This window comes from Lonchura striata, chromosome 6 (assembly GCF_046129695.1).
Source record: "Lonchura striata isolate bLonStr1 chromosome 6, bLonStr1.mat, whole genome shotgun sequence".
Classification (NCBI taxonomy): domain Eukaryota; kingdom Metazoa; phylum Chordata; class Aves; order Passeriformes; family Estrildidae; genus Lonchura; species Lonchura striata.
Window position 1 is genome coordinate 240 of NC_134608.1, and position 142121 is coordinate 142360.

General features: G+C 52.1%; 1 protein-coding gene and 2 long non-coding RNA genes across 10 annotated transcripts; all 3 read right to left on the reverse strand.

The window, feature by feature from the left end:
- Nucleotides 1-3994: 3994 nt before the first annotated feature.
- Nucleotides 3995-6745, reverse strand: LOC144246378 (uncharacterized). Its single transcript, XR_013340085.1, has 4 exons — nucleotides 6328-6745; nucleotides 6114-6233; nucleotides 4481-4555; nucleotides 3995-4359 (listed from the first exon to the last, which is right to left on the reverse strand). It is a non-coding gene; the product is annotated as an uncharacterized LOC144246378 (long non-coding RNA).
- Nucleotides 6746-10898: 4153 nt separating this feature from the next.
- On the reverse strand, nucleotides 10899-99613 carry LOC144246460 (UBX domain-containing protein 1-like). 5 transcript variants are annotated; one of them, XM_077783859.1, is made up of 7 exons: nucleotides 14224-14441; nucleotides 13918-13971; nucleotides 13312-13431; nucleotides 12458-12590; nucleotides 12071-12216; nucleotides 11423-11474; nucleotides 10899-11165 (listed from the first exon to the last, which is right to left on the reverse strand). In XM_077783859.1, exons 1-4 carry the CDS (start codon nucleotides 14274-14276, stop codon nucleotides 12581-12583), a joined length of 237 nt encoding a protein of 78 aa, XP_077639985.1. In that variant the 5' UTR covers nucleotides 14277-14441; the 3' UTR covers nucleotides 10899-11165; nucleotides 11423-11474; nucleotides 12071-12216; nucleotides 12458-12580. The 5 variants fall into 5 exon arrangements, 1 of the variants encoding a protein (XP_077639985.1); XR_013340120.1 differs by lacking the exon at nucleotides 13918-13971; XR_013340119.1 differs by lacking the exon at nucleotides 13312-13431.
- LOC144246459 (uncharacterized) lies at nucleotides 18072-23872 on the reverse strand. 4 transcript variants are annotated; one of them, XR_013340116.1, is made up of 10 exons: nucleotides 23771-23872; nucleotides 23037-23172; nucleotides 21281-21384; nucleotides 20779-20818; nucleotides 20637-20678; nucleotides 20491-20543; nucleotides 20345-20388; nucleotides 20223-20263; nucleotides 20004-20141; nucleotides 18072-18726 (listed from the first exon to the last, which is right to left on the reverse strand). It is a non-coding gene; the product is annotated as an uncharacterized LOC144246459 (long non-coding RNA). The 4 variants fall into 4 exon arrangements; XR_013340115.1 differs by lacking the exons at nucleotides 21281-21384; nucleotides 23037-23172; nucleotides 23771-23872 and having other exon boundaries at nucleotides 20779-21266; XR_013340118.1 differs by lacking the exons at nucleotides 21281-21384; nucleotides 23037-23172; nucleotides 23771-23872 and having other exon boundaries at nucleotides 20757-21265.
- Nucleotides 99614-142121: the final 42508 nt, after the last annotated feature.

Genomic DNA, 142121 nt, shown 5'->3' on the forward strand with positions numbered 1-142121 from the left:
ACTTAGTGATGCTCTGTCTTCAGTTTTAGCACTTAAGACTTTACCTCTCCTTCAACAGTCTCCTTCAATACCTCCTTGTCCTTGCTGGTGTGAAAAATGCATATTTTATGATTGGCTTTTCGCAAAGGCTATAATGAATATTCTATGTGTAATGTTAGAACGTTATGCTGTGTTAATTCACTTAAGTAGTGTGTTAAATACAGTTTTAGGTTCTAACCTAATGTTAAAATAGAGACTATGTATGTGGGGAAGTTTTTTTTTAGGAATGAGATACTTACTTCAAAGAACACCTAAATCTTCCAAAGCAGAGGAATTTATGGCTTTTATCAGAAGAAGTTAGTTTCTTCAGGCCTTACTCAGACTCAAAGATGCCAGGGGATTAAAGGAAACAATTAACATACAACAAACAGAGTTTCTTGTTTAAAATAGAATGCATTCGTAACCATAAAAGATATATAAATATGCAACAAGTATATTAGTTTAAGGGTGATTCCTTTATTCACAAGTCATGCTTTTCGTAACTTAATGTCCGAGAACATCCGGACGTCCGTAATTCTTTACTTTTTTTATTGTCTTGTAATTGTCCTAACTCTAAACTTTAGTACTCTAGTGATATTATTATTTTTATAACCATTTTATTATTATTAAACTTTTAAACTTTTAAAAACCAAGTGATTAGCGTTTTTCACACTGGTATGAGTAATCTTTCACCCTGACATTTTGTATGTGCTCCTCTACTCAAAGATAGATAGTTGCAGTTTCTCTGCCTTTTTTAAAACTAAAAAACCTCATGAGCTGACCAAATGATGACAAAGTACAGCTTAAGACTATCCATGTTAAGAGCCAAAAGACACGAAATCGTGGCTATGAAATTAATCAGGTAAGAGATATGTGGCTCTTTGCATTTGATCCTAAATCTTGCTGAAGACAGTCTGCTTTCTTTCAAAATTTTCAGTGGGCAAGACACTTGTGGTTTTGTCATATCTACAGCTGGCATTAATTTCTAGTGATGCTAAAAGCAGCATTTCTTTGCATGTGACAGACCTTAACTGAGAAGGTCACTGGAACTCTGTTTCAGTCACCTGTCAAGAAAGGATCTGCACTGCGCAGTGGTTGAAGCCCTCCAGCAGGACGAAAGCCAACGAGCACAATGCTTCCTGTAGCTTTAGAAAGAAGCCTTTGTCAGCAGGATCCCCTTCATCAGGCAGCCTGGAGTAGATACTATCCACAGGGCTCCTTGGCTGCCTTGGTCACGGGTTCTTGCCTACAGGCTTTGGACTTGCTCGTGGCTGTTCTTCAAACACGGCTCCTCACGTGGAATCCACTTCTTGGTGCAGAGGGCAATCCCTCCATCTCCCCTTCCTCCCCTGTATCTTCTGACCAGGCTGGAGCTCTCAGTAGTGACACTGCAGTCATGGGATTCATCCCACCACATCCCAGAGATGCAAAAGGCCGTAACTTTCCTGCAGCACAGCGGCTTCCAGCTCCTCCTGTTTCTTGCCCGTGCTGCAGGTGTTGATGGAAGGCGCCTCAGCCTGCCTGTCAGCCGTGTCACCTTCCCAGAGGAACACCCCTTTTCTTCCTTTCTCACAATTTTCTGGTGTTTTCCCGCCAGCTTTTATTCCCTTGGCTTTCCTGACAAAGCCAACCCTAGACTTGCCTTGTTCTCTTACCACTCCCTGGCATTTCACTGCCTTGCATGCCCATCTCCCGCCTTGGATAAATGAGGTTTTTGTTTTAAATTGGTAACTATTTTTATATTAAGAGTTAATAATGTAAGGGCTTTTTAATTATATGGATTATTTGTAATGTTTTTTATTGGTATATTAAGTAAGTAGGTAAAAAATGGATTTTTTTGAGAAGTGCTAGATAAATACAAAGTATTTAAACTTGAAACTTTAGTGAAAGTTACTTAAATGTTTGTTTTAGGTTGGTTAATTGGTAAAGTGATATAATTAAAAGTAAATAAAGTAAATAGAGTAGAAGTATAATATTTGATAGAATTTTATACTTTGAAAGTTATTAAATAAGATTTTTATAATATTGATTTTTATATTTATAAAGAAACCTAAAGTTTATGTATTTTGGTGGGTGCAGTACAAGACGTCAGGTGTAAGTTGCAATTCTTGCATAATCTACATTTGTATTTACATAGTGTAATTTATCTGTGTATTTACATTGGTGTTTTGTGGAGTGGTGAGTGTGTTTTTTGTGTGATCTGGTTTTATGTTCCTTATTGAAATTTACTTGGGTTTTTGTACTTGTTGAGATATAAGTAAACTTTATGTTTTGATATAAGAAATAAGTATTGTTAAGTTTTGTTTTATAAAATTGTATAGACTTGCAAGATAATGGTATAAGTTGTTATAATTTTTCAGTTATAAGCATGAAGAAATATAAGAATAAAATAATGTATGTAGTAAAGAAGAAATTGATAATAATTAGGAATTACTTAGATAATATCTATAATTAGTAACATAGGTGAAATTATATCATTAGTAAGTATTAAAAGATGGTACATTATTTTAGAGTTTTTAACAATTGATAAATGTTAAATTAGTAGTAAGTTAAATAATTATGTGTGGATAATGATTTTTTAAGTTTAAAATAATAAGTTTATTTGTTATATTGATAAAGTTAAATTGTTAAGTTAAAATTATTTGAATTTTATTTTTGACGCAGAAAATATTTGGGTTTCCTGTTAATTATTTTATTTAGGTAGATATAGGGTTAGGTTATAGTTTAAATTTTAATTGGTGTATGTTACTTAATATATTTTTATATAATGTTTTTAAAAATAGTAGTTAAGAGTAAAAATGTTAGGATTAAAGATGAATCACATTATTTAATAATTGGATTTTTTAGAAGTGTTTTTAGAATATATTTGAATATAGTAAACTTTTTTTTAAAGATTTGAAAGTGGTTATGGACAGGATTGTGAGTTTGGATTTGGATATTGAGAGTGTGAAGGTGGAGGAAATGTATGAGAGAGCGATTACTTAGTGTGAAACTTAGAAAAAGAAATTAATGTTGTAGTTGAGTTTTATATTGAAGTGATTTTGTAATAATAACTGAGGAAAGTGATCAGATTAACAGTTTGGAGGAGGTTTTTAATGAAATATATTTTTTTTAGTCTTGAAAAATATTTAAAACTATGAGATAAATTTAGGTTAAATTATAGAGTTAGTGTAGAGATTAGTTAGAGAGTTAACTTGTTTTAAGAGCTGTAAAAGTAGAGAAAAAAAAAGTAGGAATTAGAAATTTTATGTAAGAGTAGAGATTGTAATGAAGAACAGAATTTTTGATGAAATTGATGATACAATACACTGTATTTTTTTTACTTCTGAATAGGTGTTTGGTAGTGTTTTCTTTTAGTTGTTTTAATTTGAGTTGTTTTATTTTTTTTAAGAATATTAACCATATACTGTATAGTTTAGAGAAGTGATTTTTAATAAAACTTAGGATAGGTTATATTAAATAACATTTAAATTTAGATTGAATGAATTTTGATAGTAAGGAATAATAAACTTAATTTTAATAGATAAAAAGAAACTTAATGTATTTATTTAAATGTATTGACATTTAATTTTGTTTGATTTTATTAACACTTAACATATTGAATGTTGTTATTTATAAATATTGAAGGTATTTTAAGTCTTTTGGTTTTGGAGACATTTTAGCTTGTTGAGTTAAGATTATTACTTATATCTTTACAGGGTGGTTTTATTTATTGGGAAATATGTTTCTCAGTAATAGATTTTTATTTATGTTACATTTTAAATGGTACTAATTTGTGTAGTGGGTTTTGTTAAATGTAGGATATTGATTAGATTGTTTTATATTTTTTGTGGGCTTGGACAAATATTTATCTATACAGTTAGGCTTTTCTATATTTGAAGTAAGTTTTGATGGGGTTTTTTTTTAAGAGTTATTGATTTAGAATTTTAAGAATATTTGGTGTTTGGAATAAATAAAATCAGGGGTTTTTTGGATACGGTCGAGCTGTATTTTTAGTGTTAGCAAGGACTAGTTTTGGTACGTTATTTTTATTTTTTTTGTTTGCTTACGGGGAGGGTCTCCTGTTAGATGTGGAAGCCTGAGACTGGCACAAGGACTTTTTATCTAATGCTTGATGAGTCTGTTTTATGGGGAGGAGGTGTTATTTTAAGTTTTATAAAATACACTGAGAATTAGTTAAAATCATGGAAGAAACATTATGGTAATTAAAGGGTGCTACGTTTGAAGAGCTATAAATCTTTTTAAATACCTGCTTGATGTAAGGTGAGCTTAATCTCCTTTTTCTGCCCCAGAAAGCATCGGGCACGTCCACATCGATGGCACCACCTCTGCCTACTGCTCCTGCTCCACCCGACCAAAAGCAAGAGCAAAAGTTGGTTGGGCTTTAAGAACTTGCAATAACTTTGAAGCAAAATAAATCCCATTTTCCCCTGTGCTTTTTCCTTTCAGGTGCTGCACTCACCTCTGCGGACACGCACCGAGCTCTCGCTGCAGGAACCCGTCAGGCCTCAGTGGCTGTGAGTTCATGTTCTTCTCCCTGGGGAAGAGGAGAAGAATGTGATTAAATAAGTAAATAAATAAATAAATAAATAAATAAATAATTGCTGAGGAATTGCAGAAATGTTTTCTGGAGCCTTTCCCCTTCGGTGCCCCTGTGCTGTGTGGGACACGGGCAGAGGAGCCTCGGGCTGGAAAGGGGCAGGAGAAAGGCAAAGGGACCCCCCGGTGTCCCCAGGGCACCGTGGGGACAGAACGGACACTGCGCGGGCACGGGGAGGCGAGGAGTGACAGTCTGGGCCAAAATCCCAGCTCACCCTAGGGAAATTAGTGAGGGACATTTTGGAGGGGAAAGCTGAGGTCACGAGTTCACCCAGCCCGGCCACGTTGTGTTTGCACAAAGAGGCACCAGAGGTGAAGGTCAATCCTGAGCCAACCCTGCTCAACCTCTAAGTCCCAGAATAAATCCTACAAGCTGCCCACTGAGGGACTAAAAATACATAAAAGAGAACCAAGAGCATTCCGAGAGCAAACCAGAAGGTTCCTGGGAATCCCGTTGCAGTGATGTCACAGCCTTTTTGACAGAGCTGTAAGATTTTTATTTCAATGCTGCGTTTCTCTGCTGGGATCATTCACTCCGTGGGCTGTGGGGATTTTTCGGGTTTGAACTCCCTCACGGTGGCCCTGACACTGCTCAGAAGCTGGAGGAAGAGCAGAGCCAGTGCTCCTGGCAGGGGCAGGGAGTTTTCCCCCAGAGCAGATCCAGCAGCTGCCCTCCAGCCCGGCCAGGAGGGATCTGCTTTGGCTCCTGCAGGGACAGAACGTGTTCAGGTGCTCCAGGTGACATTCCAGCAGCCTCATCTCCCATCCCTGTTCCTGCCCCTCCTGCTCTCAGCTCCTGCCCCACCAGCTGTGCCAAGGGAATTTGTCCCACCAGCAGCAGGGGAAGGACAAGAGCTCCCACCCTGGCACTTGGATTGTCCCGCTGGGGGATGCTGCCTGCTGGGATTTAGATCATTCCATACATTTGGCTGCTGAAATTTCCCAGCCCAGGGGCTTTAGCACAAAGATTGTTCTTTGTATGGTGCCTGGATTTGGGGTTCAGTATCAGCTTTGCTAGTTCAGATGAATTATACCCACAGCCCCAGGTTCCCTGCTGAATTCCTGCTGGAATAACCTGACAGTGCCTCGTGGAGATTGGAAATTCCCATGCAGAGCTGCCACTTTAGCACCAGCTGTGTCAGGAACCAGCAGAGGTTCCAGGGAAGCTCAGTGGGATCAGGACAAGGACAGGTCTCTATTCCACAGAACTTGCTATTTAAAACCCTCATCCCCCAGCCCCAGGGATGTGTCTGGGGTCACTTGACAGAGTTCCCTGGAATTCAACTGATTTCACTCCCTGGAGCTCAGGCTCCAGTTGATGTTTTAAAGCAGGACAAGGCAGTGGCTGGATGAGCTCCCGGCCTGTGCTGAGGCAGAACATCTCTCCTGCAGAAGCTCAGCTCCTTTCAGAGCCTCGGCAGTGGCCTCTGCATGTCCTTTCCCCTCAGGAAAGGGATGCACATCCCTGCCTGCAGCACATTTCCAGTGGGACCCACCTGTGAGAGTTTTCCATCCCTTCTGCACCTCCAGCTGGCTCCCTGGAAATCTCCAAACGTAATTGCACTCCAACCTCTGATTTCAAGGCATCTCCAAGGCTCTTGCTTGGCATTTAGTACCTATGAAGGAAGATTGCCTTGGCTCAAATGCTGCTGGTGAATGATAGGCTCCGGCTGGAAAAGAGGGAGGAGATTTGGGGTGGCTGGAACATACCTGGCAGCTGTGTGGGAGGTCAGAAACAGGGATTGCCGTCAGAGCCCCTCTGCAAACGGCCCGTGCCTCCATTCCCAGGTAATGCCAGCCGTTCCCTGGGGTCCCTGTGGGCTGTCGCTGTCGGCTGTCCGGGCTGAAGCATCCCTGCGTGCCTGTGGGGAGCAGCCCCTGGCCGAGGAGCCGCGGGCAGCCCTTCAGCCGTGTCCGTGCCAGCGCTGTCCCGTGCGCCGGTGCCCGTGCCGGGACGTGCGCTCGGCACGCTGCGAGCCACGGGCAGGGCACGGCAGCTCCCGCCCCGCAGAGCCAAGGACAGGAGGTGCTCTCTGCCCTTCGGAGCTCCGGCTCCTCCAGCCCCGCACCGGGCACAGCCGGAGCGGGAGCAGCGGCCCCGGCGGAGCGGCCGCTCCCGGCCGCGGCGCCGCAGCCCCGCTCGTCCGGCGGGGCTCCCCCGGGGATGCGGACACGGGGCGGGGGAGGCGGGCGCTGCTGCTCGCAGGGGAGCGCGGTGGCCACGGGGCTACCGGGGCGGGGGGGCTCGGCATCCCGCGGGGGCTGCGGGGCGGCTCCGTGTCCGCCCGCGGGGCCGGAGGCGGCGCTGCGGGAGCGGCGGTGCCGATGGGGTCCCGGCCCCGACGCAGCCCCGGCTCCCCGCGGCCACAGCGAGAACGGGACCCGAGCCCCGGCGGGACCCGAGCCCCGCGCCGGCCGCAGCTGGAGCGGCGGCGCCCGTCCCGGAGCGGCTCCTCCCGGCCGCGGCGCTGCCGGTCCCGATCCCAGCCCCGATCCCGCCTCGACCCCCCGGCCCCGGCACCCCCTCCCTGCCCGCCGAGGAAGGAGCGGCTCCGCCCGGCTCCCCCAGCAGACACCGGCGGGACCAGAACCCGAATCCCGATCCCGATCTCAGCTGAGCGCCTCGGACGCCGCGCAGGCCGGGAGCTGCCCCGATCCGATCCCCGCACGGAGCTCCGAGCGCCGGTCCCGCCGCAGTCCGTCCGAGCATCCACACAGAACACGGGGCGGGCGCGGAGCCGCCGCCATTTACGGGCGGGGGGCGGGGCCGGGGGCGGGGCCAGCACAGGTGCGCGCACAGGTGCGCGGGGCCCCAGCGCGCCTGCGCGGGCGGGGCCGCGGGTATTTAAACCGCGGGGCGAGCCCGGCGGAGCCATTTGGTGCTGGGCGCTCGGAGCGGGAGGTTGCGGCCGGTCGGGCTCTATATCTCTTATTCTTTTGCTTTTGTTGCGCGTTTCTTTTCTTTTGTATTTTTTTTTCTCTATGCCTCTCTTATCGACCCTCCCTTCCTCCCCTCCCCCACCCCCTACACCCTCCCCCCCCCCAAACCCCCCCCCTCCCTCTCCCCCCTAGCCCTCCCCTCCCTCCCTCCCGGGCGGGTCCCCCCTACTCTCCTTTCCTTGTCCTCCCTCTCTATTCCCCTACTCACCCCTACGCTACCCTGTTCCTCCATCCTTTCCCTGTTCCTTCTCTCCCCAGCCGGGCTCCCCCGTGCCCCCTCTCCCTGCTCCCCCCCACGCGCTCCCGGTTCCTCCTGCCGCCTTTCCGTGATACCTTTCCCCCTCCACATATTCCGCCTCCTTCCCCAAAGCTGCCTTCAATCTTTCTCTTCCTTCACCCTGCCTTCCCCCAGCCCCCTGCACACCCCGACCTGCCCCCACCTGCCCCCTGTCCCTGTCACCCTCCCTTGAGCGCCCCCTCTGCTCCCCTGTTCTCGTTCCCCATTCCCCTTTTCCTTCTTTCCTCGCAGCCGCGGGGCTCGGGGCGCCGCAGAATAAAGCCCAGAGGGCCGGAGCCGGCGCCCCCCGCCCTCGCTGGGGTCCCCACACGGGGCCGGAGCCGCTCTGCGGGTCCCCCCATTGCAGTCTAATACACGGCCCGACACTGCCGGGGTGCGGCTTTCCCGACATCACACTGGGGGTCGGGCTGGGGGTCGGGAGGGGGTCCTGGGGGGGAGGAGGGTGGGGGGGTTAGGAAGGCCCCCTCATTAGGTGGGGGTCCCGGGGGAGGAGGGTGGGGGGGGGGGGATAGGAAGGGCCCCCTCCGGAGGAGGGGGTCCGGGGGAGGGGGGCGGGGTGGAGGGGGGGGCCTTCCCCCCTCCAGCCCCGGCCCCTCCCCGGGACCCCCTCCTCCGGACCGGGGCCCGGGGGGTTGGGGGGGGGGGGGGGGGGTGGGGGTGGGGGGTACGGGTGGGGTGGGAAGGGGGGTACGGCCGGCCGTTTGGTTTTTTTTTTTTTTTTTAATGTCTGTTCACGGCACAGAGTGACGTGCCCCCCCCTGCTCTCCCCCTCCCCCCCACCCCACCCCCCGACCCCCCCACCCCCCCACCCCACCCCACCCCCCCCACCCCACCCCCCGCCCCCCCCACCCCCCCCCCGCCCCCCCCCTCCCCCGGGCCCCGGTCCGGAGGAGGGGGTCCCGGGGAGGGGCCGGGGCTGGAGGGGGGAAGGCCCCCCCCCTCCACCCCGCCCCCCTCCCCCGGACCCCCTCCTCCGGAGGGGGCCCTTCCTATCCCCCCCCCCCACCCTCCTCCCCCGGGACCCCCTCCTAATGAGGGGGCCCTTCCTAACCCCCCCACCCTCCTCCCCCCAGGACCCCCTCCCGACCCCAGCCCGACCCCCAGTGTGATGTCGGGAAAGCCGCACCCCGGCAGTGTCGGGCCGTGTATTAGACTGCAATGGGGGGACCCGCAGAGCGGCTCCGGCCCCGTGTGGGGACCCCAGCGAGGGCGGGGGGCGCCGGCTCCGGCCCTCTGGGCTTTATTCTGCGGCGCCCCGAGCCCCGCGGCTGCGAGGAAAAGAAGGAAAAAGGGACGGGAAGAGAGGAGGCAGAGCGGGGCATGCGGGAAGGTGGGGAGGGAGGTCGGGCTGCGGAGGAGAGCGGGCGGGGAAGGGAAAGGCCGGCAGGGGGAAAGAGGGACGGGACAGAGGAGGGAGAGAGGGGGAATGGAACGGAGCAGCGGGGCAGGGACAGGTGAGGGACGAGTGGGGGCGTCGCGTTTGGGGAGGAGGGAGAGTGGGTTTAGGGGAGAAAAAACAGAAATATGGAGAGAAGGAAGGAAGGGTAGATGGTGGGACGGGAGGCCGAAATGGGACGAGAAGGAAAAGGAGGAAGACAAAGAAGGGGAATAGGAGCAGAAGGAAGGAAGAGTAGAAGGGGGCACAAAAGGGGAGCGAAAGCAGTCGGCTTTGGGGAGGAGAGGAAAACGGGGGAAAGGCAGGAAAAGAAGGGGAATGGGAGCAGGAGGAAGGAAGAGTAAAGGGGGGGAAGGAGAGAAGGCGAAGCTGCGGAGCCCGCACAGAACCCACCACCCTCACTGCGCTCCGAGTGAGCAAATGGCGGCTGCAGCGATTCCCGGCACTTAAATAAGCTCGGCCCCACCCCACGCAGGTGCCCCGCGGTCCCGCGCACCTGAGCCAGCGCCGGCCCCGCCCTGAGGCTCCGGCCCGGCCCCGCCCCCTGAGGCTCCGGCCCGCCCGGGATGGAGGCGGGGCCATCGCTCCCGGCCCGCCGGGATGGGCCCGGGGCTGCCGCTTCGGCTCCCGGCGGTGCCGCCTCTGCCCGGCGGGCGGGTCGGGGTCTCTCTCGGGCCGGAGCACCGGGGCGGCGCCGGGGCCGAGCCGGCGGCGGCGGCGATTTCCCGGGGCTGACCGAGACCGGCCGGGGCGCGGGGACCCCCGTGCCGCCCCAGCACCCCCAAACCCCGCCGCTCCCCGCCGTGCCAGGGAATTTTCTTTTTCCCGGTGCAGGCCGAGACATTTCTGTGAGAAAACTCAGAACTCAGGGGTACGGGGTCTGAGGGGAGAGAAGAGATTCTGGTATAAATCCAAAACGCGTTGTGAAAAACAACATGGAACGGCTCATTTGCTCTCCCAGCCCGATTTCTGTGTGACCGTCTGTGATTCCAGCTGCTCCGCTGGCACTGGCAGCCTGCGGGGCTCTAAGGACTTGCCAAGTGCCCAGCACGACAGAAAAGAACGGGAGAACTCCCCGGCTCTGGCAGCGGAGCCTCTCGGCAGTGTCCCGAAAGCCCCGCAGTGCCAGCATCTCTGCATGGAAGCTGAGGGGCTCCAGCGCAGCCCCTCTGCAGCGTTCCTCTGCAGCTGGCACTGCCCAGCGCCCCTGACCAGGGTTTGGGGTCCCTGCACAGCCCCCGGCGCAGCCCCCTGGCTTCTTCCAGCTCCCTTCAGCCAGGATGATTTTCTCGGGGGTAGGAGCACCCAAAGCCAGCGGAACTGGCCTCAGCCACTTTCCGTGGGATCTCTCCTCTTCCTTCCTCACCAAATTCCCACTGTCAAAACCCAGCTTGAGGCACAGATCCCCATCCCCTCAATCTCTCCAAGGAATTGGGCTCGGATTTCCCAATCCAGCAGGGCAGAAATGCTCTTGTCCTTACTGTACATCCTAATTGCAGTAATGGCTCAAGAAATAATTGAAAGAAATTAAAGGAATGAAGAGAAATTAAATAAGAGCTGCCAGCTCCAACTAAGGGATGTTCAAACCCCTTACCAACAATTTGCTTTAATTAACCGACTCAAACAAAGTAATTAACACCACATTGATACAGTATGATTCTTTTTAATCGAGTTATAGATAAATATTGCAGAATGTAAAAACCTTTGTAAATCCAGAAACTCTTTCAAGAGAGAGACAGGGCACAGCTGCAGAGAGTCTTGGGGAGTTCAGGGGAAAAACCCCAAAGTTTTCAGTGTTTAGCATCTCCCACCCTGTCGTCACTGACAGCAAACACGGCTTCAGCCTCAGGAAAACACGGAGAGTCAGGGATTTTACAGATCCTGGTCTCACCTCAGCCTCTCAGCAGGTACAGTCTGCAGGGAGAGGGAAGAAAAAGGGTCAGAATGGACAGCCTACTTCCAGAAAATCATCACCATTCATAAAGCACTAAGCAGAGCTGTAAGAACTTCCCCAAAGGTTCATTTCCCTGCGGGCTGAGGGCTCTCAGTTGAAGCACAGGCTGGACCTGCCAGGGACAGACTCCAGGAACCCCAGAAGTAAAAGCCACTGGGCCAATTCCATAAAACATTCCAAAATCAGGCTCCTAGGATGTGACCATCTCCTCTCTCACCTGGAGGTGGAAGCACAAGGAATGATCTTCCCTCCTGTGGGTTTTCTGGGATCTGCAGTGAACCGCAGGGGGAAGAAAACAAAGCCTGAATGTTTCGCACGACTGGAACAGAAAAGTGGGGAAAAGGGAGGCAGGGGCACTGCTGGGGTGATAACTGGGATCCAGCCTCTCCACACCAATGGAAGCAGAGACTGAGTGACAGAGCCTTTGGGACCACTTTGCTGGGATTCATAGGAAAACGGGTGAGTTTTATTTTGGCAGTAAAGCCAAGCTGCTTCTCACCTCATCAGCCGGGTACAGCAGCAGCACCCGCAGGAACCTGGCCAGGTGGCTCTGCCTGGCAGAGGGCTCCCCACTTCCTGGGAATTGTATGCTACAGGGCTGTGCCACTGGCCATTAAAACAGTTCCCACCTGGCCCTTCACAAAGGCAAGGTGCTTTTTCCATACAGCAAATGGTTTTTGAATTAAGAAGGTAACACTGGTAATACTCAACTGGAGAAGAAAAAAGTGAGAGCTGTAAAATTTTCCTACGCCAGGCAAAAAAGAAAGCCAAATTAAAACCAAAACAAAAACTAACATAACAATGAAAAAAACAAACCATATCAAGCATGCTTCAAGAGAGTTTAAATCTGAATGAAGTAACTTACTTAGAAGCTTGAAAAGCTGCAATGCTGCAAAAATCTAATGCTGCAAAAAAAAGGTGCCTTCCCATCCAAACCCATCTGGAATTCCACAATTCTGTGAACAGCTCCGGGCAGAAGGACTAGATTTCCATTGTGGTTCGAAAATGCTGCTGCAAGAACACGAAGAGAGATTTCATATACTGTTAAAGTGGCACAACCACATCAAAAATTACGTTTGGAGGTAAAGTGGCAACTCTGCAATTCCAGCTTCTGATACCAAGGACACACGGAGGGCTGAAACCTGGAGGTCCTTACATGACAGGATTTCTAGATTTCTAGAGTTACCCATCCCCAGTTTGCTGCTTAGGGTTAGAAAAGGTGGAATTCTGTTCTTAAGGGGTTACCACATACCATCAACGTGAGAGACGGGGATGCTGATGTTTGATCAGAGTCCTGGAGCAGCCTGGAGCACGCTGGCGTCCCGAACCAGGTCTGCTGCCTTGTCTGTGTAGGGGTAGGGCTTTGTCCTCAGCCTCAGCAGGATCTGTCAGCAAAGGAGGAGAGAAAAGTAGAGTGCACCGGCTCCCAAGTGTGGGGTACCATGTGCTGCTAAGGAAGACCACGTGCTGAAAGTGGTTGGAAGCCGGGTGGGTTTTGGGAGGACAAATTCCATATTACTTCTGCAGGATTCTGTCTACAGTTCCTGCTCTACAAACCAAATACATCAAACGACAACAACAAACAAACAAAAAAACACCACATTAAATCAACAACAACAAAATAATTACTCCTACCTCAATAACCCCATACTGCCCCAAACCATTCCAAGGAGGGCGGCAGGAGGGGCTGGCAAAGGCAGGGCCCCGCCGGGCCCCCCTCGCCGCTGCCATCCTTCTCCAGCGCCGCCGCTGAGCCGCCTTCAGCCCAAAACCCACCCAAAAATACCCCAAAATCGTCCTAAATGCCCCCAAAAAACCCACCCAAAACTACCCAAACCCTCCTAAAAATATCCAAAAAACTCACCATAAAATGCCTCAAAACCAACCCAAAACCGTCCCAAAAATATCCCAAAAAATCCACCCAAAAATACCCTAAAACCCACCAAAGAATACCCCAAAGCCCTCCCGAGAATACCCGAAAACCCTGCCCATAAACACCCTGAAACCCCAAATTAACCACTCTGAACCCCAAAATATCCCTGAGCTCCCCATACCCCAAAATTTCCTTCCCAAACCCCAAATTCCCCCCCGACCCCCAAAATTCACTTCTGGGTCTCGTCCTCGGGGGCCGGCGGCTGCCGGGGCCCCCCCAGGCCCGCGGGCGGCGCCCCCAAACCCGGGGGGAGTTCGGGGTCCGAGTCGGGGTCGTCCTCATGAGCCACCAGCCTGGGGACCCAAAAACCGGGGGGAACCCCGAATCGGGGGGGGACCCAAAATTGGAGGGGGTCCTGGGGGGTTCTGGAAGGTTTTTGGGGCATCCCAGGAGGACTTTTGGGGTCTCAGGGGGTTTTGGGGGTCCCAGGAGGAATTTCAGGGGTCCTAAAGGGAAATTTGGAGGTCACAGGGGGAGTTTTGGGGTCCCAAAGAGAATTTTGGGCGTCCCAGGGAGGGCTTTGGAGTCCTGGGGAGAATTTTGGAGGTTTCAGGGGGTTTTTGGGAGGAATTTTGGGGGTCCTGGGGGGGGGGGTTGGGGTCCTGAAGGGAATTTTGGGGGTCTCAGGGGGTTTTTGAGGGTCCCAGGGGGATTTTTGGGGCTTCTGAAGGGAATTTTTGGGTTCCCGAGGCTGTTTTTGGTGATCCCGGGGCTGTTTTTGGGGGATCCCGCCGGGTATTTTTGGGGGTGCCGGGAGTGTTCTTGGGGTCCCCCCTCACCAGTCCATGGCCGGCTCCACTCCCCGGTTCCCGGTCAGCGCCAGCGCCTTCGCCCTGCGGGACCGGGGGGCTCCCGGTTATTTTTGGGGGGTCCCAGAGGGTTCTGAGGGGTTCCCGGGTGGTTTTTTGGGGGTCCCGGTGGAGTTTTGGGGGTCCCGAGGGCTCCGGGGCCTGTCCGTGTGTCCCGCCCCCGCCATAATCCCATTCCCGGTGCCGGTGCCGGGTCCCCTCCGGCTGCTCCCGCCCGCCCTCCCCCGCTGTCCCCCCGGTGCCGCCGCCCTCAGCGCGCCGGGCCCCGAATCCCACCTCCAGCAGCGCCTCCAGAGCCGCCCGAGCCCGGTCCCACCGCCCGCCGCCATCACGGCGGCGCCGGGCTCCCGACACGTGGGGGACGGCGGCCGGCGAGGGACAGAAAGGCACAAAGCGTTCCGGTACGGACGGCGGCCGGAACGGGACAGAAAGCCTCCCTCGCCGCTGCCATCCTAATCCGGCGCCGCCGCGGAGCCGCCTCCAGCCCTCCCCTCACTCACAGACACCGCCCCGCTCGCCGCTCGCTGCCGCCCCTCGCCCCTCCCGCCGGTTTTGCCGGGCGCTGGCTGGGGGGCTGCAGTACCGCCCTGTGCCCACAAGGCGGCAGCACTTTTCAAGCGAGTCCGCGCCAAGCCACTCGCAAGAGGGAGGCCGCGGGCGGCCGGGCTGCAGTACCGCCCTTTGTCCACAAGGCGGCAGCACTTTTCAAGCGAGTCCGCGCCAAGCCACTCCCAAGAGGGCGGCCGTGGGTGGTGGGGCCACAGTACCGCCCTGTGTTCACAAGGCGGCAGCACTTTTCAAGCGAGTCTGCGCCAAGCCACTCGCAAGAGGGCGGCCGTGGGTGGCGGGGCTGCAGTACCGCCCTGTGCCCACAAAGCGGCAGCACTTTTCAAGCGAGTCCGCGCCAAGCCGCTCCCAAGAGGGCGGCCGGGCTGCAGTACCGCCCTTTGTCCACAAGGCGGCAGCACTTTTCAAGCGAGTCCGTGCCTAGCCGCTCCCAAGAAGGCAGCCGGGCTGCAGTACCGCCCTTTGTCCACAAGGCGGCAGCACTTTTCAAGCGAGTCCGCGCCAAGCCACTCGGTGGTTTTGCCGGGCACTGGCTGGGGGGCTGCAGTACCGCTCTCTGCCCACACGGCGGCAGCACCGCGCCGTCCCCGCCGGCACGGCCTCGGCAGCGAACGCCCCAAAGCGTCCGCGCGGGAAAGAACGGAACAAAAAGCCTGCCTGCGACCCGACAGGAACCGAAAGAAAAAAGCTTTCCTCTTAAGCTGCATTTCAATATGCTTTATTTTTCTATTTTTCATATTTATATTCACATTCGGATTTGTAATGGATATTGATGGAAAATTATATTTTCATAATTTCTTACATTTATTCCTATTATATTTTATTTCAGATTTTTATACGTATCTTAATAGGTATCAGTAGAAGTCAGGGGAGGGTGTGTGGCTGGGGGCGGGGCCAGGGGAGGGGGTAAGGACGGGGTGGGGGTTAGGGGGAGGGGGTCAGCATTGGGGGCGTGGTTAGGGGCGGGGTCAGTGTGTGGGGGAGGGGGTGGAGGGTGGGTCAGGGAAGGGGTTAGGGTAGAGGGAGGATTCAGGGTGGGGGTGTGGCTACCAGACAGACCCCTCCCCTACCCAAAAATATTGTCAGGCGCAGCAGTAGAAAATTTGATGCTACCAGGGAGTAAAAATTTTTATTTTTACTTTGATGCTCCCAGGGAGTAGAAATTTTTATTTTTAAAGTTGTTTTCTTTTTTTACTTCCTCAGAGCACAGTATTTTCTACTCCTGCTTTTTTATTCTAAGTACAGAAAGGAAAAAAAAGAGAGAAAGAGAAGGAGACAGTGAGATGAAGAGGAGAGAGTGATAAGGAGAGAGAGAGGGAGAAGAAGAAAAGGAGAGAGCAGGAAGAGGAGAGAGTAAGGAAAAAGAGAGATGAGGAAGACAAGAGAGTGAGAAGAAAAAGAGGAGAGAGGAGGAAGAGGAGTGAGAAGAAAGGGAGAGAGATGAAGAAGAGTGTGAGAAGGACAGGAGAGAGCAAGAAGAAGAGGAAAGCGTGAGAGGAAGAAGAGAGTGTGAGAAGGAAAGGAGAGAGTGACAAGAGGAAGAGAGAGGAGGAAGAGGAGTAAGTGAGAGGAAGAAGAGGAGAGAGGAGGAAGATGAGAGAGAGGAGAGAGTGAGAAGGAGAGAGTGAGATGAAGAGGAGAGAGTGAGAAGTGGAGAGAGTGGGAGGAAGAAGTGAGAAGAAGAAGAAAGGAGGAAGAAGAGAGAGTGAGAGGAAGAAGAGGAGACGGAGAGGAGGAAGAGGAGAGAGAAGAAGAATAGGAGAGAGGAGGAAGAGCAGCGAGTGCGAAGGAGGAGAGAAGAGGAAGAGGAAAGAGAGAGAAGGAAAGGAGAGAGTGAGATGAAGAGAGTGTGAGAAGAGGACAGAGTGAGAAGAGAGTGAGAAGAAGAGGAGAGAGGAGAAAGAGGAGAGAGTGAGAAGAAAAGGAGAGATGAAGAGAGTGTGAGAAGAAGAGAGGAGAGAGTGACAAGAGGAAGAGAGGAGGAAGAGGAGTGAGAGGAAGAAAAGGAGAGAGAGAGGAGGAAGATAAGAGAGAGAAGGAGAGTGAGAAGAAGAGGAGAGAGGAGGAAGAGGAGAGAGGAGGAAGAGGAGAGAGGAGGAAGAGGAGAGAGGAGGAAGAGGAGAGGAGAGGAGGAAGAGGAGAGAGGAGGAAGAGGAGAGAGGAGGAAGAGGAGAGAGGAGGAAGAGGAGAGAGGAGGAAGAGGAGAGAGGAGGAAGAGGAGAGAGGAGGAAGAGGAGAGAGGAGGAGAAAAGGAGAGAGAGAGATGAAGAAGAGAGTGTGAGAAGAGGAGAGAGTGAGAAGAGAGAGGAGGAAGAAGTGAGAGGAGGAAGAGGAGAAAGTGAGGAGAGGAGGAAGAGAAGAGACTGAGAAGAAAAGGAGAAAGATGAAGAAGAGAGTGAGAAGAAGAGGAGAGCGTGAGAAGAAGAAAAGAGAGTGAGAACAAGAAGAGGAGAGGAAGAGGAGAAAGTGAGAAAAGGAGAGAGGAGGAAGAGGAGCAAGTGAGAAGGAGAGAGTGAGATGAAAAGGAGAGTGTGAGAAGAAGAGAGAGTGAGATGAAGAAGAGGAGAGTGAGAGGAGAGAGTAAGAAGAAGAGGAGAGTGTCAGAGGAAGAAGAAAGAGGAGGAAGAGGAGAAAGTGAGAAGAGGAGAGGAGGAAGAGGAGTGAGAAGAAAAGGAGAGAGTGAGAAGAAGAGGAGAGAGGAGGAAGAGGAGTGAGGAGAGAGGAGGAAGAGGAGTGAGGAGAGAGGAGGAAGAGGAGTGAGGAGAGAGGAGGAAGAGGAGTGAGGAGAAGAGGAGAGAGCGAGGAGAAGACGAGGATAGTGAGAGGAAGAAGAAGAGAGAAGAAGAGAGCAAGAAGAAAGAGTGAGAAGAAGAAAAGGAAGAGAGTAAGAAGAAAACAGAGCAAGAAAAATAAGAGTCAGAGATAAAAAGAAAAACTAAAAAAGTCAGATTGGAAAGAGAAAGGCAAAAGAAAGGAGGGGTAAAGAGAAAAAGAGTGAAAGACAAACAGAAAAGGAAGCACTTGAAATGAAAGAGAAAAGCAAATAGAGAGACAAGAAAAAGAAGAAATAGAGCTGAAAACCTACAGGAAAACAAATGGAGAGACTGAACACAAGGTAGGGTTCAAGAGAGAAAGAAATAAAGAGTTAGACAAAAAAGTTAAAGTTGGACAGAAAAGGAAAAAGGGTCAGAGACAAAGACAATGATAGCAAGTGTTAGAAAGACAAAGGCTGACAAAGAAAAAAAAAAGAAGAAAACATAGTGAAACCTAGATTGAAAGAGACAGACAAAGAGACATGGGGAAATACATGTAGAGGAATGGAAGAAAATAGGGTGAGAAGGAAATAGGGTTAGAGAAACATAGAGATGTGTTAGAAATGGAAACAAAGGAAAACACAGGCAGAGACAAAGAGTTACACATGGAAGGATAAAGTGAGGAATAGACTAAAGAGGAAAGTAAGAGGCAAAGGGAGAAAAAGGGTGAAAATGATAGGACTCAACCACACCAAAGAAAGACAGGAGATGAATGGTGGGCAGGACAGAGGGTAAGAGGCATCATTATTAGGGCTGATTAATCTTTATTCCCTTAAACTTCAGCAATACACAGGGAAACAATGCATACAAATGCAAGTACAGAGACAAATACAACAAAGAATACATCATACCTAGGCACACAAGTACAAGTCCAATTTACATACAGCAAAATACATCAAAAGACAGGAACAACTGCAAAGACAGAACAATATAATGTACTACAAGCCAAATACATATTGACACAATATAACCGTGTCTCCATTTCAGAAAAGTCCACAACGCTTTTATTGTTATGACGCACCCGGAACAAAAACGGCGCAAAACGCTCCGCCGACGTGCACGCCCCCTTCGCGTTACGCACAAACTCACATTCACGGCAACTCGCTCCGGAGACTCCCAAAAAATCCTCCTGCCTGATGAAAACCCCCCCTGAAAGGCAAAGGCCATACACACAAGGTTGTATCTGCTCCACACACACACACAGCTGCAGACACAAGCACACACAAACTCTCACAGACAGACACAGACAGTCACACTCTCACACATTCTTCTGCTGACACGCTGGCTGCCACCCTTACGTGAAACGCTGCACTGAAGAATATGCTTAAACGCTTCTTCTGACCGCAGGACCTCCATGTCAAATGGTAGATTCCAGGAAATTCTGTAGGGACCCGGGGACCTACGAGACAAGGGGAGGCGGTCAGTGACTGACTATCTGAGAGCTAGGAGCTATACCAACTCTGGGCCCATCAGCGTTGTACCCCAAACCCCGTAGAGAACAGATGAACGGCAAAGCTTTATAACTGCTCTACCTGAGCGTGACTACTTGCCCGGGCAAGGCAGCTCCGATCATAATTGCCACAACAGAGGTGCATACAACATAAGCCAACGTAGGTACATACAGTATAAGCGCAAACAACATAAGCCAATGTAGGTACGTACAGTATAAGCACAAACAACATAAGCCAACGTAGGTACGTACAGTATAAGCACAAACAACATAAGCCAACGTAGGTACATACAGTGTAAGCACAAACAATATAAGCTAACATAGGTAGGCGCAACGTACGCACATACAATAGAAGCCGACACAGGTGGGTGCATCATAAGTGCATACAACGTAAGCTGACAGAGATACAAGATAAGTGAGGACTTGATATAATTCTCCAGAAGACTAATTTTTGAGCCCTATATCCTTTGAGAAGGCAGATGCTACGGAACTACTGTGGTCAGGTGATGAGGGGCTAATAAGCTCCGTACGGAAGTCCATGAGAAGGGCTACCAAAACTGAGAATGAAGACCGATGAGAACATCTCGTGTACATCGTCCGGACCCAAAAAGTGAATATGTAAAAATGCCAGAATAATTGATATCCGGGAAGGTACGTGAGCAAAATATGGCCAATACGGCACAAAATGATGTTGCTAAAGCATGGAGATGTAACAAAGGCCTATGACACAGACAACGTGACACGGACACAAGTGGAAACTGCCTGGCAATTTCACCTTATGGACCCAAGATTCCTAGCCCAAGATGAGCCATGGGCTGATGATGCCAAAGAAAAGAAAGCCCTAGGGCAGTAGCACTTGATGATGACATGCAACTCCTTTCAAGATGTTAGTGCCAAAGCACTTAAGAGGAAGCCTAAGAAGCTCAGTAGGCCTAGAGAAGGAAGAAATGACTACAGGGTGACTGTAGCTATAGCTCCAGACATGAAGGCGGGCTCCTATGGTGAAAAGATCCACGACAATGTCAAGAGTCAAAGAAGGCCGCCGATGCGAACGTCACGAGAACCAGAGAGGGATCGGAACTGCCCTGCCCGGCGAAGACTCTGGGGGGGCTGAGGAGAAACCCTCTCCCTTTGCTCCCGAGGGGCCCGTCCCACTATGGGCCTATTCTCCAAGCTAACATCAAATAGCCTCCTGTGATAGTAAAGGTTTTCCCCCCATCTCCCACCTACTGGCCCCAGCACTTGGCTTTTGCAAGACAACCGGATGGAATCCAATGTCAGTTGGATGTGGACGGCGAGACGTTCTCTGCATCAGCTTCGGTGCTGCTGTTTCCAAACTTCAGCTACGCTCCTCCTCAGGGTACCTAAGACAAAACAGAAAATGCAACTAGTGCCCACGAAAAGAGGAATCCCCGAAACTCCGACACACCGCTGCCCCGGCTCACCTGAAGTCTCAATTTGACTCCACAAGCTGCCTGGAGGATACCTGAAAAACAAAAAGGTACACACTTAGCATGCTGCTGCATAAGGGTCACCTGTGAGTCACCGTGCCAAAATGCCGAGTCACCCGCTCGCCTCTGTTCCTTCACACAGCTAGGGCAGCGACAGCACCTGCAAAAAAACAAAGCAAAACAACCCACACTGAGATACTGTGAAAACAACATCCCCCTGACCTGAAAAGCACACCCACCCAGACCTTACGCTTGCACCCACCTGGCCTTGGACATCCAGACATCCGGACCAGGGACATCTTGCAAGATGACTGCCTAAAATAAAACAAAGTAACCAAGAGTGGATGCTTAGAATTGCACCAAAACCTGAAACCTGAGCAAGAACAACTCCTTCTGTCCACTGCTCACCTGGCACACAGGGCCTTGACTGCTGCTATCTGCCTGGACCTCCTAAAAATAAAGGCAAAGAACACTGCTGTAACATGGTCACTATTTAGGCTTCCCCTGAAAATGCAAACAATGACTGACCCGATCATGGGAAAACCCTCACCCAGGACTGGGGCTCTCTGCCACTGATCTGAACTGTCTGCATCTGAAAGGAAGTTAGGACAAGTGTCAAATGGCTGCAGGACAACTTAACAGCACCAAACATGTTATGTCAATCTCCTGATACAATCTAGAGCCCAACTACACCCTGCAAATTACAAATTTCAAGTCCCCAGGACTTGTGCTATTACAGGCTATGCAGCAGGGCAGAGCAGTTGTGGGACAAATACGTGCAGACACCCGTGACACAGGACAGGGAGAGAGAGCTTTTGAGGAGAAGAAAGGACCGAGAGACCCAAAGAACACAGAGTGCACCAGAGACAAGTGACAGGACACACACCAGAACTGCTCTGCCCTGAGCACCTCAGCACTGTGATCAAAACAGACACTTTCCCTTTAGCTGGTCTAAGGGGACACTTCTTGCACATCCCTGCCCCCAAAGCTGATTCAAAAGGCCCTCCCAGCACCCCACTTTCACCCCCTCTGTGGGCCTTAGCCCTCCACTTATCTCTCTGGCATCTGGGGATGAGAATCCACGTCGCGTGGCAATGGAGGCTGCTTCGCCTGCGGGGAATGTCCTATGGTCACCGGGCTGTGGTCCCGTGCTCAGCTACAATCGAGAACACCAAACATCACTGCACGATCTCAGCTGCACAGCAGCCACAACCCAGCAATTCTGCTGCTCACCATTATTCTCCTGAGAACGCCGGGCAAATAATCCACTTTGCTGTGTTGTGCCAAAAACACGCCCGGCCCTTAACAGGGAGAGACCCTGTCAGGCACCGCCTCAGAGAAGAACCGAGCTGTACTGGGGGGACACACCCAGCCAACGTGTACAAGTTAAACAGAATTTTCTCTCAGAACTGGGACTTTCAGCACCCCCCAGGTGCTACTCGACTGCCACAGACACACAGAGGGCTTCGTGAGGCGCTCTGGGGTTGGCCAGTCCTGCTCCAAGCTCTGCTGATGCCTCTGTGGTTTTAACGCTGTCCTCAAGGAGGTGGTAGAACCTCACAGTATTTGCCCCTGGAGCTTAATTTCTGAAGTTTTCTTTGGGAAACACATCCACTTCCTACTTAACAATGCAGTCCCCTCTCCTGCTCTCGGGAAGAGCTGCCCACAGGCATGGGAACCACCTCTCCTCTCCTCTGCCCTTAAAACACTGTGTTACTGAGGCCAACTACTTCCAGACCAAGACTGTCCATGCAGGGACAGTGTCTCTTCTCTTTAGGGTCAGGGAAAAAGGGCAGAAGCACCCACAGAGATTCACTGCCCCTCTTGAGCACAAAGCACCGTGAATCTGCACCTCCTTCTGCTTGCAGGGAAGATAATAAAATATATTTTATTTAATATTATATTATATGTAATATTAATTATAGTTAATATTATAATAAAGATAATATAAAATATAATAGGGAGCCCTACAAACTGACATCAGGAACCTGGACTGGTGAGTTTTCTTTCCCAGGGAAAATGGCCTGTGATTGTGCCCAGAGCTCCTTGGGTCTTAGGGTGAGGCTGACTGGAAATAATCCGAATATTAAAGGATATATTCAGACCCCAGCTGCCCCCCCCCCCCAAACTTGTGCTTTTCTGACAGTGCCAAGGGAGCCCTTCAAACTGACGCCAGGAACCTGGGCTGCTGAATTTGCTTTCACCAAGTAGATATCCCTCATTTATTCACAGGGCCCTGCAATGCCCCTGGGTTGTCAGGTCCTAAATTTCCTTTTGCCTCCTCAATGTCAAAACAGTGCAGGATTTCTCCCAGTCCAAATCTCCCATCCCCAAGTACTCAGGGTTTTTTATTTCTTACCAAATACCTGTTGCAAACTGACAGTACAAAGCTTGGGGCTTGATATTTTCTGTGCTGGATTTCACCTCAAGAAATCTGCCACCATAAAACCCTAACCACAACCACTTCGCTTTGCTCACAAATCACAACCTTCAGACCAGCATTATGGCACCTTACCCACTGGCCCTCCACTGGCACCTTCCCAAAGCATTCCAGTACATTCCAGTAGTACTCTGCATTTTCAGTGGGCATTCTGTCAGACCCACATCCTGACACTAAAAATGCACCAAGGAATTCTACAATAGCCATTAGGAAGGCATAACAATTCTCTAAAAGTCACCAGAGAAAGCCTTCAAAATTCCCCTAAATATTCCTAATAGCCCTGCAAAAAAAAAACAAACACTCAAGGAAGCCTGCTCAGCCTCCAAACCCCTTCCTGTTGCTCTCTAGCCCACAGATGTCATCCCTACCTTTTAGCAGTGGGTCCTGTTGTCCTCTGAGGGTTCTGGCGTTGTCCTGGTGCGAGGGTCGCTGCCCTGTCCCACTGGGAGGCTTCCGGTGTGGTCTCGCTGTCAGGCTTGCTATGCTGTGCTGCTGTTGTTGGGGCTGAAAAGGGAAAAGGCTGCTTAGGGTGAGGTACGGGTGGCGTGAGGGGTGCCGTACCTGTACCCTAACTTGCCTCCTAAGCTGTACCCTGTAGCCCTGATCTCCACTGGACTGTCCAGCCCTCAAGGCCTCACCCTTTACCCCTGACCCCTCCCTCTGCCCCCCAGCCCTCAGGCTCTGGCTGTCACCCTCAAGCCCCCTCTCAGCTGCCCCTCAGCTCCTGTGTGCCACCCTTAATCCCTCTCCTCTGCCCCTCAGCCCCCAGCTTCTCTGTGTCACCCTCCAGCTGCCCCTGCCCCCCTCAGCATCTCTCTGTGTCACCCACTGTCCCCTCCCCTGTTCCCCCCTCAGCTCCCAGCCTCCGTCACCCTCAAGGCCCCACAGTGCCCCTCAAGCTGCCCCTCAGCCTCTATGCCATGAAAAGACCCTAAAACCCCATAAAAATGCCCTAAAAAAACCCCACATCTTCAAAATGCCTTAAAACCCCCACAAAAACATAAAAATAGCCTCAGAACGCCCTTAAAATACAATAAAAATACCCTACTTTAAGACACCCCTAAAAGCCCCCAAAGAAGCTTTTAAAAAAAAAAATCCCTACATATTCCTAAGAGCTCTTAGAACAGCTCCATAATCCTTAAAACACATCGATAAGACCCTAAAAACCAGCGCAGCGAGGGAGGCTGGAAGATGCGAAGCCGCGCTCCCGGCCCCGGGCGCAGCGCGGCTCCGGCAGGAAAGCGGCTCCTCCGGCAGGCAGAGGCGGCGCCGCGCCGGCAGACCCCCGCCCGCTGCCCCCGGCCCGGCGGGGCCGGCACCGGGCCCGGGGGGCCCCGGCGGCGCCCGAGCCCCGCGCCCGGAGCGGCGGCACCGGCCGGCACCGGCCCCGGCCGCCCTCGGCCCGCGGAGCCGCCTCCAGCCCTCCCCTCACTCACAGACACCGCCCCGCTCGCCGCTCGCTCCCGCCCCTCGCCCCTCCCGCCGCTTCGGCCGGGCTCCGGCTGGGGGGCTGCAGTACCGCCCTGTGCCCACAAGGCGGCAGCACTTGTCCAGAGGGTCCGCGACACGATGGCGGCCCGTGGGGACCTTGACGGAGAGAGGCGTTTTTCGCCCATGCCTGTCGGCTCCCGCCAAAAACCCGCACGCTCGCGGTGCTGCTGACCCCACAGCCCGTGTGCACGGCACCAGAACCGCCGCGGAAAATCCCGTCGGGGGGCGCCGGCGGTGCGCGCAATTCACGCAGTGTAAAAAACAGACACGGGTCCTCGAATTTCAACGTCCTCGTTTTCGCGCCCTCTCGAGAAGGTCAAGCGAGGCCGCGCCACGCCACTCCCAAGATGGCGGCCGCGGGCGGCGGGCTGCAGTACCGCTCTCTGCCCACACGGCGGCAGCACCGCGCCGTCCCCGCCGGCACGGCCTCGGCAGCGAACGCCCCAAAGCGTCCGCGCGGGAAAGAACGGAACAAAAAGCCTGCCTGCGACCCGACAGGAACCGAAAGAAAAAAGCTTTCCTCCTAAACTGCATTTCAACAAAGCTTGTTTTTATATTTTTCAGATTTATACTCACAGTCGGATTTGTAATGGATACTGATGGAAAATTGTATTTTTATAATTTCTTACATTTATTCCTATTCTATTTTATTACATTTTATTTTTTATACATATCTTATTAGATTGCTTACATATTTCTATAGTTAGATTTAGATTTCTAAAAGGTTTATATTGCTTAAAATAAAACCCTGCCTCTATCCAAGTAAAAATCTTTTAAAAAAAACCCTTTATTTAAACTCAATTTAAATGTATCTCTACTTTTCGCATTTATATTCAAATTTATATTTTAAATGTAGATTGATGTATGATGCTATTTATAGTCTATATCTTCCTAATACTAATTTTTATTTCTATTTCATATTTTTATATATACACCTGTATACATTGATTATATATTTCCACATTTAGAATGATATCAAACTAAAATGTATATTCATATCTTTTCCATTAAAACCCTGCCTCCAACCAAATAAAAACAAAAAAGCCCTTTCTTTAAACGATTTTCGAATATTTTTATATTTTTTTCATCATTATAGCCACCTTTTAACTTCTACTTTATATTGATGTATTTATAAATATATTTTATACATATATAATAAGGTAGCGAGATAGATAAACTATTTTTTAAATTCTATTTCATACACACTGCTAATACTTATGTTTACTTACCTTTGAATTTTTATATAGATCTTAACGTATTTAGGATATATTTCTATACAAAGATTTCTAATTTTATTTTATTTCTATTTATAATTTTTATAATAAAACCCCTACCTAATACCAAATAGAAAATAAAAATCCCCTTTATTCTAAATTATATTTAAATATTTCTATATTCCTATTTTTGATTTTTACAAGTACTTATCTATTCTATCACAACATATTGAGGTACTATATTTCGATATATAGTATTTATGACATGAAATGCGTTATAATAAGACACATACAGTAAAATACGCATTAGGTACTGTATTGATTCCTATTGTTTTGTAATATTCATATATCCACATGTATTAATTATACATTTCTATACGGATATTTATGTTTATAATCGATATTTATATGCATATAAGCATATAAAATACTCCATATCAAACAAGGTTATACCTAATAGTAATGGACGGCATTATTTATATTACACGTTTAAGTTATATGTTTTCCATTTACATTTAAAATTGAAGTTTCATATTCCCATTATCATGTTTATGCATGTGTTCTATTTCATCAGAGTTATAGTTAAAACACTGCAGTTATAATCGAATTCCTAAAAATAAAATGCCAAAACAAACAGCATCAAATTCCCACCAGTACCGTCCAAAAAATTCAGAAAGGCTCCACCAGCCAAACAACTACCAGCAAAAAAAAACCCGCACTACACTCCTTTCACTAGCAGCTCTTATCACGTCACAAAAACGAAACAAACATTTTAAAAACCCTATAGACACCCACACAGCAAATCACAAAAACCACTCTAAAGGAAAAAAAAAAAAGCCAACTAACTTACCATACTCCAAACCATACAAGAGACTCCCAACGATTCTAAAAAAAATAATAACCAAAACTCTACCACTACTTTAACTCATAAAGAGAACCCAATGCTCTATAAAATTAACTAAAAAAACCCACCAAATAATTACAGATATAAAAATATGGGAACCACGAAGAAACAAAAAATTCACCCCCCAAATAAAATAAACACCTAAAGAGATCCACCATGGAAATGCCCATGCTCCCAAAAATAAAACCAATAAAAAACAACAACCAAACACATCAGACTACAAAAAAAAATATATATATTAACAACAACAAAATAGGTATTCCTAACTCAAGAAACAAAAATTGCCTCAAACCATCAAAACACAAATACCACCTAGAAATAAACACGTCGCCAAAAGAGAAATGTAACCACAAACAATATCTCCCAAGTTCTCTGCAACAATGAAACATACACGGCAATCAAATAAGCCAAATGAATGAAACCCCTATAATGTAATAAACAAGAATGCATTAATCAATATTAAATAAACCTCACCGATTAACTCCAGGGCACTCCCTCAAGCCCACCAAAACAAACACTACGCACTCGCGCTAAAAAAAGCCTCCACAACCGAATTGAAAAACGACCCTCTACTCCATGCTCCGACCCATAAAAATCAGTGTAAACCTTTAGAAACACAACCTTAAAAAACATAAGAACCGATCAAAAATAAATCCAACAACAACACTCAACCCAAAAACAAAAACCGTGCCACGAGCACCCGAAGCAAGAACCGTAACAACCAAGAAGTGCCCGAGGCCCTTCTCCTACAGCGACGCCGATCAAAAGCCACCGATCCCAGGAGCTCCTCAGGAGCACCTCAAAAGCAGCGCAGCGAGAGAGGCTGGAAGATGCGGAGCCGCGCTCCCGGCCCCGGGCGCAGCGCGGCTCCGGCAGGAAAGCGGCTCCTCCGGCAGGCAGAGGCGGCGCCGCGCCGGCAGACCCCCGCCCGCTGCCCCCGGCCCGGCGGGGCCGGCACCGGGCCCGGGGGGCCCCGGCGGCGCCCGAGCCCCGCGCCCGGAGCGGACGGAGCGGCGGCACCGGCCGGCACCGGCCCCGCCCGCGCCGCCTCCCCCGCCCGCCGGCCCGGCCAAAGCTCCGCTCGGCTCCGCACGGCTCGCACCGGCGCGGCTCCGGCGGGCCCGCGGCAGCCCAGCCGCGCCCAGCTCCCCTTCCGCCCCGGCCAGCCCCGGCACTGCCGGCAGGGCTCCGCGCCGGACCCTTCGCTGCCGGGCCGGGGGCAGAAGAAGCGCCCCGAATGCAGCGGCACAGCCCGACCCCCGCCCTGCCAGCGCTGCCACGGCTGCAGCTCCCTTCCTCTGCAGCCCCGACTCTGACGCCACGCTCCGGCGCTCACCTCACCCCAACAAGGGAAAAGAAACGTAGGCTTCCCTTCAATCGCGTCCTCTAGAAGAGAAGAAAAGAAGCGCCTTGCCTCAAACCATGGCAAAAGGGGGCTTTTTACCTCAGTCCAAACCCCTTAAAAGGGGGGACAACAGGACTGCCCCCTCCAATTCAACCTCAGGATGACGAAATTTCAAAGGGAAAGGGGAAAAGTCCCCGCTACAAAGGCGCACCGGCTCACCTCCTTGGCTGCTGCTTCTCGACACAAAGATTTGTCCCTCGGCTCCACCTTTGAGCAATGCTCCACGTATCCAGGTGGGGATCCAGGTGGGGATCCAGGTGATTCCCCAGACCCTGTCCGAAGCGCCCACCGTCCTTCCAGGAGACAGCCCCGGGAGCCCCCCAAAAACTCCTCTCCTCCAGCAGCTCCGTGCAAAAGAGATGTGAGGAAAACCCCCTAAATCAGCCACCGAAGGAGCCGTCCCCTCCTCATCATCCTCACAGCTCACACCTGGGGCTGCTGTGAGCCCTCCACATCCTCACAGCTCACACCTGCTGCTGTTGCCACTCTCCAACAGCGTCTCTCCATCTCCAGCACGCATCCCAATTCTCACAGACACAGATCCAACAGAAATCTGCTACGGGTGTCTACTTTTCTTAATCCATCTGATTACACAATTAAAAAACATATACACCAAACATCCTGATCCAGTTTCAGTCACAAGCCCAGCCCCAGCATCCATGTCAGAGGCATAAAGGGATGTGGCGGCAAGAACCCCACAGTCCCTGTGCCAGCCCTTCGGATCCTATGGAGTGTGCAGCCCCCTTTCCCAGCCCTGCAGTGATTACAGCAGCCGCCCTACAAATCCCCTTTCCCAGCCCCAGTGATTTCAGCTCTTCACCCACAAGCTTTATTTAACTGCCAGCTCTCTTCGTTAGCTCCAGCTGTGCCTTTCTCCATCTTCAGCGTGCAGGATCTTGGCCTTGGCTGCAGCTCTGCAACACTTCAGCTCGTGCCCCAGGGTGTCTAAGCCCACCCCACCATCAATATCCCAGTTCCGAAGTGATTTCAGCTGCCACCCACCAATGTCCAGCCACTGTGCCTAGCCTATATTATTTCAATTCAAAGCCCAGAACCCGGCTCTCAGCAATAGAATTCTTTTTCCATTTTCAGACACAATCCCAGCCTCACAGTGACTTTGCCCCCAGCCCCACAGGTGCCGTCGCAGACCGAGAACATATCCCTGCATTGCCGGGATTTTCAGGCGCAATCTTAGAGCCCCCACGTGCGCACTACACATCCTGTTCTAGTTTCAGTCACAAGCCCAGCCCCAGCATCCATGTCAGAGGCATAAAAGGGATGTGGCAGCAAGAACCCCACAGTCCCTGTGCCAGCCCTTCAGATCCTATGGAGTGTGCAGCCCCCTTTCCCAGCCCTGCAGTGATTACAGCAGCCGCCCTACAAATCCCCTTTCCCAGCCCCAGTGATTTCAGCTCTTCACCCACAAGCTTTATTTAACTGCCAGCTCTCTTCGTTAGCTCCAGCTGTGCCTTTCTCCATCTTCAGCGTGCAGGATCTTGGCCTTGGCTCCAGCTCTGCCAGACTTCAGCTCGTGCCCCAGGGTGTCTAAGCCCACCCCAGAATCAATATCCCAGTTCTGAAGTGATTTCAGCTGCCACCCACCAATGCCCAGCCACTGTGCCTAGCCTATATTATTTCAATTCAAAGCCCAGAACCCCGCTCTCAGCAATAGAATTCTTTTTCCATTTTCAGACACAATCCCAGCCTCACAGTGACTTTGCCCCCAGCCCCACAGGTGCCGTCGCAGACCGAGAACATATCACTGATTTGCCGGGATTTTCAGGCGCAATCTTAGAGCCCCCACGTGCGCACTACACATCCTGTTCTAGTTTCAGTCACAAGCCCAGCCCCAGCATCCATGTCAGAGGCATAAAAGGGATGTGGCAGCAAGAACCCCACAGTCCCTGTGCCAGCCCTTCGGATCCTATGGAGTGTGCAGCCCCCTTTCCCAGCCCTGCAGTGATTACAGCAGCCGCCCTACAAATCCCCTTTCCCAGCCCCAGTGATTTCAGCTCTTCACCCACAAGCTTTATTTAACTGCCAGCTCTCTTCGTTAGCTCCAGCTGTGCCTTTCTCCATCTTCAGCGTGCAGGATCTTGGCCTTGGCTGCAGCTCTGCAACACTTCAGCTCGTGCCCCAGGGTGTCTAAGCCCACCCCAGAATCAATATCCCAGTTCTGAAGTGATTTCAGCTGCCACCCACCAATGTCCAGCCACTGTGCCTATGCTGTATTATTTCAATTCAAAGCCCAGAACCCCGCTCTCAGCAATAGAATTCTTTTTCCATTTTCAGACACAATCCCAGCCTCACAGTGACTGTGCCCCCAGCCCCACAGGTGCCGTCGCAGACCGAGAACATATCCCTGCATTGCCGGGATTTTCAGGCGCAATCTTAGAGCCCCCACGTGCGCACTACACATCCTGTTCTAGTTTCAGTCACAAGCCCAGCCCCAGCATCCATGTCAGAGGCATAAAAGGGATGTGGCAGCAAGAACCCCACAGTCCCTGTGCCAGCCCTTCGGATCCTATGGAGTGTGCAGCCCCCTTTCCCAGCCCTGCAGTGATTACAGCAGCCGCCCTACAAATCCCCTTTCCCAGCCCCAGTGATTTCAGCTCTTCACCCACAAGCTTTATTTAACTGCCAGCTCTCTTCGTTAGCTCCAGCTGTGCCTTTCTCCATCTTCAGCGTGCAGGATCTTGGCCTTGGCTGCAGCTCTGCAACACTTCAGCTCGTGCCCCAGGGTGTCTAAGCCCACCCCAGAATCAATATCCCAGTTCTGAAGTGATTTCAGCTGCCACCCACCAATGCCCAGCCACTGTGCCTATGCTGTATTATTTCAATTCAAAGCCCAGAACCCGGCTCTCAGCAATAGAATTCTTTTTCCATTTTCAGACACAATCCCAGCCTCACAGTGACTTTGCCCCCAGCCCCACAGGTGCCGTCGCAGACCGAGAACATATCCCTGCATTGCCGGGATTTTCAGGCGCAATCTTAGAGCCCCCACGTGCGCACTACACATCCTGTTCTAGTTTCAGTCACAAGCCCAGCCCCAGCATCCATGTCAGAGGCATAAAAGGGATGTGGCAGCAAGAACCCCACAGTCCCTGTGCCAGCCCTTCAGATCCTATGGAGTGTGCAGCCCCCTTTCCCAGCCCTGCAGTGATTACAGCAGCCGCCCTACAAATCCCCTTTCCCAGCCCCAGTGATTTCAGCTCTTCACCCACAAGCTTTATTTAACTGCCAGCTCTCTTCGTTAGCTCCAGCTGTGCCTTTCTCCATCTTCAGCGTGCAGGATCTTGGCCTTGGCTGCAGCTCTGCAACACTTCAGCTCGTGCCCCAGGGTGTCTAAGCCCACCCCAGAATCAATATCCCAGTTCTGAAGTGATTTCAGCTGCCACCCACCAATGCCCAGCCACTGTGCCTATGCTGTATTATTTCAATTCAAAGCCCAGAACCCCGCTCTCAGCAATAGAATTCTTTTTCCATTTTCAGACACAATCCCAGCCTCACAGTGACTTTGCCCCCAGCCCCACAGGTGCCGTCGCAGACCGAGAACATATCACTGCATTGCCGGGATTTTCAGGCGCAATCTTAGAGCCCCCACGTGCGCACTACACATCCTGTTCTAGTTTCAGTCACAAGCCCAGCCCCAGCATCCATGTCAGAGGCATAAAAGGGATGTGGCAGCAAGAACCCTACAGTCCCTGTGCCAGCCCTTCGGATCCTATGGAGTGTGCAGCCCCCTTTCCCAGCCCTGCAGTGATTACAGCAGCCGCCCTACAAATCCCCTTTCCCAGCCCCAGTGATTTCAGCTCTTCACCCACAAGCTTTATTTAACTGCCAGCTCTCTTCGTTAGCTCCAGCTGTGCCTTTCTCCATCTTCACCGTGCAGGATCTTGGCCTTGGCTCCAGCTCTGCCAGACTTCAGCTCGTGCCCCAGGGTGTCTAAGCCCACCCCAGAATCAATATCCCAGTTCTGAAGTGATTTCAGCTGCCACCCACCAATGCCCAGCCACTGTGCCTAGCCTATATTATTTCAATTCAAAGCCCAGAACCCCGCTCTCAGCAATAGAATTCTTTTTCCATTTTCAGACACAATCCCAGCCTCACAGTGACTTTGCCCCCAGCCCCACAGGTGCCGTCGCAGACCGAGAACATATCCCTGCATGGCCAGGATTTTCAGGCGCAATCTTAGAGCCCCCACGTGCGCACTACACATCCTGTTCTAGTTTCAGTCACAAGCCCAGCCCCAGCATCCATGTCAGAGGCATAAAAGGGATGTGGCAGGAAGAACCCCACAGTCCCTGTGCCAGCCCTTCAGATCCTATGGAGTGTGCAGCCCCCTTTCCCAGCCCTGCAGTGATTACAGCAGCCGCCCTACAAATCCCCTTTCCCAGCCCCAGTGATTTCAGCTCTTCACCCACAAGCTTTATTTAACTGCCAGCTCTCTTCGTTAGCTCCAGCTGTGCCTTTCTCCATCTTCAGCGTGCAGGATCTTGGCCTTGGCTCCAGCTCTGCAACACTTCAGCTCGTGCCCCAGGGTGTCTAAGCCCACCCCAGAATCAATATCCCAGTTCTGAAGTGATTTCAGCTGCCACCCACCAATGCCCAGCCACTGTGCCTATGCTGTATTATTTCAATTCAAAGCCCAGAACCCCGCTCTCAGCAATAGAATTCTTTTTCCATTTTCAGACACAATCCCAGCCTCACAGTGACTTTGCCCCCAGCCCCACAGGTGCCGTCGCAGACCGAGAACATATCCCTGCATTGCCGGGATTTTCAGGCGCAATCTTAGAGCCCCCACGTGCGCACTACACATCCTGTTCTAGTTTCAGTCACAAGCCCAGCCCCAGCATCCATGTCAGAGGCATAAAAGGGATGTGGCAGCAAGAACCCCACAGTCCCTGTGCCAGCCCTTCAGATCCTATGGAGTGTGCAGCCCCCTTTCCCAGCCCTGCAGTGATTACAGCAGCCGCCCTACAAATCCCCTTTCCCAGCCCCAGTGATTTCAGCTCTTCACCCACAAGCTTTATTTAACTGCCAGCTCTCTTCGTTAGCTCCAGCTGTGCCTTTCTCCATCTTCAGCGTGCAGGATCTTGGCCTTGGCTGCAGCTCTGCAACACTTCAGCTCGTGCCCCAGGGTGTCTAAGCCCACCCCAGAATCAATATCCCAGTTCTGAAGTGATTTCAGCTGCCACCCACCAATGTCCAGCCACTGTGCCTATGCTGTATTATTTCAATTCAAAGCCCAGAACCCCGCTCTCAGCAATAGAATTCTTTTTCCATTTTCAGACACAATCCCAGCCTCACAGTGACTGTGCCCCCAGCCCCACAGGTGCCGTCGCAGACCGAGAACATATCCCTGCATTGCCGGGATTTTCAGGCGCAATCTTAGAGCCCCCACGTGCGCACTACACATCCTGTTCTAGTTTCAGTCACAAGCCCAGCCCCAGCATCCATGTCAGAGGCATAAAAGGGATGTGGCAGCAAGAACCCCACAGTCCCTGTGCCAGCCCTTCGGATCCTATGGAGTGTGCAGCCCCCTTTCCCAGCCCTGCAGTGATTACAGCAGCCGCCCTACAAATCCCCTTTCCCAGCCCCAGTGATTTCAGCTCTTCACCCACAAGCTTTATTTAACTGCCAGCTCTCTTCGTTAGCTCCAGCTGTGCCTTTCTCCATCTTCAGCGTGCAGGATCTTGGCCTTGGCTGCAGCTCTGCAACACTTCAGCTCGTGCCCCAGGGTGTCTAAGCCCACCCCAGAATCAATATCCCAGTTCTGAAGTGATTTCAGCTGCCACCCACCAATGCCCAGCCACTGTGCCTATGCTGTATTATTTCAATTCAAAGCCCAGAACCCCGCTCTCAGCAATAGAATTCTTTTTCCATTTTCAGACACAATCCCAGCCTCACAGTGACTTTGCCCCCAGCCCCACAGGTGCCGTCGCAGACCGAGAACATATCACTGCATTGCCGGGATTTTCAGGTGCAATCTTAGAGCCCCCACGTGCGCACTACACATCCTGTTCTAGTTTCAGTCACAAGCCCAGCCCCAGCATCCATGTCAGAGGCATAAAAGGGATGTGGCAGCAAGAACCCTACAGTCCCTGTGCCAGCCCTTCGGATCCTATGGAGTGTGCAGCCCCCTTTCCCAGCCCTGCAGTGATTACAGCAGCCGCCCTACAAATCCCCTTTCCCAGCCCCAGTGATTTCAGCTCTTCACCCACAAGCTTTATTTAACTGCCAGCTCTCTTCGTTAGCTCCAGCTGTGCCTTTCTCCATCTTCAGCGTGCAGGATCTTGGCCTTGGCTCCAGCTCTGCCAGACTTCAGCTCGTGCCCCAGGGTGTCTAAGCCCACCCCAGAATCAATATCCCAGTTCTGAAGTGATTTCAGCTGCCACCCACCAATGCCCAGCCACTGTGCCTAGCCTATATTATTTCAATTCAAAGCCCAGAACCCCGCTCTCAGCAATAGAATTCTTTTTCCATTTTCAGACACAATCCCAGCCTCACAGTGACTTTGCCCCCAGCCCCACAGGTGCCGTCGCAGACCGAGAACATATCCCTGCATGGCCAGGATTTTCAGGCGCAATCTTAGAGCCCCCACGTGCGCACTACACATCCTGTTCTAGTTTCAGTCACAAGCCCAGCCCCAGCATCCATGTCAGAGGCATAAAAGGGATGTGGCAGGAAGAACCCCACAGTCCCTGTGCCAGCCCTTCAGATCCTATGGAGTGTGCAGCCCCCTTTCCCAGCCCTGCAGTGATTACAGCAGCCGCCCTACAAATCCCCTTTCCCAGCCCCAGTGATTTCAGCTCTTCACCCACAAGCTTTATTTAACTGCCAGCTCTCTTCGTTAGCTCCAGCTGTGCCTTTCTCCATCTTCAGCGTGCAGGATCTTGGCCTTGGCTGCAGCTCTGCAACACTTCAGCTCGTGCCCCAGGGTGTCTAAGCCCACCCCAGAATCAATATCCCAGTTCTGAAGTGATTTCAGCTGCCACCCACCAATGCCCAGCCACTGTGCCTATGCTGTATTATTTCAATTCAAAGCCCAGAACCCCGCTCTCAGCAATAGAATTCTTTTTCCATTTTCAGACACAATCCCAGCCTCACAGTGACTTTGCCCCCAGCCCCACAGGTGCCGTCGCAGACCGAGAACATATCCCTGCATTGCCGGGATTTTCAGGCGCAATCTTAGAGCCCCCACGTGCGCACTACACATCCTGTTCTAGTTTCAGTCACAAGCCCAGCCCCAGCATCCATGTCAGAGGCATAAAAGGGATGTGGCAGCAAGAACCCCACAGTCCCTGTGCCAGCCCTTCAGATCCTATGGAGTGTGCAGCCCCCTTTCCCAGCCCTGCAGTGATTACAGCAGCCGCCCTACAAATCCCCTTTCCCAGCCCCAGTGATTTCAGCTCTTCACCCACAAGCTTTATTTAACTGCCAGCTCTCTTCGTTAGCTCCAGCTGTGCCTTTCTCCATCTTCAGCGTGCAGGATCTTGGCCTTGGCTGCAGCTCTGCAACACTTCAGCTCGTGCCCCAGGGTGTCTAAGCCCACCCCAGAATCAATATCCCAGTTCTGAAGTGATTTCAGCTGCCACCCACCAATGTCCAGCCACTGTGCCTATGCTGTATTATTTCAATTCAAAGCCCAGAACCCCGCTCTCAGCAATAGAATTCTTTTTCCATTTTCAGACACAATCCCAGCCTCACAGTGACTGTGCCCCCAGCCCCACAGGTGCCGTCGCAGACCGAGAACATATCCCTGCATTGCCGGGATTTTCAGGCGCAATCTTAGAGCCCCCACGTGCGCACTACACATCCTGTTCTAGTTTCAGTCACAAGCCCAGCCCCAGCATCCATGTCAGAGGCATAAAAGGGATGTGGCAGCAAGAACCCCACAGTCCCTGTGCCAGCCCTTCGGATCCTATGGAGTGTGCAGCCCCCTTTCCCAGCCCTGCAGTGATTACAGCAGCCGCCCTACAAATCCCCTTTCCCAGCCCCAGTGATTTCAGCTCTTCACCCACAAGCTTTATTTAACTGCCAGCTCTCTTCGTTAGCTCCAGCTGTGCCTTTCTCCATCTTCAGCGTGCAGGATCTTGGCCTTGGCTGCAGCTCTGCAACACTTCAGCTCGTGCCCCAGGGTGTCTAAGCCCACCCCAGAATCAATATCCCAGTTCTGAAGTGATTTCAGCTGCCACCCACCAATGCCCAGCCACTGTGCCTATGCTGTATTATTTCAATTCAAAGCCCAGAACCCCGCTCTCAGCAATAGAATTCTTTTTCCATTTTCAGACACAATCCCAGCCTCACAGTGACTTTGCCCCCAGCCCCACAGGTGCCGTCGCAGACCGAGAACATATCACTGCATTGCCGGGATTTTCAGGTGCAATCTTAGAGCCCCCACGTGCGCACTACACATCCTGTTCTAGTTTCAGTCACAAGCCCAGCCCCAGCATCCATGTCAGAGGCATAAAAGGGATGTGGCAGCAAGAACCCTACAGTCCCTGTGCCAGCCCTTCGGATCCTATGGAGTGTGCAGCCCCCTTTCCCAGCCCTGCAGTGATTACAGCAGCCGCCCTACAAATCCCCTTTCCCAGCCCCAGTGATTTCAGCTCTTCACCCACAAGCTTTATTTAACTGCCAGCTCTCTTCGTTAGCTCCAGCTGTGCCTTTCTCCATCTTCAGCGTGCAGGATCTTGGCCTTGGCTCCAGCTCTGCCAGACTTCAGCTCGTGCCCCAGGGTGTCTAAGCCCACCCCAGAATCAATATCCCAGTTCTGAAGTGATTTCAGCTGCCACCCACCAATGCCCAGCCACTGTGCCTAGCCTATATTATTTCAATTCAAAGCCCAGAACCCCGCTCTCAGCAATAGAATTCTTTTTCCATTTTCAGACACAATCCCAGCCTCACAGTGACTTTGCCCCCAGCCCCACAGGTGCCGTCGCAGACCGAGAACATATCCCTGCATGGCCAGGATTTTCAGGCGCAATCTTAGAGCCCCCACGTGCGCACTACACATCCTGTTCTAGTTTCAGTCACAAGCCCAGCCCCAGCATCCATGTCAGAGGCATAAAAGGGATGTGGCAGGAAGAACCCCACAGTCCCTGTGCCAGCCCTTCAGATCCTATGGAGTGTGCAGCCCCCTTTCCCAGCCCTGCAGTGATTACAGCAGCCGCCCTACAAATCCCCTTTCCCAGCCCCAGTGATTTCAGCTCTTCACCCACAAGCTTTATTTAACTGCCAGCTCTCTTCGTTAGCTCCAGCTGTGCCTTTCTCCATCTTCAGCGTGCAGGATCTTGGCCTTGGCTGCAGCTCTGCAACACTTCAGCTCGTGCCCCAGGGTGTCTAAGCCCACCCCAGAATCAATATCCCAGTTCTGAAGTGATTTCAGCTGCCACCCACCAATGCCCAGCCACTGTGCCTATGCTGTATTATTTCAATTCAAAGCCCAGAACCCCGCTCTCAGCAATAGAATTCTTTTTCCATTTTCAGACACAATCCCAGCCTCACAGTGACTTTGCCCCCAGCCCCACAGGTGCCGTCGCAGACCGAGAACATATCCCTGCATTGCCGGGATTTTCAGGCGCAATCTTAGAGCCCCCACGTGCGCACTACACATCCTGTTCTAGTTTCAGTCACAAGCCCAGCCCCAGCATCCATGTCAGAGGCATAAAAGGGATGTGGCAGCAAGAACCCCACAGTCCCTGTGCCAGCCCTTCAGATCCTATGGAGTGTGCAGCCCCCTTTCCCAGCCCTGCAGTGATTACAGCAGCCGCCCTACAAATCCCCTTTCCCAGCCCCAGTGATTTCAGCTCTTCACCCACAAGCTTTATTTAACTGCCAGCTCTCTTCGTTAGCTCCAGCTGTGCCTTTCTCCATCTTCAGCGTGCAGGATCTTGGCCTTGGCTGCAGCTCTGCAACACTTCAGCTCGTGCCCCAGGGTGTCTAAGCCCACCCCAGAATCAATATCCCAGTTCTGAAGTGATTTCAGCTGCCACCCACCAATGTCCAGCCACTGTGCCTATGCTGTATTATTTCAATTCAAAGCCCAGAACCCCGCTCTCAGCAATAGAATTCTTTTTCCATTTTCAGACACAATCCCAGCCTCACAGTGACTGTGCCCCCAGCCCCACAGGTGCCGTCGCAGACCGAGAACATATCCCTGCATTGCCGGGATTTTCAGGCGCAATCTTAGAGCCCCCACGTGCGCACTACACATCCTGTTCTAGTTTCAGTCACAAGCCCAGCCCCAGCATCCATGTCAGAGGCATAAAAGGGATGTGGCAGCAAGAACCCCACAGTCCCTGTGCCAGCCCTTCGGATCCTATGGAGTGTGCAGCCCCCTTTCCCAGCCCTGCAGTGATTACAGCAGCCGCCCTACAAATCCCCTTTCCCAGCCCCAGTGATTTCAGCTCTTCACCCACAAGCTTTATTTAACTGCCAGCTCTCTTCGTTAGCTCCAGCTGTGCCTTTCTCCATCTTCAGCGTGCAGGATCTTGGCCTTGGCTGCAGCTCTGCAACACTTCAGCTCGTGCCCCAGGGTGTCTAAGCCCACCCCAGAATCAATATCCCAGTTCTGAAGTGATTTCAGCTGCCACCCACCAATGCCCAGCCACTGTGCCTATGCTGTATTATTTCAATTCAAAGCCCAGAACCCCGCTCTCAGCAATAGAATTCTTTTTCCATTTTCAGACACAATCCCAGCCTCACAGTGACTTTGCCCCCAGCCCCACAGGTGCCGTCGCAGACCGAGAACATATCACTGCATTGCCGGGATTTTCAGGTGCAATCTTAGAGCCCCCACGTGCGCACTACACATCCTGTTCTAGTTTCAGTCACAAGCCCAGCCCCAGCATCCATGTCAGAGGCATAAAAGGGATGTGGCAGCAAGAACCCTACAGTCCCTGTGCCAGCCCTTCGGATCCTATGGAGTGTGCAGCCCCCTTTCCCAGCCCTGCAGTGATTACAGCAGCCGCCCTACAAATCCCCTTTCCCAGCCCCAGTGATTTCAGCTCTTCACCCACAAGCTTTATTTAACTGCCAGCTCTCTTCGTTAGCTCCAGCTGTGCCTTTCTCCATCTTCAGCGTGCAGGATCTTGGCCTTGGCTCCAGCTCTGCCAGACTTCAGCTCGTGCCCCAGGGTGTCTAAGCCCACCCCAGAATCAATATCCCAGTTCTGAAGTGATTTCAGCTGCCACCCACCAATGCCCAGCCACTGTGCCTAGCCTATATTATTTCAATTCAAAGCCCAGAACCCCGCTCTCAGCAATAGAATTCTTTTTCCATTTTCAGACACAATCCCAGCCTCACAGTGACTTTGCCCCCAGCCCCACAGGTGCCGTCGCAGACCGAGAACATATCCCTGCATGGCCAGGATTTTCAGGCGCAATCTTAGAGCCCCCACGTGCGCACTACACATCCTGTTCTAGTTTCAGTCACAAGCCCAGCCCCAGCATCCATGTCAGAGGCATAAAAGGGATGTGGCAGGAAGAACCCCACAGTCCCTGTGCCAGCCCTTCAGATCCTATGGAGTGTGCAGCCCCCTTTCCCAGCCCTGCAGTGATTACAGCAGCCGCCCTACAAATCCCCTTTCCCAGCCCCAGTGATTTCAGCTCTTCACCCACAAGCTTTATTTAACTGCCAGCTCTCTTCGTTAGCTCCAGCTGTGCCTTTCTCCATCTTCAGCGTGCAGGATCTTGGCCTTGGCTGCAGCTCTGCAACACTTCAGCTCGTGCCCCAGGGTGTCTAAGCCCACCCCAGAATCAATATCCCAGTTCTGAAGTGATTTCAGCTGCCACCCACCAATGCCCAGCCACTGTGCCTATGCTGTATTATTTCAATTCAAAGCCCAGAACCCCGCTCTCAGCAATAGAATTCTTTTTCCATTTTCAGACACAATCCCAGCCTCACAGTGACTTTGCCCCCAGCCCCACAGGTGCCGTCGCAGACCGAGAACATATCCCTGCATTGCCGGGATTTTCAGGCGCAATCTTAGAGCCCCCACGTGCGCACTACACATCCTGTTCTAGTTTCAGTCACAAGCCCAGCCCCAGCATCCATGTCAGAGGCATAAAAGGGATGTGGCAGCAAGAACCCCACAGTCCCTGTGCCAGCCCTTCAGATCCTATGGAGTGTGCAGCCCCCTTTCCCAGCCCTGCAGTGATTACAGCAGCCGCCCTACAAATCCCCTTTCCCAGCCCCAGTGATTTCAGCTCTTCACCCACAAGCTTTATTTAACTGCCAGCTCTCTTCGTTAGCTCCAGCTGTGCCTTTCTCCATCTTCAGCGTGCAGGATCTTGGCCTTGGCTGCAGCTCTGCAACACTTCAGCTCGTGCCCCAGGGTGTCTAAGCCCACCCCAGAATCAATATCCCAGTTCTGAAGTGATTTCAGCTGCCACCCACCAATGCCCAGCCACTGTGCCTATGCTGTATTATTTCAATTCAAAGCCCAGAACCCCGCTCTCAGCAATAGAATTCTTTTTCCATTTTCAGACACAATCCCAGCCTCACAGTGACTTTGCCCCCAGCCCCACAGGTGCCGTCGCAGACCGAGAACATATCACTGCATTGCCGGGATTTTCAGGTGCAATCTTAGAGCCCCCACGTGCGCACTACACATCCTGTTCTAGTTTCAGTCACAAGCCCAGCCCCAGCATCCATGTCAGAGGCATAAAAGGGATGTGGCAGCAAGAACCCTACAGTCCCTGTGCCAGCCCTTCGGATCCTATGGAGTGTGCAGCCCCCTTTCCCAGCCCTGCAGTGATTACAGCAGCCGCCCTACAAATCCCCTTTCCCAGCCCCAGTGATTTCAGCTCTTCACCCACAAGCTTTATTTAACTGCCAGCTCTCTTCGTTAGCTCCAGCTGTGCCTTTCTCCATCTTCAGCGTGCAGGATCTTGGCCTTGGCTCCAGCTCTGCCAGACTTCAGCTCGTGCCCCAGGGTGTCTAAGCCCACCCCAGAATCAATATCCCAGTTCTGAAGTGATTTCAGCTGCCACCCACCAATGCCCAGCCACTGTGCCTAGCCTATATTATTTCAATTCAAAGCCCAGAACCCCGCTCTCAGCAATAGAATTCTTTTTCCATTTTCAGACACAATCCCAGCCTCACAGTGACTTTGCCCCCAGCCCCACAGGTGCCGTCGCAGACCGAGAACATATCCCTGCATGGCCAGGATTTTCAGGCGCAATCTTAGAGCCCCCACGTGCGCACTACACATCCTGTTCTAGTTTCAGTCACAAGCCCAGCCCCAGCATCCATGTCAGAGGCATAAAAGGGATGTGGCAGGAAGAACCCCACAGTCCCTGTGCCAGCCCTTCAGATCCTATGGAGTGTGCAGCCCCCTTTCCCAGCCCTGCAGTGATTACAGCAGCCGCCCTACAAATCCCCTTTCCCAGCCCCAGTGATTTCAGCTCTTCACCCACAAGCTTTATTTAACTGCCAGCTCTCTTCGTTAGCTCCAGCTGTGCCTTTCTCCATCTTCAGCGTGCAGGATCTTGGCCTTGGCTCCAGCTCTGCCAGACTTCAGCTCGTGCCCCAGGGTGTCTAAGCCCACCCCAGAATCAATATCCCAGTTCTGAAGTGATTTCAGCTGCCACCCACCAATGCCCAGCCACTGTGCCTAGCCTATATTATTTCAATTCAAAGCCCAGAACCCCGCTCTCAGCAATAGAATTCTTTTTCCATTTTCAGACACAATCCCAGCCTCACAGTGACTTTGCCCCCAGCCCCACAGGTGCCGTCGCAGACCGAGAACATATCCCTGCATGGCCAGGATTTTCAGGCGCAATCTTAGAGCCCCCACGTGCGCACTACACATCCTGTTCTAGTTTCAGTCACAAGCCCAGCCCCAGCATCCATGTCAGAGGCATAAAAGGGATGTGGCAGGAAGAACCCCACAGTCCCTGTGCCAGCCCTTCAGATCCTATGGAGTGTGCAGCCCCCTTTCCCAGCCCTGCAGTGATTACAGCAGCCGCCCTACAAATCCCCTTTCCCAGCCCCAGTGATTTCAGCTCTTCACCCACAAGCTTTATTTAACTGCCAGCTCTCTTCGTTAGCTCCAGCTGTGCCTTTCTCCATCTTCAGCGTGCAGGATCTTGGCCTTGGCTCCAGCTCTGCAACACTTCAGCTCGTGCCCCAGGGTGTCTAAGCCCACCCCAGAATCAATATCCCAGTTCTGAAGTGATTTCAGCTGCCACCCACCAATGCCCAGCCACTGTGCCTATGCTGTATTATTTCAATTCAAAGCCCAGAACCCCGCTCTCAGCAATAGAATTCTTTTTCCATTTTCAGACACAATCCCAGCCTCACAGTGACTTTGCCCCCAGCCCCACAGGTGCCGTCGCAGACCGAGAACATATCCCTGCATTGCCGGGATTTTCAGGCGCAATCTTAGAGCCCCCACGTGCGCACTACACATCCTGTTCTAGTTTCAGTCACAAGCCCAGCCCCAGCATCCATGTCAGAGGCATAAAAGGGATGTGGCAGCAAGAACCCCACAGTCCCTGTGCCAGCCCTTCAGATCCTATGGAGTGTGCAGCCCCCTTTCCCAGCCCTGCAGTGATTACAGCAGCCGCCCTACAAATCCCCTTTCCCAGCCCCAGTGATTTCAGCTCTTCACCCACAAGCTTTATTTAACTGCCAGCTCTCTTCGTTAGCTCCAGCTGTGCCTTTCTCCATCTTCAGCGTGCAGGATCTTGGCCTTGGCTGCAGCTCTGCAACACTTCAGCTCGTGCCCCAGGGTGTCTAAGCCCACCCCAGAATCAATATCCCAGTTCTGAAGTGATTTCAGCTGCCACCCACCAATGTCCAGCCACTGTGCCTATGCTGTATTATTTCAATTCAAAGCCCAGAACCCCGCTCTCAGCAATAGAATTCTTTTTCCATTTTCAGACACAATCCCAGCCTCACAGTGACTGTGCCCCCAGCCCCACAGGTGCCGTCGCAGACCGAGAACATATCCCTGCATTGCCGGGATTTTCAGGCGCAATCTTAGAGCCCCCACGTGCGCACTACACATCCTGTTCTAGTTTCAGTCACAAGCCCAGCCCCAGCATCCATGTCAGAGGCATAAAAGGGATGTGGCAGCAAGAACCCCACAGTCCCTGTGCCAGCCCTTCGGATCCTATGGAGTGTGCAGCCCCCTTTCCCAGCCCTGCAGTGATTACAGCAGCCGCCCTACAAATCCCCTTTCCCAGCCCCAGTGATTTCAGCTCTTCACCCACAAGCTTTATTTAACTGCCAGCTCTCTTCGTTAGCTCCAGCTGTGCCTTTCTCCATCTTCAGCGTGCAGGATCTTGGCCTTGGCTCCAGCTCTGCCAGACTTCAGCTCGTGCCCCAGGGTGTCTAAGCCCACCCCAGAATCAATATCCCAGTTCTGAAGTGATTTCAGCTGCCACCCACCAATGCCCAGCCACTGTGCCTAGCCTATATTATTTCAATTCAAAGCCCAGAACCCCGCTCTCAGCAATAGAATTCTTTTTCCATTTTCAGACACAATCCCAGCCTCACAGTGACTTTGCCCCCAGCCCCACAGGTGCCGTCGCAGACCGAGAACATATCCCTGCATGGCCAGGATTTTCAGGCGCAATCTTAGAGCCCCCACGTGCGCACTACACATCCTGTTCTAGTTTCAGTCACAAGCCCAGCCCCAGCATCCATGTCAGAGGCATAAAAGGGATGTGGCAGGAAGAACCCCACAGTCCCTGTGCCAGCCCTTCAGATCCTATGGAGTGTGCAGCCCCCTTTCCCAGCCCTGCAGTGATTACAGCAGCCGCCCTACAAATCCCCTTTCCCAGCCCCAGTGATTTCAGCTCTTCACCCACAAGCTTTATTTAACTGCCAGCTCTCTTCGTTAGCTCCAGCTGTGCCTTTCTCCATCTTCAGCGTGCAGGATCTTGGCCTTGGCTGCAGCTCTGCAACACTTCAGCTCGTGCCCCAGGGTGTCTAAGCCCACCCCAGAATCAATATCCCAGTTCTGAAGTGATTTCAGCTGCCACCCACCAATGCCCAGCCACTGTGCCTATGCTGTATTATTTCAATTCAAAGCCCAGAACCCCGCTCTCAGCAATAGAATTCTTTTTCCATTTTCAGACACAATCCCAGCCTCACAGTGACTTTGCCCCCAGCCCCACAGGTGCCGTCGCAGACCGAGAACATATCCCTGCATTGCCGGGATTTTCAGGCGCAATCTTAGAGCCCCCACGTGCGCACTACACATCCTGTTCTAGTTTCAGTCACAAGCCCAGCCCCAGCATCCATGTCAGAGGCATAAAAGGGATGTGGCAGCAAGAACCCCACAGTCCCTGTGCCAGCCCTTCAGATCCTATGGAGTGTGCAGCCCCCTTTCCCAGCCCTGCAGTGATTACAGCAGCCGCCCTACAAATCCCCTTTCCCAGCCCCAGTGATTTCAGCTCTTCACCCACAAGCTTTATTTAACTGCCAGCTCTCTTCGTTAGCTCCAGCTGTGCCTTTCTCCATCTTCAGCGTGCAGGATCTTGGCCTTGGCTGCAGCTCTGCAACACTTCAGCTCGTGCCCCAGGGTGTCTAAGCCCACCCCAGAATCAATATCCCAGTTCTGAAGTGATTTCAGCTGCCACCCACCAATGCCCAGCCACTGTGCCTATGCTGTATTATTTCAATTCAAAGCCCAGAACCCCGCTCTCAGCAATAGAATTCTTTTTCCATTTTCAGACACAATCCCAGCCTCACAGTGACTTTGCCCCCAGCCCCACAGGTGCCGTCGCAGACCGAGAACATATCACTGCATTGCCGGGATTTTCAGGTGCAATCTTAGAGCCCCCACGTGCGCACTACACATCCTGTTCTAGTTTCAGTCACAAGCCCAGCCCCAGCATCCATGTCAGAGGCATAAAAGGGATGTGGCAGCAAGAACCCTACAGTCCCTGTGCCAGCCCTTCGGATCCTATGGAGTGTGCAGCCCCCTTTCCCAGCCCTGCAGTGATTACAGCAGCCGCCCTACAAATCCCCTTTCCCAGCCCCAGTGATTTCAGCTCTTCACCCACAAGCTTTATTTAACTGCCAGCTCTCTTCGTTAGCTCCAGCTGTGCCTTTCTCCATCTTCAGCGTGCAGGATCTTGGCCTTGGCTCCAGCTCTGCCAGACTTCAGCTCGTGCCCCAGGGTGTCTAAGCCCACCCCAGAATCAATATCCCAGTTCTGAAGTGATTTCAGCTGCCACCCACCAATGCCCAGCCACTGTGCCTAGCCTATATTATTTCAATTCAAAGCCCAGAACCCCGCTCTCAGCAATAGAATTCTTTTTCCATTTTCAGACACAATCCCAGCCTCACAGTGACTTTGCCCCCAGCCCCACAGGTGCCGTCGCAGACCGAGAACATATCACTGATTTGCCGGGATTTTCAGGCGCAATCTTAGAGCCCCCACGTGCGCACTACACATCCTGTTCTAGTTTCAGTCACAAGCCCAGCCCCAGCATCCATGTCAGAGGCATAAAAGGGATGTGGCAGCAAGAACCCCACAGTCCCTGTGCCAGCCCTTCGGATCCTATGGAGTGTGCAGCCCCCTTTCCCAGCCCTGCAGTGATTACAGCAGCCGCCCTACAAATCCCCTTTCCCAGCCCCAGTGATTTCAGCTCTTCACCCACAAGCTTTATTTAACTGCCAGCTCTCTTCGTTAGCTCCAGCTGTGCCTTTCTCCATCTTCAGCGTGCAGGATCTTGGCCTTGGCTGCAGCTCTGCAACACTTCAGCTCGTGCCCCAGGGTGTCTAAGCCCACCCCAGAATCAATATCCCAGTTCTGAAGTGATTTCAGCTGCCACCCACCAATGTCCAGCCACTGTGCCTATGCTGTATTATTTCAATTCAAAGCCCAGAACCCCGCTCTCAGCAATAGAATTCTTTTTCCATTTTCAGACACAATCCCAGCCTCACAGTGACTGTGCCCCCAGCCCCACAGGTGCCGTCGCAGACCGAGAACATATCCCTGCATTGCCGGGATTTTCAGGCGCAATCTTAGAGCCCCCACGTGCGCACTACACATCCTGTTCTAGTTTCAGTCACAAGCCCAGCCCCAGCATCCATGTCAGAGGCATAAAAGGGATGTGGCAGCAAGAACCCCACAGTCCCTGTGCCAGCCCTTCGGATCCTATGGAGTGTGCAGCCCCCTTTCCCAGCCCTGCAGTGATTACAGCAGCCGCCCTACAAATCCCCTTTCCCAGCCCCAGTGATTTCAGCTCTTCACCCACAAGCTTTATTTAACTGCCAGCTCTCTTCGTTAGCTCCAGCTGTGCCTTTCTCCATCTTCAGCGTGCAGGATCTTGGCCTTGGCTGCAGCTCTGCAACACTTCAGCTCGTGCCCCAGGGTGTCTAAGCCCACCCCAGAATCAATATCCCAGTTCTGAAGTGATTTCAGCTGCCACCCACCAATGCCCAGCCACTGTGCCTATGCTGTATTATTTCAATTCAAAGCCCAGAACCCGGCTCTCAGCAATAGAATTCTTTTTCCATTTTCAGACACAATCCCAGCCTCACAGTGACTTTGCCCCCAGCCCCACAGGTGCCGTCGCAGACCGAGAACATATCCCTGCATTGCCGGGATTTTCAGGCGCAATCTTAGAGCCCCCACGTGCGCACTACACATCCTGTTCTAGTTTCAGTCACAAGCCCAGCCCCAGCATCCATGTCAGAGGCATAAAAGGGATGTGGCAGCAAGAACCCCACAGTCCCTGTGCCAGCCCTTCAGATCCTATGGAGTGTGCAGCCCCCTTTCCCAGCCCTGCAGTGATTACAGCAGCCGCCCTACAAATCCCCTTTCCCAGCCCCAGTGATTTCAGCTCTTCACCCACAAGCTTTATTTAACTGCCAGCTCTCTTCGTTAGCTCCAGCTGTGCCTTTCTCCATCTTCAGCGTGCAGGATCTTGGCCTTGGCTGCAGCTCTGCAACACTTCAGCTCGTGCCCCAGGGTGTCTAAGCCCACCCCAGAATCAATATCCCAGTTCTGAAGTGATTTCAGCTGCCACCCACCAATGCCCAGCCACTGTGCCTATGCTGTATTATTTCAATTCAAAGCCCAGAACCCCGCTCTCAGCAATAGAATTCTTTTTCCATTTTCAGACACAATCCCAGCCTCACAGTGACTTTGCCCCCAGCCCCACAGGTGCCGTCGCAGACCGAGAACATATCACTGCATTGCCGGGATTTTCAGGCGCAATCTTAGAGCCCCCACGTGCGCACTACACATCCTGTTCTAGTTTCAGTCACAAGCCCAGCCCCAGCATCCATGTCAGAGGCATAAAAGGGATGTGGCAGCAAGAACCCTACAGTCCCTGTGCCAGCCCTTCGGATCCTATGGAGTGTGCAGCCCCCTTTCCCAGCCCTGCAGTGATTACAGCAGCCGCCCTACAAATCCCCTTTCCCAGCCCCAGTGATTTCAGCTCTTCACCCACAAGCTTTATTTAACTGCCAGCTCTCTTCGTTAGCTCCAGCTGTGCCTTTCTCCATCTTCACCGTGCAGGATCTTGGCCTTGGCTCCAGCTCTGCCAGACTTCAGCTCGTGCCCCAGGGTGTCTAAGCCCACCCCAGAATCAATATCCCAGTTCTGAAGTGATTTCAGCTGCCACCCACCAATGCCCAGCCACTGTGCCTAGCCTATATTATTTCAATTCAAAGCCCAGAACCCCGCTCTCAGCAATAGAATTCTTTTTCCATTTTCAGACACAATCCCAGCCTCACAGTGACTTTGCCCCCAGCCCCACAGGTGCCGTCGCAGACCGAGAACATATCCCTGCATGGCCAGGATTTTCAGGCGCAATCTTAGAGCCCCCACGTGCGCACTACACATCCTGTTCTAGTTTCAGTCACAAGCCCAGCCCCAGCATCCATGTCAGAGGCATAAAAGGGATGTGGCAGGAAGAACCCCACAGTCCCTGTGCCAGCCCTTCAGATCCTATGGAGTGTGCAGCCCCCTTTCCCAGCCCTGCAGTGATTACAGCAGCCGCCCTACAAATCCCCTTTCCCAGCCCCAGTGATTTCAGCTCTTCACCCACAAGCTTTATTTAACTGCCAGCTCTCTTCGTTAGCTCCAGCTGTGCCTTTCTCCATCTTCAGCGTGCAGGATCTTGGCCTTGGCTCCAGCTCTGCAACACTTCAGCTCGTGCCCCAGGGTGTCTAAGCCCACCCCAGAATCAATATCCCAGTTCTGAAGTGATTTCAGCTGCCACCCACCAATGCCCAGCCACTGTGCCTATGCTGTATTATTTCAATTCAAAGCCCAGAACCCCGCTCTCAGCAATAGAATTCTTTTTCCATTTTCAGACACAATCCCAGCCTCACAGTGACTTTGCCCCCAGCCCCACAGGTGCCGTCGCAGACCGAGAACATATCCCTGCATTGCCGGGATTTTCAGGCGCAATCTTAGAGCCCCCACGTGCGCACTACACATCCTGTTCTAGTTTCAGTCACAAGCCCAGCCCCAGCATCCATGTCAGAGGCATAAAAGGGATGTGGCAGCAAGAACCCCACAGTCCCTGTGCCAGCCCTTCAGATCCTATGGAGTGTGCAGCCCCCTTTCCCAGCCCTGCAGTGATTACAGCAGCCGCCCTACAAATCCCCTTTCCCAGCCCCAGTGATTTCAGCTCTTCACCCACAAGCTTTATTTAACTGCCAGCTCTCTTCGTTAGCTCCAGCTGTGCCTTTCTCCATCTTCAGCGTGCAGGATCTTGGCCTTGGCTGCAGCTCTGCAACACTTCAGCTCGTGCCCCAGGGTGTCTAAGCCCACCCCAGAATCAATATCCCAGTTCTGAAGTGATTTCAGCTGCCACCCACCAATGTCCAGCCACTGTGCCTATGCTGTATTATTTCAATTCAAAGCCCAGAACCCCGCTCTCAGCAATAGAATTCTTTTTCCATTTTCAGACACAATCCCAGCCTCACAGTGACTGTGCCCCCAGCCCCACAGGTGCCGTCGCAGACCGAGAACATATCCCTGCATTGCCGGGATTTTCAGGCGCAATCTTAGAGCCCCCACGTGCGCACTACACATCCTGTTCTAGTTTCAGTCACAAGCCCAGCCCCAGCATCCATGTCAGAGGCATAAAAGGGATGTGGCAGCAAGAACCCCACAGTCCCTGTGCCAGCCCTTCGGATCCTATGGAGTGTGCAGCCCCCTTTCCCAGCCCTGCAGTGATTACAGCAGCCGCCCTACAAATCCCCTTTCCCAGCCCCAGTGATTTCAGCTCTTCACCCACAAGCTTTATTTAACTGCCAGCTCTCTTCGTTAGCTCCAGCTGTGCCTTTCTCCATCTTCAGCGTGCAGGATCTTGGCCTTGGCTGCAGCTCTGCAACACTTCAGCTCGTGCCCCAGGGTGTCTAAGCCCACCCCAGAATCAATATCCCAGTTCTGAAGTGATTTCAGCTGCCACCCACCAATGCCCAGCCACTGTGCCTATGCTGTATTATTTCAATTCAAAGCCCAGAACCCCGCTCTCAGCAATAGAATTCTTTTTCCATTTTCAGACACAATCCCAGCCTCACAGTGACTTTGCCCCCAGCCCCACAGGTGCCGTCGCAGACCGAGAACATATCACTGCATTGCCGGGATTTTCAGGTGCAATCTTAGAGCCCCCACGTGCGCACTACACATCCTGTTCTAGTTTCAGTCACAAGCCCAGCCCCAGCATCCATGTCAGAGGCATAAAAGGGATGTGGCAGCAAGAACCCTACAGTCCCTGTGCCAGCCCTTCGGATCCTATGGAGTGTGCAGCCCCCTTTCCCAGCCCTGCAGTGATTACAGCAGCCGCCCTACAAATCCCCTTTCCCAGCCCCAGTGATTTCAGCTCTTCACCCACAAGCTTTATTTAACTGCCAGCTCTCTTCGTTAGCTCCAGCTGTGCCTTTCTCCATCTTCAGCGTGCAGGATCTTGGCCTTGGCTCCAGCTCTGCCAGACTTCAGCTCGTGCCCCAGGGTGTCTAAGCCCACCCCAGAATCAATATCCCAGTTCTGAAGTGATTTCAGCTGCCACCCACCAATGCCCAGCCACTGTGCCTAGCCTATATTATTTCAATTCAAAGCCCAGAACCCCGCTCTCAGCAATAGAATTCTTTTTCCATTTTCAGACACAATCCCAGCCTCACAGTGACTTTGCCCCCAGCCCCACAGGTGCCGTCGCAGACCGAGAACATATCCCTGCATGGCCAGGATTTTCAGGCGCAATCTTAGAGCCCCCACGTGCGCACTACACATCCTGTTCTAGTTTCAGTCACAAGCCCAGCCCCAGCATCCATGTCAGAGGCATAAAAGGGATGTGGCAGGAAGAACCCCACAGTCCCTGTGCCAGCCCTTCAGATCCTATGGAGTGTGCAGCCCCCTTTCCCAGCCCTGCAGTGATTACAGCAGCCGCCCTACAAATCCCCTTTCCCAGCCCCAGTGATTTCAGCTCTTCACCCACAAGCTTTATTTAACTGCCAGCTCTCTTCGTTAGCTCCAGCTGTGCCTTTCTCCATCTTCAGCGTGCAGGATCTTGGCCTTGGCTCCAGCTCTGCCAGACTTCAGCTCGTGCCCCAGGGTGTCTAAGCCCACCCCAGAATCAATATCCCAGTTCTGAAGTGATTTCAGCTGCCACCCACCAATGCCCAGCCACTGTGCCTAGCCTATATTATTTCAATTCAAAGCCCAGAACCCCGCTCTCAGCAATAGAATTCTTTTTCCATTTTCAGACACAATCCCAGCCTCACAGTGACTTTGCCCCCAGCCCCACAGGTGCCGTCGCAGACCGAGAACATATCCCTGCATTGCCGGGATTTTCAGGCGCAATCTTAGAGCCCCCACGTGCGCACTACACATCCTGTTCTAGTTTCAGTCACAAGCCCAGCCCCAGCATCCATGTCAGAGGCATAAAAGGGATGTGGCAGCAAGAACCCCACAGTCCCTGTGCCAGCCCTTCAGATCCTATGGAGTGTGCAGCCCCCTTTCCCAGCCCTGCAGTGATTACAGCAGCCGCCCTACAAATCCCCTTTCCCAGCCCCAGTGATTTCAGCTCTTCACCCACAAGCTTTATTTAACTGCCAGCTCTCTTCGTTAGCTCCAGCTGTGCCTTTCTCCATCTTCAGCGTGCAGGATCTTGGCCTTGGCTGCAGCTCTGCAACACTTCAGCTCGTGCCCCAGGGTGTCTAAGCCCACCCCAGAATCAATATCCCAGTTCTGAAGTGATTTCAGCTGCCACCCACCAATGTCCAGCCACTGTGCCTATGCTGTATTATTTCAATTCAAAGCCCAGAACCCCGCTCTCAGCAATAGAATTCTTTTTCCATTTTCAGACACAATCCCAGCCTCACAGTGACTGTGCCCCCAGCCCCACAGGTGCCGTCGCAGACCGAGAACATATCCCTGCATTGCCGGGATTTTCAGGCGCAATCTTAGAGCCCCCACGTGCGCACTACACATCCTGTTCTAGTTTCAGTCACAAGCCCAGCCCCAGCATCCATGTCAGAGGCATAAAAGGGATGTGGCAGCAAGAACCCCACAGTCCCTGTGCCAGCCCTTCGGATCCTATGGAGTGTGCAGCCCCCTTTCCCAGCCCTGCAGTGATTACAGCAGCCGCCCTACAAATCCCCTTTCCCAGCCCCAGTGATTTCAGCTCTTCACCCACAAGCTTTATTTAACTGCCAGCTCTCTTCGTTAGCTCCAGCTGTGCCTTTCTCCATCTTCAGCGTGCAGGATCTTGGCCTTGGCTGCAGCTCTGCAACACTTCAGCTCGTGCCCCAGGGTGTCTAAGCCCACCCCAGAATCAATATCCCAGTTCTGAAGTGATTTCAGCTGCCACCCACCAATGCCCAGCCACTGTGCCTATGCTGTATTATTTCAATTCAAAGCCCAGAACCCCGCTCTCAGCAATAGAATTCTTTTTCCATTTTCAGACACAATCCCAGCCTCACAGTGACTTTGCCCCCAGCCCCACAGGTGCCGTCGCAGACCGAGAACATATCACTGCATTGCCGGGATTTTCAGGTGCAATCTTAGAGCCCCCACGTGCGCACTACACATCCTGTTCTAGTTTCAGTCACAAGCCCAGCCCCAGCATCCATGTCAGAGGCATAAAAGGGATGTGGCAGCAAGAACCCTACAGTCCCTGTGCCAGCCCTTCGGATCCTATGGAGTGTGCAGCCCCCTTTCCCAGCCCTGCAGTGATTACAGCAGCCGCCCTACAAATCCCCTTTCCCAGCCCCAGTGATTTCAGCTCTTCACCCACAAGCTTTATTTAACTGCCAGCTCTCTTCGTTAGCTCCAGCTGTGCCTTTCTCCATCTTCAGCGTGCAGGATCTTGGCCTTGGCTCCAGCTCTGCCAGACTTCAGCTCGTGCCCCAGGGTGTCTAAGCCCACCCCAGAATCAATATCCCAGTTCTGAAGTGATTTCAGCTGCCACCCACCAATGCCCAGCCACTGTGCCTAGCCTATATTATTTCAATTCAAAGCCCAGAACCCCGCTCTCAGCAATAGAATTCTTTTTCCATTTTCAGACACAATCCCAGCCTCACAGTGACTTTGCCCCCAGCCCCACAGGTGCCGTCGCAGACCGAGAACATATCCCTGCATGGCCAGGATTTTCAGGCGCAATCTTAGAGCCCCCACGTGCGCACTACACATCCTGTTCTAGTTTCAGTCACAAGCCCAGCCCCAGCATCCATGTCAGAGGCATAAAAGGGATGTGGCAGGAAGAACCCCACAGTCCCTGTGCCAGCCCTTCAGATCCTATGGAGTGTGCAGCCCCCTTTCCCAGCCCTGCAGTGATTACAGCAGCCGCCCTACAAATCCCCTTTCCCAGCCCCAGTGATTTCAGCTCTTCACCCACAAGCTTTATTTAACTGCCAGCTCTCTTCGTTAGCTCCAGCTGTGCCTTTCTCCATCTTCAGCGTGCAGGATCTTGGCCTTGGCTCCAGCTCTGCCAGACTTCAGCTCGTGCCCCAGGGTGTCTAAGCCCACCCCAGAATCAATATCCCAGTTCTGAAGTGATTTCAGCTGCCACCCACCAATGCCCAGCCACTGTGCCTAGCCTATATTATTTCAATTCAAAGCCCAGAACCCCGCTCTCAGCAATAGAATTCTTTTTCCATTTTCAGACACAATCCCAGCCTCACAGTGACTTTGCCCCCAGCCCCACAGGTGCCGTCGCAGACCGAGAACATATCACTGATTTGCCGGGATTTTCAGGCGCAATCTTAGAGCCCCCACGTGCGCACTACACATCCTGTTCTAGTTTCAGTCACAAGCCCAGCCCCAGCATCCATGTCAGAGGCATAAAAGGGATGTGGCAGCAAGAACCCCACAGTCCCTGTGCCAGCCCTTCGGATCCTATGGAGTGTGCAGCCCCCTTTCCCAGCCCTGCAGTGATTACAGCAGCCGCCCTACAAATCCCCTTTCCCAGCCCCAGTGATTTCAGCTCTTCACCCACAAGCTTTATTTAACTGCCAGCTCTCTTCGTTAGCTCCAGCTGTGCCTTTCTCCATCTTCAGCGTGCAGGATCTTGGCCTTGGCTGCAGCTCTGCAACACTTCAGCTCGTGCCCCAGGGTGTCTAAGCCCACCCCAGAATCAATATCCCAGTTCTGAAGTGATTTCAGCTGCCACCCACCAATGTCCAGCCACTGTGCCTATGCTGTATTATTTCAATTCAAAGCCCAGAACCCCGCTCTCAGCAATAGAATTCTTTTTCCATTTTCAGACACAATCCCAGCCTCACAGTGACTGTGCCCCCAGCCCCACAGGTGCCGTCGCAGACCGAGAACATATCCCTGCATTGCCGGGATTTTCAGGCGCAATCTTAGAGCCCCCACGTGCGCACTACACATCCTGTTCTAGTTTCAGTCACAAGCCCAGCCCCAGCATCCATGTCAGAGGCATAAAAGGGATGTGGCAGCAAGAACCCCACAGTCCCTGTGCCAGCCCTTCGGATCCTATGGAGTGTGCAGCCCCCTTTCCCAGCCCTGCAGTGATTACAGCAGCCGCCCTACAAATCCCCTTTCCCAGCCCCAGTGATTTCAGCTCTTCACCCACAAGCTTTATTTAACTGCCAGCTCTCTTCGTTAGCTCCAGCTGTGCCTTTCTCCATCTTCAGCGTGCAGGATCTTGGCCTTGGCTGCAGCTCTGCAACACTTCAGCTCGTGCCCCAGGGTGTCTAAGCCCACCCCAGAATCAATATCCCAGTTCTGAAGTGATTTCAGCTGCCACCCACCAATGCCCAGCCACTGTGCCTATGCTGTATTATTTCAATTCAAAGCCCAGAACCCGGCTCTCAGCAATAGAATTCTTTTTCCATTTTCAGACACAATCCCAGCCTCACAGTGACTTTGCCCCCAGCCCCACAGGTGCCGTCGCAGACCGAGAACATATCCCTGCATTGCCGGGATTTTCAGGCGCAATCTTAGAGCCCCCACGTGCGCACTACACATCCTGTTCTAGTTTCAGTCACAAGCCCAGCCCCAGCATCCATGTCAGAGGCATAAAAGGGATGTGGCAGCAAGAACCCCACAGTCCCTGTGCCAGCCCTTCAGATCCTATGGAGTGTGCAGCCCCCTTTCCCAGCCCTGCAGTGATTACAGCAGCCGCCCTACAAATCCCCTTTCCCAGCCCCAGTGATTTCAGCTCTTCACCCACAAGCTTTATTTAACTGCCAGCTCTCTTCGTTAGCTCCAGCTGTGCCTTTCTCCATCTTCAGCGTGCAGGATCTTGGCCTTGGCTGCAGCTCTGCAACACTTCAGCTCGTGCCCCAGGGTGTCTAAGCCCACCCCAGAATCAATATCCCAGTTCTGAAGTGATTTCAGCTGCCACCCACCAATGCCCAGCCACTGTGCCTATGCTGTATTATTTCAATTCAAAGCCCAGAACCCCGCTCTCAGCAATAGAATTCTTTTTCCATTTTCAGACACAATCCCAGCCTCACAGTGACTTTGCCCCCAGCCCCACAGGTGCCGTCGCAGACCGAGAACATATCACTGCATTGCCGGGATTTTCAGGCGCAATCTTAGAGCCCCCACGTGCGCACTACACATCCTGTTCTAGTTTCAGTCACAAGCCCAGCCCCAGCATCCATGTCAGAGGCATAAAAGGGATGTGGCAGCAAGAACCCTACAGTCCCTGTGCCAGCCCTTCGGATCCTATGGAGTGTGCAGCCCCCTTTCCCAGCCCTGCAGTGATTACAGCAGCCGCCCTACAAATCCCCTTTCCCAGCCCCAGTGATTTCAGCTCTTCACCCACAAGCTTTATTTAACTGCCAGCTCTCTTCGTTAGCTCCAGCTGTGCCTTTCTCCATCTTCACCGTGCAGGATCTTGGCCTTGGCTCCAGCTCTGCCAGACTTCAGCTCGTGCCCCAGGGTGTCTAAGCCCACCCCAGAATCAATATCCCAGTTCTGAAGTGATTTCAGCTGCCACCCACCAATGCCCAGCCACTGTGCCTAGCCTATATTATTTCAATTCAAAGCCCAGAACCCCGCTCTCAGCAATAGAATTCTTTTTCCATTTTCAGACACAATCCCAGCCTCACAGTGACTTTGCCCCCAGCCCCACAGGTGCCGTCGCAGACCGAGAACATATCCCTGCATGGCCAGGATTTTCAGGCGCAATCTTAGAGCCCCCACGTGCGCACTACACATCCTGTTCTAGTTTCAGTCACAAGCCCAGCCCCAGCATCCATGTCAGAGGCATAAAAGGGATGTGGCAGGAAGAACCCCACAGTCCCTGTGCCAGCCCTTCAGATCCTATGGAGTGTGCAGCCCCCTTTCCCAGCCCTGCAGTGATTACAGCAGCCGCCCTACAAATCCCCTTTCCCAGCCCCAGTGATTTCAGCTCTTCACCCACAAGCTTTATTTAACTGCCAGCTCTCTTCGTTAGCTCCAGCTGTGCCTTTCTCCATCTTCAGCGTGCAGGATCTTGGCCTTGGCTCCAGCTCTGCAACACTTCAGCTCGTGCCCCAGGGTGTCTAAGCCCACCCCAGAATCAATATCCCAGTTCTGAAGTGATTTCAGCTGCCACCCACCAATGCCCAGCCACTGTGCCTATGCTGTATTATTTCAATTCAAAGCCCAGAACCCCGCTCTCAGCAATAGAATTCTTTTTCCATTTTCAGACACAATCCCAGCCTCACAGTGACTTTGCCCCCAGCCCCACAGGTGCCGTCGCAGACCGAGAACATATCCCTGCATTGCCGGGATTTTCAGGCGCAATCTTAGAGCCCCCACGTGCGCACTACACATCCTGTTCTAGTTTCAGTCACAAGCCCAGCCCCAGCATCCATGTCAGAGGCATAAAAGGGATGTGGCAGCAAGAACCCCACAGTCCCTGTGCCAGCCCTTCAGATCCTATGGAGTGTGCAGCCCCCTTTCCCAGCCCTGCAGTGATTACAGCAGCCGCCCTACAAATCCCCTTTCCCAGCCCCAGTGATTTCAGCTCTTCACCCACAAGCTTTATTTAACTGCCAGCTCTCTTCGTTAGCTCCAGCTGTGCCTTTCTCCATCTTCAGCGTGCAGGATCTTGGCCTTGGCTGCAGCTCTGCAACACTTCAGCTCGTGCCCCAGGGTGTCTAAGCCCACCCCAGAATCAATATCCCAGTTCTGAAGTGATTTCAGCTGCCACCCACCAATGTCCAGCCACTGTGCCTATGCTGTATTATTTCAATTCAAAGCCCAGAACCCCGCTCTCAGCAATAGAATTCTTTTTCCATTTTCAGACACAATCCCAGCCTCACAGTGACTGTGCCCCCAGCCCCACAGGTGCCGTCGCAGACCGAGAACATATCCCTGCATTGCCGGGATTTTCAGGCGCAATCTTAGAGCCCCCACGTGCGCACTACACATCCTGTTCTAGTTTCAGTCACAAGCCCAGCCCCAGCATCCATGTCAGAGGCATAAAAGGGATGTGGCAGCAAGAACCCCACAGTCCCTGTGCCAGCCCTTCGGATCCTATGGAGTGTGCAGCCCCCTTTCCCAGCCCTGCAGTGATTACAGCAGCCGCCCTACAAATCCCCTTTCCCAGCCCCAGTGATTTCAGCTCTTCACCCACAAGCTTTATTTAACTGCCAGCTCTCTTCGTTAGCTCCAGCTGTGCCTTTCTCCATCTTCAGCGTGCAGGATCTTGGCCTTGGCTGCAGCTCTGCAACACTTCAGCTCGTGCCCCAGGGTGTCTAAGCCCACCCCAGAATCAATATCCCAGTTCTGAAGTGATTTCAGCTGCCACCCACCAATGCCCAGCCACTGTGCCTATGCTGTATTATTTCAATTCAAAGCCCAGAACCCCGCTCTCAGCAATAGAATTCTTTTTCCATTTTCAGACACAATCCCAGCCTCACAGTGACTTTGCCCCCAGCCCCACAGGTGCCGTCGCAGACCGAGAACATATCACTGCATTGCCGGGATTTTCAGGTGCAATCTTAGAGCCCCCACGTGCGCACTACACATCCTGTTCTAGTTTCAGTCACAAGCCCAGCCCCAGCATCCATGTCAGAGGCATAAAAGGGATGTGGCAGCAAGAACCCTACAGTCCCTGTGCCAGCCCTTCGGATCCTATGGAGTGTGCAGCCCCCTTTCCCAGCCCTGCAGTGATTACAGCAGCCGCCCTACAAATCCCCTTTCCCAGCCCCAGTGATTTCAGCTCTTCACCCACAAGCTTTATTTAACTGCCAGCTCTCTTCGTTAGCTCCAGCTGTGCCTTTCTCCATCTTCAGCGTGCAGGATCTTGGCCTTGGCTCCAGCTCTGCCAGACTTCAGCTCGTGCCCCAGGGTGTCTAAGCCCACCCCAGAATCAATATCCCAGTTCTGAAGTGATTTCAGCTGCCACCCACCAATGCCCAGCCACTGTGCCTAGCCTATATTATTTCAATTCAAAGCCCAGAACCCCGCTCTCAGCAATAGAATTCTTTTTCCATTTTCAGACACAATCCCAGCCTCACAGTGACTTTGCCCCCAGCCCCACAGGTGCCGTCGCAGACCGAGAACATATCCCTGCATGGCCAGGATTTTCAGGCGCAATCTTAGAGCCCCCACGTGCGCACTACACATCCTGTTCTAGTTTCAGTCACAAGCCCAGCCCCAGCATCCATGTCAGAGGCATAAAAGGGATGTGGCAGGAAGAACCCCACAGTCCCTGTGCCAGCCCTTCAGATCCTATGGAGTGTGCAGCCCCCTTTCCCAGCCCTGCAGTGATTACAGCAGCCGCCCTACAAATCCCCTTTCCCAGCCCCAGTGATTTCAGCTCTTCACCCACAAGCTTTATTTAACTGCCAGCTCTCTTCGTTAGCTCCAGCTGTGCCTTTCTCCATCTTCAGCGTGCAGGATCTTGGCCTTGGCTGCAGCTCTGCAACACTTCAGCTCGTGCCCCAGGGTGTCTAAGCCCACCCCAGAATCAATATCCCAGTTCTGAAGTGATTTCAGCTGCCACCCACCAATGCCCAGCCACTGTGCCTATGCTGTATTATTTCAATTCAAAGCCCAGAACCCCGCTCTCAGCAATAGAATTCTTTTTCCATTTTCAGACACAATCCCAGCCTCACAGTGACTTTGCCCCCAGCCCCACAGGTGCCGTCGCAGACCGAGAACATATCCCTGCATTGCCGGGATTTTCAGGCGCAATCTTAGAGCCCCCACGTGCGCACTACACATCCTGTTCTAGTTTCAGTCACAAGCCCAGCCCCAGCATCCATGTCAGAGGCATAAAAGGGATGTGGCAGCAAGAACCCCACAGTCCCTGTGCCAGCCCTTCAGATCCTATGGAGTGTGCAGCCCCCTTTCCCAGCCCTGCAGTGATTACAGCAGCCGCCCTACAAATCCCCTTTCCCAGCCCCAGTGATTTCAGCTCTTCACCCACAAGCTTTATTTAACTGCCAGCTCTCTTCGTTAGCTCCAGCTGTGCCTTTCTCCATCTTCAGCGTGCAGGATCTTGGCCTTGGCTGCAGCTCTGCAACACTTCAGCTCGTGCCCCAGGGTGTCTAAGCCCACCCCAGAATCAATATCCCAGTTCTGAAGTGATTTCAGCTGCCACCCACCAATGCCCAGCCACTGTGCCTATGCTGTATTATTTCAATTCAAAGCCCAGAACCCCGCTCTCAGCAATAGAATTCTTTTTCCATTTTCAGACACAATCCCAGCCTCACAGTGACTGTGCCCCCAGCCCCACAGGTGCCGTCGCAGACCGAGAACATATCCCTGCATTGCCGGGATTTTCAGGCGCAATCTTAGAGCCCCCACGTGCGCACTACACATCCTGTTCTAGTTTCAGTCACAAGCCCAGCCCCAGCATCCATGTCAGAGGCATAAAAGGGATGTGGCAGCAAGAACCCCACAGTCCCTGTGCCAGCCCTTCGGATCCTATGGAGTGTGCAGCCCCCTTTCCCAGCCCTGCAGTGATTACAGCAGCCGCCCTACAAATCCCCTTTCCCAGCCCCAGTGATTTCAGCTCTTCACCCACAAGCTTTATTTAACTGCCAGCTCTCTTCGTTAGCTCCAGCTGTGCCTTTCTCCATCTTCAGCGTGCAGGATCTTGGCCTTGGCTGCAGCTCTGCAACACTTCAGCTCGTGCCCCAGGGTGTCTAAGCCCACCCCAGAATCAATATCCCAGTTCTGAAGTGATTTCAGCTGCCACCCACCAATGCCCAGCCACTGTGCCTATGCTGTATTATTTCAATTCAAAGCCCAGAACCCCGCTCTCAGCAATAGAATTCTTTTTCCATTTTCAGACACAATCCCAGCCTCACAGTGACTTTGCCCCCAGCCCCACAGGTGCCGTCGCAGACCGAGAACATATCACTGCATTGCCGGGATTTTCAGGTGCAATCTTAGAGCCCCCACGTGCGCACTACACATCCTGTTCTAGTTTCAGTCACAAGCCCAGCCCCAGCATCCATGTCAGAGGCATAAAAGGGATGTGGCAGCAAGAACCCTACAGTCCCTGTGCCAGCCCTTCGGATCCTATGGAGTGTGCAGCCCCCTTTCCCAGCCCTGCAGTGATTACAGCAGCCGCCCTACAAATCCCCTTTCCCAGCCCCAGTGATTTCAGCTCTTCACCCACAAGCTTTATTTAACTGCCAGCTCTCTTCGTTAGCTCCAGCTGTGCCTTTCTCCATCTTCAGCGTGCAGGATCTTGGCCTTGGCTCCAGCTCTGCCAGACTTCAGCTCGTGCCCCAGGGTGTCTAAGCCCACCCCAGAATCAATATCCCAGTTCTGAAGTGATTTCAGCTGCCACCCACCAATGCCCAGCCACTGTGCCTATGCTGTATTATTTCAATTCAAAGCCCAGAACCCCGCTCTCAGCAATAGAATTCTTTTTCCATTTTCAGACACAATCCCAGCCTCACAGTGACTTTGCCCCCAGCCCCACAGGTGCCGTCGCAGACCGAGAACATATCCCTGCATGGCCAGGATTTTCAGGCGCAATCTTAGAGCCCCCACGTGCGCACTACACATCCTGTTCTAGTTTCAGTCACAAGCCCAGCCCCAGCATCCATGTCAGAGGCATAAAAGGGATGTGGCAGGAAGAACCCCACAGTCCCTGTGCCAGCCCTTCAGATCCTATGGAGTGTGCAGCCCCCTTTCCCAGCCCTGCAGTGATTACAGCAGCCGCCCTACAAATCCCCTTTCCCAGCCCCAGTGATTTCAGCTCTTCACCCACAAGCTTTATTTAACTGCCAGCTCTCTTCGTTAGCTCCAGCTGTGCCTTTCTCCATCTTCAGCGTGCAGGATCTTGGCCTTGGCTGCAGCTCTGCAACACTTCAGCTCGTGCCCCAGGGTGTCTAAGCCCACCCCAGAATCAATATCCCAGTTCTGAAGTGATTTCAGCTGCCACCCACCAATGCCCAGCCACTGTGCCTATGCTGTATTATTTCAATTCAAAGCCCAGAACCCCGCTCTCAGCAATAGAATTCTTTTTCCATTTTCAGACACAATCCCAGCCTCACAGTGACTTTGCCCCCAGCCCCACAGGTGCCGTCGCAGACCGAGAACATATCCCTGCATTGCCGGGATTTTCAGGCGCAATCTTAGAGCCCCCACGTGCGCACTACACATCCTGTTCTAGTTTCAGTCACAAGCCCAGCCCCAGCATCCATGTCAGAGGCATAAAAGGGATGTGGCAGCAAGAACCCCACAGTCCCTGTGCCAGCCCTTCAGATCCTATGGAGTGTGCAGCCCCCTTTCCCAGCCCTGCAGTGATTACAGCAGCCGCCCTACAAATCCCCTTTCCCAGCCCCAGTGATTTCAGCTCTTCACCCACAAGCTTTATTTAACTGCCAGCTCTCTTCGTTAGCTCCAGCTGTGCCTTTCTCCATCTTCAGCGTGCAGGATCTTGGCCTTGGCTGCAGCTCTGCAACACTTCAGCTCGTGCCCCAGGGTGTCTAAGCCCACCCCAGAATCAATATCCCAGTTCTGAAGTGATTTCAGCTGCCACCCACCAATGCCCAGCCACTGTGCCTATGCTGTATTATTTCAATTCAAAGCCCAGAACCCCGCTCTCAGCAATAGAATTCTTTTTCCATTTTCAGACACAATCCCAGCCTCACAGTGACTTTGCCCCCAGCCCCACAGGTGCCGTCGCAGACCGAGAACATATCACTGCATTGCCGGGATTTTCAGGTGCAATCTTAGAGCCCCCACGTGCGCACTACACATCCTGTTCTAGTTTCAGTCACAAGCCCAGCCCCAGCATCCATGTCAGAGGCATAAAAGGGATGTGGCAGCAAGAACCCTACAGTCCCTGTGCCAGCCCTTCGGATCCTATGGAGTGTGCAGCCCCCTTTCCCAGCCCTGCAGTGATTACAGCAGCCGCCCTACAAATCCCCTTTCCCAGCCCCAGTGATTTCAGCTCTTCACCCACAAGCTTTATTTAACTGCCAGCTCTCTTCGTTAGCTCCAGCTGTGCCTTTCTCCATCTTCAGCGTGCAGGATCTTGGCCTTGGCTCCAGCTCTGCCAGACTTCAGCTCGTGCCCCAGGGTGTCTAAGCCCACCCCAGAATCAATATCCCAGTTCTGAAGTGATTTCAGCTGCCACCCACCAATGCCCAGCCACTGTGCCTAGCCTATATTATTTCAATTCAAAGCCCAGAACCCCGCTCTCAGCAATAGAATTCTTTTTCCATTTTCAGACACAATCCCAGCCTCACAGTGACTTTGCCCCCAGCCCCACAGGTGCCGTCGCAGACCGAGAACATATCCCTGCATGGCCAGGATTTTCAGGCGCAATCTTAGAGCCCCCACGTGCGCACTACACATCCTGTTCTAGTTTCAGTCACAAGCCCAGCCCCAGCATCCATGTCAGAGGCATAAAAGGGATGTGGCAGGAAGAACCCCACAGTCCCTGTGCCAGCCCTTCAGATCCTATGGAGTGTGCAGCCCCCTTTCCCAGCCCTGCAGTGATTACAGCAGCCGCCCTACAAATCCCCTTTCCCAGCCCCAGTGATTTCAGCTCTTCACCCACAAGCTTTATTTAACTGCCAGCTCTCTTCGTTAGCTCCAGCTGTGCCTTTCTCCATCTTCAGCGTGCAGGATCTTGGCCTTGGCTCCAGCTCTGCCAGACTTCAGCTCGTGCCCCAGGGTGTCTAAGCCCACCCCAGAATCAATATCCCAGTTCTGAAGTGATTTCAGCTGCCACCCACCAATGCCCAGCCACTGTGCCTAGCCTATATTATTTCAATTCAAAGCCCAGAACCCCGCTCTCAGCAATAGAATTCTTTTTCCATTTTCAGACACAATCCCAGCCTCACAGTGACTTTGCCCCCAGCCCCACAGGTGCCGTCGCAGACCGAGAACATATCCCTGCATGGCCAGGATTTTCAGGCGCAATCTTAGAGCCCCCACGTGCGCACTACACATCCTGTTCTAGTTTCAGTCACAAGCCCAGCCCCAGCATCCATGTCAGAGGCATAAAAGGGATGTGGCAGGAAGAACCCCACAGTCCCTGTGCCAGCCCTTCAGATCCTATGGAGTGTGCAGCCCCCTTTCCCAGCCCTGCAGTGATTACAGCAGCCGCCCTACAAATCCCCTTTCCCAGCCCCAGTGATTTCAGCTCTTCACCCACAAGCTTTATTTAACTGCCAGCTCTCTTCGTTAGCTCCAGCTGTGCCTTTCTCCATCTTCAGCGTGCAGGATCTTGGCCTTGGCTGCAGCTCTGCAACACTTCAGCTCGTGCCCCAGGGTGTCTAAGCCCACCCCAGAATCAATATCCCAGTTCTGAAGTGATTTCAGCTGCCACCCACCAATGCCCAGCCACTGTGCCTATGCTGTATTATTTCAATTCAAAGCCCAGAACCCCGCTCTCAGCAATAGAATTCTTTTTCCATTTTCAGACACAATCCCAGCCTCACAGTGACTTTGCCCCCAGCCCCACAGGTGCCGTCGCAGACCGAGAACATATCCCTGCATTGCCGGGATTTTCAGGCGCAATCTTAGAGCCCCCACGTGCGCACTACACATCCTGTTCTAGTTTCAGTCACAAGCCCAGCCCCAGCATCCATGTCAGAGGCATAAAAGGGATGTGGCAGCAAGAACCCCACAGTCCCTGTGCCAGCCCTTCAGATCCTATGGAGTGTGCAGCCCCCTTTCCCAGCCCTGCAGTGATTACAGCAGCCGCCCTACAAATCCCCTTTCCCAGCCCCAGTGATTTCAGCTCTTCACCCACAAGCTTTATTTAACTGCCAGCTCTCTTCGTTAGCTCCAGCTGTGCCTTTCTCCATCTTCAGCGTGCAGGATCTTGGCCTTGGCTGCAGCTCTGCAACACTTCAGCTCGTGCCCCAGGGTGTCTAAGCCCACCCCAGAATCAATATCCCAGTTCTGAAGTGATTTCAGCTGCCACCCACCAATGTCCAGCCACTGTGCCTATGCTGTATTATTTCAATTCAAAGCCCAGAACCCCGCTCTCAGCAATAGAATTCTTTTTCCATTTTCAGACACAATCCCAGCCTCACAGTGACTGTGCCCCCAGCCCCACAGGTGCCGTCGCAGACCGAGAACATATCCCTGCATTGCCGGGATTTTCAGGCGCAATCTTAGAGCCCCCACGTGCGCACTACACATCCTGTTCTAGTTTCAGTCACAAGCCCAGCCCCAGCATCCATGTCAGAGGCATAAAAGGGATGTGGCAGCAAGAACCCCACAGTCCCTGTGCCAGCCCTTCGGATCCTATGGAGTGTGCAGCCCCCTTTCCCAGCCCTGCAGTGATTACAGCAGCCGCCCTACAAATCCCCTTTCCCAGCCCCAGTGATTTCAGCTCTTCACCCACAAGCTTTATTTAACTGCCAGCTCTCTTCGTTAGCTCCAGCTGTGCCTTTCTCCATCTTCAGCGTGCAGGATCTTGGCCTTGGCTCCAGCTCTGCCAGACTTCAGCTCGTGCCCCAGGGTGTCTAAGCCCACCCCAGAATCAATATCCCAGTTCTGAAGTGATTTCAGCTGCCACCCACCAATGCCCAGCCACTGTGCCTAGCCTATATTATTTCAATTCAAAGCCCAGAACCCCGCTCTCAGCAATAGAATTCTTTTTCCATTTTCAGACACAATCCCAGCCTCACAGTGACTTTGCCCCCAGCCCCACAGGTGCCGTCGCAGACCGAGAACATATCCCTGCATGGCCAGGATTTTCAGGCGCAATCTTAGAGCCCCCACGTGCGCACTACACATCCTGTTCTAGTTTCAGTCACAAGCCCAGCCCCAGCATCCATGTCAGAGGCATAAAAGGGATGTGGCAGGAAGAACCCCACAGTCCCTGTGCCAGCCCTTCAGATCCTATGGAGTGTGCAGCCCCCTTTCCCAGCCCTGCAGTGATTACAGCAGCCGCCCTACAAATCCCCTTTCCCAGCCCCAGTGATTTCAGCTCTTCACCCACAAGCTTTATTTAACTGCCAGCTCTCTTCGTTAGCTCCAGCTGTGCCTTTCTCCATCTTCAGCGTGCAGGATCTTGGCCTTGGCTGCAGCTCTGCAACACTTCAGCTCGTGCCCCAGGGTGTCTAAGCCCACCCCAGAATCAATATCCCAGTTCTGAAGTGATTTCAGCTGCCACCCACCAATGCCCAGCCACTGTGCCTATGCTGTATTATTTCAATTCAAAGCCCAGAACCCCGCTCTCAGCAATAGAATTCTTTTTCCATTTTCAGACACAATCCCAGCCTCACAGTGACTTTGCCCCCAGCCCCACAGGTGCCGTCGCAGACCGAGAACATATCCCTGCATTGCCGGGATTTTCAGGCGCAATCTTAGAGCCCCCACGTGCGCACTACACATCCTGTTCTAGTTTCAGTCACAAGCCCAGCCCCAGCATCCATGTCAGAGGCATAAAAGGGATGTGGCAGCAAGAACCCCACAGTCCCTGTGCCAGCCCTTCAGATCCTATGGAGTGTGCAGCCCCCTTTCCCAGCCCTGCAGTGATTACAGCAGCCGCCCTACAAATCCCCTTTCCCAGCCCCAGTGATTTCAGCTCTTCACCCACAAGCTTTATTTAACTGCCAGCTCTCTTCGTTAGCTCCAGCTGTGCCTTTCTCCATCTTCAGCGTGCAGGATCTTGGCCTTGGCTGCAGCTCTGCAACACTTCAGCTCGTGCCCCAGGGTGTCTAAGCCCACCCCAGAATCAATATCCCAGTTCTGAAGTGATTTCAGCTGCCACCCACCAATGCCCAGCCACTGTGCCTATGCTGTATTATTTCAATTCAAAGCCCAGAACCCCGCTCTCAGCAATAGAATTCTTTTTCCATTTTCAGACACAATCCCAGCCTCACAGTGACTTTGCCCCCAGCCCCACAGGTGCCGTCGCAGACCGAGAACATATCACTGCATTGCCGGGATTTTCAGGTGCAATCTTAGAGCCCCCACGTGCGCACTACACATCCTGTTCTAGTTTCAGTCACAAGCCCAGCCCCAGCATCCATGTCAGAGGCATAAAAGGGATGTGGCAGCAAGAACCCTACAGTCCCTGTGCCAGCCCTTCGGATCCTATGGAGTGTGCAGCCCCCTTTCCCAGCCCTGCAGTGATTACAGCAGCCGCCCTACAAATCCCCTTTCCCAGCCCCAGTGATTTCAGCTCTTCACCCACAAGCTTTATTTAACTGCCAGCTCTCTTCGTTAGCTCCAGCTGTGCCTTTCTCCATCTTCAGCGTGCAGGATCTTGGCCTTGGCTCCAGCTCTGCCAGACTTCAGCTCGTGCCCCAGGGTGTCTAAGCCCACCCCAGAATCAATATCCCAGTTCTGAAGTGATTTCAGCTGCCACCCACCAATGCCCAGCCACTGTGCCTAGCCTATATTATTTCAATTCAAAGCCCAGAACCCCGCTCTCAGCAATAGAATTCTTTTTCCATTTTCAGACACAATCCCAGCCTCACAGTGACTTTGCCCCCAGCCCCACAGGTGCCGTCGCAGACCGAGAACATATCCCTGCATGGCCAGGATTTTCAGGCGCAATCTTAGAGCCCCCACGTGCGCACTACACATCCTGTTCTAGTTTCAGTCACAAGCCCAGCCCCAGCATCCATGTCAGAGGCATAAAAGGGATGTGGCAGCAAGAACCCTACAGTCCCTGTGCCAGCCCTTCGGATCCTATGGAGTGTGCAGCCCCCTTTCCCAGCCCTGCAGTGATTACAGCAGCCGCCCTACAAATCCCCTTTCCCAGCCCCAGTGATTTCAGCTCTTCACCCACAAGCTTTATTTAACTGCCAGCTCTCTTCGTTAGCTCCAGCTGTGCCTTTCTCCATCTTCAGCGTGCAGGATCTTGGCCTTGGCTGCAGCTCTGCAACACTTCAGCTCGTGCCCCAGGGTGTCTAAGCCCACCCCAGAATCAATATCCCAGTTCTGAAGTGATTTCAGCTGCCACCCACCAATGCCCAGCCACTGTGCCTATGCTGTATTATTTCAATTCAAAGCCCAGAACCCGGCTCTCAGCAATAGAATTCTTTTTCCATTTTCAGACACAATCCCAGCCTCACAGTGACTTTGCCCCCAGCCCCACAGGTGCCGTCGCAGACCGAGAACATATCCCTGCATTGCCGGGATTTTCAGGCGCAATCTTAGAGCCCCCACGTGCGCACTACACATCCTGTTCTAGTTTCAGTCACAAGCCCAGCCCCAGCATCCATGTCAGAGGCATAAAAGGGATGTGGCAGCAAGAACCCTACAGTCCCTGTGCCAGCCCTTCGGATCCTATGGAGTGTGCAGCCCCCTTTCCCAGCCCTGCAGTGATTACAGCAGCCGCCCTACAAATCCCCTTTCCCAGCCCCAGTGATTTCAGCTCTTCACCCACAAGCTTTATTTAACTGCCAGCTCTCTTCGTTAGCTCCAGCTGTGCCTTTCTCCATCTTCAGCGTGCAGGATCTTGGCCTTGGCTCCAGCTCTGCCAGACTTCAGCTCGTGCCCCAGGGTGTCTAAGCCCACCCCAGAATCAATATCCCAGTTCTGAAGTGATTTCAGCTGCCACCCACCAATGCCCAGCCACTGTGCCTAGCCTATATTATTTCAATTCAAAGCCCAGAACCCCGCTCTCAGCAATAGAATTCTTTTTCCATTTTCAGACACAATCCCAGCCTCACAGTGACTTTGCCCCCAGCCCCACAGGTGCCGTCGCAGACCGAGAACATATCCCTGCATGGCCAGGATTTTCAGGCGCAATCTTAGAGCCCCCACGTGCGCACTACACATCCTGTTCTAGTTTCAGTCACAAGCCCAGCCCCAGCATCCATGTCAGAGGCATAAAAGGGATGTGGCAGGAAGAACCCCACAGTCCCTGTGCCAGCCCTTCAGATCCTATGGAGTGTGCAGCCCCCTTTCCCAGCCCTGCAGTGATTACAGCAGCCGCCCTACAAATCCCCTTTCCCAGCCCCAGTGATTTCAGCTCTTCACCCACAAGCTTTATTTAACTGCCAGCTCTCTTCGTTAGCTCCAGCTGTGCCTTTCTCCATCTTCAGCGTGCAGGATCTTGGCCTTGGCTGCAGCTCTGCAACACTTCAGCTCGTGCCCCAGGGTGTCTAAGCCCACCCCAGAATCAATATCCCAGTTCTGAAGTGATTTCAGCTGCCACCCACCAATGCCCAGCCACTGTGCCTATGCTGTATTATTTCAATTCAAAGCCCAGAACCCGGCTCTCAGCAATAGAATTCTTTTTCCATTTTCAGACACAATCCCAGCCTCACAGTGACTTTGCCCCCAGCCCCACAGGTGCCGTCGCAGACCGAGAACATATCCCTGCATTGCCGGGATTTTCAGGCGCAATCTTAGAGCCCCCACGTGCGCACTACACATCCTGTTCTAGTTTCAGTCACAAGCCCAGCCCCAGCATCCATGTCAGAGGCATAAAAGGGATGTGGCAGCAAGAACCCCACAGTCCCTGTGCCAGCCCTTCAGATCCTATGGAGTGTGCAGCCCCCTTTCCCAGCCCTGCAGTGATTACAGCAGCCGCCCTACAAATCCCCTTTCCCAGCCCCAGTGATTTCAGCTCTTCACCCACAAGCTTTATTTAACTGCCAGCTCTCTTCGTTAGCTCCAGCTGTGCCTTTCTCCATCTTCAGCGTGCAGGATCTTGGCCTTGGCTGCAGCTCTGCAACACTTCAGCTCGTGCCCCAGGGTGTCTAAGCCCACCCCAGAATCAATATCCCAGTTCTGAAGTGATTTCAGCTGCCACCCACCAATGCCCAGCCACTGTGCCTATGCTGTATTATTTCAATTCAAAGCCCAGAACCCCGCTCTCAGCAATAGAATTCTTTTTCCATTTTCAGACACAATCCCAGCCTCACAGTGACTTTGCCCCCAGCCCCACAGGTGCCGTCGCAGACCGAGAACATATCACTGCATTGCCGGGATTTTCAGGTGCAATCTTAGAGCCCCCACGTGCGCACTACACATCCTGTTCTAGTTTCAGTCACAAGCCCAGCCCCAGCATCCATGTCAGAGGCATAAAAGGGATGTGGCAGCAAGAACCCTACAGTCCCTGTGCCAGCCCTTCGGATCCTATGGAGTGTGCAGCCCCCTTTCCCAGCCCTGCAGTGATTACAGCAGCCGCCCTACAAATCCCCTTTCCCAGCCCCAGTGATTTCAGCTCTTCACCCACAAGCTTTATTTAACTGCCAGCTCTCTTCGTTAGCTCCAGCTGTGCCTTTCTCCATCTTCAGCGTGCAGGATCTTGGCCTTGGCTCCAGCTCTGCCAGACTTCAGCTCGTGCCCCAGGGTGTCTAAGCCCACCCCAGAATCAATATCCCAGTTCTGAAGTGATTTCAGCTGCCACCCACCAATGCCCAGCCACTGTGCCTAGCCTATATTATTTCAATTCAAAGCCCAGAACCCCGCTCTCAGCAATAGAATTCTTTTTCCATTTTCAGACACAATCCCAGCCTCACAGTGACTTTGCCCCCAGCCCCACAGGTGCCGTCGCAGACCGAGAACATATCCCTGCATGGCCAGGATTTTCAGGCGCAATCTTAGAGCCCCCACGTGCGCACTACACATCCTGTTCTAGTTTCAGTCACAAGCCCAGCCCCAGCATCCATGTCAGAGGCATAAAAGGGATGTGGCAGGAAGAACCCCACAGTCCCTGTGCCAGCCCTTCAGATCCTATGGAGTGTGCAGCCCCCTTTCCCAGCCCTGCAGTGATTACAGCAGCCGCCCTACAAATCCCCTTTCCCAGCCCCAGTGATTTCAGCTCTTCACCCACAAGCTTTATTTAACTGCCAGCTCTCTTCGTTAGCTCCAGCTGTGCCTTTCTCCATCTTCAGCGTGCAGGATCTTGGCCTTGGCTGCAGCTCTGCAACACTTCAGCTCGTGCCCCAGGGTGTCTAAGCCCACCCCAGAATCAATATCCCAGTTCTGAAGTGATTTCAGCTGCCACCCACCAATGCCCAGCCACTGTGCCTATGCTGTATTATTTCAATTCAAAGCCCAGAACCCCGCTCTCAGCAATAGAATTCTTTTTCCATTTTCAGACACAATCCCAGCCTCACAGTGACTTTGCCCCCAGCCCCACAGGTGCCGTCGCAGACCGAGAACATATCCCTGCATTGCCGGGATTTTCAGGCGCAATCTTAGAGCCCCCACGTGCGCACTACACATCCTGTTCTAGTTTCAGTCACAAGCCCAGCCCCAGCATCCATGTCAGAGGCATAAAAGGGATGTGGCAGCAAGAACCCCACAGTCCCTGTGCCAGCCCTTCAGATCCTATGGAGTGTGCAGCCCCCTTTCCCAGCCCTGCAGTGATTACAGCAGCCGCCCTACAAATCCCCTTTCCCAGCCCCAGTGATTTCAGCTCTTCACCCACAAGCTTTATTTAACTGCCAGCTCTCTTCGTTAGCTCCAGCTGTGCCTTTCTCCATCTTCAGCGTGCAGGATCTTGGCCTTGGCTGCAGCTCTGCAACACTTCAGCTCGTGCCCCAGGGTGTCTAAGCCCACCCCAGAATCAATATCCCAGTTCTGAAGTGATTTCAGCTGCCACCCACCAATGCCCAGCCACTGTGCCTATGCTGTATTATTTCAATTCAAAGCCCAGAACCCGGCTCTCAGCAATAGAATTCTTTTTCCATTTTCAGACACAATCCCAGCCTCACAGTGACTTTGCCCCCAGCCCCACAGGTGCCGTCGCAGACCGAGAACATATCACTGCATTGCCGGGATTTTCAGGTGCAATCTTAGAGCCCCCACGTGCGCACTACACATCCTGTTCTAGTTTCAGTCACAAGCCCAGCCCCAGCATCCATGTCAGAGGCATAAAAGGGATGTGGCAGCAAGAACCCTACAGTCCCTGTGCCAGCCCTTCGGATCCTATGGAGTGTGCAGCCCCCTTTCCCAGCCCTGCAGTGATTACAGCAGCCGCCCTACAAATCCCCTTTCCCAGCCCCAGTGATTTCAGCTCTTCACCCACAAGCTTTATTTAACTGCCAGCTCTCTTCGTTAGCTCCAGCTGTGCCTTTCTCCATCTTCAGCGTGCAGGATCTTGGCCTTGGCTCCAGCTCTGCCAGACTTCAGCTCGTGCCCCAGGGTGTCTAAGCCCACCCCAGAATCAATATCCCAGTTCTGAAGTGATTTCAGCTGCCACCCACCAATGCCCAGCCACTGTGCCTAGCCTATATTATTTCAATTCAAAGCCCAGAACCCCGCTCTCAGCAATAGAATTCTTTTTCCATTTTCAGACACAATCCCAGCCTCACAGTGACTTTGCCCCCAGCCCCACAGGTGCCGTCGCAGACCGAGAACATATCCCTGCATGGCCAGGATTTTCAGGCGCAATCTTAGAGCCCCCACGTGCGCACTACACATCCTGTTCTAGTTTCAGTCACAAGCCCAGCCCCAGCATCCATGTCAGAGGCATAAAAGGGATGTGGCAGCAAGAACCCTACAGTCCCTGTGCCAGCCCTTCGGATCCTATGGAGTGTGCAGCCCCCTTTCCCAGCCCTGCAGTGATTACAGCAGCCGCCCTACAAATCCCCTTTCCCAGCCCCAGTGATTTCAGCTCTTCACCCACAAGCTTTATTTAACTGCCAGCTCTCTTCGTTAGCTCCAGCTGTGCCTTTCTCCATCTTCAGCGTGCAGGATCTTGGCCTTGGCTGCAGCTCTGCAACACTTCAGCTCGTGCCCCAGGGTGTCTAAGCCCACCCCAGAATCAATATCCCAGTTCTGAAGTGATTTCAGCTGCCACCCACCAATGCCCAGCCACTGTGCCTATGCTGTATTATTTCAATTCAAAGCCCAGAACCCGGCTCTCAGCAATAGAATTCTTTTTCCATTTTCAGACACAATCCCAGCCTCACAGTGACTTTGCCCCCAGCCCCACAGGTGCCGTCGCAGACCGAGAACATATCCCTGCATTGCCGGGATTTTCAGGCGCAATCTTAGAGCCCCCACGTGCGCACTACACATCCTGTTCTAGTTTCAGTCACAAGCCCAGCCCCAGCATCCATGTCAGAGGCATAAAAGGGATGTGGCAGCAAGAACCCTACAGTCCCTGTGCCAGCCCTTCGGATCCTATGGAGTGTGCAGCCCCCTTTCCCAGCCCTGCAGTGATTACAGCAGCCGCCCTACAAATCCCCTTTCCCAGCCCCAGTGATTTCAGCTCTTCACCCACAAGCTTTATTTAACTGCCAGCTCTCTTCGTTAGCTCCAGCTGTGCCTTTCTCCATCTTCAGCGTGCAGGATCTTGGCCTTGGCTCCAGCTCTGCCAGACTTCAGCTCGTGCCCCAGGGTGTCTAAGCCCACCCCAGAATCAATATCCCAGTTCTGAAGTGATTTCAGCTGCCACCCACCAATGCCCAGCCACTGTGCCTAGCCTATATTATTTCAATTCAAAGCCCAGAACCCCGCTCTCAGCAATAGAATTCTTTTTCCATTTTCAGACACAATCCCAGCCTCACAGTGACTTTGCCCCCAGCCCCACAGGTGCCGTCGCAGACCGAGAACATATCCCTGCATGGCCAGGATTTTCAGGCGCAATCTTAGAGCCCCCACGTGCGCACTACACATCCTGTTCTAGTTTCAGTCACAAGCCCAGCCCCAGCATCCATGTCAGAGGCATAAAAGGGATGTGGCAGCAAGAACCCCACAGTCCCTGTGCCAGCCCTTCAGATCCTATGGAGTGTGCAGCCCCCTTTCCCAGCCCTGCAGTGATTACAGCAGCCGCCCTACAAATCCCCTTTCCCAGCCCCAGTGATTTCAGCTCTTCACCCACAAGCTTTATTTAACTGCCAGCTCTCTTCGTTAGCTCCAGCTGTGCCTTTCTCCATCTTCAGCGTGCAGGATCTTGGCCTTGGCTGCAGCTCTGCAACACTTCAGCTCGTGCCCCAGGGTGTCTAAGCCCACCCCAGAATCAATATCCCAGTTCTGAAGTGATTTCAGCTGCCACCCACCAATGCCCAGCCACTGTGCCTATGCTGTATTATTTCAATTCAAAGCCCAGAACCCGGCTCTCAGCAATAGAATTCTTTTTCCATTTTCAGACACAATCCCAGCCTCACAGTGACTTTGCCCCCAGCCCCACAGGTGCCGTCGCAGACCGAGAACATATCCCTGCATTGCCGGGATTTTCAGGCGCAATCTTAGAGCCCCCACGTGCGCACTACACATCCTGTTCTAGTTTCAGTCACAAGCCCAGCCCCAGCATCCATGTCAGAGGCATAAAAGGGATGTGGCAGCAAGAACCCCACAGTCCCTGTGCCAGCCCTTCAGATCCTATGGAGTGTGCAGCCCCCTTTCCCAGCCCTGCAGTGATTACAGCAGCCGCCCTACAAATCCCCTTTCCCAGCCCCAGTGATTTCAGCTCTTCACCCACAAGCTTTATTTAACTGCCAGCTCTCTTCGTTAGCTCCAGCTGTGCCTTTCTCCATCTTCAGCGTGCAGGATCTTGGCCTTGGCTGCAGCTCTGCAACACTTCAGCTCGTGCCCCAGGGTGTCTAAGCCCACCCCAGAATCAATATCCCAGTTCTGAAGTGATTTCAGCTGCCACCCACCAATGCCCAGCCACTGTGCCTATGCTGTATTATTTCAATTCAAAGCCCAGAACCCCGCTCTCAGCAATAGAATTCTTTTTCCATTTTCAGACACAATCCCAGCCTCACAGTGACTTTGCCCCCAGCCCCACAGGTGCCGTCGCAGACCGAGAACATATCACTGCATTGCCGGGATTTTCAGGTGCAATCTTAGAGCCCCCACGTGCGCACTACACATCCTGTTCTAGTTTCAGTCACAAGCCCAGCCCCAGCATCCATGTCAGAGGCATAAAAGGGATGTGGCAGCAAGAACCCTACAGTCCCTGTGCCAGCCCTTCGGATCCTATGGAGTGTGCAGCCCCCTTTCCCAGCCCTGCAGTGATTACAGCAGCCGCCCTACAAATCCCCTTTCCCAGCCCCAGTGATTTCAGCTCTTCACCCACAAGCTTTATTTAACTGCCAGCTCTCTTCGTTAGCTCCAGCTGTGCCTTTCTCCATCTTCAGCGTGCAGGATCTTGGCCTTGGCTCCAGCTCTGCCAGACTTCAGCTCGTGCCCCAGGGTGTCTAAGCCCACCCCAGAATCAATATCCCAGTTCTGAAGTGATTTCAGCTGCCACCCACCAATGCCCAGCCACTGTGCCTATGCTGTATTATTTCAATTCAAAGCCCAGAACCCCGCTCTCAGCAATAGAATTCTTTTTCCATTTTCAGACACAATCCCAGCCTCACAGTGACTTTGCCCCCAGCCCCACAGGTGCCGTCGCAGACCGAGAACATATCCCTGCATGGCCAGGATTTTCAGGCGCAATCTTAGAGCCCCCACGTGCGCACTACACATCCTGTTCTAGTTTCAGTCACAAGCCCAGCCCCAGCATCCATGTCAGAGGCATAAAAGGGATGTGGCAGGAAGAACCCCACAGTCCCTGTGCCAGCCCTTCAGATCCTATGGAGTGTGCAGCCCCCTTTCCCAGCCCTGCAGTGATTACAGCAGCCGCCCTACAAATCCCCTTTCCCAGCCCCAGTGATTTCAGCTCTTCACCCACAAGCTTTATTTAACTGCCAGCTCTCTTCGTTAGCTCCAGCTGTGCCTTTCTCCATCTTCAGCGTGCAGGATCTTGGCCTTGGCTGCAGCTCTGCAACACTTCAGCTCGTGCCCCAGGGTGTCTAAGCCCACCCCAGAATCAATATCCCAGTTCTGAAGTGATTTCAGCTGCCACCCACCAATGCCCAGCCACTGTGCCTATGCTGTATTATTTCAATTCAAAGCCCAGAACCCGGCTCTCAGCAATAGAATTCTTTTTCCATTTTCAGACACAATCCCAGCCTCACAGTGACTTTGCCCCCAGCCCCACAGGTGCCGTCGCAGACCGAGAACATATCCCTGCATTGCCGGGATTTTCAGGCGCAATCTTAGAGCCCCCACGTGCGCACTACACATCCTGTTCTAGTTTCAGTCACAAGCCCAGCCCCAGCATCCATGTCAGAGGCATAAAAGGGATGTGGCAGCAAGAACCCTACAGTCCCTGTGCCAGCCCTTCGGATCCTATGGAGTGTGCAGCCCCCTTTCCCAGCCCTGCAGTGATTACAGCAGCCGCCCTACAAATCCCCTTTCCCAGCCCCAGTGATTTCAGCTCTTCACCCACAAGCTTTATTTAACTGCCAGCTCTCTTCGTTAGCTCCAGCTGTGCCTTTCTCCATCTTCAGCGTGCAGGATCTTGGCCTTGGCTCCAGCTCTGCCAGACTTCAGCTCGTGCCCCAGGGTGTCTAAGCCCACCCCAGAATCAATATCCCAGTTCTGAAGTGATTTCAGCTGCCACCCACCAATGCCCAGCCACTGTGCCTATGCTGTATTATTTCAATTCAAAGCCCAGAACCCCGCTCTCAGCAATAGAATTCTTTTTCCATTTTCAGACACAATCCCAGCCTCACAGTGACTTTGCCCCCAGCCCCACAGGTGCCGTCGCAGACCGAGAACATATCCCTGCATTGCCGGGATTTTCAGGCGCAATCTTAGAGCCCCCACGTGCGCACTACACATCCTGTTCTAGTTTCAGTCACAAGCCCAGCCCCAGCATCCATGTCAGAGGCATAAAAGGGATGTGGCAGCAAGAACCCCACAGTCCCTGTGCCAGCCCTTCGGATCCTATGGAGTGTGCAGCCCCCTTTCCCAGCCCTGCAGTGATTACAGCAGCCGCCCTACAAATCCCCTTTCCCAGCCCCAGTGATTTCAGCTCTTCACCCACAAGCTTTATTTAACTGCCAGCTCTCTTCGTTAGCTCCAGCTGTGCCTTTCTCCATCTTCAGCGTGCAGGATCTTGGCCTTGGCTGCAGCTCTGCAACACTTCAGCTCGTGCCCCAGGGTGTCTAAGCCCACCCCAGAATCAATATCCCAGTTCTGAAGTGATTTCAGCTGCCACCCACCAATGCCCAGCCACTGTGCCTAGCCTGTATCATTTCAATTCAAAGCCCAGAACCCCGCTCTCAGCAATAGAATTCTTTTTCCATTTTCAGACACAATCCCAGCCTCACAGTGACTTTGCCCCCAGCCCCACAGGTGCCGTCGCAGACCGAGAACATATCCCTGCATGGCCAGGATTTTCAGGCGCAATCTTAGAGCCCCCATGTGCGCACTACACATCCTGTTCTAGTTTCAGTCACAAGCCCAGCCCCAGCATCCATGTCAGAGGCATAAAAGGGATGTGGCAGCAAGAACTCCACAGTCCCTGTGCCAGCCCTTCGGATCCTATGGAGTGTGCAGCCCCCTTTCCCAGCCCTGCAGTGATTACAGCAGCCGCCCTACAAATCCCCTTTCCCAGCCCCAGTGATTTCAGCTCTTCACCCACAAGCTTTATTTCACTGCCATCTCTTCCGTTTCACTTCCTCCTCAACACCTTCCCAGCAGTGCTACGTAACACTGCTTCTGGCTCTCAGGGCAGGATCTTTGCTTTTGCTTTAGCTCTGTATGGTTTCAGTTGAGCTCTTGAGCCCATATTCCTGCCCCATCCTAACCATCCCTCCCCCAGTAACTGCTCTACACTCTCTATCAGAGCCCTTGAAGCAATTTCAGCTCCAGCCATGCAATTCCCATCCCAGCTCCATATTCCCTATCCCAGCTGCACAGGGGTTTTACCCCGAACCCTACCACATTTCTGTGTCCTCCGGCTCTGCTGCCTCAGCTCCAGCTCCTCAGCTTCCTACTGCCTGCATCTAAAAGCTGCTCCTGCTTCTCACTGCTGCTTGGAGCTGTTGATAAGGGCAGAAATCAGTTACTGTCATAATGTCAATGCCTCTTGCAGCTATCCCACCCACCCTAATGGGATCCCAACTTTAGGGACCCTTGAGCCCTGAAGCCAAACATCTACCTTCCCCCACAGCCTGGGTTTCAGCCGAGCACCTCCCCAAAGGCCCCCTCACCTCCCCCAGGCAGCCCCAGGGGCTGGGAATAGCCACCGGGCCCCTGCTCCCACATCCCAATAGGTGCCCTTGTGCTGCTGCGTGGGCCCTGGAACCCTCCGAGCCCCCACATCCTCAGCCTCTGCTTGGTTCCACGGGGCAGGAGCTGGGAACCCCCAGGCATCTCCTGCAGGCCCTGCACTGCAGCTCCATGCCCCTCTCCCAGGGCATTTATCCAACTCCAGCCCCAGCATTTCCACTGCTCCACATTGTTTTGGGCTTGACTCGTGCCAAAGTCCTTATTCCACACCCTGAGCCTTTATGTCTCCGGTGACCTCACAACCCGTGATTCAGCCCCAGCCGCACAACCCTTACTAAATCAAAATCGGAAAAAGAAAACAAACAGAAACAAATTAAACTTAATAAAACGAACAAAACAATGAAGTAATGCAATATAGATAAAATTATTAAGTAAAATCAAAATCAAATAGTAAGAAAGCAAACAACCGGCTTTATTCCCAGTATTCTCAATGTTACTTTAAATCCAGAAAGCGCGAAAGGGCTACTCCCCAGTGACAGCAGCCGGTCCCCCCTGCGCCACGCCAGGCCCCGCACCAGCCTCTGGCCGCCCGAGCCGGGCAGGGCGCGGCGCAAACAACTGGACACCGCCGGCCCCCGGACGCCGCCGCAGGCAGACGCGGGAGTCGCGTGCGTGCTCACCAGCGCTCCTCGGATCGGCAGCCGCGGGGGACCCGTCCCGGCGCAGCGGCGCTCCTCCTCGGAACGCGCTTCCGCAGCTCCCGTCGCCTCCAGCCCCGCCGCCGAACTGACGCCCCCGCCTCCCCCACGCACGCTACTTATGCCTCAGAGCCGGGCCAGCCAGCCAATCACAACCCGAGGCAGCGCCGGCCCCACCAATCCGAGCCCGCCCATTCCCGCCGCGCTCGGCTCGCGACCACCCCGCGCTCCCCTCACGCGCCGCTCCCGCCGCCGCCATTGCAGGGGCCGGGTCCGCCCGCTCCCCGCCGTCAGCCCGTTTCCCTGGGAGAAATCCCGGCCGGCGCCTGACGGGGAGCTCCCGCCCGCCCTTCCCGGCCCCAGCGCCTGCCGAGGTTGCGGCAGCAGGGATAGCGCTCCGCCGGCTCCCAAAGCGGCGCCGGGAGCGGCGCCTCAAGCGCACGGGGGAGCGGGGCCAGGCTGAGGAGTCGGGCCGCGACTGAGCGGGCCGAAATCGCAGGAACCGCGCCCGGATTGGAAGGGCGGCCGGGATTGGACAGGGCGGAGAAAGGCGGGCCGGGATTGGCGGGGCTCGGGAGCTGCGCGGCCGGGCCCGTGGCAGCATGGGGCGGAGCCCGCGCTGCTCGAAGGGCCCGCGGGCGCCCCGGGTCCCGCTCGGAGACCCCCTGTCCCCTTCTCGGCCCGTGCTCGTGCCCGGCTCCCGGCGAAAAGGGCCCCGCAGAGCCCGAACTGCAGCCGCCCGTCGGCACTCGGGGCAGGGGAGAGGCGCAGCCCGGCATTGGTTCCGGGCGGCAAAGGCGGACTCCGCGCTAGCAGCTCGGATCGGGGAGCGGCGGCGACGCGGCGGGGAGGCGGCTCGGTGGCGGGGAGTGGGGAGGGCGCGCAAAAACAGTGAAGTGCCCGCGTCCCCCTGCCCGCCCTCCGCCTGTTGCGAGCCCGCTGCTCACCCTCTTTCTCCCCACACAGTCGTCGGATGCTATAGAGGGGACAATAATATTGACGTTCACATTCATAGATCAGCTTTTTGCAGCACAAGTATTTCGATATGGTACAACTTACTTTTAACTGCTTTGTATAGTATAATTTTTATAATAAAACCCCTACCTAATACCAAATAGAAAATAAAAATCCCCTTTATTCTAAATTATATTTAAATATTTCTATATTCCTATTTTTGATTTTTACAAGTACTTATCTATTCTATCACAACATATTGAGGTACTATATTTCGATATAATATTTATGACACGTAATGTGTTATAATAAGACACATACAGTAAAATACGCATTACGTACTGTATTGATTCCTATTGTTTTGTAGTATTCATATATCCACACATATTAATTATACATTTCTAGATGGATATTTATATTATATAAACATATAAAATACTCTACAGCAAACAATATAATACCTAATAGTAATGGATAGCATTATTTATGTTACATGTTTAATTTATAGATTTGCCGTTTATATTTAAAATTGAAGTTTTATATTCCCATTTTCATGTTTATGCATTTGTTTTGTTTCATTAGAGTTCTAGTTAAAACACTGCAGTTATAATCGAATTCCTAAAAATAAAATGCCAAAACAAACAGCATCAAATTCCCACCAGTACCGTCCAACAAATTCAGAAAGGCTCCACCAGCCAGCCAACTACCAGCAAAAAAACCCGCACTACACTCCTTTTACTAGCAGCTCTTATCACGTCACAAAAACGAAACAAACATTTTAAAAAAGACAGATAGAAACCCACACAGCAAATCACAAAAACCACTAAAAAGAAAAGAAAACGCCAACTAACTTACCATACTCCAAAACCATACAAGAGACCCCCAACGTTTCTAAAAAAAATAATAACCAAAACTCTACCACTACGCTAACTCATAAAGAGAACCCAATGCTCTATAAAATTAACTAAAAAACCCCACCAAATCATTACAGATATTAAAAAATCGGAACCACGAAGAAACAAAAAAATCACCACCAAATAAAATAAATACCTAAAGAGATCCACCACGGAAATGCCCATGTTCCCAAAAATAAAACTAATTAAAAAAACCAACAACCAAATACATCAAACTACAAAAAAAAAAAAAATTAAATTAACAACAACAAAATAGGTATTCCTAACTCAAGAAACAAAAATTGCCTCAAACCATCAAAACACAAATACCACCTAGAAAAAAAAAACACGTCGCCAAAAGAGCAATGTAACCACAAACAATATTTCCCAAATTCTCTCCAACAATAAAACATACACGGCAACCAAATAAGCCAAATGAACGAAATCCCTATAATATAATAAACAAGAATGCAATCATCAATATTAAAAAAAACTCACCGATTAACTCCAGGACACTCCCCTCAAGCCCACCAAAACAAATACTACGCACTCGCTCGAATAAAAGCCTCCACAACCGTATTAAAAACCTACCCTCTACTACATGCTACGACCCAGAAAAAACATTGGAAGCCTTTAAAAACACATCCTTTAAAAACATATGAACCGATCAAAAAGAAATCCAACAACACTCCACCCAAAAACAAAAACCGTGCCACGAGCACCCGAAGCAAGAACCGTAACAACCAAGAAGCGCCCGGGGCCCTTCTCCTACAGCGACGCCGATCAAAAGCCACCGATCCCAGGAGCTCCTCAGGAGCGCCTCAAAGCCACCGCAGCGAGGGAGGCTGGAAGATGCGGAGCCGCGCTCCCGGCCCCGGGCGCAGCGCGGCTCCGGCAGGAAAGCGGCTCCTCCGGCAGGCAGAGGCGGCGCCGCGCCGGCAGACCCCCGCCCGCTGCCCCCGGCCCGGCGGGGCCGGCACCGGGCCCGGGGGGCCCCGGCGGCGCCCGAGCCCCGCGCCCGGAGCGGACGGAGCGGCGGCACCGGCCGGCACCGGCCCCGGCCGCCCTCGGCCCGCGGAGCCGCCTCCAGCCCTCCCCTCACTCACAGACACCGCCCCGCTCGCCGCTCGCTCCCGCCCCTCGCCCCTCCCGCCGCTTCGGCCGGGCTCCGGCTGGGGGGCTGCAGTACCGCCCTGTGCCCACAAGGCGGCAGCACTTGTCCAGAGGGTCCGCGACACGATGGCGGCCCGTGGGGACCTTGACGGAGAGAGGCGTTTTTCGCCCATGCCTGTCGGCTCCCGCCAAAAACCCGCACGCTCGCGGTGCTGCTGACCCCACAGCCCGTGTGCACGGCACCAGAACCGCCGCGGAAAATCCCGTCGGGGGGCGCCGGCGTTGCGCGCAATTCAGGCAGTGTAAAAAACAGACACGGGTCCTCGAATTTCAACGTCCTCGTTTTCGCGCCCTCTCGAGAAGGTCAAGCGAGGCCGCGCCACGCCACTCCCAAGATGGCGGCCGCGGGCGGCGGGCTGCAGTACCGCTCTCTGCCCACACGGCGGCAGCACCGCGCCGTCCCCGCCGGCACGGCCTCGGCAGCGAACGCCCCAAAGCGTCCGCGCGGGAAAGAACGGAACAAAAAGCCTGCCTGCGACCCGACAGGAACCGAAAGAAAAAAGCTTTCCTCCTAAACTGCATTTCAACAAGGCTTGGTTTTATATTTTTCAGATTTATACTCACAGTCGGATTGGTAATGGATATTGATGGAAAATTGTATTTTTATCATTTCTTACATTTATTCCTATTAGATTTTATTACATTTTATTTTTTTATACATATCTTATTAGATTGCTTATATATTTCTATAGTTAGATTTAGATTTCTAAAAGGTTTATATTGCTTAAAAAAAACCCCTGCCTCTATCCAAGTAAAAATCTTTTAAACAAAACCCTTTATTTAAACTCCATTTAAATGTATCTCTATTTTTCGCATTTATATTCAAATGTATATTTTAAATGTAGATTGAAGTATGATGCTATCTATAGTCTCTCTCTTCCTAATACTCATTTTTATTTCTATTTTATATTTCTATATATACACCTGTAGACATTGATTATATATTTCCATATTTAGAATGATATCAAACTAAAATATATATTCATATCTTTTCCATTAAAGCCCTGCCTCCAACCAAATAAAAACAAAAAAAGCCCTTTCTTTAAACGATTTTCGAATATTTTTATATTTTTTTCATCATTATAGTCACATTTGAACTTCTACTTTATATAGATGTATTTATAAATATATTTTATATATATATAATAAGGTAGCGAGATAGATAAATTATTTTTTAAATTCTATTTCGTACACACTGCTAATACTTATATTTACTTACCTTTGAATTTTCATATAGATCTTAACGTATTTAGGATATATTTCTATACAAAGACTTCTAATTTTATTTTATTTCTAGTCATAATTTTAATAATAAAACCCCTACTTACTACCAAATCGAAAATAAAAATCCCCTTTATTCTAAATTATATTTAAATATTTCTATACTTCTATTTTTGATTTTTACAAGTACTCATCTATTCTATCACAACATATTGAGGTACTATATTTCGATATACAGTATTTATGACATGAAATGCGTTATAATAAGACACATACAGTAAAATACGCATTAGGTACTGTATTGATTCCTATTGTTTTGTAATATTCATATATCCACATGTATTAATTATACATTTCTGTATGGACATTTATGTTTATAATCGATATTTATATGCATATAAACATATAAAATACTCCATATCAAACAAGGTTATACCTAATTGTAATGGACAGCATTATTTATGTTACATGTTTAATGTATATGTTTTCCATTTACATTTAAAATTGAAGTTTCATATTCCCATTATCATGTTTATGCATGTGTTCTATTTCATCAGAGTTATAGTTAAAACACTGCAGTTATAATCGAATTCCTAAAAATAAAATGCCAAAACAAACAGCATCAAATTCTCACCAATACCGTCCAAAAAATTCAGAAAGGCTCCACCAGCCAAACAACTACCAGCAAAAAAAAACCCGCACTACACTCCTTTCACTAGCAGCTCTTATCACGTCACAAAAACGAAACAAACATTTTAAAAACCCTATAGACACCCACACAGCAAATCACAAAAACCACTCTAAAGGAAAAAAAAAAAAGCCAACTAACTTACCATACTCCAAACCATACAAGAGACTCCCAACGATTCTAAAAAAAATAATAACCAAAACTCTACCACTACTTTAACTCATAAAGAGAACCCAATGCTCTATAAAATTAACTAAAAAAACCCACCAAATAATTACAGATATGGGAACCACGAAGAAACAAAAAATTCACCCCCCAAATAAAATAAACACCTAAAGAGATCCACCATGGAAATGCCCATGCTCCCAAAAATAAAACCAATAAAAACAACAACCAAACACATCAAACAACAACAACAAAAAAACTTAAATTAACAACAACAAAATAAGTATTCCTAACTCAAGAAACAAAAATTGCCTCAAACCATCAAAACACAAATACCACCTAGAAATAAACACGTCGCCAAAAGAGATATGTAACCACAAACAATATCTCCCAAGTTCTCTGCAACAATGAAACATACACGGCAATCAAATAAGCCAAACGAATGAAACCCCTATAGTGTAATAAACAAGAATGCATTCATCAATATTAAAAAAAACCTCACCGATTAACTCCAGGGCACTCCCTCAAGCCCAGCAAAACAAATACTACGCCCTCGCGCTAATAAAAGCCTCCACAACCGAATTGAAAAACGACCCTCTACTCCATGCTCCGACCCATAAAAACCAGTGTAAACCTTTAGAAACGCATCCTTAAAAAACCTAAGAACCGATCAAAAATAAATCCAACAACAACACTCAACCCAAAAACAAAAACCTTGCCATGAGCAGCCGAAGCAAGAACCGTAACAACCAAGAAGCGCCCGGGGCCCTTCTCCTACAGCGACGCCGATCAAAAGCCACCGATCCCAGGAGCTCCTCAGGAGCGCCTCAAAAGCAGCGCAGCGAGGGAGGCTGGAAGATGCGGAGCCGCGCTCCCGGCCCCGGGCGCAGCGCGGCTCCGGCAGGAAAGCGGCTCCTCCGGCAGGCAGAGGCGGCGCCGCGCCGGCAGACCCCCGCCCGCTGCCCCCGGCCCGGCGGGGCCGGCACCGGGCCCGGGGGGCCCCGGCGGCGCCCGAGCCCCGCGCCCGGAGCGGACGGAGCGGCGGCACCGGCCGGCACCGGCCCCGCCCGCGCCGCCTCCCCCGCCCGCCGGCCCGGCCAAAGCTCCGCTCGGCTCCGCACGGCTCGCACCGGCGCGGCTCCGGCGGGCCCGCGGCAGCCCAGCCGCGCCCAGCTCCCCTTCCGCCCCGGCCAGCCCCGGCACTGCCGGCAGGGCTCCGCGCCGGACCCTTCGCTGCCGGGCCGGGGGCAGAAGAAGCGCCCCGAATGCAGCGGCACAGCCCGACCCCCGCCCTGCCAGCGCTGCCACGGCTGCAGCTCCCTTCCTCTGCAGCCCCGACTCTGACGCCACGCTCCGGCGCTCACCTCACCCCAACAAGGGAAAAGAAACGTAGGCTTCCCTTCAATCGCGTCCTCTAGAAGAGAAGAAAAGAAGCGCCTTGCCTCAAACCATGGCAAAAGGGGGCTTTTTACCTCAGTCCAAACCCCTTAAAAGGGGGGACAACAGGACTGCCCCCTCCAATTCAACCTCAGGATGACGAAATTTCAAAGGGAAAGGGGAAAAGTCCCCGTTATAAAAGCGCACCGGCTCACCTGCTCGGCTGCTGCTTCTCGGCACAAAGGTTTGTCCCTCAGCTCCTCCTTTGAGCAATGCTTCACGTGCCCAAGTGTGTATCCAGGGGATTCCCCGGACCCTGTCCGAAGCGCCCACCGTCCTTCCAGGAGACAGCCCCGGGAGCCCCCCAAAAACTCCTCTCCTCCAGCAGCTCCGTGCAAAAGCCAGCAAAGACAAACCCTCGCCCTAAAATAACCTCCCCCCGGCAGGAGCCGCCCCTCCTCCTCATCCTCACAGCTCACACCTGGGGCTGCTCTGAGCCCTCATCATCCTCACATCAGCTCACACCTGCCGCTGTTGCCACCCTCCAACAGCGTCTCTCCATCTCCAGCACACAGCCCACTTCTCACAGACACTGATCCATTGGAAATCTGCTACGGGTGTTGTCTTTTCTTAATCCATCTGGGTACACGATTAAAGCACGTACATGCATTGATGGTCATTGAGAGAAAGCTTTCCCCTGGAGAAAACAGTCCTTTTGCTGGCACACTTTGATACACCTTCGCAAAAAGCAGAATCAGCACCAATTCCTAAGACCCCTGCCGAGGAACTCAGCCCTCCTTGGGACACCCAAAGCAGCAGACCTCGAAAAAGGAGGGGAAAAGTCAAGCTTGGAGGGGAAAAAGAGGATAGAAGTACAGCAGCCTTTAAAAATGCCTGCACGGAGCAATAGTGGGAACCAGTCACATTTCTTCCTTCCTTGCTTTCTGTGATGACATAAATAGGAAGTAAGAACACGTTAAACAAAAGGCAGAGCTAGGATTTGACAGGTCTTTATTTTGGCAGGCTGCATGGCAAACGCCTCTTCCAGGACTGCGACACGTTTCGGGGAATGGCAGAGAACGGAGGCAAAAGGTGCCGGGAGCCCTTTCTGTTCCCTTCAGCCCCTTGCTCCGCTGGTTTCAGGGCACTCGCTTGGTTCGTTCCTAGAGAAAAACGCTAGGGCATGATTTTCAAAACTACTGCCCGTCCCCAGTCAGAGTTTCCTACATTCGTGGGTACAAATGAGTGGATAGAGAGAGGGCTTCTTTCCAAATGAGTTTAGCCATAGATTCCTGTTCTTTACCAATAGCTATAAAAACGAAACACTTGCCAGGTTTTGGTATTCTACACACACCCCTCCCTGGGAATTTTGGGGCAGCTTTGGGTCCCTCTGCGGGACGGCACCCAGCGTGACCCCCTCCCCTCATTCGCCACCCACCCGCTCCTCCACCGCAGTGTGCGTCCCTCTCCTGGGGACCTTGGGGTGCCCCAAATGCCATCAGAGCCCCGAGTCTTCAGCCCCTAACCCTGACCCCCGAAGAAGGCACAGGGCGAATCAAACTGCCCCGGACAGCAGCCCAGCACTCCCTTCCAGCCCTTCCCACACCTCCATCCCCCAGAAAGGGACTCCGCCGCAACAAGAAAGGGGGGAGCAGCCCCCAGAAGGCTCGAAGCTCCTGCCCCGCCTCGCTGTCGCGGGCCAGGGGCAGAAAGAGGGAGCGGCAGAGGCGGCGGGGACGCGGCACGGCCGGCACGGCACAGAGCGGGGGCCGCTCGCAGCGCGATGCCGGCGGAGCCGCAGGTCCGGCAGCGCCGGGGCGGGGTCCGAGCGGCGCGGGGGATCCGCCGAGAGCTCCGGGCCCGTGCGGGGACTCCCGCAAGGCCCGGGGGGCGCCGGGCTCCGGCCCTCGGGGCTTTATTCTCCGGCGCCCCGAGCCCCGCGGCTGCGGGGGAAAGAAGCGAAGGGGCGACGGGAAGAGAGGAGGGAGAGCGGGACATGCGAAAGGGCGGGGAGGGAGGTCGGGCTGCGGAGGAAAGCGGGCGGGGAAGGGAAAGGCCGGCAGGGCAGCAAGAGGGACGGGGCACAGAGGAGGGAGAGAGGGGGAATGGAACGGAGCAGCGGGGCAGGGACAGGACAGGACAGGAAGGAGCCGGGTTTGGGGGGGACACGGAAACGGGGGAAAGAGAGGGTACACTCAGGGGAATACGGGCAGGAGGATGGAGCGGGAGAGAGAGGGACAGGAGGGGATCCTCCCGGCTCCGCCCCAGCGCCCCCCCTGCCCGGGCTGCTGCGCTCGGCAGAGCTCGGCTCCGTTCGGCTGCACTCGGCTCCTCGGCCAGCTTCGGCTACTGTCGGCCACGCTCGGCTATTTCCGGCCGCATTCGCCTCCATTCGCCTCTTCGGCAAAGCTCGGCTCGCCTCGGCTGAACTCGGCAGAGCTCGGCTCCGCTCGCCTCCTCGGCCCCTTTCGGCCGCTTTCGCCCACGCTCGCCTAGTCCCGCCCGCACCCGCCTCCATTCGCCCATTCCCACAGCTCGGCTCCCTCCGCCCGGCCCCGGCTCCCTCCGGCTCACACATTTCCTCAGGGCACCTCAGGACAGGGCACACAAACTGCAGCCCCTAAAGGCTTGCGGCTCTTTCAACACACACACTCATAACTCAGCTCTCGGGACAGAGCTGATGGCTCCTCTAGGACAAGAATAGTTACACGTAAAAGCAATTCCCTCATTTTGCATCTCCTTTTTATTGAACCCCCCCTAAATCCCATCCACATCACAAGGAACGTGCAGCTCCGGTGACGCTATTTGTACAAAGGCCCTGGGGCAGCACACAGCCGGGATTCCACGGAAGAAAGCCCGGTTTGCATTGCAGAGGTTCTCGCTCCGGCACTGCCTGTTTGCAGCTGGGCTCCGCTCCCCTCATGGCCACATCCCCGAACGATGTGCCAGATTTCCCAGAGAGCTCCCAGTAAAACTCAGCTACAGTCACTGAGCAGAAAATCCTTTGGGCTTTAGTTCCACCCCTCACCTGTTCCGAGCGCAGGGAACGCGGGTTTTGGTCCCTCATCGCAGCAGCAGGGATGGATTAGGGTTTTGTTTTGGTTTGGTTTGTGTTTTTTTTGTGTGCGTGTGTTTGTTTTTTTTTTTTAATTAAAAAAAGGGTAATAAAAACAAACCATGTCTGACATAAATGTCCTGAAGTGCCATTCAAGCTTTTTAAACCCAAGCAAACCGTCCTAATTCCCTAGCCCAGTCTTCTATTCATACTGGCTACTTACACCCCAGTGTAGGAAGCTCTGCAGCCTTCTTCTCCTGTCCTGTATTAGACAGAGGATGGATATGAAGGGCACACACGCAGTCTTTTTGGTTCTTCAAAAAGATAAAAATGCCTGTAATAAAAATTACAGAAGTAATATTGTCTCTCAAAGTGTTCCAGAAAAGGGAAATTGGAGCTTTAACGTCCCACTGAGAGATGTTGAATAAAATCTTCCCCCTGAGTTTGCACCCAGTAATAAAATACTGATTTTTTTTTTTTGACCAGACAAGGTAGGTCTATAGGAGAACAGCTCAGGAGGCTCTCATGGCTCACGGCAATGAGGATGGAGCAGGACAGAACGTTAAAGGTGAAGTGTCAGTCCCCTGAATTAATGCCCTGATGGAGCCAATTTTTTTGCTAAGAGACATAACAGATCCTTCCCTTTGTTCCCCAGTTTCCAAGTCACCTGTAATTCGTTACCTGCACCAACCTGCCGCAGCTAAGTGACAAATCCAGCTCCTGTGCTCCAAGCCACGTGTCCCTGACGTGAAGGGAAGTCAGGGATACAGAATCAGCTGTGGAAGAAAGAGAAGACAAAAATCAGAACAGATATTCTTCTATTTCCCCACAGGATCACCAAGCCAAGCTGCTTGCTACCTCTCCAGGACTATGTTTGAAAAGAGTTCCCTAACTCTTTTCTTAGCCTGAAATTCCGGAGTGGCTTTGCCCATGCAAAGCCAACGATCCTACTCACAAGAAGGAACAAACCAGCTTCCTGTTAAATAAAGCACTTGGAAATATGAGCTGCCAGATGCTCTCACTGACCAGCAAAAGGGATCAGCATCCAGGCCCACGTGGAGCTGGGTTTTTAAATATCACAAATAAACTTAACAAAAAATTATTCCTGACTCAAACCCACAATGCCTCAAACCATCAAAACAAAAATAGTTCTGGAATGACAGCTACACCTCTGCAGACCACAGCACAAAAATAACACTAAAGAATTTCTGACACCTTCCTTTTGAAGATGCTCTTACAGCATATTATCATAGTAAAGGGGCATTCCCTACATCTCTAACCAGAACTAGAGCTAGAGCTATCAGTTACTTTCACATACTCGCATGTCTGTATGGTGGCCTTAGGAGAAGCTGGCAACACCTCTTCTGGTACCACACCTTGGAGGCTCAGATTGCGTCAAAAGCACCACTGAAACCAGCGTGCCAGGAGCTAACTGAATAATGAAAGTCATTTTCTCCATTTCTGTGACAGAAAAGCCCTCCATTTGGACAGCATTATTTGCAGCCAATTATTCTGCTACTTCCAGCAGTGCTCCAGGGAGCTGTATCACTTCTCCGCAGAGCTCAGGAGCTGTTCATTAGGTTGATCTCCTATAGTCTCCAGTTCTTCCTTTTGCTTGCACAATGTGCACCCTGCAGTGCCATATGACAGGAGCTTTGAGTGCTGTCTGTTGCTCTGTATTACCCTCATAGGACTGAGGAACCCGTCCCAGCCAGGGAAAGAACAGCTTTTGATTCTTGGATTAGGACACAAAATGCCACAGTTTATCCTAACAGTGGGAGGAATAAAGAGGAATACCTGGCATACACAGAATTCCACCTTAGGGCAAAGCCCAAGTGACACTGCCCTACAGCAGGATTTGAAAAATTCAGGGTCCATCTCTTAATAAATACATTTTGGCAAGAACCTGCACGATTCTCTTTGACATGTATTTCTCCTTTGTAATGACTCAGTGCTTGGTCTCTAGGACTTCCATATCCCTGACACACTTGCACTCGGATTACTAGCAGGAGGATCACAAACTTAGGTAGTCTCATATCTGTGCAGCATTTAAAGTCAAGGAACACTGGGCTTGGTCAGCAAGACGTCCAGTTTTACAATTTTCCATCACAGCTGCCTACACCTTTTAACATAAACTCGAAAAAGAGACAAAATTCCACCCTACCACTGTTGCAATAGGGAACTGAACTCTGATTTCAGACATTTTCCTCCTGCTTGAGCAGGGACATTGTACAAGATGACTCCACTGGTGGGTCCCTTTCAACCTTAATGATTTTGTGATTTTCAGGGTCTTCAGAGCAAGCCTGCTGAGTTTATAATGTTTTATTTAATTAAAAAAGCTGGAAGTGCAGCTCGAACCCTGAAAGTCAAAATGTGTTTATTCCTTACTTACTCATTACCCTCCAAAGTAGAGCTGCAGCTCAGCAGGCAGAGAGGGACTTCTGTGGACACTGCATTTGTCACCTGTGACTAATTTAATTCAGCAAGCTCTAAACCACAGGTCAGCCTGTTCCATTACAGCATCATCAGGGCAACTTACAGGAACTGAAGCCAACTGAGAGCCCCTTCATCCCAAAGAGGACAAATATAAGCCTTTTACTTCAGCTCAGCAGAACTCTTAGTTCATCCTAACAAGAGGTAATGCATCCCAGCAGGTGTCAGTGAACCCAACCTCTTTAAATACTCATTTAACCCTACCTCAGCTGGTAATCAAAGTCGTGGGGGTGAGGCTAGGCTGAATTTCTCTTTTCTGTCCTTCTCCAGAGTAGTCCTAGTGAAGTGGCCTTGGACTCTGTTTTCTGCAGAGCCTAAGTGCTGCTCATGAAAGCCTCTAGGAGATTTTTCTCCTGCTGCTGCTAGAGCTGTGACTTTGAAGAACTCACTCCTAAGAGCTGGAAATGTAAAAGCCAATTGGATGTGCTGGGCTGCAGTGCCCCAGCGCCCCAGGACAGGCAGTGCCCCTCACCGTGCCTGTGAGAAGGTGAAGCCAACCCACGCCAGGTGCCTGTGCTGGACAAGTGGGAACACTGAAGCCAAGGCTGCTTCCTTCTTGAGGCTTTCTGAGGTGGCTGCTAGGAGAATTTCTCTTAGGCAGTCACTCTCTCGAACCCAGTCTCTCAATAACCTTCTGACACAAATAGAGGAGGATTTTTGTTCACTATCTCCATGTGTGCAAGGTAGGAAAAGTTAATTAATTGCCAGCATACCAGAGGATTCCGCCAGAGGAATCCTCTATACCAAGGCCTTCCATCAGAGCAGAAGGCACTAACCACGCAAAACCTCCAGCGGGAAGGATCCTAGCAGTCCTCTTCTTTCCTCCTTTGCAAGAAACTGTGCTTAAACATTCCCCAGTAATTAAATATGCTTATGACTCTTAAAACATTTAAAGTTCCTTGAGGGAAGAAGGTGTGTGGAGGCACTATATGATCCACTGTGTTTCTTACGTTTGGGGTTATGTTATATATTCTTACGTAATGGTTTGAAACTTATCTTTATCCCTGCACCGTGTCCTTAGAACAAGGCTGTGAACACTCTTTTTCTCCAAATACAAGAATAATTGAGGAAACAGAACAGTGTTTGTCAGAAATAATGAGGGCAGAGACTGAGGGTGCCAGCATGCTGACTTGTACCACCTTAGGACACTTTTGGAAGTCATCACTCCTGTAATATACTGGATCCAATGTCAGCAAGAGCTCCACTCTCTCCTGTGGTTTCCACAGGGCCAAAAAAGGCAAGAGCTCCTTGAGACTGAGGGCTCCTCATGCCCTCCAGCAAGGAGAGGGTGGGCAAAGACCCATCGGTAGGAAACAGATGATCCTCAGACTGAGCAAGTTGCTAACATCCTCTTGAATGTGCTGTGGAATTGTGCAGGCATTGCCATGGCCAGGGAGAGAGCAAATGGATGCTCTGATAATCTGCAACCTAAATTTAGCTGCAATTCCAGAGGGACAGTCTGATAGCCTGTTCCTAAGACATTTCATTTCCTGGACCTCAAAGATCCCCTCAGCCACTGCAGCTGCATTCTCTGAGGGTATATCGTGCGTTTCAGGCAGGTGTTGGGTCCCTCCTCACTGATTCTGCCCCACATCTTGTGTTCCCAGGCTGAGGTGGGAGACTTGAGTGTAGAAGCAATTATTTATCTCTGCCTAAGAGAGACTTCTGAGTATGATCTAGCTTAAATGCCTGCTTGTAGGGCAGGCTGCACAGCTGAACTTGCCAAACACGGAGAAGCTAAACAGGCACCAAACCCTTGGCTTATTTCTGGGGGAGGCCCTCAGATGGCTTCTGAGCTTCTCCAATCTACGCTCTACAGGGAGTCTGCACATCTCTCCAGCAATTGAAATCTTGAGCAGGGAAGCAGGCTGGTAGCAAAAGACTGAGCTAACACATAGCGAGGCCAAAGGAAACCGAGTGTCAGAAGCACAGCTTTGAGTCCAGAAACACAATCAAAGCCCGGGGAAGAGTGTGGCAAATGCTGGGGTCAGCAGTGCAAGTACAGGGCAAGGCTGGACGGTCCCTGAGCAAAGCACCGGGCACTGCCCAGACCAAACCAAAGACCAGAGTCTAAAAGCAGGAATACAGGGAGATTTCCAGGAGCTCTGCTGGGCTGGGATAGGCTCCCATGGTAAGCTGAGAGGATGGAGACTCGGCCCCCAAGCTACAGCCACTGGGACAACTCTCCATCACGGGGCCAGGGAACTGTGCAGGGCACAGACTCACCTCATCCCCAGCACTGCTGTCCCCGGAGAGCCCGCTGGCTCTCTGCTCCTGAGAAACACTCTCTTCTCGCAAAAATCCAACTCCCTCACCACCTGCATCTGCTTCTTCTTCAGTATTGCCCGCAACCTTCATTTCTGCTCTCTCAAAGCACTGTTCATCTCCACCTCTTTTTCATCACAACACCTTTCAGTTGACACCTTTGAAGTGAAGAGGCCACTGAATTCTACCATTACAGAGTAAAACCACTCAGTATTGACACAGCCAGCTATTAGTTTTAATCCTCAGTTCTGCATTCCAAGGGATACTTTTGAAAACACACTGAAAACTCATAAAAATACGTGGCATTCACTGGAGCCAGGGCTCACTTCTGCACTGTGCCTTGGCACAAACACGCTCCATCACCTGTGACATCTCTCCTGCATTGACCATTGTTCAAAGCTTTCCTGCAGGGGCCTGACGGAGCAACAGGAGCTTGCTGAGCTTCTGTCAGGGCAGGAGCATAACAGGGTGCAGATCCTGTCCTGACCCCACCAAAGAGGGGTTTTTCCTGCATTCCTTCCTGCTGTGACACTCAATGACAAACATCCTCTGGGCCTCTATGTTATCAAATACAAGGACATGCCAACGTTTAGCGAGGACAATTTCAGCTTTCCCAATCTAAACTTTCCATATGATGCAATGACACTGTCACTTATTTACTGAGAACCCCAGCCCACGTAGCCTAGAGAAGTGTCTGTTGGCTCAGAGCAAGCTTTAGGAGCCTGGAAGAAGCTTGTTTTGGTTTAGATGCCAGGCCCAAGACTGCATTTGAACTCCTGTCTCCCCACCAGAGGTTTCTAACCCATCCCCCGTGTCACATGTGCAACACCAAATTCAGCAGAAAAGCACTTCTGGGAGCAGCTTAGGAATGGAGGAAAGTATAGTTATTATAAATGTTTCATGTATCTGTATGTAAAGATAGATAAATAGATAGCTAAATATGTACAGACATCTGTACACCCACCTACACCGGTATCTATATGAAGTCCTTTCTAGACCCTTCCCCAAATTTCTAAGTGATTGGTGCTTATAGAGGCAAACAAAATGAACTTTTAAGTTAAGCCAACTTGGGTGGCTATTTGTGTCACAACAGTCTCTGAAAAAATGATGACAGCACTTAAAAGTCACCAATAGTAATAATAATAATAATAACAACAGTAATAAAGTATTTTGCTGCTATTTTGGCAGCTTATGCTGCTTCTTGTACTTACTGCTCAATGCCTTGCTATTTCAGTAATTCACTGTGAAGCAATAAAGCAAAAGCCTTAAGGCTGGCTGCTTAGCTTACAAGAAGCTCTGTTACAATTTGGAGAAAAAATAAAACTTGGAGCATTATCAGTAAAACAGAGATTCTACCCATACCCATTAAAAATGCAGTATTTGCTCTGCAGACCTGCAAAAACTTACTTTAAAAGGTTAACTGCGACCTTTCACAAACCCAGGCTCATTTTAGCAGAAGAGTTTCCTGCTTCTCTGTGACTGTGAGATGTATCTATTAAGTTCCTTTCAAAGGCCTTGCCTGACCTATTCATATTGCAATTGAGAGCCAAAATAGCTCAATATCAAATATCTGCAAGCACCTTAGTACTTTTGGAAGAGTGGAACTGCTCGATCAAATCCTCACGCTGACCACACTGTTTCAAAATGCAACAATGAATTATGTCATTATGTCTCCATTTGGAAAGGATTATAATGTAAAATTAAGACAAGAGCCTGCCCTACTCTGAAGGCATGGGGACAATGGGGATTTGAGTCCCCAGTATGTAACTACTGTTGCAAATGGAAGACATCTATCAAGAACAGAGACGTGCGTTTCTGCACGAGATACAGTGCCCAAGTCCCAGACTTCATTAACCTTAATTAAATGGTCTTGAAACCAAAATTTTTCCGTAGCAGTTTGACTGCATTAAAAGGTCCCTCTCTGTAAATGGTTTTGATACGTAAACATGCAAGCACTCCCAGAAGGGCCACATCCTTAAGGACTGCTACTATATATTTACTTTATGAAGACACTGCCCCATCTGCTGGGTCAGCCACGCACACGGCCCCACTGCTACGCTTGAGTGTGGCACTGGAATAAAACTTTTCTTGTGTTTAGGAACAAAACCCCGTCAGTCAAATGCACAATCATTCCAGCAGCAAGTAGGGATGCACCAAACTGCTCGGGTTTCCATCCCTGTTTATTCTGGAAACTGACCACAAACTCCTACGGAGATTTTGAAGGGCACAAGGGCTTCTTGTGAAAGCACAAAGGAAAGAATAAATGACTAAACAGGTATGTTCAGAAGAATCGGTGGGAGGTTTGTACCTAAGCACATAAGGCCACAGCCTCCTTTTTCAACATGTACAATCGTAGAATCAGAGAATGGTTTGGGTTGGAAGGGACCCCAAAGCTTTTCTCATCCCATCCCCTGCAGGGACACCTTCCACTAGAGCAGGTTGTTCCAAACCCCATCCAACCTGGCCTTGGACAATTCCACGGGTGGGGCTGCCTCAGCTTCTCTGGGCAACCTCTGCTAGGGCCTCGCCAGCGTAACAGGGACGAATTTCTTCTGTATATAGGATTTCTTTAAGCTTTAAAGTCCTAAAGCAGAGGCCACCTCAGGCAGGCATTCACGGATGTAAAGGGTCCTTCTCAAAGGTAACTGTAAAACATGTTCAATGTTCATAAACCTTTCATATGCTGCCCACCAATTACGGAGTGCTTTGAAGAATTTTTAATGAACGTAAATTTTAACCAAAAATACTGCAAAGCCATTATTAATACTGTACGTAGGCACAGGGTACCAGACTTGTAAAGCTGCCAGAAACCTAAACTCTTCTGATAAGATTTGCCACATTTTTTTCTTTAAATAAATACATTTTAAAAAAATCATCAAATGTCCCTGCTTTGTTTCACCACGGCAACGAAATAAGCACAGTCTCAAGTCTGTGCTTCTGTTCCCTATTACATTAATTTCTCCCACCCTGTTTCTCCCTCAAAGCAGTGAACGTGCAGGCAAAGTAATCCTGCCATTGCTCCAACTCCATGGAGGATACAAACCTGCCTGCAGCCTCTGCCCCTCTGCTACTAGGTAGTCCCTGCTGCGCCCAGGCTCTTTATTCAGCGTTGTAACAGAAACACTTTCATTTTTTTCTCTTAAAAAGACACCTAACATTTCACCAGATGGTATCAGCACTTCCAAGTGCCTGTAAACCAGACTCCCCAAGCCCAGCCCATTAGGAGCTGCTCTGTGAGTGGCAAAGGAATCCAGAAATTAATCGCCTACCTTACACCGCTTCTCACCTGGTCTTGGCTACTTCCTTTCCTCAGGCTCTGGCAAGAAACCCAGACATGAAGCAATTCCCCAACCACAATGACAGCCATGAAATGCTATTTAGGCTGCTGACAGTTCGGCCCGTATCATTGGGCAGTCTGACTGAATTAGGATAGAGAATTTTAGGCACACATTAAAAAGTATCTCTAGTGTCTAAAGGTACTCTAAAAGCTGGATGCAATGGAGGAACTACTTCCTGAAACTTGTGGATGTGCTAAATCAATGACTGGTCACTGATTAAAGGCTGGAGCACTCACCTTGAGCATTAACACCTCAGCTGATCAGCATGTGCACATGAGTACGTATCGGTGCAAAGGATTGTCTTCTGCTTCAACCGACAAACTGCTGGATAGCTTTTAAAGGAAAAAAAAAAAAAAAAAAAACAAAATAAATAAAATCTGTATTCCTCCAGACCCAGGGGAACAAACAAACCAGATCTTCCGGACCCAAGCCCCAAGCCCTGCCAGTAACAGACACAGCACTAAGGGATGCACAGCACGGCTGGGTGCTTAGGTTACCAACTTCTGAACTCAGGAAAGAAAGGAGGAAAAGGCAAACTTCTGGATTATTTAACAAATTAACTTCAGCTACGATCACTCTTGGTAACTTAATGGAACAGAGGAGCAAAGTCCTCTGCCCAGAGACAAGAAGTGACTGTGTATGGCTCAGCTCACGGCCACATAACACACTCTGACCTCAGTCTGCTGGAGCATCCTCCATATGGGGACAGCAGGGGCAACCTGGATGGCTGGACTCACCCTTGACTACCAGCAAAATGCTGAAACAGTCCTGACCTGGTGCTGTGAGAAAGGAAACACTGCCAGGAAGCATTGACAGGATCAGTTCTGAAAGCAAAGCGAGGTCCTGGCCTCATGCATTGCCCTGTTTTAACCACACAGGCAAACAGCTAAGAAATGTAACTATTTTCTGCTTAAAAGCCGCAAATTCCTTGGAGAAAAGGAAAACTCAATCTGACAAAAAGAAACACTCAGGCAATGGTGATAATCTGGCACATACTGGATAACAAACATTGCCCAAAAGCTGCCAGAGAAAACGGAAATTAAAAGTCACAAGGCAGATGCAGAATAATATCTGTTGTGAAAATACATTATTCAGCCAACACTGGTGGCGGAGACTTTTGGTGCAGTGCAATCTGCACACCCTGGTGACCACATATGCAGCAAGATGTGCTGCTTGGCATAGCCAAAGAGAGAGCAGCAGCCTTGCTTGGGAGGCATTTGGGAACCAGTGCCCTTACAGGTCAGAACTACTTGTTATGCCACTCTCACTGCATCGCAGCCTTCTGGAACCTGAGTAACACAGACCAGCCCTGCCACGGGGCATGCAAGAAATCATATGGGGACAAGCTGCAGACAAATGGGCTACTAGTCCTTGCCACATGCATCACCAATGGCACAGCATATGCTCCCGGTTACACTGTGGGTCACATTCTGGATGGAGATCTGCAGTCCTCCATCTGCCTTTGAAGAGACAGATGCACACGCTGTACAGCCAATCATCAACTATTGCCCAATTCCATCTTTACTGCACAAGGGCTTTAGCAGACCTGCATTAACTTCATACTGCCTGGACGTCTGCTCTCATGTGTTCAGAGGAGAAACAAGAGAAATGTCTCACTGCTTGTTCCAAGGCTTTCTTCTCTTCACCTAAACAAGGCTCATGAGTGATACAGAAGGAATGAGGGAAGTATTTTTTTCTTGGAGCCCAACAATCAACCGACAAGACAACAAGGAAGCCTCTAGAGGACTTCTGACCACTCAGGTCATTGATATATTATTATTTTAACAGTCATAAAATCACTTTTGTGATATTTCTCTCCTTGTTTCTTGCCATTCCCCGTTTGTCCATCCAGATACATCTACTCTCATGTATCAGGCTGCACAATCTGTAGTGCAGAGACCATGCCTTCACTGTGTTTATGCAGTGCTCATGCAAGAAGACTCTTGTCTAGCAATGAAGGAGGCTTAGGGATATCTGGTGTCCAGTAGCACAAGCAGCTGACAGTTCTGAGTTCTTCCTCAAGCAAAATTTCATCTGTTTTATGCAATAGCCACTCCAAGTACAACCGCATTTTGCAAAGCACTTTTCTGACAGATTTCAGCCAGGCTAAATGATGGCTCTTCCTCTTGTCAGAAGAAGTACCCTTGCTTTTTGCTTTGACTGTGGATCAGAAAAGCATCAAAGCACAAGGCTCTGCCTAATGACTTCAAACCAGAGGCCTCTGGAGCCACTCTCAAGAGCACGTTCCCTCTCTGGGTACCTGCCACAGCTTCCACCCTCTTCTTGGTGGATGGCCATTCTCAGCCAAAGCACAGCCATGGCCAGCCACTTTGGGATCATGCCAAAGCCACAACTGGGGGCACTGGGCAGAGCTGCCCACACAGCTGGCACAATCTGGCACATCACCGTACCCGTGTGCTACACAAGTTTTGCTGCCACTGCCGTGTAGCTCACTGGTAACAGAAGATTCACAACAGATAATGGTTTAAATCAAATAATGTGATCCGAGCCCTGCTCTACTAACACCATTATCTCTTTACCTTTCCATTGCTTGCAATAATCAGGTAGCGGCAAGTTAATGAATTTCACAGCACGCGTCACATAGCACCTTGTTACATAGCTGTTTCTTCTGCATCTGCAACAAAATGAAGGGTAAGACTGTGAAATTACTGACAGAAGGCAAGTAACAGTGTCTACTGACCACGGGAGAAAAGATGCCTCCAAGAGACTCATTCCATCATTCCCCTCTCTTTGGCAAATTACAAGAAATTAGCCCTTTTTATTTCTGGAAGAAATACACCACAGAGCAGTTGTGCCACCAGTGCACTGTCACCACGCTGCACCCGTGGGCAGCTGATTCTGCACTGGAAACCAGAGAGCAGGAGAGCAGAAGCCTGGGGATGGGGGCTTGGTGGTACGCCAGAGAAGGCAGCTCCATACCTTTCACAATTCTTTCCCTTCTCAGTGCACCTGCGGCAGAGAAGGCCAAAGCTAAGACATTTTATATACATTTTTTTGATCACCCTGTTAGCTTAAGCGGAAACTTAAGTCTTCCCAGAACAATAAAATTATATAGCATGCAGAGAGAAACGGGCAAGCACCAGAAGCCCAGGGATCACTCCCAAGGGAAAACTAAATTCAGTTAGGGATGAAAAGAGCCAGAAGGTAACATGAGGGAAGGTAACAGGACCTCGCAGCCAGCAAGAGGATGGGAGAAGAAGCTGTGCTATCAGCAAGTACCAGTGCTGCAAATGCAGGGAGCGCCATGCAGCCCCGTCTCTGCCAGGAAAGGCTCATGGAACAGAAGAATGAGCACACGGGCTGCCTCTCAGTCTCCTGGCAGGAAGCTTCTCTACTCCCCTTGTGCCTGGACACAAAGCTTTGGGCAGTAAAGAAGGGAGAGGCACGGTGGCACCCGTTCAGGGACGAGCCAAGCTACGGCACACCCTGCCCTGGTTCAGTGCTGGGAACCGACGGTGATCTGGCTACAAAAACCACAGGAAAGATCGTGTTTGACCCCGTGCAGCTTTTCTCTTAGAAATCACTTTAGACACTCTTCTTGTGACTAGCGCTCAGCGAATCCTACCAGGACACAATGGGACGTGCTGCAGCAGCAACCCTGACCATGGCATGGCTGTCCCTGCTACCTGCACGGACACAGCTCGGCCACAGAGAGAAAATCCTTTGTGCCAGGAATGTTTACCAGTGCCAGGTGCTGGTAAGCACTGCTCAGGGTGCTGCTGGCACCTGGGATGGCTCAAAGCTCCATGGTTTGTGGCAACAGCCAAAAAGCACGTGCCACCTCCTGAGGACCTCCACCTGCAGTATCCTGGGCTATTCAAAACCCACTATTCCCTTGTGCCTTTGTCTACCTGGAGTCATTCAGGGAAATGAAAATACACTAACTGAATTAAGAAATCTGTTAAGAGACATTTGTCTTAGGCCTCTGATGGAGAATTGAAGCACCATCAATTGCCTTCCTTCCTGCTCCTTTAATTTGCAGAATGAGTGTCCATACAGACTTCTAATGAGGTTTAGTTCTTCTTCCTGAAAAGGTAGCTTAGTTTAACTTTCTTCTATTCCTCCTCTAGACAACTTATGAATTACAGTATTAAAGCACCCTGACTCAAAGGATTCTTGCACTGTGGGAACACTTCCTGCTCAGAGTTTTTCAACAGTTAAAATCTCTGTGCTATCTTTTATGCCAGATTTAGTCAACTAGCCCAAATGGGTCCACAAAAGACATCTGTATGGATGAATGCAATTAAAATCTTCTCCTTCTCCTACTTTCACTCCATTGCTGGAAATGACACAAAACATAAGAAAAAACCCAGTACCTGTTCCATTTTCAGACTGAAGCAACAGCATATTCCTGGCTGCTAATGCAGCAGGGGCAACAGCACTGCAGGGAACTGTTTGGATAATCACATCTTCATTTAAAGAGAACCCAACTTCTTGATCTAAGCCATCACTGCCCTCCATCAGAACAGCCAGCATATCCACGAAATCTAATAAGTGAAGGGAAAAACGTAAGCAGAGGATCCAGACTAACTGGGAAAACAACAGAGGTAGAATGCAACATTCCAGGAACACAAGGTATCTTTCTAGATTCCCCCCCCAAAAAAACCCAAAACAAAACAAAACCGAAGATAAAACCAACCAACCAAACAACAACAAAAAAACACCAACAAAAAAAAAACCCTTAAATTAGTAACAACAAGATAAATGTTTCTACCTCAATAAACCCATAACGCCTCGAACCATTCCAGGGAGGGCGGCAGGAGGGGCGGGCAGAGCCAGGGCCCCGCTCCGCCGCCCCGGCGGCATTTTCCGGCACGCGGCCGCTCCCGGCGTCTGGAGAGGGGCGCGGGGCCGGGAAAGGCGGCGCAGCCCTGCTCCGATGCCGCTCGGCCGCGGCCCGGGAGCGCTGCGACCGCGCCTCCGCCGCCCGCCGGCACCGGCCCCGGCCGCCCTCGGCCCGCGGAGCCGCCTCCAGCCCTCCCCTCACTCACAGACACCGCCCCGCTCGCCGCTCGCTCCCGCCCCTCGCCCCTCCCGCCGCTTCGGCCGGGCTCCGGCTGGGGGGCTGCAGTACCGCCCTGTGCCCACAAGGCGGCAGCACTTGTCCAGAGGGTCCGCGACACGATGGCGGCCCGTGGGGACCTTGACGGAGAGAGGCGTTTTTCGCCCATGCCTGTCGGCTACCGCCAAAAACCCGCACGCTCGCGGTGCTGCTGACCCCACAGCCCGTGTGCACGGCACCAGAACCGCCGCGGAAAATCCCGTCGGGGGGCGCCGGCGTTGCGGGCAATTCAGGCAGTATAAAAAACAGACACGGGTCCTCGAATTTCAACGTCCTCGTTTTCGCGCCCTCTCGAGAAGGTCAAGCGAGGCCGCGCCACGCCACTCCCAAGATGGCGGCCGCGGGCGGCGGGCTGCAGTACCGCTCTCTGCCCACACGGCGGCAGCACCGCGCCGTCCCCGCCGGCACGGCCTCGGCAGCGAACGCCCCAAAGCGTCCGCGCGGGAAAGAACGGAACAAAAAGCCTGCCTGCGACCCGACAGGAACCGAAAGAAAAAAGCTTTCCTCTTAAACTGCATTTCAACAAGGCTTGGTTTTATATTTTTCAGATTTATACTCACAGTCGGATTGGTAATGGATATTGACGGAAAATTGTATTTTTATCATTTCTTAACATTTATTCCTATTCTAATTTTTATTTCACTTTTATGTTTTTATATATACACCTGTAGACATTGATTATATATTTCCATATTTAGAATGATATCAAACTAAAATGTATATTCATATCTTTTCCATTAAAGCCCTGCCTCCAACCAAATAAAAACAAAAAAAGCCCTTTTTTTAAACGATTTTCGAATATTTTTATATTTTTTTCATCATTATAGTCACATTTGAACTTCTACTTTATATAGATGTATTTATAAATATATTTTATATATATATATAATAAGGTAGCGAGATAGATAAATTATTTTTTAAATTCTATTTTGTACACACTGCTAATACTTATATTTACTTACCTTTAAATTTTCATATAGATCTTAACGTATTTAGGATATATTTCTATACAAAGACTTCTAATTTTATTTTATTTCTAGTCATAATTTTAATAATAAAACCCCTACCTACTACCAAATCGAAAATAAAAATCCCCTTTATTCTAAATTATATTTAAATATTTCTATACTTCTATTTTTGATTTTTACAAGTACTCATCTATTCTATCACAACATATTGAGGTACTATATTTCGATATACAGTATTTATGACATGAAATGCGTTATAATAAGACACATACAGTAAAATACGCATTAGGTACTGTATTGATTCCTATTGTTTTGTAATATTCATATATCCACATGTATTAATTATACATTTCTGTATGGACATTTATGTTTATAATCGATATTTATATGCATATAAACATATAAAATACTCCATATCAAACAAGGTTATACCTAATTGTAATGGACAGCATTATTTATGTTACATGTTTAATGTATATGTTTTCCATTTACATTTAAAATTGAAGTTTCATATTCCCATTATCATGTTTATGCATGTGTTCTATTTCATCAGAGTTATAGTTAAAACACTGCAGTTATAATCGAATTCCTAAAAATAAAATGCCAAAACAAACAGCATCAAATTCTCACCAATACCGTCCAAAAAATTCAGAAAGGCTCCACCAGCCAAACAACTACCAGCAAAAAAAAACCCGCACTACACTCCTTTCACTAGCAGCTCTTATCACGTCACAAAAACGAAACAAACATTTTAAAAACCCTATAGACACCCACACAGCAAATCACAAAAACCACTCTAAAGGAAAAAAAAAAAAGCCAACTAACTTACCATACTCCAAACCATACAAGAGACTCCCAACGATTCTAAAAAAAATAATAACCAAAACTCTACCACTACTTTAACTCATAAAGAGAACCCAATGCTCTATAAAATTAACTAAAAAAACCCACCAAATAATTACAGATATAAAAATATGGGAACCACGAAGAAACAAAAAATTCACCCCCCAAATAAAATAAACACCTAAAGAGATCCACCATGGAAATGCCCATGCTCCCAAAAATAAAACCAATAAAAACAACAACCAAACACATCAAACAACAACAACAAAAAAACTTAAATTAACAACAACAAAATAAGTATTCCTAACTCAAGAAACAAAAATTGCCTCAAACCATCAAAACACAAATACCACCTAGAAATAAACACGTCGCCAAAAGAGATATGTAACCACAAACAATATCTCCCAAGTTCTCTGCAACAATGAAACATACACGGCAATCAAATAAGCCAAACGAATGAAACCCCTATAGTGTAATAAACAAGAATGCATTCATCAATATTAAAAAAAACCTCACCGATTAACTCCAGGGCACTCCCTCAAGCCCAGCAAAACAAATACTACGCCCTCGCGCTAATAAAAGCCTCCACAACCGAATTAAAAAACGACCATCTACTCCATGCTCCGACCCATAAAAACCAGTGTAAACCTTTAGAAACGCATCCTTAAAAAACCTAAGAACCGATCAAAAATAAATCCAACAACAACACTCAACCCAAAAACAAAAACCTTGCCATGAGCAGCCGAAGCAAGAACCGTAACAACCAAGAAGCGCCCGGGGCCCTTCTCCTACAGCGACGCCGATCAAAAGCCACCGATCCCAGGAGCTCCTCAGGAGCACCTCAAAAGCAGCGCAGCGAGGGAGGCTGGAAGATGCGGAGCCGCGCTCCCGGCCCCGGGCGCAGCGCGGCTCCGGCAGGAAAGCGGCTCCTCCGGCAGGCAGAGGCGGCGCCGCGCCGGCAGACCCCCGCCCGCTGCCCCCGGCCCGGCGGGGCCGGCACCGGGCCCGGGGGGCCCCGGCGGCGCCCGAGCCCCGCGCCCGGAGCGGACGGAGCGGCGGCACCGGCCGGCACCGGCCCCGCCCGCGCCGCCTCCCCCGCCCGCCGGCCCGGCCAAAGCTCCGCTCGGCTCCGCACGGCTCGCACCGGCGCGGCTCCGGCGGGCCCGCGGCAGCCCAGCCGCGCCCAGCTCCCCTTCCGCCCCGGCCAGCCCCGGCACTGCCGGCAGGGCTCCGCGCCGGACCCTTCGCTGCCGGGCCGGGGGCAGAAGAAGCGCCCCGAATGCAGCGGCACAGCCCGACCCCCGCCCTGCCAGCGCTGCCACGGCTGCAGCTCCCTTCCTCTGAAGGCCCGACTCTGACGCCACGCTCCGGCGCTCACCTCACCCCAACAAGGGAAAAGAAACGTAGGCTTCCCTTCAATCGCGTCCTCTAGAAGAGAAGAAAAGAAGCGCCTTGCCTCAAACCATGGCAAAAGGGGGCTTTTTACCTCAGTCCAAACCCCTTAAAAGGGGGGACAACAGGACTGCCCCCTCCAATTCAACCTCAGGATGACGAAATTTCAAAGGGAAAGGGGAAAAGTCCCCGTTATAAAAGCGCACCGGCTCACCTGCTCGGCTGCTGCTTCTCGGCACAAAGGTTTGTCCCTCAGCTCCTCCTTTGAGCAATGCTTCACGTGCCCAAGTGTGTATCCAGGGGATTCCCCGGACCCTGTCCGAAGCGCCCACCGTCCTTCCAGGAGACAGCCCCGGGAGCCCCCCAAAAACTCCTCTCCTCCAGCAGCTCCGTGCAAAAGCCAGCAAAGACAAACCCTCGCCCTAAAATAACCTCCCCCTGGCAGGAGCCGCCCCTCCTCCTCATCCTCACAGCTCATACCTGGGGCTGCTCTGAGCCCTCATCATCCTCACATCAGCTCACACCTGCCGCTGTTGCCACCCTCCAACAGCGTCTCTCCATCTCCAGCACGTATCCCAATTCTCACAGAGACAGATCCAACAGAAATCTGCTACGGGTGTCCGCTTATCTTAATCCATATGGTTACACAATTAAAAAACATATATACCAAATATCCTGTTCCAGTTTCAGTCACAAGCCCAGTCCCAGCATCCATGTCAGAGGCATAAAAGGGATGTGGCAGCAAGAACTCCACAGTCCCTGTGCCAGCCCTTCGGATCCTATGGAGTGTGCAGCCCCCTTTCCCAGCCCTGCAGTGATTACAGCAGCCGCCCTACAAATCCCCTTTCCCAGCCCCAGTGATTTCAGCTCTTCACCCACAAGCTTTATTTAACTGCCAGCTCTCTTCGTTAGCTCCAGCTGTGCCTTTCTCCATCTTCAGCGTGCAGGATCTTGGCCTTGGCTCCAGCTCTGCAACACTTCAGCTCGTGCCCCAGGGTGTCTAAGCCCACCCCACCATCAATATCCCAGTTCTGAAGTGATTTCAGCTGCCACCCACCAATGCCCAGCCACTGTGCCTATGCTGTATTATTTCAATTCAAAGCCCAGAACCCCGCTCTCAGCAATAGAATTCTTTTTCCATTTTCAGACACAATCCCAGCCTCACAGTGACTTTGCCCCCAGCCCCACAGGTGCCGTCGCAGACCGAGAACATATCACTGATTTGCCGGGATTTTCAGGCGCAATCTTAGAGCCCCCATGTGCGCACTACACATCCTGTTCTAGTTTCAGTCACAAGCCCAGCCCCAGCATCCATGTCAGAGGCATAAAAGGGATGTGGCAGCAAGAACTCCACAGTCCCTGTGCCAGCCCTTCGGATCCTATGGAGTGTGCAGCCCCCTTTCCCAGCCCTGCAGTGATTACAGCAGCCGCCCTACAAATCCCCTTTCCCAGCCCCAGTGATTTCAGCTCTTCACCCACAAGCTTTATTTAACTGCCAGCTCTCTTCGTTAGCTCCAGCTGTGCCTTTCTCCATCTTCAGCGTGCAGGATCTTGGCCTTGGCTGCAGCTCTGCAACACTTCAGCTCGTGCCCCAGGGTGTCTAAGCCCACCCCAGAATCAATATCCCAGTTCTGAAGTGATTTCAGCTGCCACCCACCAATGCCCAGCCACTGTGCCTAGCCTGTATCATTTCAATTCAAAGCCCAGAACCCCGCTCTCAGCAATAGAATTCTTTTTCCATTTTCAGACACAATCCCAGCCTCACAGTGACTTTGCCCCCAGCCCCACAGGTGCCGTCGCAGACCGAGAACATATCCCTGCATTGCCGGGATTTTCAGGCGCAATCTTAGAGCCCCCACGTGCACACTACACATCCTGTTCTAGTTTCAGTCACAAGCCCAGCCCCAGCATCCATGTCAGAGGCATAAAAGGGATGTGGCAGCAAGAACCCCACAGTCCCTGTGCCAGCCCTTCGGATCCTATGGAGTGTGCAGCCCCCTTTCCCAGCCCTGCAGTGATTACAGCAGCCGCCCTACAAATCCCCTTTCCCAGCCCCAGTGATTTCAGCTCTTCACCCACAAGCTTTATTTAACTGCCAGCTCTCTTCGTTAGCTCCAGCTGTGCCTTTCTCCATCTTCAGCGTGCAGGATCTTGGCCTTGGCTCCAGCTCTGCAACACTTCAGCTCGTGCCCCAGGGTGTCTAAGCCCACCCCAGAATCAATATCCCAGTTCTGAAGTGATTTCAGCTGCCACCCACCAATGCCCAGCCACTGTGCCTAGCCTGTATCATTTCAATTCAAAGCCCAGAACCCCGCTCTCAGCAATAGAATTCTTTTTCCATTTTCAGACACAATCCCAGCCTCACAGTGACTTTGCCCCCAGCCCCAGAGGTGCCGTCGCAGACCGAGAACATATCCCTGCATTGCCGGGATTTTCAGGCGCAATCTTAGAGCCCCCACGTGCACACTACACATCCTGTTCTAGTTTCAGTCACAAGCCCAGCCCCAGCATCCATGTCAGAGGCATAAAAGGGATGTGGCAGCAAGAACCCCACAGTCCCTGTGCCAGCCCTTCGGATCCTATGGAGTGTGCAGCCCCCTTTCCCAGCCCTGCAGTGATTACAGCAGCCGCCCTACAAATCCCCTTTCCCAGCCCCAGTGATTTCAGCTCTTCACCCACAAGCTTTATTTAACTGCCAGCTCTCTTCGTTAGCTCCAGCTGTGCCTTTCTCCATCTTCAGCGTGCAGGATCTTGGCCTTGGCTGCAGCTCTGCAACACTTCAGCTCGTGCCCCAGGGTGTCTAAGCCCACCCCAGAATCAATATCCCAGTTCCGAAGTGATTTCAGCTGCCACCCACCAATGTCCAGCCACTGTGCCTACGCTGTATTATTTCAATTCAAAGCCCAGAACCCCGCTCTCAGCAATAGAATTCTTTTTCCATTTTCAGACACAATCCCAGCCTCACAGTGACTTTGCCCCCAGCCCCACAGGTGCCGTCGCAGACCGAGAACATATCCCTGCATTGCCGGGATTTTCAGGCGCAATCTTAGAGCCCCCACGTGCGCACTACGCATCCTGTTCTAGTTTCAGTCACAAGCCCAGCCCCAGCATCCATGTCAGAGGCATAAAAGGGATGTGGCAGCAAGAACCCCACAGTCCCTGTGCCAGCTCTTCAGATCCTATGGAGTGTGCAGCCCCCTTTCGCAGCCCTGCAGTGATTACAGCAGCCGCCCTACAAATCCCCTTTCCCAGCCCCAGTGATTTCAGCTCTTCACCCACAAGCTTTATTTAACTGCCAGCTCTCTTCGTTAGCTCCAGCTGTGCCTTTCTCCATCTTCAGCGTGCAGGATCTTGGCCTTGGCTCCAGCTCTGCAACACTTCAGCTCGTGCCCCAGGGTGTCTAAGCCCACCCCAGAATCAATATCCCAGTTCCGAAGTGATTTCAGCTGCCACCCACCAATGTCCAGCCACTGTGCCTAGCCTATATTATTTCAATTCAAAGCCCAGAACCCCGCTCTCAGCAATAGAATTCTTTTTCCATTTTCAGACACAATCCCAGCCTCACAGTGACTTTGCCCCCAGCCCCACAGGTGCCGTCGCAGACCGAGAACATATCACTGATTTGCCGGGATTTTCAGGCGCAATCTTAGAGCCCCCACGTGCGCACTACACATCCTGTTCTAGTTTCAGTCACAAGCCCAGCCCCAGCATCCATGTCAGAGGCATAAAAGGGATGTGGCAGCAAGAACTCCACAGTCCCTGTGCCAGCCCTTCGGATCCTATGGAGTGTGCAGCCCCCTTTCCCAGCCCTGCAGTGATTACAGCAGCCGCCCTACAAATCCCCTTTCCCAGCCCCAGTGATTTCAGCTCTTCACCCACAAGCTTTATTTAACTGCCAGCTCTCTTCGTTAGCTCCAGCTGTGCCTTTCTCCATCTTCAGCGTGCAGGATCTTGGCCTTGGCTGCAGCTCTGCAACACTTCAGCTCGTGCCCCAGGGTGTCTAAGCCCACCCCAGAATCAATATCCCAGTTCCGAAGTGATTTCAGCTGCCACCCACCAATGCCCAGCCACTGTGCCTAGCCTATATTATTTCAATTCAAAGCCCAGAACCCCGCTCTCAGCAATAGAATTCTTTTTCCATTTTCAGACACAATCCCAGCCTCACAGTGACTTTGCCCCCAGCCCCACAGGTGCCGTCGCAGACCGAGAACATATCCCTGCATTGCCGGGATTTTCAGGCGCAATCTTAGAGCCCCCACGTGCGCACTACGCATCCTGTTCTAGTTTCAGTCACAAGCCCAGCCCCAGCATCCATGTCAGAGGCATAAAAGGGATGTGGCAGCAAGAACCCCACAGTCCCTATGCCAGCCCTTCGGATCCTATGGAGTGTGCAGCCCCCTTTCCCAGCCCTGCAGTGATTACAGCAGCCGCCCTACAAATCCCCTTTCCCAGCCCCAGTGATTTCAGCTCTTCACCCACAAGCTTTATTTAACTGCCAGCTCTCTTCATTAGCTCCAGCTGTGCCTTTCTCCATCTTCAGCGTGCAGGATCTTGGCCTTGGCTGCAGCTCTGCAACACTTCAGCTCGTGCCCCAGGGTGTCTAAGCCCACCCCAGAATCAATATCCCAGTTCCGAAGTGATTTCAGCTGCCACCCACCAATGCCCAGCCACTGTGCCTAGCCTGTATCATTTCAATTCAAAGCCCAGAATCCCGCTCTCAGCAATAGAATTCTTTTTCCATTTTCAGACACAATCCCAGCCTCACAGTGACTTTGCCCCCAGCCCCACAGGTGCCGTCGCAGACCGAGAACATATCACTGATTTGCCGGGATTTTCAGGCGCAATCTTAGAGCCCCCACGTGCGCACTACACATCCTGTTCTAGTTTCAGTCACAAGCCCAGCCCCAGCATCCATGTCAGAGGCATAAAAGTGATGTGGCAGCAAGAACTCCACAGTCCCTGTGCCAGCCCTTCGGCTCCTATGGAGTGTGCAGCCCCCTTTCGCAGCCCTGCAGTGATTACAGCAGCCGCCCTACAAATCCCCTTTCCCAGCCCCAGTGATTTCAGCTCTTCACCCACAAGCTTTATTTAACTGCCAGCTCTCTTCGTTAGCTCCAGCTGTGCCTTTCTCCATCTTCAGCGTGCAGGATCTTGGCCTTGGCTCCAGCTCTGCAACACTTCAGCTCGTGCCCCAGGGTGTCTAAGCCCACCCCAGAATCAATATCCCAGTTCTGAAGTGATTTCAGCTGCCACCCACCAATGTCCAGCCACTGTGCCTATGCTGTATTATTTCAATTCAAAGCCCAGAACCCCGCTCTCAGCAATAGAATTCTTTTTCCATTTTCAGACACAATCCCAGCCTCACAGTGACTTTGCCCCCAGCCCCACAGGTGCCGTCGCAGACCGAGAACATATCCCTGCATTGCCGGGATTTTCAGGCGCAATCTTAGAGCCCCCACGTGCGCACTACACATCCTGTTCTAGTTTCAGTCACAAGCCCAGCCCCAGCATCCATGTCAGAGGCATAAAAGGGATGTGGCAGCAAGAACCCCACAGTCCCTGTGCCAGCCCTTCGGATCCTATGGAGTGTGCAGCCCCCTTTCCCAGCCCTGCAGTGATTACAGCAGCCGCCCTACAAATCCCCTTTCCCAGCCCCAGTGATTTCAGCTCTTCACCCACAAGCTTTATTTAACTGCCAGCTCTCTTCGTTAGCTCCAGCTGTGCCTTTCTCCATCTTCAGCGTGCAGGATCTTGGCCTTGGCTCCAGCTCTGCAACACTTCAGCTCGTGCCCCAGGGTGTCTAAGCCCACCCCAGAATCAATATCCCAGTTCTGAAGTGATTTCAGCTGCCACCCACCAATGCCCAGCCACTGTGCCTAGCCTATATTATTTCAATTCAAAGCCCAGAACCCCGCTCTCAGCAATAGAATTCTTTTTCCATTTTCAGACACAATCCCAGCCTCACAGTGACTTTGCCCCCAGCCCCACAGGTGCCGTCGCAGACCGAGAACATATCCCTGCATTGCCGGGATTTTCAGGCGCAATCTTAGAGCGCCCACGTGCGCACTACACATCCTGTTCTAGTTTCAGTCACAAGCCCAGCCCCAGCATCCATGTCAGAGGCATAAAAGGGATGTGGCAGCAAGAACTCCACAGTCCCTGTGCCAGCCCTTCGGATCCTATGGAGTGTGCAGCCCCCTTTCCCAGCCCTGCAGTGATTACAGCAGCCGCCCTACAAATCCCCTTTCCCAGCCCCAGTGATTTCAGCTCTTCACCCACAAGCTTTATTTAACTGCCAGCTCTCTTCATTAGCTCCAGCTGTGCCTTTCTCCATCTTCAGCGTGCAGGATCTTGGCCTTGGCTGCAGCTCTGCAACACTTCAGCTTGTGCCCAGGGTGTCTAAGCCCACCCCACCATCAATATCCCAGTTCCGAAGTGATTTCAGCTGCCACCCACCAATGCCCAGCCACTGTGCCTAGCCTATATTATTTCATTTCAAAGCCCAGAACCCCGCTCTCAGCAATAGAATTCTTTTTCCATTTTCAGACACAATCCCAGCCTCACAGTGACTTTGCCCCCAGCCCCACAGGTGCCGTCGCAGACCGAGAACATATCCCTGCATTGCCGGGATTTTCAGGCGCAATCTTAGAGCCCCCACGTGCGCACTACACATCCTGTTCTAGTTTCAGTCACAAGCCCAGCCCCAGCATCCATGTCAGAGGCATAAAAGGGATGTGGCAGCAAGAACTCCACAGTCCCTGTGCCAGCCCTTCGGATCCTATGGAGTGTGCAGCCCCCTTTCCCAGCCCTGCAGTGATTACAGCAGCCGCCCTACAAATCCCCTTTCCCAGCCCCAGTGATTTCAGCTCTTCACCCACAAGCTTTATTTAACTGCCAGCTCTCTTCGTTAGCTCCAGCTGTGCCTTTCTCCATCTTCAGCGTGCAGGATCTTGGCCTTGGCTGCAGCTCTGCAACACTTCAGCTCGTGCCCCAGGGTGTCTAAGCCCACCCCAGAATCAATATCCCAGTTCCGAAGTGATTTCAGCTGCCACCCACCAATGTCCAGCCACTGTGCCTACGCTGTATTATTTCAATTCAAAGCCCAGAACCCCGCTCTCAGCAATAGAATTCTTTTTCCATTTTCAGACACAATCCCAGCCTCACAGTGACTTTGCCCCCAGCCCCACAGGTGCCGTCGCAGACCGAGAACATATCCCTGCATTGCCGGGATTTTCAGGCGCAATCTTAGAGCCCCCACGTGCGCACTACGCATCCTGTTCTAGTTTCAGTCACAAGCCCAGCCCCAGCATCCATGTCAGAGGCATAAAAGGGATGTGGCAGCAAGAACCCCACAGTCCCTGTGCCAGCTCTTCAGATCCTATGGAGTGTGCAGCCCCCTTTCGCAGCCCTGCAGTGATTACAGCAGCCGCCCTACAAATCCCCTTTCCCAGCCCCAGTGATTTCAGCTCTTCACCCACAAGCTTTATTTAACTGCCAGCTCTCTTCGTTAGCTCCAGCTGTGCCTTTCTCCATCTTCAGCGTGCAGGATCTTGGCCTTGGCTCCAGCTCTGCAACACTTCAGCTCGTGCCCCAGGGTGTCTAAGCCCACCCCAGAATCAATATCCCAGTTCCGAAGTGATTTCAGCTGCCACCCACCAATGTCCAGCCACTGTGCCTAGCCTATATTATTTCAATTCAAAGCCCAGAACCCCGCTCTCAGCAATAGAATTCTTTTTCCATTTTCAGACACAATCCCAGCCTCACAGTGACTTTGCCCCCAGCCCCACAGGTGCCGTCGCAGACCGAGAACATATCACTGATTTGCCGGGATTTTCAGGCGCAATCTTAGAGCCCCCACGTGCGCACTACACATCCTGTTCTAGTTTCAGTCACAAGCCCAGCCCCAGCATCCATGTCAGAGGCATAAAAGGGATGTGGCAGCAAGAACTCCACAGTCCCTGTGCCAGCCCTTCGGATCCTATGGAGTGTGCAGCCCCCTTTCCCAGCCCTGCAGTGATTACAGCAGCCGCCCTACAAATCCCCTTTCCCAGCCCCAGTGATTTCAGCTCTTCACCCACAAGCTTTATTTAACTGCCAGCTCTCTTCGTTAGCTCCAGCTGTGCCTTTCTCCATCTTCAGCGTGCAGGATCTTGGCCTTGGCTGCAGCTCTGCAACACTTCAGCTCGTGCCCCAGGGTGTCTAAGCCCACCCCAGAATCAATATCCCAGTTCCGAAGTGATTTCAGCTGCCACCCACCAATGCCCAGCCACTGTGCCTAGCCTATATTATTTCAATTCAAAGCCCAGAACCCCGCTCTCAGCAATAGAATTCTTTTTCCATTTTCAGACACAATCCCAGCCTCACAGTGACTTTGCCCCCAGCCCCACAGGTGCCGTCGCAGACCGAGAACATATCCCTGCATTGCCGGGATTTTCAGGCGCAATCTTAGAGCCCCCACGTGCGCACTACGCATCCTGTTCTAGTTTCAGTCACAAGCCCAGCCCCAGCATCCATGTCAGAGGCATAAAAGGGATGTGGCAGCAAGAACCCCACAGTCCCTATGCCAGCCCTTCGGATCCTATGGAGTGTGCAGCCCCCTTTCCCAGCCCTGCAGTGATTACAGCAGCCGCCCTACAAATCCCCTTTCCCAGCCCCAGTGATTTCAGCTCTTCACCCACAAGCTTTATTTAACTGCCAGCTCTCTTCATTAGCTCCAGCTGTGCCTTTCTCCATCTTCAGCGTGCAGGATCTTGGCCTTGGCTGCAGCTCTGCAACACTTCAGCTCGTGCCCCAGGGTGTCTAAGCCCACCCCAGAATCAATATCCCAGTTCCGAAGTGATTTCAGCTGCCACCCACCAATGCCCAGCCACTGTGCCTAGCCTGTATCATTTCAATTCAAAGCCCAGAATCCCGCTCTCAGCAATAGAATTCTTTTTCCATTTTCAGACACAATCCCAGCCTCACAGTGACTTTGCCCCCAGCCCCACAGGTGCCGTCGCAGACCGAGAACATATCACTGATTTGCCGGGATTTTCAGGCGCAATCTTAGAGCCCCCACGTGCGCACTACACATCCTGTTCTAGTTTCAGTCACAAGCCCAGCCCCAGCATCCATGTCAGAGGCATAAAAGTGATGTGGCAGCAAGAACTCCACAGTCCCTGTGCCAGCCCTTCGGCTCCTATGGAGTGTGCAGCCCCCTTTCGCAGCCCTGCAGTGATTACAGCAGCCGCCCTACAAATCCCCTTTCCCAGCCCCAGTGATTTCAGCTCTTCACCCACAAGCTTTATTTAACTGCCAGCTCTCTTCGTTAGCTCCAGCTGTGCCTTTCTCCATCTTCAGCGTGCAGGATCTTGGCCTTGGCTCCAGCTCTGCAACACTTCAGCTCGTGCCCCAGGGTGTCTAAGCCCACCCCAGAATCAATATCCCAGTTCTGAAGTGATTTCAGCTGCCACCCACCAATGTCCAGCCACTGTGCCTATGCTGTATTATTTCAATTCAAAGCCCAGAACCCCGCTCTCAGCAATAGAATTCTTTTTCCATTTTCAGACACAATCCCAGCCTCACAGTGACTTTGCCCCCAGCCCCACAGGTGCCGTCGCAGACCGAGAACATATCCCTGCATTGCCGGGATTTTCAGGCGCAATCTTAGAGCCCCCACGTGCGCACTACACATCCTGTTCTAGTTTCAGTCACAAGCCCAGCCCCAGCATCCATGTCAGAGGCATAAAAGGGATGTGGCAGCAAGAACCCCACAGTCCCTGTGCCAGCCCTTCGGATCCTATGGAGTGTGCAGCCCCCTTTCCCAGCCCTGCAGTGATTACAGCAGCCGCCCTACAAATCCCCTTTCCCAGCCCCAGTGATTTCAGCTCTTCACCCACAAGCTTTATTTAACTGCCAGCTCTCTTCGTTAGCTCCAGCTGTGCCTTTCTCCATCTTCAGCGTGCAGGATCTTGGCCTTGGCTCCAGCTCTGCAACACTTCAGCTCGTGCCCCAGGGTGTCTAAGCCCACCCCAGAATCAATATCCCAGTTCTGAAGTGATTTCAGCTGCCACCCACCAATGCCCAGCCACTGTGCCTAGCCTATATTATTTCAATTCAAAGCCCAGAACCCCGCTCTCAGCAATAGAATTCTTTTTCCATTTTCAGACACAATCCCAGCCTCACAGTGACTTTGCCCCCAGCCCCACAGGTGCCGTCGCAGACCGAGAACATATCCCTGCATTGCCGGGATTTTCAGGCGCAATCTTAGAGCGCCCACGTGCGCACTACACATCCTGTTCTAGTTTCAGTCACAAGCCCAGCCCCAGCATCCATGTCAGAGGCATAAAAGGGATGTGGCAGCAAGAACTCCACAGTCCCTGTGCCAGCCCTTCGGATCCTATGGAGTGTGCAGCCCCCTTTCCCAGCCCTGCAGTGATTACAGCAGCCGCCCTACAAATCCCCTTTCCCAGCCCCAGTGATTTCAGCTCTTCACCCACAAGCTTTATTTAACTGCCAGCTCTCTTCATTAGCTCCAGCTGTGCCTTTCTCCATCTTCAGCGTGCAGGATCTTGGCCTTGGCTGCAGCTCTGCAACACTTCAGCTTGTGCCCAGGGTGTCTAAGCCCACCCCACCATCAATATCCCAGTTCCGAAGTGATTTCAGCTGCCACCCACCAATGCCCAGCCACTGTGCCTAGCCTATATTATTTCATTTCAAAGCCCAGAACCCCGCTCTCAGCAATAGAATTCTTTTTCCATTTTCAGACACAATCCCAGCCTCACAGTGACTTTGCCCCCAGCCCCACAGGTGCCGTCGCAGACCGAGAACATATCCCTGCATTGCCGGGATTTTCAGGCGCAATCTTAGAGCCCCCACGTGCGCACTACACATCCTGTTCTAGTTTCAGTCACAAGCCCAGCCCCAGCATCCATGTCAGAGGCATAAAAGGGATGTGGCAGCAAGAACTCCACAGTCCCTGTGCCAGCCCTTCGGATCCTATGGAGTGTGCAGCCCCCTTTCCCAGCCCTGCAGTGATTACAGCAGCCGCCCTACAAATCCCCTTTCCCAGCCCCAGTGATTTCAGCTCTTCACCCACAAGCTTTATTTAACTGTCAGCTCTCTTCATTAGCTCCAGCTGTGCCTTTCTCCATCTTCAGCGTGCAGGATCTTGGCCTTGGCTGCAGCTCTGCAACACTTCAGCTCGTGCCCCAGGGTGTCTAAGCCCACCCCAGAATCAATATCCCAGTTCCGAAGTGATTTCAGCTGCCACCCACCAATGCCCAGCCACTGTGCCTAGCCTGTATCATTTCAATTCAAAGCCCAGAACCCCGCTCTCAGCAATAGAATTCTTTTTCCATTTTCAGACACAATCCCAGCCTCACAGTGACTTTGCCCCCAGCCCCACAGGTGCCGTCGCAGACCGAGAACATATCCCTGCATTGCCGGGATTTTCAGGCGCAATCTTAGAGCCCCCACGTGCGCACTACACATCCTGTTCTAGTTTCAGTCACAAGCCCAGCCCCAGCATCCATGTCAGAGGCATAAAAGGGATGTGGCAGCAAGAACCCCACAGTCCCTGTGCCAGCCCTTCGGATCCTATGGAGTGTGCAGCCCCCTTTCGCAGCCCTGCAGTGATTACAGCAGCCGCCCTACAAATCCCCTTTCCCAGCCCCAGTGATTTCAGCTCTTCACCCACAAGCTTTATTTAACTGCCAGCTCTCTTCGTTAGCTCCAGCTGTGCCTTTCTCCATCTTCAGCGTGCAGGATCTTGGCCTTGGCTCCAGCTCTGCAACACTTCAGCTCGTGCCCCAGGGTGTCTAAGCCCACCCCAGAATCAATATCCCAGTTCTGAAGTGATTTCAGCTGCCACCCACCAATGCCCAGCCACTGTGCCTAGCCTATATTATTTCAATTCAAAGCCCAGAACCCCGCTCTCAGCAATAGAATTCTTTTTCCATTTTCAGACACAATCCCAGCCTCACAGTGACTTTGCCCCCAGCCCCACAGGTGCCGTCGCAGACCGAGAACATATCACTGATTTGCCGGGATTTTCAGGCGCAATCTTAGAGCCCCCACGTGCGCACTACACATCCTGTTCTAGTTTCAGTCACAAGCCCAGCCCCAGCATCCATGTCAGAGGCATAAAAGGGGTGTGGCAGCAAGAACCCCACAGTCCCTGTGCCAGCCCTTCGGATCCTATGGAGTGTGCAGCCCCCTTTCCCAGCCCTGCAGTGATTACAGCAGCCGCCCTACAAATCCCCTTTCCCAGCCCCAGTGATTTCAGCTCTTCACCCACAAGCTTTATTTAACTGCCAGCTCTCTTCGTTAGCTCCAGCTGTGCCTTTCTCCATCTTCAGCGTGCAGGATCTTGGCCTTGGCTGCAGCTCTGCAACACTTCAGCTCGTGCCCCAGGGTGTCTAAGCCCACCCCAGAATCAATATCCCAGTTCTGAAGTGATTTCAGCTGCCACCCACCAATGCCCAGCCACTGTGCCTATGCTGTATTATTTCAATTCAAAGCCCAGAACCCCGCTCTCAGCAATAGAATTCTTTTTCCATTTTCAGACACAATCCCAGCCTCACAGTGACTTTGCCCCCAGCCCCACAGGTGCCGTCGCAGACCGAGAACATATCCCTGCATTGCCGGGATTTTCAGGCGCAATCTTAGAGCCCCCACGTGCGCACTACACATCCTGTTCTAGTTTCAGTCACAAGCCCAGCCCCAGCATCCATGTCAGAGGCATAAAAGGGATGTGGCAGCAAGAACTCCACAGTCCCTGTGCCAGCCCTTCGGATCCTATGGAGTGTGCAGCCCCCTTTCCCAGCCCTGCAGTGATTACAGCAGCCGCCCTACAAATCCCCTTTCCCAGCCCCAGTGATTTCAGCTCTTCACCCACAAGCTTTATTTAACTGCCAGCTCTCTTCATTAGCTCCAGCTGTGCCTTTCTCCATCTTCAGCGTGCAGGATCTTGGCCTTGGCTGCAGCTCTGCAACACTTCAGCTTGTGCCCAGGGTGTCTAAGCCCACCCCACCATCAATATCCCAGTTCCGAAGTGATTTCAGCTGCCACCCACCAATGCCCAGCCACTGTGCCTAGCCTATATTATTTCATTTCAAAGCCCAGAACCCCGCTCTCAGCAATAGAATTCTTTTTCCATTTTCAGACACAATCCCAGCCTCACAGTGACTTTGCCCCCAGCCCCACAGGTGCCGTCGCAGACCGAGAACATATCCCTGCATTGCCGGGATTTTCAGGCGCAATCTTAGAGCCCCCACGTGCGCACTACACATCCTGTTCTAGTTTCAGTCACAAGCCCAGCCCCAGCATCCATGTCAGAGGCATAAAAGGGATGTGGCAGCAAGAACTCCACAGTCCCTGTGCCAGCCCTTCGGATCCTATGGAGTGTGCAGCCCCCTTTCCCAGCCCTGCAGTGATTACAGCAGCCGCCCTACAAATCCCCTTTCCCAGCCCCAGTGATTTCAGCTCTTCACCCACAAGCTTTATTTAACTGTCAGCTCTCTTCATTAGCTCCAGCTGTGCCTTTCTCCATCTTCAGCGTGCAGGATCTTGGCCTTGGCTGCAGCTCTGCAACACTTCAGCTCGTGCCCCAGGGTGTCTAAGCCCACCCCAGAATCAATATCCCAGTTCCGAAGTGATTTCAGCTGCCACCCACCAATGCCCAGCCACTGTGCCTAGCCTGTATCATTTCAATTCAAAGCCCAGAACCCCGCTCTCAGCAATAGAATTCTTTTTCCATTTTCAGACACAATCCCAGCCTCACAGTGACTTTGCCCCCAGCCCCACAGGTGCCGTCGCAGACCGAGAACATATCCCTGCATTGCCGGGATTTTCAGGCGCAATCTTAGAGCCCCCACGTGCGCACTACACATCCTGTTCTAGTTTCAGTCACAAGCCCAGCCCCAGCATCCATGTCAGAGGCATAAAAGGGATGTGGCAGCAAGAACCCCACAGTCCCTGTGCCAGCCCTTCGGATCCTATGGAGTGTGCAGCCCCCTTTCGCAGCCCTGCAGTGATTACAGCAGCCGCCCTACAAATCCCCTTTCCCAGCCCCAGTGATTTCAGCTCTTCACCCACAAGCTTTATTTAACTGCCAGCTCTCTTCGTTAGCTCCAGCTGTGCCTTTCTCCATCTTCAGCGTGCAGGATCTTGGCCTTGGCTCCAGCTCTGCAACACTTCAGCTCGTGCCCCAGGGTGTCTAAGCCCACCCCAGAATCAATATCCCAGTTCTGAAGTGATTTCAGCTGCCACCCACCAATGCCCAGCCACTGTGCCTAGCCTATATTATTTCAATTCAAAGCCCAGAACCCCGCTCTCAGCAATAGAATTCTTTTTCCATTTTCAGACACAATCCCAGCCTCACAGTGACTTTGCCCCCAGCCCCACAGGTGCCGTCGCAGACCGAGAACATATCACTGATTTGCCGGGATTTTCAGGCGCAATCTTAGAGCCCCCACGTGCGCACTACACATCCTGTTCTAGTTTCAGTCACAAGCCCAGCCCCAGCATCCATGTCAGAGGCATAAAAGGGATGTGGCAGCAAGAACCCCACAGTCCCTGTGCCAGCCCTTCGGATCCTATGGAGTGTGCAGCCCCCTTTCCCAGCCCTGCAGTGATTACAGCAGCCGCCCTACAAATCCCCTTTCCCAGCCCCAGTGATTTCAGCTCTTCACCCACAAGCTTTATTTAACTGCCAGCTCTCTTCGTTAGCTCCAGCTGTGCCTTTCTCCATCTTCAGCGTGCAGGATCTTGGCCTTGGCTGCAGCTCTGCAACACTTCAGCTCGTGCCCCAGGGTGTCTAAGCCCACCCCAGAATCAATATCCCAGTTCTGAAGTGATTTCAGCTGCCACCCACCAATGCCCAGCCACTGTGCCTATGCTGTATTATTTCAATTCAAAGCCCAGAACCCCGCTCTCAGCAATAGAATTCTTTTTCCATTTTCAGACACAATCCCAGCCTCACAGTGACTTTGCCCCCAGCCCCACAGGTGCCGTCGCAGACCGAGAACATATCCCTGCATTGCCGGGATTTTCAGGCGCAATCTTAGAGCCCCCACGTGCGCACTACACATCCTGTTCTAGTTTCAGTCACAAGCCCAGCCCCAGCATCCATGTCAGAGGCATAAAAGGGATGTGGCAGCAAGAACTCCACAGTCCCTGTGCCAGCCCTTCGGATCCTATGGAGTGTGCAGCCCCCTTTCCCAGCCCTGCAGTGATTACAGCAGCCGCCCTACAAATCCCCTTTCCCAGCCCCAGTGATTTCAGCTCTTCACCCACAAGCTTTATTTAACTGCCAGCTCTCTTCATTAGCTCCAGCTGTGCCTTTCTCCATCTTCAGCGTGCAGGATCTTGGCCTTGGCTGCAGCTCTGCAACACTTCAGCTTGTGCCCAGGGTGTCTAAGCCCACCCCACCATCAATATCCCAGTTCCGAAGTGATTTCAGCTGCCACCCACCAATGCCCAGCCACTGTGCCTAGCCTATATTATTTCATTTCAAAGCCCAGAACCCCGCTCTCAGCAATAGAATTCTTTTTCCATTTTCAGACACAATCCCAGCCTCACAGTGACTTTGCCCCCAGCCCCACAGGTGCCGTCGCAGACCGAGAACATATCCCTGCATTGCCGGGATTTTCAGGCGCAATCTTAGAGCCCCCACGTGCGCACTACACATCCTGTTCTAGTTTCAGTCACAAGCCCAGCCCCAGCATCCATGTCAGAGGCATAAAAGGGATGTGGCAGCAAGAACCCCACAGTCCCTGTGCCAGCCCTTCGGATCCTATGGAGTGTGCAGCCCCCTTTCGCAGCCCTGCAGTGATTACAGCAGCCGCCCTACAAATCCCCTTTCCCAGCCCCAGTGATTTCAGCTCTTCACCCACAAGCTTTATTTAACTGCCAGCTCTCTTCGTTAGCTCCAGCTGTGCCTTTCTCCATCTTCAGCGTGCAGGATCTTGGCCTTGGCTCCAGCTCTGCAACACTTCAGCTCGTGCCCCAGGGTGTCTAAGCCCACCCCAGAATCAATATCCCAGTTCTGAAGTGATTTCAGCTGCCACCCACCAATGCCCAGCCACTGTGCCTAGCCTATATTATTTCAATTCAAAGCCCAGAACCCCGCTCTCAGCAATAGAATTCTTTTTCCATTTTCAGACACAATCCCAGCCTCACAGTGACTTTGCCCCCAGCCCCACAGGTGCCGTCGCAGACCGAGAACATATCACTGATTTGCCGGGATTTTCAGGCGCAATCTTAGAGCCCCCACGTGCGCACTACACATCCTGTTCTAGTTTCAGTCACAAGCCCAGCCCCAGCATCCATGTCAGAGGCATAAAAGGGATGTGGCAGCAAGAACCCCACAGTCCCTGTGCCAGCCCTTCGGATCCTATGGAGTGTGCAGCCCCCTTTCCCAGCCCTGCAGTGATTACAGCAGCCGCCCTACAAATCCCCTTTCCCAGCCCCAGTGATTTCAGCTCTTCACCCACAAGCTTTATTTAACTGCCAGCTCTGTTCATTAGCTCCAGCTGTGCCTTTCTCCATCTTCAGCGTGCAGGATCTTGGCCTTGGCTCCAGCTCTGCAACACTTCAGCTCGTGCCCCAGGGTGTCTAAGCCCACCCCAGAATCAATATCCCAGTTCTGAAGTGATTTCAGCTGCCACCCACCAATGCCCAGCCACTGTGCCTATGCTGTATTATTTCAATTCAAAGCCCAGAACCCCGCTCTCAGCAATAGAATTCTTTTTCCATTTTCAGACACAATCCCAGCCTCACAGTGACTGTGCCCCTAGCCCCAGAGGTGCCGTCGCAGACCGAGAACATATCCCTGCATTGCCGGGATTTTCAGGCGCAATCTTAGAGCCCCCACATGTGCACTACACATCCTGTTCTAGTTTCAGTCACAAGCCCAGCCCCAGCATCCATGTCAGAGGCATAAAAGGGATGTGGCAGCAAGAACCCCACAGTCCCTGTGCCAGCCCTTCGGATCCTATGGAGTGTGCAGCCCCCTTTCCCAGCCCTGCAGTGATTACAGCAGCCGCCCTACAAATCCCCTTTCCCAGCCCCAGTGATTTCAGCTCTTCACCCACAAGCTTTATTTAACTGCCAGCTCTCTTCGTTAGCTCCAGCTGTGCCTTTCTCCATCTTCAGCGTGCAGGATCTTGGCCTTGGCTGCAGCTCTGCAACACTTCAGCTCGTGCCCCAGGGTGTCTAAGCCCACCCCAGAATCAATATCCCAGTTCTGAAGTGATTTCAGCTGCCACCCACCAATGCCCAGCCACTGTGCCTAGCCTGTATCATTTCAATTCAAAGCCCAGAACCCCGCTCTCAGCAATAGAATTCTTTTTCCATTTTCAGACACAATCCCAGCCTCACAGTGACTTTGCCCCCAGCCCCACAGGTGCCGTCGCAGACCGAGAACATATCCCTGCATTGCCGGGATTTTCAGGCGCAATCTTAGAGCCCCCACGTGCGCACTACACATCCTGTTCTAGTTTCAGTCACAAGCCCAGCCCCAGCATCCATGTCAGAGGCATAAAAGGGATGTGGCAGCAAGAACCCCACAGTCCCTGTGCCAGCCCTTCAGATCCTATGGAGTGTGCAGCCCCCTTTCCCAGCCCTGCAGTGATTACAGCAGCCGCCCTACAAATCCCCTTTCCCAGCCCCAGTGATTTCAGCTCTTCACCCACAAGCTTTATTTAACTGCCAGCTCTCTTCATTAGCTCCAGCTGTGCCTTTCTCCATCTTCAGCGTGCAGGATCTTGGCCTTGGCTCCAGCTCTGCAACACTTCAGCTCGTGCCCCAGGGTGTCTAAGCCCACCCCAGAATCAATATCCCAGTTCTGAAGTGATTTCAGCTGCCACCCACCAATGCCCAGCCACTGTGCCTATGCTGTATTATTTCAATTCAAAGCCCAGAACCCCGCTCTCAGCAATAGAATTCTTTTTCCATTTTCAGACACAATCCCAGCCTCACAGTGACTTTGCCCCCAGCCCCACAGGTGCCGTCGCAGACCGAGAACATATCACTGATTTGCCAGGATTTTCAGGCGCAATCTTAGAGCCCCCACGTGCGCACTACACATCCTGTTCTAGTTTCAGTCACAAGCCCAGCCCCAGCATCCATGTCAGAGGCATAAAAGGGATGTGGCAGCAAGAACTCCACAGTCCCTGTGCCAGCCCTTCGGCTCCTATGGAGTGTGCAGCCCCCTTTCCCAGCCCTGCAGTGATTACAGCAGCCGCCCTACAAATCCCCTTTCCCAGCCCCAGTGATTTCAGCTCTTCACCCACAAGCTTTATTTAACTGCCAGCTCTCTTCGTTAGCTCCAGCTGTGCCTTTCTCCATCTTCAGCGTGCAGGATCTTGGCCTTGGCTGCAGCTCTGCAACACTTCAGCTCGTGCCCCAGGGTGTCTAAGCCCACCCCAGAATCAATATCCCAGTTCTGAAGTGATTTCAGCTGCCACCCACCAATGCCCAGCCACTGTGCCTAGCCTGTATCATTTCAATTCAAAGCCCAGAACCCCGCTCTCAGCAATAGAATTCTTTTTCCATTTTCAGACACAATCCCAGCCTCACAGTGACTTTGCCCCCAGCCCCACAGGTGCCGTCGCAGACCGAGAACATATCCCTGCATTGCCGGGATTTTCAGGCGCAATCTTAGAGCCCCCACGTGCGCACTACGCATCCTGTTCTAGTTTCAGTCACAAGCCCAGCCCCAGCATCCATGTCAGAGGCATAAAAGGGATGTGGCAGCAAGAACCCCACAGTCCCTGTGCCAGCCCTTCAGATCCTATGGAGTGTGCAGCCCCCTTTCCCAGCCCTGCAGTGATTACAGCAGCCGCCCTACAAATCCCCTTTCCCAGCCCCAGTGATTTCAGCTCTTCACCCACAAGCTTTATTTAACTGCCAGCTCTCTTCATTAGCTCCAGCTGTGCCTTTCTCCATCTTCAGCGTGCAGGATCTTGGCCTTGGCTGCAGCTCTGCAACACTTCAGCTCGTGCCCCAGGGTGTCTAAGCCCACCCCAGAATCAATATCCCAGTTCTGAAGTGATTTCAGCTGCCACCCACCAATGTCCAGCCACTGTGCCTATGCTGTATTATTTCAATTCAAAGCCCAGAACCCCGCTCTCAGCAATAGAATTCTTTTTCCATTTTCAGACACAATCCCAGCCTCACAGTGACTTTGCCCCCAGCCCCACAGGTGCCGTCGCAGACCGAGAACATATCACTGCATTGCCGGGATTTTCAGGCGCAATCTTAGAGCCCCCACGTGCGCACTACACATCCTGTTCTAGTTTCAGTCACAAGCCCAGCCCCAGCATCCATGTCAGAGGCATAAAAGGGATGTGGCAGCAAGAACCCCACAGTCCCTGTGCCAGCCCTTCGGATCCTATGGAGTGTGCAGCCCCCTTTCCCAGCCCTGCAGTGATTACAGCAGCCGCCCTACAAATCCCCTTTCCCAGCCCCAGTGATTTCAGCTCTTCACCCACAAGCTTTATTTAACTGCCAGCTCTCTTCATTAGCTCCAGCTGTGCCTTTCTCCATCTTCAGCGTGCAGGATCTTGGCCTTGGCTCCAGCTCTGCAACACTTCAGCTCGTGCCCCAGGGTGTCTAAGCCCACCCCACCATCAATATCCCAGTTCTGAAGTGATTTCAGCTGCCACCCACCAATGCCCAGCCACTGTGCCTAGCCTATATTATTTCAATTCAAAGCCCAGAACCCCGCTCTCAGCAATAGAATACTTTTTCCATTTTCAGACACAATCCCAGCCTCACAGTGACTTTGCCCCCAGCCCCACAGGTGCCGTCGCAGACCGAGAACATATCACTGATTTGACGGGATTTTCAGGTGCAATCTTAGAGCCCCCACGTGCGCACTACACATCCTGTTCTAGTTTCAGTCACAAGCCCAGCCCCAGCATCCATGTCAGAGGCATAAAAGGGATGTGGCAGCAAGAACTCCACAGTCCCTGTGCCAGCCCTTCGGATCCTATGGAGTGTGCAGCCCCCTTTCCCAGCCCTGCAGTGATTACAGCAGCCGCCCTACAAATCCCCTTTCCCAGCCCCAGTGATTTCAGCTCTTCACCCACAAGCTTTATTTAACTGCCAGCTCTCTTCGTTAGCTCCAGCTGTGCCTTTCTCCATCTTCAGCGTGCAGGATCTTGGCCTTGGCTGCAGCTCTGCAACACTTCAGCTCGTGCCCCAGGGTGTCTAAGCCCACCCCAGAATCAATATCCCAGTTCCGAAGTGATTTCAGCTGCCACCCACCAATGTCCAGCCACTGTGCCTATGCTGTATTATTTCAATTCAAAGCCCAGAACCCCGCTCTCAGCAATAGAATTCTTTTTCCATTTTCAGACACAATCCCAGCCTCACAGTGACTTTGCCCCCAGCCCCACAGGTGCCGTCGCAGACCGAGAACATATCCCTGCATTGCCGGGATTTTCAGGCGCAATCTTAGAGCCCCCACGTGCGCACTACGCATCCTGTTCTAGTTTCAGTCACAAGCCCAGCCCCAGCATCCATGTCAGAGGCATAAAAGGGATGTGGCAGCAAGAACCCCACAGTCCCTGTGCCAGCTCTTCAGATCCTATGGAGTGTGCAGCCCCCTTTCCCAGCCCTGCAGTGATTACAGCAGCCGCCCTACAAATCCCCTTTCCCAGCCCCAGTGATTTCAGCTCTTCACCCACAAGCTTTATTTAACTGCCAGCTCTCTTCGTTAGCTCCAGCTGTGCCTTTCTCCATCTTCAGCGTGCAGGATCTTGGCCTTGGCTCCAGCTCTGCAACACTTCAGCTCGTGCCCCAGGGTGTCTAAGCCCACCCCAGAATCAATATCCCAGTTCCGAAGTGATTTCAGCTGCCACCCACCAATGCCCAGCCACTGTGCCTATGCTGTATTATTTCAATTCAAAGCCCAGAACCCCGCTCTCAGCAATAGAATTCTTTTTCCATTTTCAGACACAATCCCAGCCTCACAGTGACTTTGCCCCCAGCCCCACAGGTGCCGTCGCAGACCGAGAACATATCCCTGCATTGCCGGGATTTTCAGGCGCAATCTTAGAGCCCCCACGTGCGCACTACACATCCTGTTCTAGTTTCAGTCACAAGCCCAGCCCCAGCATCCATGTCAGAGGCATAAAAGGGATGTGGCAGCAAGAGCTCCACAGTCCCTATGCCAGCCCTTCGGATCCTATGGAGTGTGCAGCCCCCTTTCCCAGCCCTGCAGTGATTACAGCAGCCGCCCTACAAATCCCCTTTCCCAGCCCCAGTGATTTCAGCTCTTCACCCACAAGCTTTATTTAACTGCCAGCTCTCTTCGTTAGCTCCAGCTGTGCCTTTCTCCATCTTCAGCGTGCAGGATCTTGGCCTTGGCTCCAGCTCTGCAACACTTCAGCTCGTGCCCCAGGGTGTCTAAGCCCACCCCAGAATCAATATCCCAGTTCTGAAGTGATTTCAGCTGCCACCCACCAATGCCCAGCCACTGTGCCTATGCTGTATTATTTCAATTCAAAGCCCAGAACCCCGCTCTCAGCAATAGAATTCTTTTTCCATTTTCAGACACAATCCCAGCCTCACAGTGACTGTGCCCCTAGCCCCAGAGGTGCCGTCGCAGACCGAGAACATATCACTGCATTGCCAGGATTTTCAGGCGCAATCTTAGAGCCCCCACATGCGCACTACACATCCTGTTCTAGTTTCAGTCACAAGCCCAGCCCCAGCATCCATGTCAGAGGCATAAAAGGGATGTGGCAGCAAGAACCCCACAGTCCCTGTGCCAGCCCTTCGGATCCTATGGAGTGTGCAGCCCCCTTTCGCAGCCCTGCAGTGATTACAGCAGCCGCCCTACAAATCCCCTTTCCCAGCCCCAGTGATTTCAGCTCTTCACCCACAAGCTTTATTTAACTGCCAGCTCTCTTCGTTAGCTCCAGCTGTGCCTTTCTCCATCTTCAGCGTGCAGGATCTTGGCCTTGGCTGCAGCTCTGCAACACTTCAGCTCGTGCCCCAGGGTGTCTAAGCCCACCCCACCATCAATATCCCAGTTCTGAAGTGATTTCAGCTGCCACCCACCAATGCCCAGCCACTGTGCCTAGCCTATATTATTTCAATTCAAAGCCCAGAACCCCGCTCTCAGCAATAGAATTCTTTTTCCATTTTCAGACACAATCCCAGCCTCACAGTGACTTTGCCCCCAGCCCCACAGGTGCCGTCGCAGACCGAGAACATATCCCTGCATTGCCGGGATTTTCAGGCGCAATCTTAGAGCCCCCACGTGCGCACTACACATCCTGTTCTAGTTTCAGTCACAAGCCCAGCCCCAGCATCCATGTCAGAGGCATAAAAGGGATGTGGCAGCAAGAACCCCACAGTCCCTGTGCCAGCCCTTCGGATCCTATGGAGTGTGCAGCCCCCTTTCCCAGCCCTGCAGTGATTACAGCAGCCACCCTACAAATCCCCTTTCCCAGCCCCAGTGATTTCAGCTCTTCACCCACAAGCTTTATTTAACTGCCAGCTCTCTTCGTTAGCTCCAGCTGTGCCTTTCTCCATCTTCAGCGTGCAGGATCTTGGCCTTGGCTGCAGCTCTGCAACACTTCAGCTCGTGCCCCAGGGTGTCTAAGCCCACCCCAGAATCAATATCCCAGTTCTGAAGTGATTTCAGCTGCCACCCACCAATGTCCAGCCACTGTGCCTATGCTGTATTATTTCAATTCAAAGCCCAGAACCCCGCTCTCAGCAATAGAATTCTTTTTCCATTTTCAGACACAATCCCAGCCTCACAGTGACTTTGCCCCCAGCCCCACAGGTGCCGTCGCAGACCGAGAACATATCACTGATTTGCCGGGATTTTTAGGCGCAATCTTAGAGCCCCCACGTGCGCACTACACATCCTGTTCTAGTTTCAGTCACAAGCCCAGCCCCAGCATCCATGTCAGAGGCATAAAAGGGATGTGGCAGCAAGAACTCCACAGTCCCTGTGCCAGCCCTTCGGATCCTATGGAGTGTGCAGCCCCCTTTCCCAGCCCTGCAGTGATTACAGCAGCCGCCCTACAAATCCCCTTTCCCAGCCCCAGTGATTTCAGCTCTTCACCCACAAGCTTTATTTAACTGCCAGCTCTCTTCGTTAGCTCCAGCTGTGCCTTTCTCCATCTTCAGCGTGCAGGATCTTGGCCTTGGCTGCAGCTCTGCAACACTTCAGCTCGTGCCCCAGGGTGTCTAAGCCCACCCCAGAATCAATATCCCAGTTCTGAAGTGATTTCAGCTGCCACCCACCAATGCCCAGCCACTGTGCCTAGCCTGTATCATTTCAATTCAAAGCCCAGAACCCCGCTCTCAGCAATAGAATTCTTTTTCCATTTTCAGACACAATCCCAGCCTCACAGTGACTTTGCCCCCAGCCCCACAGGTGCCGTCGCAGACCGAGAACATATCACTGCATTGCCGGGATTTTCAGGCGCAATCTTAGAGCCCCCATGTGCGCACTACACATCCTGTTCTAGTTTCAGTCACAAGCCCAGCCCCAGCATCCATGTCAGAGGCATAAAAGGGATGTGGCAGCAAGAACTCCACAGTCCCTGTGCCAGCCCTTCGGATCCTATGGAGTGTGCAGCCCCCTTTCCCAGCCCTGCAGTGATTACAGCAGCCGCCCTACAAATCCCCTTTCCCAGCCCCAGTGATTTCAGCTCTTCACCCACAAGCTTTATTTAACTGCCAGCTCTGTTCATTAGCTCCAGCTGTGCCTTTCTCCATCTTCAGCGTGCAGGATCTTGGCCTTGGCTGCAGCTCTGCAACACTTCAGCTCGTGCCCCAGGGTGTCTAAGCCCACCCCAGAATCAATATCCCAGTTCTGAAGTGATTTCAGCTGCCACCCACCAATGCCCAGCCACTGTGCCTATGCTGTATTATTTCAATTCAAAGCCCAGAACCCCGCTCTCAGCAATAGAATTCTTTTTCCATTTTCAGACACAATCCCAGCCTCACAGTGACTGTGCCCCTAGCCCCAGAGGTGCCGTCGCAGACCGAGAACATATCCCTGCATTGCCGGGATTTTCAGGCGCAATCTTAGAGCCCCCACATGTGCACTACACATCCTGTTCTAGTTTCAGTCACAAGCCCAGCCCCAGCATCCATGTCAGAGGCATAAAAGGGATGTGGCAGCAAGAACCCCACAGTCCCTGTGCCAGCCCTTCAGATCCTATGGAGTGTGCAGCCCCCTTTCCCAGCCCTGCAGTGATTACAGCAGCCGCCCTACAAATCCCCTTTCCCAGCCCCAGTGATTTCAGCTCTTCACCCACAAGCTTTATTTAACTGCCAGCTCTCTTCATTAGCTCCAGCTGTGCCTTTCTCCATCTTCAGCGTGCAGGATCTTGGCCTTGGCTCCAGCTCTGCAACACTTCAGCTCGTGCCCCAGGGTGTCTAAGCCCACCCCAGAATCAATATCCCAGTTCTGAAGTGATTTCAGCTGCCACCCACCAATGCCCAGCCACTGTGCCTATGCTGTATTATTTCAATTCAAAGCCCAGAACCCCGCTCTCAGCAATAGAATTCTTTTTCCATTTTCAGACACAATCCCAGCCTCACAGTGACTGTGCCCCTAGCCCCAGAGGTGCCGTCGCAGACCGAGAACATATCACTGCATTGCCAGGATTTTCAGGCGCAATCTTAGAGCCCCCACATGCGCACTACACATCCTGTTCTAGTTTCAGTCACAAGCCCAGCCCCAGCATCCATGTCAGAGGCATAAAAGGGATGTGGCAGCAAGAACCCCACAGTCCCTGTGCCAGCCCTTCGGATCCTATGGAGTGTGCAGCCCCCTTTCCCAGCCCTGCAGTGATTACAGCAGCCGCCCTACAAATCCCCTTTCCCAGCCCCAGTGATTTCAGCTCTTCACCCACAAGCTTTATTTAACTGCCAGCTCTCTTCGTTAGCTCCAGCTGTGCCTTTCTCCATCTTCAGCGTGCAGGATCTTGGCCTTGGCTGCAGCTCTGCAACACTTCAGCTCGTGCCCCAGGGTGTCTAAGCCCACCCCAGAATCAATATCCCAGTTCTGAAGTGATTTCAGCTGCCACCCACCAATGCCCAGCCACTGTGCCTAGCCTGTATCATTTCAATTCAAAGCCCAGAACCCCGCTCTCAGCAATAGAATTCTTTTTCCATTTTCAGACACAATCCCAGCCTCACAGTGACTTTGCCCCCAGCCCCACAGGTGCCGTCGCAGACCGAGAACATATCCCTGCATTGCCGGGATTTTCAGGCGCAATCTTAGAGCCCCCACGTGCGCACTACACATCCTGTTCTAGTTTCAGTCACAAGCCCAGCCCCAGCATCCATGTCAGAGGCATAAAAGGGATGTGGCAGCAAGAACCCCACAGTCCCTGTGCCAGCCCTTCAGATCCTATGGAGTGTGCAGCCCCCTTTCCCAGCCCTGCAGTGATTACAGCAGCCGCCCTACAAATCCCCTTTCCCAGCCCCAGTGATTTCAGCTCTTCACCCACAAGCTTTATTTAACTGCCAGCTCTCTTCATTAGCTCCAGCTGTGCCTTTCTCCATCTTCAGCGTGCAGGATCTTGGCCTTGGCTCCAGCTCTGCAACACTTCAGCTCGTGCCCCAGGGTGTCTAAGCCCACCCCAGAATCAATATCCCAGTTCTGAAGTGATTTCAGCTGCCACCCACCAATGCCCAGCCACTGTGCCTATGCTGTATTATTTCAATTCAAAGCCCAGAACCCCGCTCTCAGCAATAGAATTCTTTTTCCATTTTCAGACACAATCCCAGCCTCACAGTGACTTTGCCCCCAGCCCCACAGGTGCCGTCGCAGACCGAGAACATATCACTGATTTGCCGGGATTTTCAGGCGCAATCTTAGAGCCCCCACGTGCGCACTACACATCCTGTTCTAGTTTCAGTCACAAGCCCAGCCCCAGCATCCATGTCAGAGGCATAAAAGGGATGTGGCAGCAAGAACTCCACAGTCCCTGTGCCAGCCCTTCGGCTCCTATGGAGTGTGCAGCCCCCTTTCCCAGCCCTGCAGTGATTACAGCAGCCGCCCTACAAATCCCCTTTCCCAGCCCCAGTGATTTCAGCTCTTCACCCACAAGCTTTATTTAACTGCCAGCTCTCTTCGTTAGCTCCAGCTGTGCCTTTCTCCATCTTCAGCGTGCAGGATCTTGGCCTTGGCTGCAGCTCTGCAACACTTCAGCTCGTGCCCCAGGGTGTCTAAGCCCACCCCAGAATCAATATCCCAGTTCTGAAGTGATTTCAGCTGCCACCCACCAATGCCCAGCCACTGTGCCTAGCCTGTATCATTTCAATTCAAAGCCCAGAACCCCGCTCTCAGCAATAGAATTCTTTTTCCATTTTCAGACACAATCCCAGCCTCACAGTGACTTTGCCCCCAGCCCCACAGGTGCCGTCGCAGACCGAGAACATATCCCTGCATTGCCGGGATTTTCAGGCGCAATCTTAGAGCCCCCACGTGCGCACTATGCATCCTGTTCTAGTTTCAGTCACAAGCCCAGCCCCAGCATCCATGTCAGAGGCATAAAAGGGATGTGGCAGCAAGAACCCCACAGTCCCTGTGCCAGCCCTTCAGATCCTATGGAGTGTGCAGCCCCCTTTCCCAGCCCTGCAGTGATTACAGCAGCCGCCCTACAAATCCCCTTTCCCAGCCCCAGTGATTTCAGCTCTTCACCCACAAGCTTTATTTAACTGCCAGCTCTCTTCATTAGCTCCAGCTGTGCCTTTCTCCATCTTCAGCGTGCAGGATCTTGGCCTTGGCTGCAGCTCTGCAACACTTCAGCTCGTGCCCCAGGGTGTCTAAGCCCACCCCAGAATCAATATCCCAGTTCTGAAGTGATTTCAGCTGCCACCCACCAATGTCCAGCCACTGTGCCTATGCTGTATTATTTCAATTCAAAGCCCAGAACCCCGCTCTCAGCAATAGAATTCTTTTTCCATTTTCAGACACAATCCCAGCCTCACAGTGACTTTGCCCCCAGCCCCACAGGTGCCGTCGCAGACCGAGAACATATCACTGCATTGCCGGGATTTTCAGGCGCAATCTTAGAGCCCCCACGTGCGCACTACACATCCTGTTCTAGTTTCAGTCACAAGCCCAGCCCCAGCATCCATGTCAGAGGCATAAAAGGGATGTGGCAGCAAGAACCCCACAGTCCCTGTGCCAGCCCTTCGGATCCTATGGAGTGTGCAGCCCCCTTTCCCAGCCCTGCAGTGATTACAGCAGCCGCCCTACAAATCCCCTTTCCCAGCCCCAGTGATTTCAGCTCTTCACCCACAAGCTTTATTTAACTGCCAGCTCTCTTCATTAGCTCCAGCTGTGCCTTTCTCCATCTTCAGCGTGCAGGATCTTGGCCTTGGCTCCAGCTCTGCAACACTTCAGCTCGTGCCCCAGGGTGTCTAAGCCCACCCCACCATCAATATCCCAGTTCTGAAGTGATTTCAGCTGCCACCCACCAATGCCCAGCCACTGTGCCTAGCCTATATTATTTCAATTCAAAGCCCAGAACCCCGCTCTCAGCAATAGAATACTTTTTCCATTTTCAGACACAATCCCAGCCTCACAGTGACTTTGCCCCCAGCCCCACAGGTGCCGTCGCAGACCGAGAACATATCCCTGCATTGCCGGGATTTTCAGGCGCAATCTTAGAGCCCCCACGTGCGCACTACACATCCTGTTCTAGTTTCAGTCACAAGCCCAGCCCCAGCATCCATGTCAGAGGCATAAAAGGGATGTGGCAGCAAGAGCTCCACAGTCCCTATGCCAGCCCTTCGGATCCTATGGAGTGTGCAGCCCCCTTTCCCAGCCCTGCAGTGATTACAGCAGCCGCCCTACAAATCCCCTTTCCCAGCCCCAGTGATTTCAGCTCTTCACCCACAAGCTTTATTTAACTGCCAGCTCTCTTCGTTAGCTCCAGCTGTGCCTTTCTCCATCTTCAGCGTGCAGGATCTTGGCCTTGGCTCCAGCTCTGCAACACTTCAGCTCGTGCCCCAGGGTGTCTAAGCCCACCCCAGAATCAATATCCCAGTTCTGAAGTGATTTCAGCTGCCACCCACCAATGCCCAGCCACTGTGCCTATGCTGTATTATTTCAATTCAAAGCCCAGAACCCCGCTCTCAGCAATAGAATTCTTTTTCCATTTTCAGACACAATCCCAGCCTCACAGTGACTGTGCCCCTAGCCCCAGAGGTGCCGTCGCAGACCGAGAACATATCACTGCATTGCCAGGATTTTCAGGCGCAATCTTAGAGCCCCCACATGCGCACTACACATCCTGTTCTAGTTTCAGTCACAAGCCCAGCCCCAGCATCCATGTCAGAGGCATAAAAGGGATGTGGCAGCAAGAACCCCACAGTCCCTGTGCCAGCCCTTCGGATCCTATGGAGTGTGCAGCCCCCTTTCGCAGCCCTGCAGTGATTACAGCAGCCGCCCTACAAATCCCCTTTCCCAGCCCCAGTGATTTCAGCTCTTCACCCACAAGCTTTATTTAACTGCCAGCTCTCTTCGTTAGCTCCAGCTGTGCCTTTCTCCATCTTCAGCGTGCAGGATCTTGGCCTTGGCTGCAGCTCTGCAACACTTCAGCTCGTGCCCCAGGGTGTCTAAGCCCACCCCACCATCAATATCCCAGTTCTGAAGTGATTTCAGCTGCCACCCACCAATGCCCAGCCACTGTGCCTAGCCTATATTATTTCAATTCAAAGCCCAGAACCCCGCTCTCAGCAATAGAATTCTTTTTCCATTTTCAGACACAATCCCAGCCTCACAGTGACTTTGCCCCCAGCCCCACAGGTGCCGTCGCAGACCGAGAACATATCCCTGCATTGCCGGGATTTTCAGGCGCAATCTTAGAGCCCCCACGTGCGCACTACACATCCTGTTCTAGTTTCAGTCACAAGCCCAGCCCCAGCATCCATGTCAGAGGCATAAAAGGGATGTGGCAGCAAGAACCCCACAGTCCCTGTGCCAGCCCTTCGGATCCTATGGAGTGTGCAGCCCCCTTTCCCAGCCCTGCAGTGATTACAGCAGCCACCCTACAAATCCCCTTTCCCAGCCCCAGTGATTTCAGCTCTTCACCCACAAGCTTTATTTAACTGCCAGCTCTCTTCGTTAGCTCCAGCTGTGCCTTTCTCCATCTTCAGCGTGCAGGATCTTGGCCTTGGCTCCAGCTCTGCAACACTTCAGCTCGTGCCCCAGGGTGTCTAAGCCCACCCCAGAATCAATATCCCAGTTCTGAAGTGATTTCAGCTGCCACCCACCAATGTCCAGCCACTGTGCCTATGCTGTATTATTTCAATTCAAAGCCCAGAACCCCGCTCTCAGCAATAGAATTCTTTTTCCATTTTCAGACACAATCCCAGCCTCACAGTGACTTTGCCCCCAGCCCCACAGGTGCCGTCGCAGACCGAGAACATATCACTGATTTGCCGGGATTTTCAGGCGCAATCTTAGAGCCCCCACGTGCGCACTACACATCCTGTTCTAGTTTCAGTCACAAGCCCAGCCCCAGCATCCATGTCAGAGGCATAAAAGGGATGTGGCAGCAAGAACTCCACAGTCCCTGTGCCAGCCCTTCGGATCCTATGGAGTGTGCAGCCCCCTTTCCCAGCCCTGCAGTGATTACAGCAGCCGCCCTACAAATCCCCTTTCCCAGCCCCAGTGATTTCAGCTCTTCACCCACAAGCTTTATTTAACTGCCAGCTCTCTTCGTTAGCTCCAGCTGTGCCTTTCTCCATCTTCAGCGTGCAGGATCTTGGCCTTGGCTGCAGCTCTGCAACACTTCAGCTCGTGCCCCAGGGTGTCTAAGCCCACCCCAGAATCAATATCCCAGTTCTGAAGTGATTTCAGCTGCCACCCACCAATGCCCAGCCACTGTGCCTAGCCTGTATCATTTCAATTCAAAGCCCAGAACCCCGCTCTCAGCAATAGAATTCTTTTTCCATTTTCAGACACAATCCCAGCCTCACAGTGACTTTGCCCCCAGCCCCACAGGTGCCGTCGCAGACCGAGAACATATCACTGCATTGCCGGGATTTTCAGGCGCAATCTTAGAGCCCCCATGTGCGCACTACACATCCTGTTCTAGTTTCAGTCACAAGCCCAGCCCCAGCATCCATGTCAGAGGCATAAAAGGGATGTGGCAGCAAGAACTCCACAGTCCCTGTGCCAGCCCTTCGGATCCTATGGAGTGTGCAGCCCCCTTTCCCAGCCCTGCAGTGATTACAGCAGCCGCCCTACAAATCCCCTTTCCCAGCCCCAGTGATTTCAGCTCTTCACCCACAAGCTTTATTTAACTGCCAGCTCTGTTCATTAGCTCCAGCTGTGCCTTTCTCCATCTTCAGCGTGCAGGATCTTGGCCTTGGCTGCAGCTCTGCAACACTTCAGCTCGTGCCCCAGGGTGTCTAAGCCCACCCCAGAATCAATATCCCAGTTCTGAAGTGATTTCAGCTGCCACCCACCAATGCCCAGCCACTGTGCCTATGCTGTATTATTTCAATTCAAAGCCCAGAACCCCGCTCTCAGCAATAGAATTCTTTTTCCATTTTCAGACACAATCCCAGCCTCACAGTGACTGTGCCCCTAGCCCCAGAGGTGCCGTCGCAGACCGAGAACATATCACTGCATTGCCAGGATTTTCAGGCGCAATCTTAGAGCCCCCACATGCGCACTACACATCCTGTTCTAGTTTCAGTCACAAGCCCAGCCCCAGCATCCATGTCAGAGGCATAAAAGGGATGTGGCAGCAAGAACCCCACAGTCCCTGTGCCAGCCCTTCGGATCCTATGGAGTGTGCAGCCCCCTTTCCCAGCCCTGCAGTGATTACAGCAGCCGCCCTACAAATCCCCTTTCCCAGCCCCAGTGATTTCAGCTCTTCACCCACAAGCTTTATTTAACTGCCAGCTCTCTTCGTTAGCTCCAGCTGTGCCTTTCTCCATCTTCAGCGTGCAGGATCTTGGCCTTGGCTCCAGCTCTGCAACACTTCACCTCGTGCCCCAGGGTGTCTAAGCCCACCCCAGAATCAATATCCCAGTTCTGAAGTGATTTCAGCTGCCACCCACCAATGTCCAGCCACTGTGCCTATGCTGTATTATTTCAATTCAAAGCCCAGAACCCCGCTCTCAGCAATAGAATTCTTTTTCCATTTTCAGACACAATCCCAGCCTCACAGTGACTTTGCCCCCAGCCCCACAGGTGCCGTCGCAGACCGAGAACATATCACTGATTTGCCGGGATTTTCAGGCGCAATCTTAGAGCCCCCACGTGCGCACTACACATCCTGTTCTAGTTTCAGTCACAAGCCCAGCCCCAGCATCCATGTCAGAGGCATAAAAGGGATGTGGCAGCAAGAACTCCACAGTCCCTGTGCCAGCCCTTCGGATCCTATGGAGTGTGCAGCCCCCTTTCCCAGCCCTGCAGTGATTACAGCAGCCGCCCTACAAATCCCCTTTCCCAGCCCCAGTGATTTCAGCTCTTCACCCACAAGCTTTATTTAACTGCCAGCTCTCTTCGTTAGCTCCAGCTGTGCCTTTCTCCATCTTCAGCGTGCAGGATCTTGGCCTTGGCTGCAGCTCTGCAACACTTCAGCTCGTGCCCCAGGGTGTCTAAGCCCACCCCAGAATCAATATCCCAGTTCTGAAGTGATTTCAGCTGCCACCCACCAATGCCCAGCCACTGTGCCTATGCTGTATTATTTCAATTCAAAGCCCAGAACCCCGCTCTCAGCAATAGAATTCTTTTTCCATTTTCAGACACAATCCCAGCCTCACAGTGACTGTGCCCCTAGCCCCAGAGGTGCCGTCGCAGACCGAGAACATATCCCTGCATTGCCGGGATTTTCAGGCGCAATCTTAAGAGCCCCCACATGTGCACTACACATCCTGTTCTAGTTTCAGTCACAAGCCCAGCCCCAGCATCCATGTCAGAGGCATAAAAGGGATGTGGCAGCAAGAACCCCACAGTCCCTGTGCCAGCCCTTCGGATCCTATGGAGTGTGCAGCCCCCTTTCGCAGCCCTGCAGTGATTACAGCAGCCGCCCTACAAATCCCCTTTCCCAGCCCCAGTGATTTCAGCTCTTCACCCACAAGCTTTATTTAACTGCCAGCTCTCTTCGTTAGCTCCAGCTGTGCCTTTCTCCATCTTCAGCGTGCAGGATCTTGGCCTTGGCTGCAGCTCTGCAACACTTCAGCTCGTGCCCCAGGGTGTCTAAGCCCACCCCAGAATCAATATCCCAGTTCTGAAGTGATTTCAGCTGCCACCCACCAATGCCCAGCCACTGTGCCTAGCCTGTATCATTTCAATTCAAAGCCCAGAACCCCGCTCTCAGCAATAGAATTCTTTTTCCATTTTCAGACACAATCCCAGCCTCACAGTGACTTTGCCCCCAGCCCCACAGGTGCCGTCGCAGACCGAGAACATATCCCTGCATTGCCGGGATTTTCAGGCGCAATCTTAGAGCCCCCACATGCGCACTACACATCCTGTTCTAGTTTCAGTCACAAGCCCAGCCCCAGCATCCATGTCAGAGGCATAAAAGGGATGTGGCAGCAAGAACCCCACAGTCCCTGTGCCAGCCCTTCAGATCCTATGGAGTGTGCAGCCCCCTTTCCCAGCCCTGCAGTGATTACAGCAGCCGCCCTACAAATCCCCTTTCCCAGCCCCAGTGATTTCAGCTCTTCACCCACAAGCTTTATTTAACTGCCAGCTCTCTTCATTAGCTCCAGCTGTGCCTTTCTCCATCTTCAGCGTGCAGGATCTTGGCCTTGGCTGCAGCTCTGCAACACTTCAGCTCGTGCCCCAGGGTGTCTAAGCCCACCCCAGAATCAATATCCCAGTTCTGAAGTGATTTCAGCTGCCACCCACCAATGTCCAGCCACTGTGCCTATGCTGTATTATTTCAATTCAAAGCCCAGAACCCCGCTCTCAGCAATAGAATTCTTTTTCCATTTTCAGACACAATCCCAGCCTCACAGTGACTTTGCCCCCAGCCCCACAGGTGCCGTCGCAGACCGAGAACATATCACTGCATTGCCGGGATTTTCAGGCGCAATCTTAGAGCCCCCACGTGCGCACTACACATCCTGTTCTAGTTTCAGTCACAAGCCCAGCCCCAGCATCCATGTCAGAGGCATAAAAGGGATGTGGCAGCAAGAACTCCACAGTCCCTGTGCCAGCCCTTCGGCTCCTATGGAGTGTGCAGCCCCCTTTCCCAGCCCTGCAGTGATTACAGCAGCCGCCCTACAAATCCCCTTTCCCAGCCCCAGTGATTTCAGCTCTTCACCCACAAGCTTTATTTAACTGCCAGCTCTCTTCGTTAGCTCCAGCTGTGCCTTTCTCCATCTTCAGCGTGCAGGATCTTGGCCTTGGCTGCAGCTCTGCAACACTTCAGCTCGTGCCCCAGGGTGTCTAAGCCCACCCCAGAATCAATATCCCAGTTCTGAAGTGATTTCAGCTGCCACCCACCAATGCCCAGCCACTGTGCCTATGCTGTATTATTTCAATTCAAAGCCCAGAACCCCGCTCTCAGCAATAGAATTCTTTTTCCATTTTCAGACACAATCCCAGCCTCACAGTGACTGTGCCCCTAGCCCCAGAGGTGCCATCGCAGACCGAGAACATATCCCTGCATTGCCGGGATTTTCAGGCGCAATCTTAGAGCCCCCACATGTGCACTACACATCCTGTTCTAGTTTCAGTCACAAGCCCAGCCCCAGCATCCATGTCAGAGGCATAAAAGGGATGTGGCAGCAAGAACCCCACAGTCCCTGTGCCAGCCCTTCGGATCCTATGGAGTGTGCAGCCCCCTTTCCCAGCCCTGCAGTGATTACAGCAGCCACCCTACAAATCCCCTTTCCCAGCCCCAGTGATTTCAGCTCTTCACCCACAAGCTTTATTTAACTGCCAGCTCTCTTCGTTAGCTCCAGCTGTGCCTTTCTCCATCTTCAGCGTGCAGGATCTTGGCCTTGGCTCCAGCTCTGCAACACTTCAGCTCGTGCCCCAGGGTGTCTAAGCCCACCCCAGAATCAATATCCCAGTTCTGAAGTGATTTCAGCTGCCACCCACCAATGTCCAGCCACTGTGCCTATGCTGTATTATTTCAATTCAAAGCCCAGAACCCCGCTCTCAGCAATAGAATTCTTTTTCCATTTTCAGACACAATCCCAGCCTCACAGTGACTTTGCCCCCAGCCCCACAGGTGCCGTCGCAGACCGAGAACATATCACTGATTTGCCGGGATTTTCAGGCGCAATCTTAGAGCCCCCACGTGCGCACTACACATCCTGTTCTAGTTTCAGTCACAAGCCCAGCCCCAGCATCCATGTCAGAGGCATAAAAGGGATGTGGCAGCAAGAACTCCACAGTCCCTGTGCCAGCCCTTCGGATCCTATGGAGTGTGCAGCCCCCTTTCCCAGCCCTGCAGTGATTACAGCAGCCGCCCTACAAATCCCCTTTCCCAGCCCCAGTGATTTCAGCTCTTCACCCACAAGCTTTATTTAACTGCCAGCTCTCTTCGTTAGCTCCAGCTGTGCCTTTCTCCAACTTCAGCGTGCAGGATCTTGGCCTTGGCTGCAGCTCTGCAACACTTCAGCTCGTGCCCCAGGGTGTCTAAGCCCACCCCAGAATCAATATCCCAGTTCTGAAGTGATTTCAGCTGCCACCCACCAATGCCCAGCCACTGTGCCTAGCCTGTATCATTTCAATTCAAAGCCCAGAACCCCGCTCTCAGCAATAGAATTCTTTTTCCATTTTCAGACACAATCCCAGCCTCACAGTGACTTTGCCCCCAGCCCCACAGGTGCCGTCGCAGACCGAGAACATATCACTGCATTGCCGGGATTTTCAGGCGCAATCTTAGAGCCCCCACGTGCGCACTACACATCCTGTTCTAGTTTCAGTCACAAGCCCAGCCCCAGCATCCATGTCAGAGGCATAAAAGGGATGTGGCAGCAAGAACTCCACAGTCCCTGTGCCAGCCCTTCGGATCCTATGGAGTGTGCAGCCCCCTTTCCCAGCCCTGCAGTGATTACAGCAGCCGCCCTACAAATCCCCTTTCCCAGCCCCAGTGATTTCAGCTCTTCACCCACAAGCTTTATTTAACTGCCAGCTCTCTTCGTTAGCTCCAGCTGTGCCTTTCTCCATCTTCAGCGTGCAGGATCTTGGCCTTGGCTGCAGCTCTGCAACACTTCAGCTCGTGCCCCAGGGTGTCTAAGCCCACCCCAGAATCAATATCCCAGTTCTGAAGTGATTTCAGCTGCCACCCACCAATGTCCAGCCACTGTGCCTATGCTGTATTATTTCAATTCAAAGCCCAGAACCCCGCTCTCAGCAATAGAATTCTTTTTCCATTTTCAGACACAATCCCAGCCTCACAGTGACTTTGCCCCCAGCCCCACAGGTGCCGTCGCAGACCGAGAACATATCACTGCATTGCCGGGATTTTCAGGCGCAATCTTAGAGCCCCCACGTGCGCACTACACATCCTGTTCTAGTTTCAGTCACAAGCCCAGCCCCAGCATCCATGTCAGAGGCATAAAAGGGATGTGGCAGCAAGAACCCCACAGTCCCTGTGCCAGCCCTTCGGATCCTATGGAGTGTGCAGCCCCCTTTCGCAGCCCTGCAGTGATTACAGCAGCCGCCCTACAAATCCCCTTTCCCAGCCCCAGTGATTTCAGCTCTTCACCCACAAGCTTTATTTAACTGCCAGCTCTCTTCATTAGCTCCAGCTGTGCCTTTCTCCATCTTCAGCGTGCAGGATCTTGGCCTTGGCTCCAGCTCTGCAACACTTCAGCTCGTGCCCCAGGGTGTCTAAGCCCACCCCACCATCAATATCCCAGTTCCGAAGTGATTTCAGCTGCCACCCACCAATGCCCAGCCACTGTGCCTATGCTGTATTATTTCAATTCAAAGCCCAGAACCCCGCTCTCAGCAATAGAATTCTTTTTCCATTTTCAGACACAATCCCAGCCTCACAGTGACTTTGCCCCCAGCCCCACAGGTGCCGTCGCAGACCGAGAACATATCACTGATTTGCCGGGATTTTCAGGCGCAATCTTAGAGCCCCCACGTGCGCACTACACATCCTGTTCTAGTTTCAGTCACAAGCCCAGCCCCAGCATCCATGTCAGAGGCATAAAAGGGATGTGGCAGCAAGAACTCCACAGTCCCTGTGCCAGCCCTTCGGATCCTATGGAGTGTGCAGCCCCCTTTCCCAGCCCTGCAGTGATTACAGCAGCCGCCCTACAAATCCCCTTTCCCAGCCCCAGTGATTTCAGCTCTTCACCCACAAGCTTTATTTAACTGCCAGCTCTCTTTGTTAGCTCCAGCTGTGCCTTTCTCCATCTTCAGCGTGCAGGATCTTGGCCTTGGCTCCAGCTCTGCAACACTTCAGCTCGTGCCCCAGGGTGTCTAAGCCCACCCCAGAATCAATATCCCAGTTCTGAAGTGATTTCAGCTGCCACCCACCAATGCCCAGCCACTGTGCCTAGCCTGTATCATTTCAATTCAAAGCCCAGAACCCCGCTCTCAGCAATAGAATTCTTTTTCCATTTTCAGACACAATCCCAGCCTCACAGTGACTTTGCCCCCAGCCCCACAGGTGCCGTCGCAGACCGAGAACATATCACTGCATTGCCGGGATTTTCAGGCGCAATCTTAGAGCCCCCACGTGCGCACTACACATCCTGTTCTAGTTTCAGTCACAAGCCCAGCCCCAGCATCCATGTCAGAGGCATAAAAGGGATGTGGCAGCAAGAACTCCACAGTCCCTGTGCCAGCCCTTCGGATCCTATGGAGTGTGCAGCCCCCTTTCCCAGCCCTGCAGTGATTACAGCAGCCGCCCTACAAATCCCCTTTCCCAGCCCCAGTGATTTCAGCTCTTCACCCACAAGCTTTATTTAACTGCCAGCTCTCTTCGTTAGCTCCAGCTGTGCCTTTCTCCATCTTCAGCGTGCAGGATCTTGGCCTTGGCTGCAGCTCTGCAACACTTCAGCTCGTGCCCCAGGGTGTCTAAGCCCACCCCAGAATCAATATCCCAGTTCTGAAGTGATTTCAGCTGCCACCCACCAATGTCCAGCCACTGTGCCTATGCTGTATTATTTCAATTCAAAGCCCAGAACCCCGCTCTCAGCAATAGAATTCTTTTTCCATTTTCAGACACAATCCCAGCCTCACAGTGACTTTGCCCCCAGCCCCACAGGTGCCGTCGCAGACCGAGAACATATCACTGCATTGCCGGGATTTTCAGGCGCAATCTTAGAGCCCCCACGTGCGCACTACACATCCTGTTCTAGTTTCAGTCACAAGCCCAGCCCCAGCATCCATGTCAGAGGCATAAAAGGGATGTGGCAGCAAGAACCCCACAGTCCCTGTGCCAGCCCTTCGGATCCTATGGAGTGTGCAGCCCCCTTTCGCAGCCCTGCAGTGATTACAGCAGCCGCCCTACAAATCCCCTTTCCCAGCCCCAGTGATTTCAGCTCTTCACCCACAAGCTTTATTTAACTGCCAGCTCTCTTCATTAGCTCCAGCTGTGCCTTTCTCCATCTTCAGCGTGCAGGATCTTGGCCTTGGCTCCAGCTCTGCAACACTTCAGCTCGTGCCCCAGGGTGTCTAAGCCCACCCCACCATCAATATCCCAGTTCCGAAGTGATTTCAGCTGCCACCCACCAATGCCCAGCCACTGTGCCTATGCTGTATTATTTCAATTCAAAGCCCAGAACCCCGCTCTCAGCAATAGAATTCTTTTTCCATTTTCAGACACAATCCCAGCCTCACAGTGACTTTGCCCCCAGCCCCACAGGTGCCGTCGCAGACCGAGAACATATCACTGATTTGCCGGGATTTTCAGGCGCAATCTTAGAGCCCCCACGTGCGCACTACACATCCTGTTCTAGTTTCAGTCACAAGCCCAGCCCCAGCATCCATGTCAGAGGCATAAAAGGGATGTGGCAGCAAGAACTCCACAGTCCCTGTGCCAGCCCTTCGGATCCTATGGAGTGTGCAGCCCCCTTTCCCAGCCCTGCAGTGATTACAGCAGCCGCCCTACAAATCCCCTTTCCCAGCCCCAGTGATTTCAGCTCTTCACCCACAAGCTTTATTTAACTGCCAGCTCTCTTTGTTAGCTCCAGCTGTGCCTTTCTCCATCTTCAGCGTGCAGGATCTTGGCCTTGGCTCCAGCTCTGCAACACTTCAGCTCGTGCCCCAGGGTGTCTAAGCCCACCCCAGAATCAATATCCCAGTTCTGAAGTGATTTCAGCTGCCACCCACCAATGCCCAGCCACTGTGCCTAGCCTGTATCATTTCAATTCAAAGCCCAGAACCCCGCTCTCAGCAATAGAATTCTTTTTCCATTTTCAGACACAATCCCAGCCTCACAGTGACTTTGCCCCCAGCCCCACAGGTGCCGTCGCAGACCGAGAACATATCACTGCATTGCCGGGATTTTCAGGCGCAATCTTAGAGCCCCCACGTGCGCACTACACATCCTGTTCTAGTTTCAGTCACAAGCCCAGCCCCAGCATCCATGTCAGAGGCATAAAAGGGATGTGGCAGCAAGAACTCCACAGTCCCTGTGCCAGCCCTTCGGATCCTATGGAGTGTGCAGCCCCCTTTCCCAGCCCTGCAGTGATTACAGCAGCCGCCCTACAAATCCCCTTTCCCAGCCCCAGTGATTTCAGCTCTTCACCCACAAGCTTTATTTAACTGCCAGCTCTCTTCGTTAGCTCCAGCTGTGCCTTTCTCCATCTTCAGCGTGCAGGATCTTGGCCTTGGCTCCAGCTCTGCAACACTTCAGCTCGTGCCCCAGGGTGTCTAAGCCCACCCCAGAATCAATATCCCAGTTCTGAAGTGATTTCAGCTGCCACCCACCAATGCCCAGCCACTGTGCCTATGCTGTATTATTTCAATTCAAAGCCCAGAACCCCGCTCTCAGCAATAGAATTCTTTTTCCATTTTCAGACACAATCCCAGCCTCACAGTGACTTTGCCCCCAGCCCCACAGGTGCCGTCGCAGACCGAGAACATATCCCTGCA

Coding starts and splice junctions, on each gene's coding strand:
- LOC144246460 (XM_077783859.1), bottom strand. CDS start 14,276: ATGGCGGCGGGCGGTGGGACCGGGCTCGGGCGGCTCTGGAGGCGCTGC. Junction 13,972..14,223: donor CTCTGGAGGCGCTGCTGGAG/GTGGGATTCGGG, acceptor CCGGTCCCGCAG/GGCGAAGGCGCTGGCGCTGA. Junction 13,432..13,917: donor GTGGAGCCGGCCATGGACTG/GTGAGGGGGGAC, acceptor TTGGGTCCCCAG/GCTGGTGGCTCATGAGGACG.